This window comes from Solea senegalensis, unplaced genomic scaffold (assembly GCF_019176455.1).
Source record: "Solea senegalensis isolate Sse05_10M unplaced genomic scaffold, IFAPA_SoseM_1 scf7180000013840, whole genome shotgun sequence".
Lineage (NCBI taxonomy): Eukaryota > Metazoa > Chordata > Actinopteri > Pleuronectiformes > Soleidae > Solea > Solea senegalensis.
Window position 1 is genome coordinate 1 of NW_025320904.1, and position 144179 is coordinate 144179.

At 40.8% G+C, this 144179-nt stretch overlaps 5 protein-coding genes across 10 annotated transcripts in view; 3 read left to right on the forward strand and 2 right to left on the reverse strand.

Annotated features, from left to right (window-relative positions):
• Positions 1 to 702: 702 nt before the first annotated feature.
• Positions 703 to 62166, reverse strand: LOC122760633 (FH1/FH2 domain-containing protein 3-like). The gene is made up of 6 exons (XM_044015758.1): positions 61617 to 62166; positions 55637 to 55743; positions 49305 to 49369; positions 12642 to 12709; positions 11530 to 11635; positions 703 to 827 (listed from the first exon to the last, which is right to left on the reverse strand). The coding sequence occupies exons 1-6, from the start codon at positions 61779 to 61781 to the stop codon at positions 703 to 705; spliced, it is 636 nt and encodes a 211-aa protein (XP_043871693.1). The 5' UTR covers positions 61782 to 62166.
• Positions 62167 to 65423: 3257 nt separating this feature from the next.
• LOC122760636 (sodium-dependent neutral amino acid transporter B(0)AT1-like) lies at positions 65424 to 71832 on the forward strand. 2 transcript variants are annotated; one of them, XM_044015767.1, is made up of 13 exons: positions 65430 to 65513; positions 65565 to 65830; positions 66367 to 66507; positions 66594 to 66731; positions 66820 to 67001; positions 67079 to 67189; positions 68626 to 68738; positions 68826 to 68954; positions 69593 to 69749; positions 69882 to 70086; positions 70181 to 70340; positions 70595 to 70757; positions 70843 to 71832. In XM_044015767.1, the coding sequence occupies exons 2-13, from the start codon at positions 65632 to 65634 to the stop codon at positions 71008 to 71010; spliced, it is 1866 nt and encodes a 621-aa protein (XP_043871702.1). In that variant the 5' UTR covers positions 65430 to 65513; positions 65565 to 65631; the 3' UTR covers positions 71011 to 71832. The 2 variants fall into 2 exon arrangements, with proteins under 2 accessions (XP_043871701.1, XP_043871702.1); XM_044015766.1 differs by having other exon boundaries at positions 65424 to 65830.
• A 3285-nt stretch (positions 71833 to 75117) lies between these two features.
• On the forward strand, positions 75118 to 83502 carry si:ch211-254p10.2 (solute carrier family 40 member 1). 4 transcript variants are annotated; one of them, XM_044015763.1, is made up of 10 exons: positions 75118 to 75134; positions 78642 to 78737; positions 79245 to 79350; positions 79431 to 79498; positions 79608 to 79767; positions 79899 to 80014; positions 80198 to 80324; positions 80504 to 80758; positions 81064 to 81741; positions 82544 to 83502. In XM_044015763.1, exons 3-10 carry the CDS (start codon positions 79248 to 79250, stop codon positions 82801 to 82803), a joined length of 1767 nt encoding a protein of 588 aa, XP_043871698.1. In that variant the 5' UTR covers positions 75118 to 75134; positions 78642 to 78737; positions 79245 to 79247; the 3' UTR covers positions 82804 to 83502. The 4 variants fall into 4 exon arrangements, with proteins under 4 accessions (XP_043871698.1, XP_043871697.1, XP_043871700.1 ...); XM_044015762.1 differs by lacking the exon at positions 75118 to 75134 and having other exon boundaries at positions 78636 to 78737; XM_044015765.1 differs by lacking the exon at positions 75118 to 75134 and having other exon boundaries at positions 78636 to 78737; positions 81067 to 81741.
• A 5354-nt stretch (positions 83503 to 88856) lies between these two features.
• Positions 88857 to 110656, forward strand: LOC122760634 (rap guanine nucleotide exchange factor 5-like). 2 transcript variants are annotated; one of them, XM_044015759.1, is made up of 18 exons: positions 88857 to 89368; positions 94687 to 94826; positions 95510 to 95610; positions 99501 to 99579; positions 99750 to 99894; positions 99971 to 100068; positions 102749 to 102779; positions 102898 to 102976; positions 103171 to 103320; positions 104637 to 104734; positions 104840 to 104962; positions 105688 to 105866; positions 106057 to 106147; positions 107358 to 107408; positions 107696 to 107783; positions 107881 to 107945; positions 108042 to 108096; positions 108842 to 110656. In XM_044015759.1, exons 1-18 carry the CDS (start codon positions 89189 to 89191, stop codon positions 108961 to 108963), a joined length of 1875 nt encoding a protein of 624 aa, XP_043871694.1. In that variant the 5' UTR covers positions 88857 to 89188; the 3' UTR covers positions 108964 to 110656. The 2 variants fall into 2 exon arrangements, with proteins under 2 accessions (XP_043871694.1, XP_043871696.1); XM_044015761.1 differs by having other exon boundaries at positions 94687 to 94812; positions 95481 to 95610.
• A 37-nt stretch (positions 110657 to 110693) lies between these two features.
• Positions 110694 to 144179, reverse strand: part of LOC122760637 (dynein axonemal heavy chain 11) — a 39512-nt gene continuing 6026 nt past the window's right edge. The window contains 63 exon segments of the mRNA XM_044015768.1: positions 110694 to 112511; positions 112601 to 112741; positions 113345 to 113457; positions 113530 to 113645; positions 113725 to 114246; positions 114882 to 115010; positions 116009 to 116200; positions 116301 to 116528; positions 117249 to 117376; positions 117459 to 117607; positions 117716 to 117909; positions 118444 to 118566; positions 118961 to 119131; positions 119380 to 119520; positions 119714 to 119878; positions 120480 to 120684; positions 122872 to 122994; positions 123377 to 123612; positions 123765 to 123938; positions 125135 to 125269; positions 125380 to 125481; positions 125592 to 125774; positions 126790 to 126933; positions 127020 to 127133; positions 127261 to 127407; positions 127565 to 127798; positions 129629 to 129790; positions 130580 to 130722; positions 130843 to 130966; positions 131419 to 131581; positions 131990 to 132183; positions 132291 to 132452; positions 132534 to 132773; positions 133323 to 133425; positions 133561 to 133726; positions 133980 to 134184; positions 134782 to 134955; positions 135385 to 135516; positions 135618 to 135768; positions 135997 to 136145; positions 136454 to 136581; positions 136696 to 136828; positions 136931 to 137008; positions 137082 to 137276; positions 137355 to 137447; positions 137608 to 137746; positions 137829 to 137945; positions 138027 to 138172; positions 138279 to 138435; positions 138556 to 138716; positions 139285 to 139416; positions 139943 to 140176; positions 140256 to 140408; positions 140482 to 140608; positions 140700 to 140791; positions 140871 to 141095; positions 141556 to 141678; positions 142274 to 142396; positions 142495 to 142653; positions 142775 to 142858; positions 142975 to 143133; positions 143222 to 143308; positions 143391 to 143507. Coding sequence (XP_043871703.1) covers positions 112264 to 112511; positions 112601 to 112741; positions 113345 to 113457; positions 113530 to 113645; positions 113725 to 114246; positions 114882 to 115010; positions 116009 to 116200; positions 116301 to 116528; positions 117249 to 117376; positions 117459 to 117607; positions 117716 to 117909; positions 118444 to 118566; positions 118961 to 119131; positions 119380 to 119520; positions 119714 to 119878; positions 120480 to 120684; positions 122872 to 122994; positions 123377 to 123612; positions 123765 to 123938; positions 125135 to 125269; positions 125380 to 125481; positions 125592 to 125774; positions 126790 to 126933; positions 127020 to 127133; positions 127261 to 127407; positions 127565 to 127798; positions 129629 to 129790; positions 130580 to 130722; positions 130843 to 130966; positions 131419 to 131581; positions 131990 to 132183; positions 132291 to 132452; positions 132534 to 132773; positions 133323 to 133425; positions 133561 to 133726; positions 133980 to 134184; positions 134782 to 134955; positions 135385 to 135516; positions 135618 to 135768; positions 135997 to 136145; positions 136454 to 136581; positions 136696 to 136828; positions 136931 to 137008; positions 137082 to 137276; positions 137355 to 137447; positions 137608 to 137746; positions 137829 to 137945; positions 138027 to 138172; positions 138279 to 138435; positions 138556 to 138716; positions 139285 to 139416; positions 139943 to 140176; positions 140256 to 140408; positions 140482 to 140608; positions 140700 to 140791; positions 140871 to 141095; positions 141556 to 141678; positions 142274 to 142396; positions 142495 to 142653; positions 142775 to 142858; positions 142975 to 143133; positions 143222 to 143308; positions 143391 to 143507 — 9987 coding nt within the window. The 3' untranslated portion in view covers positions 110694 to 112263.

The window sequence follows — 144179 nt, forward strand, 5'->3', positions numbered from 1 at the left end:
TGTCAAAATTTCGACGAAATACTAAACTATGACATTTTTGTCAGATTTTGAACGACATACTAAACTATGACACTTTTGTGAGTTTTTGGACCACATACTAAACTATGACATTTTTGTCAAATTTCGGATAACATACTGAACTATGACATTTTTGTCACATTTTGGACGACATACTAAACTATGACATTTTTGTCACATTTTGGACGACATACTAAACTGGACATTTTTGTGATTTTTTTGGACGACATTCTAAACTATGATATTTTGGTCAAATTTAGATTTTCGTGTTTTTTGTCGCCATGGTTACTCGAAAGTCTTATAAATATCATAGCACACCATTCCTCTTGAAAACTCTAGGTTCTCACTAGTATGCCTTGCAGCAGCAGGCACTAAATATTAAAATTGTAATCAGTGTGGTCAAAATGAATATATTCCTTCTAGGAATGTGCCATATGAAACTGATTAAAAAACAACATAGATAGACAAATATTATGTGGAATATGACAAATATATATAACAAATGATGCTCCACATGTAGTCAGGCCATTAGAGGGCTGAAGACCACAGTGACAGGAGATGTTTACAAAGCAACAGTGAGTGAAGACATTTCAGAGTAAAGAATAATATGGGTATTTTTAATGTCCAGACGGGGAAGCAGAGCAAGGTAACTGTAAGGAACATCTATATGGCTGAAACAGAGAGCTAGTGAAAATTAGCATTAATTGTCTTTACCTTGGATCCAACCAGAGTGTAAAGCCACTGGACCGTTTCATTGTGAGATATGAGGCCATTCATCCCATCCACGTAAAGCATTATCTGACCGAGAGCTGGACATAAAAACACAGAGAGGAGAGAGAAAGGGGGGAAAAACGAAGTCTATTTAATAATCAGCTGTTTGTTTTCATCTTGTCTGCATGAATTTGTGCTTTAAAAACCATAAAGCTCAGTGGAAACCCTTGCTACACCAAGTAGATGAAACTTTACCATACTTTTAGTTTTAGAATGATTGTGGAACAGTTATGATCCGTGTTGTCATGTTTATGAATAGAGTTATCTGTACATTCAGAGACACATCATCCTAAAAAAACAGGATACAACTGGAGGTATATGTTGGAGCAGAAAGCTTCCCTGGATACTCACATGAGTTGCTTTGGTAAAAGGATACAAAAATAAGAACATAAGAGCCAAGGGATCTCAGTTGGGGTGGGGGGGCAGTCAGTGTGAGGGGCAGTAAAAGTGTAGGATTTCTGTTATAGAAGGTAGATATGGGGGAGGGAGACAAACACGGCTGGACAAGAAAGGGAAAAAACAAATGTCACCCTCCTCCCCTTTCCACCCTTTTTTTTGGTCTAAAAACTGTCAGTGGCCATGCACACATAAGGAGTTAATTCATCCAACACAGAACACCACAGTAATGGGATGAGCTCAGCTTGAACTCATTGCGACTTCAAGCAATACAAAAGCTGACATGGGGGGGGGGCTGAAAAACATGTGAACGCACTGAAAGTGAAACTGTTTTGGAAGACGTGCTGGATTCTTAATTCCTATTTTCTTCAAATGAAGGGTGAGCCTGAGCGATCATGTTCAGAGGTGTTTGCTGTAAACACTGACGCACAGAGAGTGCTCCAAAGTGGGAAAATCCAGGATTTTACACTTTTTTGTTTAAAACAAAAAAAAATGAAGTACTGTCCATTCCTATTTAGCTCTTGCTTCTATCTTATATTTCCCCTCCTCTACTCTAGTGGGGCATGAAAATTGTGAATATGCTGAGAATAAGCCAAAATTCCCAGGTGCAGCTGCTGTGTGAGTATGGTGCATGTGTGGAAGCATATGTGTGTGTGTGTGTGTGTGTGAGAGAGAGTGTGCTAATGGCTCACTACTGCAGTATCAATCGTGGGTTAATTACTGTGACAGGCCAGAGAATTCTCCCGCTTAGCGCTCAGAGCCGTGTGTCTCAGCATTCACGTGTGTGTGTTTATAACAACATGATTAACCTCTTCATCCAGCGTAAGGCCAGAGTGTCACCACTGACCAGTGCGGGACAGGCGCTGACGGACGAGTGACAGCAGTAACGGCATGACGTAGTACAGCTGGTGAATGGGGTCCAGAATGGACTCCTGTTGTATGTGGTTTACAAACAAAATGCAAACTGGAATTTCTAAAAACAACGATTTACACTGATACACAAACAGCTGTGACTTCTGCCGCATGAGTACGAGGCTCCATGTTTCCTTTCAAACTGGTAGTAGATGTCTGACCTGCAATATCATCACAGTCTTTTATCTCTTGGCTGCACCTGTGTATAGTATCTGCCCTTGTGCAATGAGGTTTTGAGGAATGTCTATTGAAAACAGGGGTGAGAAAAGATAGGCGGCTTTAATGAGACTTTTAAAAAGTGTCATTTCACAACATGAATGTTGAGTTGTTGACAGATCAGATGTTAGCGATTGTTCCCAAAAGTCAACCACATAATGAAATGAAATGACTTTTGGATCATTCTGACATGTTATTGTAAGACATTACTGAGATAGTCTCCCAAAAGTTGAAGGGGGCGGCTTTTCAGCCTGAAGCCAAGTAAAATACATTCAGGATGAATGATTATATCATATGTGCATTTGATTCAGTGAGCAGTTAAGATAGAGAAATTATATGATATTAAAACATTTGCGAACCATGTCAGAAACCACAATATCATTGCATTTTCTCTCAGATTCGTTAAAACTGCCGCTTCATGGAATTATTCAATGCCAGCTGCCACTCATGTCCATTTCAACTCGAAGGAGCGGAAACCACATGGACTGCAGTTACCCTGTGAAAAGTAAAATGATACCGTAACTGTTTTTCTAAAAAAAATAATAAAATTACCTTTCATTATGGGAAACTGCAACCTTCAGAGTCTGTTCAGAAACCATTTGAAGGAAACATCTAATTACTCCCACAGCAATCACTCCTGTGAACTGCAAATGGAACTGATTTCCACACACTTGTGATTAAATTAGTCATGAAACTGCTGCGAAAAATGAGCAGTTCCTTGCATGTTGCAGTCCAGGTGTTTGAAGTGTGGCCAAACGTGAAACTATGGCGTCCATCCTAATCCTTGTGCCTTTGTGCTGAGCTGAGACTATAACGTCCAGAACCTGGGCTTTGTTTGGAAACTTCACAAGAGACAATCACCATCGTCACGTTGGAGGACGGTTAATAAGACGAGCATGTGAGTTCCAGTTCAAGCACTGATCTGAGGCTAACCATGTGGGCCTCCATTCCAGTAATCACAAGCAGCTCCACAATACCTCACACAGAGGACAACAATAACATTGCGACATTGCTTTGCATGTATGTCAAGTAATGAGATACTGGAGTACAATGAGCCGCCTGTGATTAAAATATAAATGTAGGCCATTATGGTAGAGCATATCTGAGGAAGGAAAACGTCGCTAAAAAGAAACCTGGAAGTGTTCACACTCCACTTCTTTCAATACTTTCATTTGCTTTATGAGTAAATAGAGATTTTGAATGAGGCTGTAGAAGTGGACCACGGACCAGTGAGTGTGGAGACAGACCGTGTCCTGGGGTCTGAATCACAACTCACAGAAGTACAAATGCAAGCGACTGAGTTCTGGTGGAAGTGTTTCCTCAGGGCCTCTCCCTCTCATAAACCGCAGCAATTATCTTCCACAGCTCCAGGAATGTGCAGGAAGGGCTGCTCCCTGACCACGGCCCGAGGTGAGAAGCACTCTGACGTCTGGGTGGCAGCAGCGACACACGCCAGCTGACTCATACACGGATATTAAAAAAAAAAGGTACGACCTTATCTGTGAAGATGTAAGAAACTCAACAGCGTGCCTTCAACAATTCTGCTACCCTCGCCTCCCTCTGACCTCTCTGCCCCTTTGGTTTCATTTACATTTTGGAATTCATCAAAACTGGGTCAGCCACCCTGTCTGTCAGCAAGCAACATTTATTTTACCAGGACTATGGGATAGAGGCCAAAAGTGCAGTTTAAGGAGTTTTTTCTGCAAAGTCTGGCAAATACTTTTAATGTAAATTCTTGTTCTGCGACGTAACAATAATTACAGTGAACTATTAGAATTTCATGAGCTCACACTGGATTCTGCAGTAAAGGAACAAACAACACTGACAACTGACCTGACAACATCTCATGTTCTCTTTACTGCTGGTCATTATTGATAATGACTCGTCAGTTAAATTCAGGAATATTTTCATTAAACTTATGAAACTTTTTTTCTAGACCAAGCTGAGATACTGTACACACTTTTTTATCTATGATATCTTATGATATCTTACAGTTTTTGCGTGGGTTCTCCGGCCTCCCCCGGTAAACTGGACACTCTAAATTGACCAAAGGTATGAGTGTGAGAGTGGATGGTTGTTTGCCTCTGTGTGGCCCTGTGATGGACTGGCGATCTGTCCAGGGTGTGACCCCGCATTTCACCCTATGTCAGCTGGAATTGGCACCAGCGCCCCCTGAGACCCTCATGCAGAGGATAAAAGCGGCAGAGGACGAGTCAGTGAGTGAGTGAGCGATAGAGAACATGAGCACTTTTACATTACAGGGTCTCATGAGCTGCAAGTCCACGGTTGCCTTAAGACCAGTGAAGTGACTGACAGAGGAAAACAGTGCAACAACTCAGAATGTGCAGAATGTAAAATAGCTGATTCTGTCTGTGGACCTTGATGCAGAAGAGTCAGTGATTTACAAGGCTACACAAAATTAGGATATTTATAATGTTTCTCCTTGAATTTTCCTACAGACCTCTGAGACTAAGAGACTTTTACAGACCAGTGACAGCTGACAGAATATAAAGCCATTTAAGACACATTTTAACTTTAAAATATTTCACTGCCACATTAACCACATTACACATATAAACATTTGAATCCGTGGGTTTGTATAAAATCTCATGGTGATTGCAAATAGTCCTGATGGCCCAAAAATCCCTAATGCTTGCAGCTGAGATGGAACCACAGTCTTTGCCGTCCCAAGAGCCCGTATTTGTTTCATGACGGTATCCACTCACTGAGCTGGCATCTGATCTAGTTTGTCTCCCATAAAGTCGACTTAACAATTCGGGCTAATAAAACACCTCCTGGTGTATAGGAACTGGATAAGGCATGTTCATAGGCTATGTTCCATTTATTATTCAGCTAATCACCCAGATCATTAGAGCCAGACTAACTGCCTCTGCAAGACCAATTCCAGTCACCAAATCAACTGCCAGACCTATATTAGGCCCCATACTATAAAACATCAGGGCTATGCATCCATTTTCAGACCTCGATACATGTCTGCCAGCATTTGACACAGCTTAGAGTAGACCTTAGCACAAACAAATCCACTTAAGACAAACAAACAATAGCATGAAGTAAGGCAAGGGTGTCTCCACTCAGTTTTTGGCAAAGCAAACCCCACAGACATTGCAGAGCCGATTAACTACTGCAGCAATGAGCAATGTGGACAGCTGAGTAGACTACAATGTGTACTATTCTCTAAACATTTTAGGGCAAGGAACTTTTCCCATCCTTATCCAAGTGGGGAAGACTTTTGAGAAAAGCTACTGCATGACAGCAGCCCACTCGCACAGCGAAGTGAAAGATGAGCTGCGGTAAATTCCTACTGCTCTTGTGAGAGTAGTGGTGTGATTCGCTCTGGTTCGGGCCAACCTTACTCTGAATCCAAGCCCAAAAAACACTCAGCTCACAGGAATCAGCTGTAAAACCCACTCAAATGCTGAGGATTTCAGTCCACAATCCGCCTGCCTACTACATTACTGCAAAATATGTTTTTTTCCCCCAAATTATAGTTTATGTGTCTAAGACAGCAAGGTCAGAGACGACACAAAAAGAGTCTGCGGAAATGAACCAAATAAAACATTCTTATAACATAATTGGCTTGTATACTGAATATGGTTACAGTAAAACAGGCTCCAGGACAGGGTTGTAATTCCACTGCCAGTGGGTTTCGCAACGGTTGAAAACTTCTAGATAAAGGGGGGAAGGTAAAGGGAGGGGGAGAGAAAATGGGCCAGACAGGTGAGATTGAATTGGGTTCAGATGCAAGCTGTCTGCTCATGTCACAGGGTGATGAAGGTCTATGGGGGTCTGAGAAACACACAACACAACAGTTTTTTTCTGCTGAGGGACTTTCATACAACTCTGAAGTTGTCATTTAAATTGAACGCTGGTCATTTCATTAAACAGAATCTATGCTGAAGGCGAGAAGGAACGTTGCCAGAGGAGGGAAGAGAGTTGATGTGTTGTGGGCTGTGGTTCACGTGCATTGCTCATTTCCTAAATTTCCCCTGACCAAGTGATGTCATTCCTGTCAGAGAAAAGTCTCCGACTTTTTCACAAGAATGAAACCTGATATTCAATATTTATCTATGGTAAGGTGTTGGCATACAGGGTTAATAACTGGTATGTTTATTATTGTTAAAAAAAATCGACCTCTCGAGTGCACTTTGGATCATGACCAGCACATTAACACATAAACGTGAATAAATGAGCCATTTAAAGAACAACATATGTAAAATGAATGTGTTTTAATGAAAGTATAAGTGTTTTTTAGATTGAAAAGTTTTGCACAAATAAGCAGCAGGAGCGGCGGCTCACTCAGATTGGGTGGAAAACATGCGCGTGTTCCCATGGGATCTCATTATAAACCAGGAGTTCAAGTTTCTATTGGTACGAGAGGGCCACTCCTCGAGATCTCCTGCTCACTACAAACAGAGCACTTTGTTCACATACAATATGTGTGTCAGCAGTTCCTGAGTTTTCCCTCTCAAATTTCCTTCATCCTGGACTTACCAGAGTATTCCCCCATCGTTTCCAAAGCATTACTCTCGTATGATCATGCAAACAAAAAAACAAGTAAGCCTATATTAACCAATGTGTGTGTGCATTAATGCACTTCCACAAAACCGCTCAGCCGGGCCCATCCCAGAAGGAATGGAAATGTTTATGCAGACGATAGACCCCAGAAAAGGTCTCCCCCTCTAGAACAGACGACCAATAACACAGCCAGACAACACAATACACACTGTTTCCAACAGGGGCTTCCAACATGGCTGTTGTTAACCCAAGTGTGTCTGGGTTTTCACTTAATGCTCAGTGAAAAATGGTCAAACCAGCAACGGGAGATTTCACTTACCCTCAAACGTCTGAAGAACCAGATATCACTGTAATATGCAATTGTACTGTATATCAGCAAAGATTTGAATTTAGAATGATATACAGTACATTACATCTGATTAACAGGGGCATTATCTTCTTGAGATCACCTTTATCAAAACATATGCAATCCATAGTCTGACTGCTTTTGTAATTTGACTAACTAACACTTCTCTCTGCTTTGCACCATGAGGTCAAACAGTCTCACAGATTCAACTCCTCCAACTACACAAGACGGCAATGCGAGTGAAATGATCAGCTCTTTCGATTTCCTTTGACACACACACACACACACACACACTTGGCACTGTGATCAACAGCTGCACAGATGTGTCACTGGATGATCTGCACTGATGATTCGAAATCTGACACAGACAAAGAGTTATGCTGCTACACTGACACTCACTCAAAGAGACACAGAAAAAGAGGTTCTTGTGTTTCAGGTGCATTTGTAGCTTTCTCCTCCGTGTCTCCTCAGAGCAGCTCCCTCTGGAAACCAACGAGTCAAGCAGCTGCAACTTGTGGCATGAGAAGTGTGGTGTCATTAAAAATACGAGCTCTCAAAATGGGGGCAGAAGAGAGGGAGAGAAGGGATGAGATACACAAGCACAAATTGAAAAATGGCTTTTGGACAACACAACTCCCATTTCGTGTGGAAGCTATACATTCACAGGTATAGGTTATATAGCACAGCATGTGATGAGATGATTTAAACAATATAATAACTTAATAACTCCTTCACTTGCACCTAAATATTTAAATTTAAGTTTTTTAGAATGTGTTTTTCCAAAAACTATTCAGAGAGAGAGAGAAAAAAAGGCTGCTTCTCTAAATTCCTACAGATGGAAAACTAATTTGATTCTACTCCGGCTCAGACATGGTCAGTGTTTTGTAAACAACGGTGTGCAGACAGAAATGGCACGACCTTCACAGAGTGCAAACAGAGAAGGTGTAGGTGAAAACATAGCTTTCGGTGAGGAATGCCAACAGTGAACATTTCAAAGCGGCGAATAATTGCTTCAAGTCGACTGTAATTGGTTTGTCTATAATCTGCCTTCTCTCAGCTGCTTGCATTTTCTTTTTTAGACACAGTTGTTACCTTTGTTAGGGTGCGCTCTGTAAACACAAGTGGAACAAATGATTCAGGAAAGACCCCGTTATTAATTCTTCCACCTCCACAGAGATGTTCACAAAAGGGGCTGAGTGTTTAAAGCTTACACGTGCATCAGATATACCGTTTCTCACTGACAGGGTGATAAAGGCATACAAGGTTTTTCCCTGGGTCCAACATAAAAGGCCTCCAGGGGCCTAAGTCCTGGTCTGGAAGCCCTACAAATCATGTGAAGGGCCCAGAGAGCTGAGACAGAGCCCAGTCAGGCAGACACAGATGATACCCACATCACTGAGGGAGCACTAACTGGCCTCAGACACCTCCAGGGCTTTGAGAATAGACAACAAAAAATGAGGACGAGGAAACAAGTGAGATGTGAAGATTGCAGAGAGATCAGGGGCTACCATTTACAATGATGACAAAGATCCAGAGAGCTGAGGCTGGGAATCTGTTCGTAGAGAGCTGTCAGACTGGTGTGACTTTTGACTCTTTGTATAAGATCGATATTTATTCAAATGTCCCTTACATTTAAATCATTGTCACATGAGTTTACACGATGCTGATTAAGCCTCAGCGCCGCATGACTCTCTGCCTGTGACTCCCTCTCTCTCTCTCTCTCTCTCCCTCTCTCTCTCTCTGTCTCAGTACAGCCGTTTTTTGCTTTCATGTCTGTGGTGACATTACCGTGCCACGCCCAGAGTGACGCATTTTGGGTCACGACCGAGCAGGTGAGCACGCACCACAACCAAAGCAAGACTGCTTCATACAGAAGCACTATGTCTAAAAACACTGACGCTGAGCCCATGAAACGTTTCACAAGTGGATTCTACCGCTAAAAATAAACCTGGACATTCAGTAGTTTCACGGTCATATTTCAATCACAATCTTGCAGAAGCACTAATGCGACACTAAGCAGTTTCCTGGATGGAGTCTGGACAAGTGACGCTATACGTTAAAAAACAGATTTATAAAGCACTATAGAAACACAGAGCATTGCTTCTCTCTCTCTCTCTCTCTTTCTCACACACACACACACACAGAAAGAGAGGGAGAGAGAGAGGGAGGGAGGGGGGAGAAATCTCCGTCATAGGAACTGTACTGTTTTTGTAATTACTCAAAAGTCCACAAGGGGCAATAGAGATTCTGCACTGGAACACTACAAGACATTACTTTAAAAATGATGTGAACTGATCAATACCTGATACCAAATCAATTGCTATAAATGTTTCCTCTACCTTTCTCGTCTCTGTAAGCACGTGTGAACATTTCAGCCTCCTAATTTACTCCCCTCCAGGGAATCCATATGACATAGTTCCTCTTGTAAGTCATCAGGGCCAAAACAGCCAGATCTATACACACTTCTGACCTGTGCCTCGACATTCCAGCAGAGGCACAGGCTCCACTTGTGTTCTCTAACACACGTCTCACAGGACAGGCTGATCTGTACTGCACCCCACATTTCCTCAGCTGGTAAAACAAAATTAGGTCAGGGGTTGAAACAGGTTAAAGGGGCTTTTGGGAAGGTGGCAGTTTGTTTACATTTCTTATAACACAGATAAATTAATTAACACGTGAGACTGAAGAGGGAAAAAAGGCACATTAACAGAAGTTTAATCAGAATTCTCTGAGGCATAAAGGGGGCAACAAGTGGTTTTGATCATTCACGGCTAATGACACAATCAATTCTTACATGTGGTCAGCTGCGAGGGCTCCGAAATCCTATTGATCTCTTCGTCTGTATTGTTTTTGGCCATTTAACCCACGTAATTTATCTGTCTGACTCAGAGACCGGGCCAAGTTCAGACCGAGCATCAACCATTAAAGATCAGAGCCAACAGAAGTAGTCCAGACATGGATCCTGTTCCGTGTTTATAACCTGGCCAGAAGGCAACAACATTACTTAGTCACAGACATCCATCCATTGCACTTTGATTTCTTTCCAATGACAGAAAAGGTCACCAATGGGCAAGTTGGAAAATTACACTGCACGCATTTAGGAAGGTGCAGCAGCTGATGGACTAAACATGATGAAGGCTGACAGATTAAAATGTGCACTTAGACCATGAGGGTCAAGTCCACAGTGACTGCCTTTATAGCAAGGTTTATTCAAGTAATGACGAAAGCAACACAAACATTGGATACAAGTCTGTGTGTAAGTTTATATCGTATTCTTTACATACAAATTTAAAGCTGCAATGCATAGCTTTTGTTTTTTTCAGTTTTCTTTTATTATTAATGGTAATAATAATAATAATAATAATAATCTTTTTTCCCCTTTATACTTCATCTGAAAATGGGCTCTGTCAAGCAAAACTATCAGTCTGATGAAGGGAGCATATGTGTGTTTGCACTAGCGTTGCAGGGGCAGGCAGGGACAAGGAGCGTTTATCCCGTCAAAATGCTAAATGATCCTTCTCGTGCAACGTGGCCGCTGCTGCTGTCTCTGTCCGTCTTGACATAAAATGAATCACTCCAAGATTTAAACACCGCTATACTATAAAACACAGCGAGACGTGTGGAGCTGGAAGGCTTAATCAACATCGCGTGAACTCTGTTTAATTTGTGTTTAAATGAAACAGACATTTGTTTACATTTAAAACGTACGCACCAAAAAGAACATTAGAGGTGCAACACATTCACATGAACATGACGGACGGAACACACACACACGCACACACACACACACACAGATCAATAAAAATGAGAGAAAGACAAAAATAAAGAGGAGAGAAGAGGGGAAATTAGTTTAATGATCTGCAATATCCTGCCAGCAATTTTATAAGCCTCTTAAGTGTGTGACCTGCCCCCTCACAACAAGCTGTTAAGTGGTAGTGACCTTGGACTGCTGTTGTCCTCTAGTACCTGCAGACAAGCTGCCTCTTCCTGAACCTTAACATGTATGATCTTTCTCATCACCGACATGGGACAGATAAATTAACCCACCGCTAAACTCTGCCTCACTTCCAGGTTATCTGGGGCACACATTTGAGTTTGTTTATATACCATAAGTCTGTGAGTGCGAGGGGGTCATCAGGCAGAATCATCAATTTCCATGGTGCATGTAAACACATGTGGTTCTGGATAGGTTTATGGAAAGAACAGTGCTGCAGGATTGATTAATAACATCCTCGATTAGCCAGTGCAGTAAACTGAGGTGTGAGAAAGTAGAGAAGAGGAAAGCATGCTGTGTTTATGGGTGTAAGAGCTGTGCTCCTGTGCAGCCGACGTACCCCTGAGGATGTAATTCTGGTAATTCTGGTCGGCCTCGGCTCCGACTTTTATCAAACACGTCAGTCCTTCTGCCACCACAAACTCGTGCACCAGGTCCTTGTCATCCTGGGAAAGAAGTCAAGAAGTCACGTTATGGTTAATGGAATCAACATTTTTTTTTTTTTTTTACAGCCTCTACATGTGAACTTGTGAATCAGCGCAGACTGCCTGCAGCATGCTCGTATGGATTCCTGTCGCTTTGGCTTTCCCACGTCGTCCCACATCGTGTCCTCGATGACAAAACCACCTGTATCGCACACACCTGTCTGTGAATTAGTAATTTAAGGCCAAGCAGGGGGCTTTCTGCAGGATTCAACATTTTCTGATTCACTCTCCTGTTCAGACAGGATACAGAGGAAGTGAGCAATAAACACAGTGAGGTGGTCAGGGCTCCTTTCTCTCCCAGGAGGACGCATAAGTGCTTCCAGAGCAGCTTCACCGTAGATCTGTGATGGAGACTCCAGTCATTTGGCAAACTGTCTAAATATACACCAGGACTGAACTAAAGACACAGAATGAAAAACAGTTCCGAGATGCCACATGTACGCTACATGTGTGTGATGTGGAGAAGTAATACTGATTTCACACTGTGTGGACTTTTCATCACACAAACAGGAGTGAGTGATATTTATAGCAACTGAAACCTTGCAAATCCACATGTAAAAAGTGAGACGCGATCTGCTTGGAATCTGCAGCAATGTTTCGTCTAACTGTCACTTAAAATCTCCCCTCTACGGTCAACTGCCTAGACCCAGCTCAGCCAAGCCTGAGTGTGTGTGTGTGTGTGTGCATGTGCATGCTCTTGTATGTGTTACTCTTTCAGACTCTGGCATAAACACTGATCTTGTCAGGACCAGGAGTCCTCATGGAAACCTGGTCCTAATAAGGCAAATCCTAATTTCTAAGGAACTGGTTAAGTTTAGGGCTAAGATTTGAATTATAGTTAGGTCAAAGTTAGGGATAAGGCATCGGTTAGGCTGTCCAAACTAAAGGAAATAAATGCAGAGTCCTTAAAAGTATGAAAATGTAGTTTTAAGAAGGTTAATGTGAGCTACAGAAGAGACATAATTACCTGAAAAATCTGCTTGAGGGAAAAAAGGGCTCTTCGTAGCTCACGTCCAGTTGAGTTGTACAGTTTTTCTGCAAGGAGAGAGAAAAAAAAAGAATGGAAAAAATCAGTTCACAGTTGCAAGTGATATTATATCTTGATATTGTCGTACAAAAAGTGAATAAATCAAATTTTCCAAGGAATTAAGGATGACTGTAAGGAAGCCCGCGTCCTTCAGTGTAACATTTGCTCCACACATGAGGTTTCCATGAACTGTTATTTTCTCCTTTAAAATCACTTGAGTCATTAGCAGCAATTATCCTCAAGTAGCGAAATATGAAACACATCCTACATGAGGAACAGTGAGAGCAAAACAGTAGGAGAAAACTCGGAGCACATCTGTAGAGAATTAACAGAGGATGTTTTCCGCTGACAAAGCCATATCAGTGGCTCGCCATAATGCAAAGTCATGGAAGAAGTTTTAGCGACACACGGACAAAAAAACACCAATTCGTCATAGGTGTACAATATTTCTTGCAGCTACTTGACAGTTCATCATCACCCTGTGTGCAGGCTGCCCAGTCTGCCAGGGAGTGGCAGCAGTGAGCACAATGTCAGCAGCTCTCTCATCACTGCTGGAGAAACTCAGCCTCTGACTCAGCAAAACTTGCCCCTCACTGCTGCAGATACAGCAAGAGAAGGTGAACTCTCTGGTATGGTGAGGATGATGCAGAGGAGGAATAGTGTAGTACAGCTCAGTGCTGTCAGTCTCGGTGTTAGCTTTTTATTTAACCACTGCTTTTTACTTTTTATTTAGATGCATTTTTATGCTTTCTCATCATTCTCTCTCTCTCTCTCTCACACACACATATTTGCAAAGCTATTCTTGTGAGGACTATGCACTGACTTCCAGCCTAACCCCAAAAAGCCCACTCCCTAACCTTGACCAGAACCATTCAATGCCAAAACCCTCTTAACCGAACTAGCTAATTTGATACTGAGTAGCATTATAGGTCCGGTACTGGTCACTGGATATTGGATAAAGCGAAAAGCAAAATCCTATATAATCTAAAACCCCTAAATTTCACATTTTAAACGGAGCAGAAACACGCATCAGCACAAATATGTTAAGAGTTTAGTAGTTGGTATCAGTAGATGTGATATCAGTATGAGACAAAAAATAGTGGTACAGAGACATCCCTTAACAGAACCACAATCTCCATCTTAATCCTAATTTGAGCCCAAGCCTCAGAAATGAAGTTCTGCCTCATTAGGACCAGGACTAATGGTCCTGACAAGGTCAGTGCTTAAATCAGAAAAGCTCCTAAGGACATGATAAGCAGTTTGCAGAGAGGCTTGACACTGTGTGCTGCACCATTGCAGCTGTTCTTGCACTTTTGAGCAGCAAGCTGATTTATCACCGCACAAGTGTATTTGAGTTGCTCCTTGAACATCCAAATATGCAACAGACGGAAACAAACATGAAGCCAAACACGGAACTACATACATACTGCCTTGAATACACTCTTCACGCACATAAGCACACGCAGTTGTGCCCATGAGCTCCTTGTCTTGAATAACAGCTGCCACTAATTCTATTCAGAAGGGTGAGAAACACACACTGAGGAGTGCATATACAATTGGGATTCAGGGCAACAAGCCTCTATTCATGATTGTTGTCTGCCTCTTCCTCTGCCGTAGAGTAAATCCTCTCAGCTCATGGACTGAGAGACAGAAGGAGAGAGGGACAAACAAAGTGTGTTACCCGTTCTGTGAACATGCACACAAGGTACTTTTAGACATTGGAACGCACTGTGACAGGAAATCAAACCATATTTTACAGAGAGCACATCCACAAGTGATGCTTTTATAACATGAAATATGAGCTACATGAGTCATGTTTTGAATCTACCATGTTACGGGATGTGTTATTGCAGAGAAAAGTTGTCCGCCACAGTGTAACACTTCACAATCCCTAACACGGGTGTAATCCACTCTACTTCAGACAGACAGGACACTGGAGATGCATCTGTGTTGCAGACAGCAGGGACTGGGCCACGTGTGGTTAGATAGCTTGTATTTGATGAGGCTGCATGCTGAAATCAAACACCTCACAATCCAGTTGCAACACAGTTCCTTATCTATAGAGGATGCCTATGACTTTGAATTTATGACTCTGGTGGTATTTGGTGTGAGTGAAGCAGTACAGCTTTCCTGTACACGGTTCAGACACTCAAGGACTGTGATGGAACATTCCCGGCACGTTATTGGCAACTACATCCAGAAGGAATCAATGTTAATTAATCAATCTGTTAAATTTCTTCTCAAAATGAACACACACATTTGTATAAGGTTAAATCCTCTTCTTCTTATCTGTTTCTCTCTGGATTCTATGTCATAATCAATTTATGTGGTAAACTACTTTACAACCACACTACAATTACTGCTAAAATATGCATTGGCATTACATTTGTGGCAGATAGCATCGAAAAAAACAACCTAAATCACTATACACTCATTAAATCCCCAGACCCCCAGAATTTTCACATCCATTTCTAAGTTTCTTGCAGCTGTTGGAAATGGATGCCCATCTCCCTGATTCTATTATGGGATGAACAAAGTGATGGCTAATGCACTGAGGGGGGAACCCTCCTCTCCTCTGTGGCCATAATGCCCTGTAGTCAGGAAGATGACTCACAGTTTAGATTAGGGATCTCTGAAGAGACAAACCCTCTGATCACTGAAGCAAGAAGCCCAGCTGGGACATGCTCCGGGTTACCATACAAAACAAACATAATTTATGGTGCTACCTCAACACTTGAAATCAATATTTAACTTAAACTAGTTCCTTCTTGGAGTCGTAACTGCACTTATGGACATTGCATGTTGGTCAGTCTACACATTTCAACAGCATCTCTCACTACAGACGCTCACACACATGCTAAGCCCCGTCTTCCTCTTCTAATTTGGGGAATGTGCACCGTCTCAGGTTTTCACTTCCAGCCAGTCATGAGCATTGTTAGCTCTCAGTGAAACAGCATGCTGCATTTTTATTGGCTCACTGACGCTGATGAAATTAACTCTGACGTACTGAAATTTGATATCTAGTGACAAGACATTTTTGATATTTGGTGATACAGAGGAAGTTTGAGACCCAGTTAAAGTATTAAAGTTCAATACCGAGCTCTAGTCTTTTGGAACAGCTTCTAATCACACAGTACTGCCATTTGCACACAGGGTGTACGGCCTTTTACTTGGCTTTGTAGTTAAGAGCAGAATAAAAGAGTCAATCAAATATGTTCTTATCCATGTCTGAGTGAACCCTGCAGGAACACTAAGTCCCCTGTCCTCGTCTGTGGTCCACACACCAATGCACCTTCCAGAGGCCGATGTCTAATGAGAAATATCTCAGTGGGGATTAGTTCCATATCATCTGGCACAGATATGCACCCACATGGACTTCTGCATTTCCCTATACTAGAGACTTATTTATTGGGAAGAAATGCTTGTGAACCCCAACTCTCAAAATCATGTTCACCTAAAATCACCTGACACTTCATTTTGTCATGGGTTTGTTTTAAGGCAAACCTATAGGTGTGGAAGAAAACAGAAAGATATGATGCATAACCTGCACTGTAGATTCTGGGTAAATGAGATGCATCTTTCTGTGCTCACTGGGGCATGAACAAAGCTAAAGTAACATAAACAAACTGTAGCATCTTAGTAAATTCAACATACAGTACTTTTTTTTAATACTAACTGAGCTATCCAATTCTTTGTCAATTACTCTTCATTGTGCAGCCTAAAAATTTAAAGAATGTGGGAGTGCATTTAAGGACAAGCAGCCCCTGTTTTTTCTTCTTTTTTTTTTCATTCACCTTAGGCTTCTACTGAAAAGTACCTGATAGAGGAATGACTCAACAAAGTGAAAGTGTTTCTTTGAGGCTTCAAACTGATGTACCACAGAGAGCAGCTTTTTTCGACCTCTTAAAATTGCAGTACACAGTCGCTTTCCCTCAGCTGGCGCAGTTACAGGGGTGTAATGGTCTCGTAATTATAACAATCATAAAGGTAGTAGTGGAATTTCTATAATGATCAGGAATGTGCTCGAACACACCGACTGAAAGAGAGTGAAAGAACCCTGCAGTGGGGCCTGAAACATTTACACATGATACCACTACTGCCACCTTCCGTGTGCCTCCTCAGACACCTTCTGATTCCAGCACATTCCAGTCATGTTGTCTTATCCAGGTCAGGCGTCGCTTTTTTATTTATGTCATTTTACATGCCACAATCTCCACCTAGAACCAGTCCCTTAAACTTAATGCCACACTGCATAAAGTTTAAGAGACTTTCCATATCAACACATATCCTCATACAGATATGAGCTACTCATCTGTTCTGAATGCCATTATTTCCAGAAAGTGCCATAAAATGAAAGGGATGACTACCGCTGCTCATGCTTCCAGCAGCAGGCGGAACCCATAAACCACATCTAAAGCACAGCCAGGAAACCCACAAAGACCCCACTGGGCAGGACAACCCAGTGCACAGTGCTGTAAATTAAACTGTGTTTGCTTTCAGGAGCAGAGCTCAGACAAGGAACGGAGGGGGAGTACTGCTAACATCGCGCTGGTAAATATATGTAAAACGTCCCTACAGTTCACAGTCAAATCCACCGCCATGTATGCAGTCATGGAAGGGACATAAAAGCTGCATTTCATAATGTAGAACTTAAAGGCTGGAACATGGATGTGCTCTGTCGCTGTTGCATCTTTCCTCACCGAGACCTGTCATACCAAAACACAACAGGACTGATTTTGAACTCAAGTAGGTCAACAGCATGCAAAGTCACCAGTCTGCCATCACCCGCTCAGCTAATCTTGCATCTGGTGTGAAGTTATTTCTGTGGCAACTTCAAACACAAGGAGAGTAAATAAATAGAGTTTCTTTGGAGGATGCAGGGGAGATAAAGCAAACATTTGTTACAGTATTCAATCATATGATCTGCTTAGAGCACCGTCACCTTTTTTTCTTTTTTTTTGTGGAGATGAGAGCGCAGATGACCTTGTTTTCTTTAACCGCGTCTCATCCGATGAAACTTGTGATGAAACAAGAAGCAAAAGTGTGTTGAGTGGGGCGAGTCACACCTCATAAGGCCAAGGGTTTACAGTACGGCGAGCACATAGCAGTGAGTACCATTTCTCAGAGGTCAGTAATCATTGATCACTCTTCAGTAAAAGACTGAGAAGCACCAGTTCATGGAACCTTAGTTGAGGCAACCATATAATTAGCTACAACCTTTACAAATCAAATAGCAGGAGATGAGTGTGCACCCTCGCAGATTAATGCAAACTTTCATTAACATTTAGAGTGTGTTTTCAAAAAGGAAATCAATCAAAACAAAGTAAAAAACAACATGCCATAAAGGCTGAGATGCTTTATGAATAACTTTATTAGTCTTATCTATGAGGGGACACTCTTTCAAAACGTCACCATTCCCAAAAAGTCTTTGATTTGTGTCACTTTAGGGCAACTTTTCAAACTAGGAAACAATAAATACAGCCTCAGCACTGGTCAAAGCTGGACCTGGAGAGTGGACTTCAGTCCCAAGCCAGTGCCCTGCCCATGTCTGCATTTAGCTGTGACCCAAAAAGTCCAGAGCCTGCTCTGCTGGTCAGTAAAGGCCACAGACTCTGTGAGAGGAACTGGTGGTCAGACTGAGGTCAGGAAAACTGTAGCCATCGAGGAGAGCACGGCCTCATGTGTGCCAACATTGCCACATCACTGCCTGCCGTGTGTAAGGATGAAGGGATCCATCATTTCATTTTCGTCCTCTGGTATTTTCATGAGAAACCCATGAGTTTACAGTAAGTGTAATAGCCTTCAACAGTCACGAAGAAGCATCAACTGACCTTCCTTCTCATCCCTACCTCCCTTTCTCCTTCTTAGGGAAACCTGCTGTTCAAACATTTATGAAGACAAAGCACAAGTTATTCAGGTGACAGACCTCCCAACATGTGCGTCGGCTTGGAACATTTATGGACTAAGCTTCATTATGCTCTTATTATCCTTCTTCTATGTGAATGAAAACACAAGGTGAATGATGGGTCAATAAAAGCAGATTATAGCACTCAGGTGGAAATCATTAAGTAGGAATGGAGGTAAGAATGAGATCACGTTCAACGGTGGATCAAGGCAATGATTTTAGGAAATTGTGAGTGGGTGCACACGGACATGCACTGCACACACGCGAGGATATGTCTACGATCGCAGTTTGCCAAATGCACAGAAGAATAAAGACAATCATTAATTTGTTCCTGTTCCCTGGGGTTCATTCAAACGCTTTGGAAGCTGTGATGGAAGACATATGGAGATAATGGTTTAGATTAGAGAAAACTGAGTCGGGGGCCACACACACTGAAGAAGCCTCTGTCATTGGGAACAGGAAGACCTGCATGCACCCACAGGATGTGAAAGTCTCGGAGCGGACACATCGCTAAGGCATCACTAAAAACAGCTCATAAATCTGGGTTTAATCTGGAGATGAGAAAACATTTAACCTGCATTGCATGACTGTCTAAATTAACAGTCATGTGTGCTCCCTTTGTGTGTCTGTTTTGCTATTTAACTGCTATAGGAAGACCTTCCACACAATATTTCGTGAGGTTAACAATAACGTGCCCCTTTATATATGTTATAATATATTCTCTCCGTGTTTATGACAGTGTTAGGAACGTGCAAATAAACCACGTTAATTCCTTCTGATTTAATTTCCTTCACGGATGTTGTACCTGGACTTCCTCTACACGCCGTGTCTCATGGGAGCAGCGAGGATATCAGGTTGCTGGTCCGCGACACTCTATCCTGGCAGAGGCATTTGATAACAAGCCATACCAAGTTCCTATAAACATAAAACCTGGCTCAGAGAGTTCAACAGCTCTCATTGTCCCTCGATGGAAATGGGGAAATTGAATTGTTGTGTTTATTGATGTGTTTACCCTAGACACTTAGTGAAAGTTTACATTTTTGTCAGTCACAATAATTCCCCAGCTTTGGGTAGTTAAGTATTTTGGAGCGCAGTCCTACTGTTTAGCCTCATATACACCCTTCTATTACTCCTGGAGCTTGAACATGTGCTGTGTAGCACTAACGGGGCAGGCTAATTATCTCCTGCTAAGTCTCTGCAATAAACTGTACGTTAACCAGCCATCAAGATACTACCAAATGCTGTCAGAGAGAAACAGCGGAGGAAAGTGAGGGTGGAATCTGCAGAATTCCAGATGAGGAGAGAGTCATGACAGCGAGGCCAATGTGAGGACAGACAAATCTTTCATTAGTGGCTGCCAGTCTAATGACTCATTCTTTAGTTACCAGGTGGGGTGACCCTCACTACATCCCCTAATAAATAGCTGCTGCTTTTCTCCTCTCTGCTTTTTTGTGGCCAAGTGCCCCCTTCACCTCCTCAGCAGGGTTTCCCCACACTCGCCACCACTGACGCAGATTCGTAGTAAAGTGGAGAGCAGACTAAAGGCCTGTACTCATTCAGCAGACCAAACAAAAGCCTGACACAGATGTAAACAAGGGGATCAACAACTGAAGTGAGCCTGGTTGCAGTTGCAACAAAACCAGCTATAGAGCAATCACAGTAAAGCCTCTCACACTAAAATTTGTGAGAAAACCCGAGTGAAGTCGCTTTATAATTGATTAATACAGTTCCTTATGCCAGTATGATTCTACTCCATGTTATGTGTGTGTGAATTGTAACATCACTGACCCACTGAAAAAAGTTAAAAAAAAGAAAATAATCAAAAGCCAACAAAAATAACAACCCCATAGCTTTCTCTCTTATTCTTGATTGTGCAGATGATCCGATTGATGACATTAAAGATATCGAGTGCTGTCCCAGGTTTTGAAAATGACGGGTCGCAACAAACGTGAATGCTAATGGCCAGAGGATGAAAGGGTGTCGTAGCGTGGCGCTGGAAAAGACCCACTGCTGAGAAAAAGAGCACATGAAGTGGAAAATGAGCGTGTTCATCCACTAACCAAAGCCGATAAAAACCTGAGTCATTTGACCCTGGAGTGAATGCAGATTAAACACATTCTCACTGATGAAAATCCAGTTTAAACCTGAGACCAATGGGATTGGGCTATAGGTCTCTGTGTGACTATGACAAAGAGAGTAAAGTCAGTCCAATTTCATGGTTATTACGGTTGTGTCATTGACTTTGTAGGTGAACACTTGTGCAGTAAAACCCATATAAAAGATTTGGACTCTGAAATGGATGAAGGTTTGGTCAAGGCCATTTCCCATATGTTGCTTGGCAGCGGCTGCAGCCAAACAGCTTTTCTTACTGCAATAAAAAACAAAGTGCTTCTACTGTAGATGCAGGACCAGATGCTTAAAGAGAAAGATCTGAAATCTCAGTCCATATATCCCCCTTTTATCACATGTGCACACATATGCTGCACTATTTTTTATTTTTTTTAGTCTTTGTATCCATAAAAAAACACGTCCACAAAACCAAGTGCTTTTCTCAATTTAGACTTTACGATCCCTGAAATCAAAAAATGTTTCATTTCATGTTCTGCAATTAAAGGAGAATTTTTTTTAAGCTTCCTCTCTTTCTAAACCAAAGTTGGAAAATATTCTCAATGACCTCAGTGACTCTCCCCTAACCTGCTTCTCTCCCCTCTTGCTCTCTCACTCCTCTTGGCCGTCTCTCTGCCTCAAACCTTCTCTGCTCCCTCCTATTCTCAACAACCTGACATGTGGGGAAACGCACAAGCGCAAACTCCGTCCAATAAACACAGTTGTGCTGAGGCCACATCTATTTTAGACTCTGCTCTTGGAATAGGAAGCAGACTGATGTGGAGCCACACACAGCTGTGACAGTACACCAGCTCATTTCCATACTGGCCAGTCTGTGACAGCACTTAATGGAAAATGATGAGGGGGAAAAAGCTCTCATCTCACAACATGTCTTATTCTTCCAATTCCTTTTTTTTTATCTTTTTCTGTTCTGCCAGTGCAAAACGCTTCCACTCTCATCTTCTTAGTTAAAGGGGAGGATCCATCTGTCAGTGGTTTACGTAAGGATGCAATCTAGTTAACCTGACATCCAAACTAATAAGGGCAGCCTCCTGTCATCAGTGTTGCCTTCAATCCATAATAACCATGGTAATTACTTTCATGAGTCAGACTTACAGTTTTGACAGGAAGAAAGAAGAATGTGCTCTTTAGAATTTAGAAAGCATTCAAAAAGAAAGGCATCTCTAAACCCTCCTATTTAGGATTATACATAACAAATAAAACCTGTGCAGAGATCAGTGCCAGAAGTTAAAAACAAAGGTTCTAAACGAAGCAGACGACTGTAAAGAACAATCGTCGCATTTTTAAGACAGAAAGAAAAAAAAAACTACCCAGCTTCCATTCTCTCACCGACTGAGGAGAATCTCCAAACACTAGTCGTTGTTGGGCTGTGAGAGAGGATTTTATCTCATTATGTTTGATCCAGATCCACAATCAGACTGCCACAGATGTTACCTACAGTGCAATCATCAAACAAGCTGGCACATGAGCATGTTTTTACAGTGTGAGTGTGAGTGTGTGTCATCTTTTACGTTTGAATCTGACCTTTAACATTTTTCACAGTGAACTGATCTTATAAAAGAGGGAGGATGGGCAATGGGAAACGACGTGTCTCACTGACTCCAGGTTAAAAAGGTGTTAGTGGGACATAAAGTGGAGTATAAAGCCGACTCAGTGATGATTTCGGATCATAAACATACGTTTCCACGACAGTCCTGGTCTGGCACCACTGTTCCCTCAGGTAGAATTGTTGTATCTTGGCATTGGCTTGAGTGTGAAGTGTGAACTAACTGCTGAAGGGGTCAAGTCAGCACTGAGCAACATCCAGAGATAACATGTAAATAGACAGCTGTGATTCAAGCGTATGGTACCGACTGGGATTTAACACTGAGATTTGTCAATATTAAACACAAGACGCAATTACAGAAAAATCTGAAGTAGGCCTTTTTATATGGGCCAGACACTACAATTTCACCCCAAACTCTTACTTATCTCTGTTGTTGAGGAGCTGTTTTGTTTGGATAGACATGTCTTTATTCTGGTATGTCACTGAAATTAATATAATCCACGCTTGGCACAGACAGTCCACGTACTCAAAGACCTGTTTGTTCCTCTGGGGCCAACATGTTTGCCCAATTGGAACAAATTCACAATCAACATGACTGACTGCCTTCTCCTCAAAATCCCACTTAACAATGCCAGATGACTCATGTGTTCACTGTTTTATTCCTTCGCGAAGTTTAAAGCCCATGTTGGTGCCAGCAGATAAGGATTAAATATTTGCTTGGCAAAGCCAAATGAGAACAGTCAATGCAAAACTCTTGGCATAATAAATGTTTTTCTTTACTTGTGTTGTTTTTTTCTTGACGGCCTGGATTTAACCTTACTATGTTGGCCAACCTAGCGGAGACATATGGAAAAAATGTGAATTGACTATAGCATTAAGGGCGTCAAATGCAGATTTCCTTTGCCAAATCCTAAAACATGTGAACGGATTTGTCTTTTGTTGTACAGACGTGAAGAAATACGAGCGTGATATCTCAACTTTTTTAAGCAAACCATCCTCCCTGTCACCTTACCGAGGAAGGGTCAGCTATCATTTTTCTTTTCAGTGTCACTGGGCCTCATAAAATAGTGTTGAAAAAGTGGTGTGAATGAATGTGGTGTGACAGTTCTGTCCTGAAGAGGAAAGGTAACCATGCATGCACACACACACACACACACACACACAGTGCTCTCCTGTAAAAATCAGGATGAGGTGGTCCAGTATTTTTTCCTTGTCCTCATTTTTCAGCAACACACTGGAACACATTAGGTCTCATGCTCATCAATTATCTGTCCCATCCCAGAGTACATCTACTACATTTCCCCCCCTAAAAAGAAAAGTTAAGCAAGCTTTTACTGAATAATCCTTAAAGTGCATATTTAAACATGACCTACATTATGTTGATGAAATAAACACTGTAAAAGTTTCCTAAACTCACTTGCACTGAGAAACAACAGGAAAGTCATCCTCGGCAGCAGATCACAGCAACATTTAGAATTCCGGTGATTCATTTATTTTTATTCATTTTTTTTAAGTTTGACGACCAATTACTGCAAAGATTGAAATCACAGGCTATGCTTGCTTGGCAAGTTAAACACAACAGGCCCATATCTGCAGGACAAAACAAAGGGGAAAATGACTGCCTGGGTGAAAAGTGAGATGGGAGAAGGTGTGCTCCTCACTTCAAGGCGCGAGACATACCTGGCTTTCAGCGAACATGTCCCAGTAATAGAAATCACACCAAGAGATTTTTGAAAACCCTCATTAGGCGCCAGTCATGCGTCCACGTAGCATGACAGTGTCAAGGTGGAGAGACACACCCAGAGCGTCCGAAATTTCTGATGGGATAAGAAGGCGTTCTGGCTCGCAGCACTACAGAGGATCAGTCGTCTTTTTGGCAAGAAAGAATGCAAAGAGTTCCCTTACCTTATTTAGCCAAAGATGGCCATCATACCACAGAGCATGTAATGGAAAAGAAGAAGGGGTACAGCCAAGACTGTGATCCAAAACTATAAAAAAAAAACTATGTCAACAAAACATACCTTCAAGTAGTGAAAAGATATTTGCGGTATGAGGATGAAAAAAAGGTGTGCAGAGCAAAAATACACATTACTCAGATACATGAGGTATTCAAAGACTGATTCCACATTGCATCCATCTGCATGAATCTGACAATAAAACATGACAAGACATGGAATAAGTGGTTTAGCGTGACCAATCTCTTCTTTCCCAGCTAATTATACACGCAGCAAACCTTTTTGACACAGCCTGCTGTTCACTACCTTCTCTTACGTTATCGCTGTGAGTGTGAGTGTCAGACGCCGTCGAGTTTCCATTATCTTTCAACAAACTGTGTTACTTTTTGAAGAGTGTGTGCGTTTTCATGTGAAGACAGGATTGTTTGTGTGTCTCCAAGAATGAAAGAGATAAGAGATTCCTGGCAGTCTCTAAAAGGAAAAGTACTGACATATGGGACTGGGAACCAAACACGTAACAGTAAATAAAATGGAAGAGAACTCGATGAAAACCTCAATTAGTAGATAGTAAAAATGTCTGATGTTTATTTCACCAGCACTTTAGTGACGATGCCTTCCTTGATCCGTGCAGAGGGCGTCTTTACCATCCTTACCCCTAGAGGTCTCTGCTGTGCATGAGTTAACAGGTTTAACTATTCTAACATCACAGGGGGGCCGGTGTACTAAAGCCACAGAAAAAAAGAGAAAGAACCCTGCTCCCTGCACAGCGGGAGGTATCCCCCGCTGTGCAGGGAGCAAGGTCTTTATTCTTTTCTTTTTTTTTCTTTTGCTCAAAGCACGGCTGCTTCTACACCTTTTGAAAAATAAAGCTCTTGCGTAATATTGGTTGATGAGGTCACACTGAGCCTCTGGTATTTCACTTTTTTCTCGACAAAAAGTGAAGGCCAATATTTCAGATTACTCGGCAACCTCTTGTACCCCCTCCCCCCATTTTTAATCATGCAAATGTCGGCGTTTTAAAATATTAGATCCTTAAATCATAAATCATTTTCATGCCATGACTTCATTATTTTTTCGCCTGCAGACTGTCGCCCTCTTTTTGCCCTCAATCCCCCACATGTCAGACGGAGGAGGTGGGGTCGCTGTCATTTACACATTTGAACCCTTTGGTTTTTACTGTAAATCCCAAAGACCCAGTGGTAATTTTAATAATTGACAGACCACCCAAGCCACACAATATTTGTATTCATGAGCATGCCGAGCTACTGATTTTGTATGATAAGGTTCTTATTCTAGGTGATTTTAAGATACATATGTTTTGCCCTGGGCCACGCGGTTGGTGCAAGAAGACCTGGGTTCGTGGCCTGGTCGGATCAAGGGCCTTGCTGCATGGAGTTAGCATGTTCTCCCCGTGTGTGTGCGGGTTTTCTGCGGGTTCTCCGGCTTCCTCCCACATTCTAAAACATGGTAAATTGGTAAATTGGACACCCTAAATTGACCGTGAGAGTGGATGGTTGTTTGTCTCTATGTGACCCTGTGATGGACTGGCGACCTGTCCAGGGTGTACCCCGCCTATCGCCATGAGATTGGCACAGCGTGCACCCTCATATGGAGACGTGAAAAAGTTAAAAGGATTTCTCTATCTAATCACAACATAGAGAACAAAGTGCATAAAGTCTATGTGTTGAACGTGGATGGGGCATCACTTGACGTAGCTTCATCAGCCAGGTAACTTCCACTGTAATGACACCCAGAGAGTGAAAGTGGCAGGGACTGTTTACTTTAGAGTCTTAATTAGTGAATTAAAACATTTTTGACCCAACCCTGGTTTCAGTTTGGTACAGTACGGTTTATATTTTTTGCATTTCCATGAGGAATAATACCAAAATAACCATCCCCCACCATTCCATTTTTTGGCAGCCTTCCGAGACAGAATAACTTTCTCATATAAAGCTTGACGTCTTGTTGAGACAAATGGCCACAAACCAAGCAAGAATAAAAGAGCAGCTGGGTGTCCTCCATTTTTGACCGTTGTGTTGTTGTGACACTTTCGATGTTGTCGTTCACGCTACGTCACGCTACCGTGCTGGAAGGTCATGGTACGGTTGGAACAAAGCATAAAGGTCACGCCTGAGACTAAACCTTAAACCTGTTTTTATAGACTGGGATTCTTGTGACTTTGTCCTCTTGTTTGTTTGTTATTTTATTTATTCATTTCTATGTTCTATCTATCTGTCCTTATCATGACGCTTTATATTGACAGTTATTATTTTACTGTCAATATAAACAGTAACAGTAATTATGATGTCACTTTTGTTTATTTGCCTTTATTCATCTGGTCTGTGAAAACACTTTAAATAAAGTCTAATAAATAAATGTTTTTTGTTCATTTTAGCTAAATTTGTCATCTTAAGTGCTGCAATTTGTGGCCTTTTATTGTGAATTTTACTACGTATTGTTATCATACTGTGACAACTTCTGAAGAACCAAAGTTAAGGGACGGACGCTGCCAGATCGAAGTTTCTGTTAGAGATACATAGCAACTGTTTCAACGTCCAAAACTGTCTGCATTGTTGTACAAACAGAGACGATTTTTCCCAGAAGAAATTCACAGAGGAAAATGTGTTCATCGAAAAATAACTCGGCTCAAAGAAAAGACAAAACCTGCTCGGTTTGGACTTTCTTACACGATGCGTGACCAAACATAAACCTTTGCAGTTCAGTTTGCATGAGGCTGTGAGTGCAGCGCAGTGCCTTTCAAAACAGATTATATCATAGTTGGAATAAAGGTGTGTTTTTTTTTGTTTCCTCACTGGGCAGGTAGTTACTGACTTAGTTATGCATTGTAAATCTTACAACTCACCTAATTTGTCTTTCATTTTGATTGACCCATAAAATTCCACCGGATTTAAGAGCCAATTCTTGAAAATAATATTTATGACTTCATTTGACCCTCCTTCTCCAAAATGGAACAAAATGCTCAGGTTTTTGGGGAGGGGGGGCGGGCGGGGGGTCTTGGTGTTGATGCTCGCTCTCTGGGTCAGCATTAGAGACGTTTTCAACAGGCAACAGCCCTGCATAGTCGCACCATAACACGTTCAGACACCTGAGCCAAACACTCCTGTGCCAGACTCAGACTGTTTGATGTTTTCATATGAAGCAGCTACACTGCTCCGGTCCTCACCCCCTCCCACCTCCACCCCGCAATGACCCGGTGCCAGCTTCACCAAAAACCTTTTTTCAAGCGCACCTGGTAATGCTTAGGCTCAATCACAGTACAAAGCCTCCGAGAACTGCCGCACAAGACAGGAGGAACTTGACAGAAATAGTGTTCTCATTAACACGTCTATGCTGAATACTGTATTTCATATTGGGGATAGATGTAAGTAAAGGAGTGCCTTTATCAGACCATGCTGACTTTGATATTGAATCTGCTCCTGTATACATTGACCTTCTTTGTTCACGATATACATATATATACTACATCTCAGTGTGGTACTCAAAAGATCACCGGCGGTCCCCTGCCCCCAAACCCCCTAACCTCGCTTAGAAGAACTTGCCACGTCACGATATATCGGTGGATCAAAAAACATCATCATTGATCCCTCTCACCCCGGTCACCGACTGTTTGAACTGTTACCATCTGGCAGACGCTACAGAGCTGCCAAAGCACGAACCACCACATTCAGAGACAGTTTGTTCCCCCACACTAAATAAACCAAAAATCATCCATCCTATAACTGCTGTAAACACCTTTCCTCTTATTAGTGGCTTAAGTCATGACTGAATGTTCTGGGTCACATCATTTGAGGGCCGTAACTGATTCTGTTGCATTGCTATGCGATGGCAATAAAGGCTTTCTGATTTGTGATTTCTGATGTGTTGTGTGTGTGTGTGTGTGTAGTTGGACTAAAAATAACTGAGGTTTTGAAAGCTTAAAAGGTGTCATGGACAGATGGAATGCAAGGCGGCATCCATCATTTTTCTACAGGAGAGATAATAGATTTGAAAGTAGCTCTGACATTTAGTGCGCAGTATTTTGTGACAACGATCAAAAGGATATTTTCCAGGGATGTTTGAGTAATTGTGTGGAATCAGCATGGCATTGATCATGTGTGTGGGTATGTGCCTTTATGTCACAATGTGGGATATTCAAAATGAGTTGCTTTTTAGATTCCAGGGAACCTTTCCCATGTAAGACCCCTACTGTATGAGCAGGTACAGTAGATACTGGAATGAAAACAACTTAATGATGCCGGTGTTAAACACACGTACAAATGTATTCATGTTATCTGAGAGTTCTCTTGGGCTGCAGTGTGTGTCTGACTGGACTATGCTTCGCTCTGATCTGGTTCAGATAAATGTGTAACTTTGGAAATGTTGGACCAAGACAGCTGGATTTCATCAAGGCCTCAAAGCGGTCTTTGCACTATAAAAGCCCCAGCATTTAACCAGCAGACAACATAACCTTTATATATTCCAAATATTACATGATTATAAAGAGGGGAGGTTAGATAAGCAGAGGAGAATATACCACACAATTACAGACTTATACACAAGCTGTGTTTGGACTGGGAACAGCGGCGGCTTGTGAAGAATGCTGTGATTTGCATACTATTGAAGTATGAACAGGAAGAAAGAACACATTTGGCTCAATGACTCAAGCAAACACTGAAACATTCCTAATGGCATCCAAAAGGGGGAAACAGACGCGTTTGTTTACAGTGTCTACCTCGTCTTCAAATGGACTGCTGTTGTTATGTTTGTTCACAGAGTGGAAGAGTTCCATTTCTTCCCCCCCCACCTTATTTTCATTCAACATTCTTCATGATGCTAGAATGTACCACTAGTGTTATACTATAACTGTCAGCTCACATAAATCATAGACTCATTTCAAAATGAAATGGGAAATTCAGATTGGTGCCCATCATAGCTAAAGTTGTCCTTTGTAAGGCGGTGCTGTTTCACATCTGAGGGCTCTGTTAGCAGCCTGCAGTGCAGTGAGTTTGAACTGTGCCACCGTGCAGAGCTGCAGCATCTTTGTTTTGACTTCTGCAGCAAGCTCCTGGTTGCTTTGCTGGTGATCTCTTTTGATTCAACATGAAGTGCATTTGCTGTTGTATTAGAGATATTACAAGTGATGTAAAAATATAAGATAATATTACTCCACTTATACTTATATAAGAATATATATATGTGTATATATATATATATATATATATATATATATATATATATATATATATATAATGTACATATATAAACATGCTAGCTGCTCTGTGAGGCTTTACTTTGACACAATGACAATCTTCTTTACATTGCTGGTGATGAAGCTCCAGCGAGGAACTTCTATCAGCCCCTGTGAATAATTAAACACTGCAGTGTCATGGTGTACTGCTTCTCTCTCCCCCCCCTCCCCTCCTTAGACTCTCCCACTCACACACACACATACAGAGAGACAGAGCGACAGATAGTAAGAGGTCTTGCTCTAGCTGTGCAAGACAATAGCTGAAGTCTAGACTTCATCCAGGAATATGTTCCATTTGCTTAGTCTTCCTCTGGCGGAGCATGCATTTTCAATATCAGATGATCGTTCACGAGAAGTCAAATTCACAATCATGGGTAAAATATCCCTACTAAGCGTCCAGGTTTAGTAGAATCTGCTTCTGAAACCTTTCATGAGCATCTTAAGTCATCGTCCAACGATCTGCAGCCGTCTCGCTTTACTATCACTACGTAGCTGTTGTACTTCAGTCTCGCCTGTCTTCATGTAAAACGTGTCAACGCCATTATACAAAGAAACAGAAAAAGTCATGTTGGTAGACTCCATCAGCATTTGTTTGAGTGCTTTTAACACCTGCTAATTAGTGCATGCCAGTCAAGAAAGGACTATCGTTCAATCCTTTTGTAGGTATAGCAGTACCGATGATCAGCAAAGGAAGTGCATTTGACTGAGAGGGATGTGACCCGTTAAGTGATCAAATTTAGCGCCAATGCATTTGACATTTTGCTAAAACATTTCACTATACTGTAGCTCAGGGTACCTCGTGGCATGCTGGGAAAAGTGGAGTGATTTGGTTTCATGGTCTCATCCTCTGGGCACCCATAAACACTGGAACCAAATTTAGTGTCAAACTCAATCCCATGGTGACAGTAGAAGAAAAGTCAACAGATTGCTGAAGTCACCTAGGAACTCAGGAATGTGTGGAATATTCTTTGGGAATATTTATCCAAGACACAAGTGGTGATTTGACTAACATTGCAACCCCTGGAGCCACAGCCTCACCGTAGGTTAAAAATAAACATTTCAAATACAAAAAAATACAATTATGGATGGAGAAAGTGTACACAATGAAAGTTGTTGCACTCAACCCAGATGCATCACCAATATTTGAATGAATAAATAATAAAAACCAATCAGCATCTGGTATTAATACAAGCAGGAAGCAGGCCATATGTATGTCCATGAGAACATGTTTTCCCACTGGAGTAGCAGGTCCATGCCTCTAACTTTACCGCTTCAAAAGTGACCTTTGACTCCCTGATATCAATAGTTCCTGTCTCATCAAGAGCTAATTGTCTCCCTTAAGAAAATACACTATGTTTGTGGATCCACAGGGGAAGCCTCCCCTTCTAAGCCCAATGCATCAGTAAGTCATTTGTTACCATTCATGTCGGCAACTTCTTGCCCCTCCACTAACTCTTTTCAACACTGTAAGCAACTGATTAAAACGGCTGTGATTGATACTACCCGACCTCACAACCCTTCCATCAGGAGAAACTCTCCAAATGTGAAATCCAGCTTCCTATGGGCAACATCCTGTGAACCAGCTGCACTCTCACGTGAAGAAACAATTCAGGTGTTAGGAAAAAGGTGTGTTTACAAAGGTCAGACTGGAGTAACCGGAGATGGGTCAGGGGCATTTGAAAGACTGCTGGCTTTGAATTAAGGAGACTTATTCTGGAAGGTCAGGTCTCCTCTTTCCATGTTATCTGAATAGGGCAGAATCATTTGGGTACAATATCTAATTACCATTTTTCTGACCAATTTTGTGATTGCATATTGACTTGCAATATCATTTTTAAGTCAAGCTTCAAGTGAGAATCGACACAAGATGGAGCACTACCATGTGAGATAGCATCGCAATATCAACTGCTATAGTCTAATGCAAGGATAAGAACTTATATATAACCGTTTCTAACGTGCAAAGTATGTACTGCATTTTTAACGGGCAGAAAACGTGCATTCTTTGATATTGCGTTGTTTCAAATGTGCAGTTTTGGTTGGAAAACGATTAAATCTAAACTACTTCATAGTGTAACATTAAATACTTTGACGTGTCTCCAATGTTAATGCTTGGACAATATCTTTTTTTTTTGTATAATCTGATCCCAATATTAACACAAAATGTCTCAACTTCTTTCCTGAAACAAGCATAACTAAAAAAGAAAGCCGTCTCCCCTGCTGCCCATGTCAAAACGTGTATAGTTGCAGCAGAGCGAGCACTTTGTGTTTGCATTGCGGGAGAGCAAGTCTGTACTTAGCATGTTGTTTTTAGCTGGTTTTCATGTCTTCCATGTCTGAGCCCATTTGTCTCTGAGCTGACGAGGCCACATCAGTGGCTGAGGAGGAGGAGAGAAGTGAAGTCTGCATGTGTACGTGACAGCTGTGATCCTGATTTGCACAGCCCCTGTGGCCCACTCTGTCACACCAGCCAACAAACCTGCAACTGTAATTAGCAGATTTACGGTGAGAGTTTTGTTTTAACTGGTCTGTGCTCGTGCTTTAGCTGTGTCTATGTATTTAGCATAACAATCCAAATGAAAGTAGCAGAAAATCATTTTACAGTTGCAGTGTTAAATTTTAGTTCTAGAAATTTGGGGCGAAAAAAAACAAACAAACAATTTGTACAGAGAGCGCCAGGAAATATATAACTGGAAACACAAGACGTAAAGAGATGTACGTGGTGGTGATTCATATCTGTCTGTTTGACAGGAAGGTCAAACCAAGTCCTACAGTGTTTATCTCTACTGTCAAGCAAAGGCCTGGTGCAGGTGAAGATCTGATTCTTGGACCTTTAACTCTTAATATGCCTGCTCCTTTCCCCTCCTTTATTGATACAGAGGGATAAATCTACAAATCATTCATTGAAAACATGCTTGTCACTGTTTCCCCATATACGGTAAACATTTATTACAATTAAAACACTCTGCTCACGCCTGCACTCTTTTGTTCAACAGCTTATCCCAGATATCCCAGCACTCGGAGCGCTCAGAGCAGGGAAAGTCTGGACAGGATGCTGGGAGCAAAAGTAAACAAACACAGCTCTATTCTATTCGCACCTTAGAGAAGTGTAGAGTTTCACGTTCATCTGACCCATAAATCTGCTCCCAGAGGAAACACATGCATACTCAGGTGGAACATGCAAACTGAAAGCAACGGACAGACTTGGTTTGGTCTCAAAGGCAAAACATATGCTGTAAGTCAGAGGCCATGTTGTATACGGCTTGCAAAATGAAGTTATGACTCCAAGGTGTGATTGAAAAGTTCCTATTGTGCATAGATAAAGTACATGCAGCTCACAAGTCACTCTATGCCATTTATCCTGTGTGACGACCTACAGTATGTGTATTTGACTCAAAATTGAGCTGAGAGCGATCATCAAACTGTTGGAGAAACCATGACCAATGACCAGCTAAATGACATACTGTAGCTACAACTCAAATTAAAGCCTAAATGGCTTGTGCTGCAACAACCTGAACTGGGATGTAAACACAAGCAGTGTCGCTGTTTTAAATGGCAGGGGGAGCATTCTAAGAATGGCAGGATTATTAGGAAGGGTGTATCATCAGGTCACCCAACATTTAAAGGGATGGTGACCAAAAGCATCTGTGAACGTTTTGATTGCACCTCATGTGACTTGAAACACACATGGTTTATTTATATAGCACTGTTCATGTAAATATAAAACATAAAATGTGACACAAAATGCTTTACATTTAAATGCTTTTACTCTTGAGACGATTAAAAGACCTAATGGTTGTAGAAGGTTCATGGGGCAAAAGCAAATCAGATAAATACGAAGGCCCAAGACCATTAAGAGCTTTAAAAACCAGTTAAAGGGTCTTAACAATCAATTCTGACAGGTAGTCAAAACAAGGCTACTATGGCAGCCATGAGATACCTAATGGACTAAAACTGAATGCAAGACCAGTCGTTATCATACAAACAAACTTAAACACAAATGACCTGGGGGCCACTAAGTATCTAGTCTGGTCAGAAGTGAATGGAAAAAAGTCCCAACTTTAGGGACTTTTTTTTATGGAGAAAAAGCAACTGTTTTGTAGTGGTATTCAATCATGATATAATAACAATATTTGTGACGATATTTGGAGTGGTCAATCATTCATATTTGGAATGCAAAATGAACCTATAAATAATTAGTTATAAATAACTTGATATTAAGTGGCCACATGTGGCCCACAAGTTTGGGACCTCTGCTTTACGCTGTAGCAATCTGGTGGAACATCACATGGACAGAAACCACCATCTTGGGTTGTTTGATTAGGTGAACACTTAAATATTTCTGTGAATGTGGCCTAACCACTAAGCCACCGTGCTGCCTTCACCACAAACTCCGTCTGTTCCTGCATTCACATCTATGTGCATGTGAAGCACGGCAACAAACCAGAAAATTAGACAATGACACGGGAACTGTTTAAGTAATCGTTAAAGAACAAAGATATACATTTGTTGACAGGCTTGTTCTAAATAGCAGTCTGGTAACAAGAGGAAATGACAGCCTCATGTATTCTTTGGGACCTGGAAACATACCAAAATATGTCCACCCACACAAGCAATTTGTGACCACAACAGTATAAGAAAAACAAACAATTCAACTGTTTAAAAAATACAAACATCATGCTCATTACATCGAACTGACATGTTAAAAAGCCCAAATGACACCATAAAACTCCCACAGAGTTAAGCAAGCGAACACGAGAATGCAGTTTTTGTGTGAGTGCAGTTGTTGGAGGTTGACTTGGCTGCCAAAATCAGGCCTTTGTACCGTGCCACACCATTCTTTGGCACCGATGTGCCAACATGTTTGCCCCTCAGAGTGCTTGCTAGCACTTATCTGTTTGCTTTTGTTACCAGTTGACAACAGATGATTAGTCACTTACATAAGCCCGAGGTGTGGTGTGGTGTGGTGTGGAGTCAGGGATTGTTTCCCATCATTTCCCCTCTGGACAACACTAACTGTTCCAAACAGCTGTATTAGTTCATATAACTACAGAAAGAAAATCTCAACGTGAACCATGGGACACAATCATCTGATCCTACTGGTGCTTTTTTGTGCGGTTATGTGAAATACATGTTGCATCTGTCTTATTTGTTCATGTCCCGCATCACAAACAGAAACCCACACACAACTAGCCAGATTTTAAAGGGGGATTTCTCATGAAAACAGTGCTGCAATAACAACCGCAGCCTTCCTACTGTAGGCGACGACATGCTCCCTTTTACCTGGTGTTTTGGTGTCGTAATGGTGATGATCAGATAATGGCACGTTACCTTTGAAGGAACTGAATTACAGACACAAAAGGTGGCAACAGTGCTTGACAAATAACACATTCATGTGAGTTTTCAAAGCAACCAGTGCCTCAGAATACAATGCACATCACTCAACAAACCAAATGAATGTATGTAGTAATAAAAAAAAAGACTTCATGAGTCAAACTAGGGCTGAGCCATTTGGCAAATAATGTTATCACGATAAACATTTTCAAATCAACTGATATTGATGATTATTGTAAGACTTTGTTTAAACACAGAAATATTTCACACATCTGGGGTAAAACATTCAAAGTAATTAATTGTGTCATAACTCAGAGTGTATTCGTGCTACGCAAACACATTTCGAGGTTTACACTGTAATATATATATATTGTTACTGAACTATTGCCTAACCCTAAGTCAAACATGTTCAAATGGCTACAGCAAGACATGAAAATGTAGCATGATCATTTTCTAAAAGTAACATTTTCAAGCACAAAATGGCATTGATACAAAGAATATATTTACAGCTGTACTGCCATTTGGAACTGACTTGCTTCAGGCCTATATCCAAGGTTAACACACCATGACGTACGACTCTGGCACCCTGCAATGCTGGAAAAAGTAATATGGTGTGACAAGTCGTTTTCAGCCTTTGCCTACTGTAGAGATCTGTGCTTCTCTTATGCCAGGCATACGGTCCTGGTGTGAGCTCTTCAATAAAAAAGTGGAACTGCCAAGAAACATTAAGTGTTTTTGCACCACCAGGTGTACTTTTGATGCATTGTTCCCTCAGTACAGAGATGACAGAGCCCGTATACACACAGCTTAACAAATCCAAGAGCGGTTTCATGAATACCAACAGCTTCACGGTCAAATCGCCCCACGCACACAGCTTATTACTTGTATTAAAGGGTTGCAGGGAACATAAATTCTGTCAGAATGGCTGAAAATGCTGCAATCCTTCTACAAACTATCAAAACAGTCCAGTGGAAGAGAGAAAACACATTTTCCTTCACTTGCTTAATGAACGAGCATACAAAAAACATCTGGACAGACCATGTGGGCACAAGATAAGTTCATTAAAAGCTGTTTTTACAGTGTTGCAAAGGGTTAAAGGAATCAAACATGTGTTGATTACTTACACACACCTGCCATATGTAGATATAATGCAAAATTAAAGACAGGTCTCAAATGATTTTCCCTGCGCTCCACTTTTTTCTGAGCTTTACTAAGCATGACCGAAATTCCTCTGACAGCTTGTAAAGCCATCAGCCTGATTTCGCCTCATGACACAGAGTGGAGGAATACAGGCGGAGAGTAAACGACCTCGCTCACGGCTGGAATAGCAGCGTAAGCGACTTTGTGCTACACCTTGGCAAAGGTATGAGTGGAGACAGATGCTGCATTACATCACACTGAAAGGGACACATTTTTCACTGCGTGTTAAAAGAGTCAAAAAGTCAAACTCTGTCAAATCTTAGAAGAATGAATGAGCAAAAATTCAAACCTTCTGACACCATATCGTTCATGGGACTGTGCAAAATGACTCACTAAACATAAAGCACGTATCTCAACTTATCACCTGGATAGAGCTGATGCAGCCTGAGTATTTATGTACGTGAGAGGAAAGTGAGACACCTAAAATATATATGAGTTAAAAAATAAATCAACACCATTGCAAACACTCATGATGCGTCACCGGTTGAGCACTTAAAACAGATGGGGGGGGAGTTATTCTAAATATAAACATCGGCACATTTAAAACCCGAGATAAAAATACATTATGTTACAGTAGACATGTGGCACATTTAATGACATAAACAACAATTTCTTCCACTAATAGTCGGCTTTTCTTGAAGAGATAAATGACAAGTGACAAGGCGATTCAGTTGATATTCAGTTTTCAATTTCATTCCCACACTCTCTCTCCATGTCAGATCATCTGTTTAAGACCATCTACCGTATAATGAGCACAGCTGATGTGATATTTTCGTCACGCAAGCCGCTGAGGTGACACAGAGTGCTTGGAATGGTGATGATAAGAATAATGGTGACATTTTATTTCCTGCGTCTTTAAATATTTCCCGTAGGAATTACCCCGGGAATCCTGCCGAGTTAAAAGGTCAGTGCGATAAACAGATCGAGGCGTGTTCTAGAAATAATCCAGGGAATATTAAAAGTCATGTAACATGCAAACTTTTCTTTTTGCATTTTATGACCAAATGATTCATCATAAACTTGACTCTAAAAATCACTTGTTATCCATTTGGTGTTTGGTGACCCTCTTCATCCAGCGGTATAGCTGTGTTCCTGTACAGATGTGTGCTTGAGGTCACTTTTCATGACATAAGCATACATGTAGCCTCTCATATTTACAGTAAGGCAATATACATAATAATAGAGATAAATAATAGGATTAGTGTAATACCACAATAAAATATTCAGGTATGTTTTGCCTTAGGTAGAAAGTGATATGTGTCATTTAGGAGTTAAACACAGGACACAGTGCAGTACTGTGCATCGTAGAAGTACAATGGTTTGCTTGATTATTCAGTGTGCCGTGATTTGATTCTTAGCAGAGGGAAGCAGAGACAGCCAAGTCTCAAACTATGAAATTATAAAATAATGAATCGTGTCAAAAGAAAACAGCGGATGTGATGAGAATCTGTCCCTGCCTGAAAAGCTTTACGAATAATCCATTTATACCACACAACTTTGTTTGCCAAGTCAGGAAATGGCCATGCTGTTTTGATGAGACAAACATCCATAGAAATGCAGTATTTCTGCGGGGTGCTAATTTGTCATGCCCCGCCACAACATGCAGAATGTATAGGAGGCCATCCAATCTCCTGCTGGCTCTTGGGGGTCATTATGGTAGGGGGAAAAAAAAAATCACAACAATATAGAGCGTTAGAATGAGATGGATTCCTGCATTAAGTGGATGAGGCCCTCCCTGCTGCAGGACTTGGGTTACACTACAGTCTACTACACATATGGAGCTCTTTGTCCCATATTTCCTCAGCTTTTTCATGACAAAAACCCTTGCTGTGTCATCTGACAGCAACGTCCACTACCAGACCATGTCATCGGACCATGTGGCTGATCATGTCCCCTCGTCTTGCTGTGACATTGCTGTGGTCATTGTTGTTGTCATTCCAACAAAATATGCTCACTCAACTGCAACACTGACCAGTGTTCCCAAAGAGCAGTCACATCACCACACATAGGAATCGGCTTCTCAGCAACCCCACTTTAATGTTCGGCGCGCTATTTCATCTCGTCTGTATCGCGCTGCAGCACAATGTCTCCATCCTTCCTTCGTAAGAGTGAGCATGAGATGTCTAGCTGACACTGGACTCCTTGCTCCTGGGTTTCTGTGGACTCGACACTTTCCAAAGATAACATGGGCCAAAGATTTCCACTCACGGGCAGGCTGAGGCCCTGCTGAGGCAGCCCGCCTGATGGGGAACAGACCAAAAAGAGCTGGCTCAAGACATCTCCTCAGATCCACAGCACTGCACTATGATGTGACTTCAACTCAGATGAGAGAAACAGGGACCAACAGTGAGTGCATTAAATGCACCAGCGGTAGGATGCTCAGCTGATTTGAAAACATGTTATCAAATGCAAAGAATAATAAAGTTGTCATCCAGTGTAAAATAAAAACGGCAAACAAATCAAGTGCATTTCCTATAAATCTTCACTAATAGCTCCTTTTGCTCATTAGCTTCCCATTTCATGGAGGCGTGATTTATTGTCCTTTTCTATTATTCTGAGGTAAATTGAGATTTCCAGGAAAAGCATGTCTCTCAGTGAGGGCCTGGAAAGCCTGGCCTGGCGGTGTGCAGAGTCATACACCACATGACGTCTTAGCAGGGGAACATTCCTCCAACTCCTTTTCTCTCCCACGAAAACCATCTTTCTCGATTTAGAAATGGGGGGCATGAAAAGTGGTTTGGTGCAAAATAAGAAAAAAAAAGCCACCAGTGGTGTGCACTGTGCCCGATGGCTGGTCAGTTGTACCGGTGCGCCAACGACGACATCAAACGCAACACAACAGACCCTGGCTATCTTGTCTCAACAAGACATCAAGTTTTGTATAAAAATAGACCGCAGACATTGAGGAAACACCAGTTGCAAGGGAGTGACCCCTTTCAGCTGACTGTCACTCTGGTACCCCAAGGGAAGGGTACCGTAAAAATGGATCGGTTTGGTTTTTTAATGGCAACACAAAAAAAATATGTACCAAACCTTTCCACTGTGTGGAAATACACCATATGTGTAAAAGGTAATATTGGAAGGAGGTCAATATAAGTCGTGCCTCTTTAAAATATGTTCCCCGCAGCTATGCCCCACTCAACACCGCAGAGGACTGTAATGATGTTCTGGTTTCAGTATCCAGTGTTGCTTACAGGGGCTGCGATTGTCTGTTCTCCATAAATCACTCCACAGTGACAGGAGGTGGTCTTCTAGGCTAGTCAGCCCACCACCACTGGCTGACCTCGCGGGTGACAGCTTCCCTCGCGTGTCAACCCGAACAAAAAGGAGTGCAGCCAGCTCCCATAGCCGAAGCTATAGAGGTCTCACAGGCCCGCGCCCAACCAGCCCTTTCATCCTAAAGCATTTACAGGCTCAGCATCCAGAACACAGGCATCAAAGACAGAGGGAGTTTGTGAGCGGGAGAGAAAAAGGAGATACAGAGAGAGATAGAGAGAGAGAGTGAGCAAAGGGGACAGAAATGACCTCCATGACCCTTAATATGTGTGGAGCTTATGTGTAGGAGGGTGTGGGATAATCCTGGTGAGTTGAGCAGTGGGGTCTCCAGGTGGCCCAGAGGGATCGCCAGCGTTAACCCCAGTTGACCCTGGCTCTCTGGTGTCAGAAGTAGATCTAGCTTGTCTAGGAAACAGGAACAATGTGGCATGTCCATCATGTCAGACAGCCACTGAACAAAGCCTATTTTGTTCATACAAATAAGCATTTTCATGCACATCATGGAAACCACATTACTACATATCAAGATCACTAATCTATTTTTATTTATTTTTATTTAATCCAAACCTTGTGGAAAAGACACATATTTGTGCACAGTGTTTGAATATGAAACATCACACGTGCCAACACATAATCATGTCTGGACATTTAGATTCAGACGAGCATCAACAGTATTAGTTGATGCCAGGCCTGAAATACTAGTTGTGTTTGTTTCAGTAAACTTCAGACAAGCCTCAGCAGAAGTCGGTGTCTGGGTGTCGGGCTGAGTTTGAACACTTCCTCAAAATGCGGAGACAAAGAGGTCTCAGATGGCAAGTGTTGGTAGGTGAGCATCCAAAGACAAGTGTCTAGTTTTACTTTTTTGAGATTACGTAAACACATGGTTGTGTCCGGGCATCCAGGTTACGAGAAAAGATGTGTTTTGACATTGACACGTTTCCTGCAACTGACAACTGTTACATTTCTACCAGGGAGGATCAGAAATAGGAGATAAAGTATAAAAAACTGCAATATCAAGCAACAGTAATGCCTTAATATCATAAAACATGTATGTTATTGTTTGTCATTGGCATGTTCTCTCTATGTGTGCATGGTTTCACTCCGGGTTGTCCGGTTTCCTCCCACAGTCCTAAAACATGCAATATGGGGATGGGGTAAATTGGACACTGTAAATTGAATTAGAGTGAATGGTTGAATGGTTGTTTGTCTCTATATGTGGATGGACTGTCGCACTGTCCAGGGTGTCCCCCGCCTAACGCCCTATGTCAGCTGAGACTCCCCGCGACCCTCATGTGGAGGATAAGGTGGATGGATGGATGTTTGTCACCGGTATTGTTTCTGCATGTCGTGTTGTGACTGAGTGATCACAACTTGCAGTAAGGCCTCGTCCCATTTCTCATTATTAACCGCTACCTCCTTGCTACTTGGAATGGTAACATGAATTAAGATTCCATTTATCTGGGAAATATCTGATGCCCCTGACAAGTATCAGGACACCCTACACCTTCATGTGAACAAGAGGTGAAATGGGATTGAGCCTAAACATGGGATTAGGTGTAAAAAAAAAATAATAAATAAAGGCTGAAAATGTTGTATATTATAATATAGGCGTTCAACTGGCTTCTCTCCATGTTGAAGTTTCTCGTCGAAACGCTGTGTGCACCTTCCTAGATGTTTGGTGGCGTGAGTCTACGAAAGCTTTCTGTGCGCATTTCCATTTTGTGAGCACACATCTCACACTGTAAAATCATGGGGAGAGACCTAATGATCCATCAGGTGTTTGCGTGCTGTCATTAAATAATACATGGCAGTATAGGAATAGGCAGCGTTAAGCCCTCGTTGTCTTTAGTCCAACACAGTTGCTCCTGCCACAGTCGAGCTGTGCTCAGCTGTAGGAGTGGAAAGTTAGGAAGGAGTGTGGAGCAATAATGCGGTTCATGATGACACATTACATTGAGAAAAAATGCACACTTAATGCATTCTTTGCAATAAATGCATGAATCTATTCAGGAAGTGGACCAAAATATATGATATCCTTGCCATATAAGGTCACAGTGGTCAACGGCATGAAGTCTGTGCATGGATTTTTCACTTCCTACCAAACGTAGGCCTATACTATAAAACGTCTGAATGAAAATGTAAAAATACCTTTTTAATTATTCAGACGCTGTTTAATGGATTATATTAACTAAATGTTAAATCATTTGACCTGCCCCGTTGATTGATACTGTCAATCTCACAACATTGTTTGAGTCTCTATACCGTCATGGACTTGTGACTAAAGGAATTAGTGACAGCTAATGGTGAGACTGTAACAAACAGAGGACTCCTCCACTCACGCCTCCCTTTCCCAGACTTGTTAGGGAATTACAGGGGTCTTTGCAAACAAAGGAAAATGGTGCTCTTCATTTGCATAGTAAGCTTCCACTTAAAAATGTGAAATCCACACCTTGGCTAATTTGTTTTTTGGGGCAGCTGTAGAAAAAGTCGCCTCCGTAAAACAAGGCCCTTGCCTTAAGTTACTTTTTTTATCTTCTATTGTTCTATTTTTAGTTGGTGGGTAGTAGCTTCCTATCCCAACCTCTGAGAAATAAATACAAATGGTATGATTATATAATAGCATAATGAGTTTTATTCCAGGTATGCCGTATATCATGTCCACCCCCTGCACTTAGAGCAGCAGCGTGCGACAATGAAACCCAACACAGCCTCTGTTTGCTTTGTGTTGCACCCCACTAATACAAAAGGCATTCATCACAAAACAGGGAGAGCAGCCTCTGATGTCATTCAATTCTGAGGTCCAGACACTGGGAGAGATTTGAACATTTTTTACATTTCCAAACACAGAGATTAAAGGCTTATGTACAGGCTTTTATCTTATAAACAAGAAGTCTAAGCAAAACATTTTAGAGCTTTGTGTGTTTAATGATCCTTAAGTGACCACTGAGAAAACCACCACACAACACACATGAATAGATCTGAATGGATCACAGCGATGTCTGACATGTCCATTGAAAGATGAGACTTAACTTTACACAGCTTTAACCACAACAATGATGTAAACATGGTTCTCTTTCCTCACAGCGTCAAGAAACATCACTTATGGTTTATACCAGCAGATATTTTCACTCCTCTTTATAACCTAGACTAAGCAAAAGCAGACAGTGTGTCTTTTCCTGTCACCACGGAGGACGGTTGAGTAAGCGGTTTGTTCATATGCCATTTGTACGGAATTTATTAGTTGCCACAAAATTTGTCAACTTACTTTAGAGAATTTGAGAACATTCTCTACTTGCACTTCACTCGGCTCCATCACTGCCATTACACTTGCACGTGTGCGACACACATTTCAACCGCATTACCCCTGAATCCTCTTGTAACCTGCAGTTCAGATGGAGCCATCCCAACTGCCCAACATGCCTGAACTGATTAAGGAGGCTCTTGGGCTAAAATGCACACAAGGCACTGGGGCCCTCTTCTCTTTTTTCTCTATCTATGGCTCTTTTCTTCTACTTAAAAGAATGTAACAAAGGTTGTCCAATCTTCTCCTGCTAAGGCCTCGCTGAGTGGTCCCCTCAAGAGCCATGGGTGGGCTGCAAGAGGAGATTCTCCTGGTGCTTGAGTTCTTTATTTGAGCCGCGCTCTCCAGTCACCCAACAAGGCCTGGAATGGATGTAAGGGGATCAAGTATGTCAGTGTCGGTTGTGGGCTTAATCAAAAGCAAAGTGAGAGCACTGTGGTTACTTGTGTCATTCTGACTGCATAAAATGCACTTTCAGCCGGATGAAAACATAGATTATTCATCACACGTTGGCCAGAAACCTTCTTTTGTGATTCTTTAGATAAGCTGTAAAATATTTACTTCTTACTTTTAAACACATTTTATAAATCTCTCCCTCTTCTCAATGTTTAGTATACAAAAGATTAAAACAAATGACTTACTGTGAGGTTGACGGTGAAAAAGACATTGTGTTTCATAAATGAATCTACTTGATAAATACAGTATTACTCATCCCACTTCTGGCCTGTGCTCAAGCTTACGTCAGCTCTAAAAATAGCTGTTTCTTGGCCTTGAACGTGTTTGAAGCTGATAAAAAAGAAACACCTGATTGTCTCGCTAATAACAATATGGTTCACTATATCCATAATAGCAGTGTATCATGTCTCTGGGTGGTTACACTGTTGTGAACCAGAACACACGTGGACACATGCTCTCTACTGTTGCCAAACGGCTCTTGACGAACATGCCTCGAGTTTCTGTTGGTGCCCGGCCAGTCACCACAATAAAATGTGAAACATGGTAAGTCGCAGGTGTTCAACGGCTGCGGCACCATGCGAACTCATAAAGACAAAAAGCCACAGTTTACCTGACACAATAAAAACATGAAATATGTAAGTCTCCTCTCTCTGCATCATTATATTTGCAGAGGGCATGAAAAAGCTAATAAGTCAGAGGTACATAGGTACATATGAGGGCTAAAAAACAAAAAAAAGGACATTTAGTTTTCTTATTGTACAAAAGGGCCACTCGCATCCCTCTGAACCAAACTAGGTCACGTCAGTCTTTAGTTTTCCAGCTGATGTCAACCTTGAAGACTAAATCAATCGCTGTACATACGAATGTGACAAAAATCCAATAAATTATTCTTCAAAACAAAACCGCAATCGTAAATGAGTCAAAGCCAGCCAGCTGTGGTAACACTACATGGTCCAAGGTGAGAGAAAGAAAGAACAGCGCTGTTTCACAGAATGTTGGTACTGTAATGACAAACAGAGAAAGTGCAAACCTCACAAAGACACAGACAAACAAAGCTGTGAGATGGCACACTGTGAGGTGCTCAGCTAAAGGTCAGGATTTATTTTTCTTCTTATTGTTAGTAGTAGTATTATTTCAGCTAATATTGGTACCCGATGTATTCCTGCTCATATTGTACAACCATAAGCCCCAAAATAATAACTCAAAGATGATGAATTACTCCGTTTTGGAAACTACTGCAGGATGTACTGCAGACAGGTGTTTAAGAGATGCACATTTAGTGGAGCGTGACGTGCATAAAACACAGAAAAGGGAAGCAGATGAACTAGTAGAGCGGAGGTTTCTCAAATAATTAAATACAAAACGCATATTATAATTGGTTAAAAATCAAAATCTGATGGTCGGAAATGGTTGTTCAGTTGAAACTGTGAAAAAAAGTCTTGTTAAACTAGAGGGCCATTTAGTCTGATCATGTACTCCATTTGCATCCACTTAAATCTGTCAGTATTGTGTAAAACACTTCAGAGACGTGCAACACGTTTTGCACGTCCGCTTTTCTTTTGCCCTCAAGGACACAGATGGAAGGCAAACACCAAGGCAGCTCAAACCTCAGCTCTAAACCATCACAGAGCCCCTGTGTAAACAGTCAAAAAAACAAATAAATATCGGTCTGAACGAACACAAACACAGATTCCTTCCAAAGCAGTCAGCTGTTTAAAGTATGTGGCTACTTAGGTTGAACCACCTGTCCACTTGCACAAGACACGTCCCCAGTCTCAGAGCAGTGATAAACCCCAGAGCCGTCTGGTTCACATAGAATCCACTCTTAGTTTCCCAACTCATATGTCACGATATGACACTTTGAAGAGCTATAGTTTGTCATGAGCAGCCAATAAAAGGATCCCTTACACCAATATTTAACTAATGACCAAATGTTCTGTTTGTATTTTTTTTTTTTTTCCCTGACACTATAAAAAGAACAAAGGGACATTATTTATGACACTGATGCTCAATAATCAGGTTACAGAATCCTGGGTTGTCCAGACAAAAACAGTTGTGTCCCCTGGTCAGGCCGCATGCTCACTCTGCTCACTCTCTGTCTTATAAACACACAGAGGGGGAAAGAAAATACTCGGCTCTTGGGTGAAAATGTAGACAGCTCTCTTCTTTTCTGCCGTGCTGAGGGGTCCTACAACTGGAAACAGATGGCTACATAATAATGTGCATGCCTTTGCATGAGCATGTGAGCATGTGCGCGTGCGTCTACAAATTGATGGTAGTTGTCCACAAACTTGTGCAGTATGTGAAGCAAATAAGTGCAAACAATTAGCTGTAATCCTACCACACAACGGAAAACACGCTGTGCTGTAGTTGTGAGGAGACAGGAAACAAAGTGAAGGGGTAACAGTGTGCTGTACTGTTGCCCATAAATGCAGCATTAGCCTGAGCTTTTCTGATAAAGTTGTTGGGCTCATGCCTAAACATTAAGCACACATTACGAAAACAGAGTGCGCCAAGGTGTGAGGCGAGTGACACCATCACGCCTTCCTGTGATGTAGTTGTGCTATCAGCTGTGACAAGAAAATGCTTTCTTACTCACACTGAGATGTTTGCTGCTTCAGATTTCGCCTCTGCGCCGCACTGTTGTTTAGTTTGGCCTCAGCGGGTGAGTCTAAGTCCATGATCCCATTTTGGAATCTCTTTGAGGTAAGTGAAGGAGATGAGAGACCAGGCCACTTGATCTTCCCCCCGCGTCTCACAGGTGCCACACGACATGAATGTTTTGAGTTATTCCCCTCTTGCATCCATATTGAGATATTTGTTTGTTTTAATGTGACTCATCTGTATGCACATACACAAACAAGGATTAAGGAGGGAGGTTAAATATTCCTTTTTATTACCTTGATATTAATGCTGTAAATCAATGAATTCAATTTGAACATACTCCAAACTCTATGGACCCTGGATATTATCAACTCTCTTGGCACTTTAAAAAACAATAGTCTACATTTCTACTTTATCTATTTTGTAACTGGAATTGTTTTCATGTGTGCTAACAAAAGTGCAAATGGCTTAGTGTACATTTGGCAGAGTGTTTGGAAAGACTGTGGTTGGGAGCACTGCGACCCGCACGTGATGTTATCTTAAATCTGAGTGCTGACATCCCGCACAGACACATATACATGATAATGCACTGATGAAGATAAACATGCATTGAAAGGCGCGCACGCACACGCACACACACACACACACACACACACACACACACACTCCCGGTAACGCGCCAGGAGTTTATCTTCCAACGTGGACGATCGTGGAGAATTTACTGCTCGCCGTCTCCCAGTTGAGCAACCACACTTGTCAACCTGAAGATCAGAACCATCAATTTGCCAAAATTATAGCATTAAAGAGCAACATAAGTGATCAGCACCAACACAGTCATGAATCCTGCCCTGAGCCTGGATTATAAGAGGTTGTAAAAGGCAGGTAATCTACTAAGAATGTGTCACTTCTGATTACAGCTGTCACTCTGAAGCTCACGGCTCTTAAAGAGGAACAGATTTCAACTTTAAAGTGCCCTTTTTTTTATTATTACTATTAATTAACGATCATACTATATATTTATATAAACCAGTAAATAACGATATGTTTAATGAGCAGGACATCAATGAAGCTCAAGATGAAGTAGAACTTTCTGGATTGCAGTTAGATTCACCACATCAAGATGTTAGTCTGGCATTACAAAAATGCAGCCTCTGACTGTATTTCTCTATGAACTCTACAAAGGCTTCCTCGGATGCTTTGCTTTTCACAAGCGGCTGATAATTGCATGTGACATTTGTTAATTCTTAACTTGCTATCCCCAGTTTTAACATTCTGCAGCCCACACTGTCTCGCTCCCTGTCTTCAGACCATCACATCACGCAACACGGGCCACCTCAAAAACTAAATGACACATATAAAGGCAACCTACTGTACTTATAGACAACACTAGAATGAGCGCAGGGCTGCTTTAATCATCAGGCCCTTCTTACCACAGTCAGTCCACCAACAACAATAACAGCTCAGCAGAAGGCTGTGTGGCCAATGCTGACACGCAGAGAGGGACAAGTTGAGTTTATTTTCTGCATCCCAACTGTATAGGTTATTTAGATGTGTTAGTTATTATTGCCAGGTCTAATGTAGAATGTAGGTCTTTCTGTGGCTCAAGAAACATGTACACTGGTGCATAGATGCACACATTTACAGAGATCCAAATTAAAGCCATGTGATGGGGGGAAAAAATGGTGTCGTGAAAGATTAAATACACACCAAGGATTTCCCACACAAAAAAGTACTTAATGCCACAGATTACATACAGGACTTTAACCAGCTCATCACTTCTAATCGAGAAGAAGGGAACCTCTGGGATAAATAAAATGTGTTACCAGGAGTGAGCTCATTTAGTAGTGAGGACAATTGTGAGATTTTATTTAACTCCACAGCACTGGACTGAAGCTAAAACGAAAGTGGCCCTCTTATTTTTATGCTTGTCAGACTTTAACAAAAGGAGAATTTGTGACAAGATTAATAAAGCGGGAGAAAATCACAGTGTTGAAGCCAATCCGATGACCTTTTTGTTTTTGCTGTTGAATAACATCTCTCATTACACAAAGACAAAAGAGTATGTCAGTAACGGAAATGCTCAAGCAAGTCTAACAAACGTCATGTGATTTGTCTTTTTTATCTCCTGTGAGGAGCAGGAAAATTCTTCACTCATGGGAAGGAAAGAAGTCACAGGAACAGTGACCAGAACAGTGGCAGTCACTAGACTATGAAAACTAGATAATGGCAACAGGTGGCTGTGAACTTAAAGGGGTGGGGGTTCATCATCCACTTAGAGAGGAGCAGCACGTCTGTCTGCACCCCCTCAGGATGCACTAAGCTAAGCCCTGCGCCAGCATGAAGAGAAAATAAAGTGGAAGCAGTTCAAAGAGTGCATGGACGAGGTTCAGCCAAATATTCACACCATTTACAACCATGTTCAGCACGTGAATCAGGCAAAAACTGACTGGAAAAGTATTTTTGTAATCCTAGTGTTATAAAACCAGGAAGCATCATCTAGCATTATATCAACAACGGAACAACGGATATTTAGCCATGTTTGACACAAAAAAACATGGCCACACCTTTAAAACTGTAGTGTAAAACGTTTAAATATAAAGAAATATCTGTCACATTTAAACCATTGACACATGAGTTCACACCTGATTCTCTCTATAGCTCTCAGTATGATGGTGTTTAGATGCTGTGTCTTCCAGCTACAGGCAACAGCAACATTGCTCTCGTAAAGTGAGGCGGCCCTATGCCAACATCGCATTTTCGCCAGACCTCACCTCAGCCGGCACCTTTAATAAAGCGAAGTTTTCAAACCTTTCCATTACACTTCCCTGCATTAAAAGAAGGAGTCAGAGACAGCTCTCAGCTCACCGTGACTTCATTCAAAATGAAAAATGTCTGGGCCTTTGGTCGGCTTCCACTGAACAAGAGAAAAATTACCAAATTTAAAATCAGACTATTTACAACTTAATAGTTTTTCCAGGCATTGGGATATTTTTACACTGGGAGCCTGTAGAGTAGGCACCGCGTGTCTCTGTGTGAGAATGTGTGCTTCTCTACGTTCTGCCACCAGCAACGTTAGTGGCCGTCAGTTTACGATGGCCTTGTGTTCACGTCTTATATTGTAAATTTATTCAAACAGGGTTACAAAATAATTAACACGCTTTTTTATCAGGTGAACTGTTCTCATAACGATGTGAAAAAGAAAACCTTAAACAAACATCCTCAGTTTAATCAAAAGCCAACAGCCCCTGATAAGCACATTGTGTGTGTGTGTGTGTGCACAGGACACGTGCGTGCGTGTCTGCATATGTTTTTCCTCAGCTCTTTGTGCTTGTTCCCTCACATTAGACAAAGACAACAGGAGGCCCAATAAAACAAAGTGACAAAACACAGTAAGTCATAAAAAGCTTTTACCAAGTGCTCTGTGCCAGCGCTCTGAGAACTGAGCGCTGTTGAAATGCCATCATTTCTCACTCAAATTAAGTTTCTATTTCCCAAAAGTTGCCACTGTGCAAGTTAAACAAGGACATTAGTAAAAAAAATTCACCGGTTATGGAGCTAATTAAAGCCCATACCGCGCAGATGAGGAAGACAAATTGACCAAAAAGGGGACGTGACAGATGTACAGTTTAGATCACGGCACAGCTGATTACTCACCAATGCAGGCGTGAACTCTGACTGATAGCTGTGTTCGAAGAATAATACTGTGCTTCTTGCCTCGCCTGTGAAGGAGAAAAAAGACAAATGGAGAAAAAGGGAAGTGTTAGTGTGGACATTAGGACTACTGTGATTATTTTAACTGGTATTTGTGTGCGTTTGTGTGTGTATAGGGGTTGTGTGCACACACAGACAGACACACACGCACACACACGTGTCTGAATCAAGAAAAGAAGTGGCCATCAACATGCCAGTAGCAGACATGGGCAGACAAAGGGAATTTAGCAGAATGGCTACATTGAAAAGGTGCAAAATGATCTTCAAGCTAAATTCCTTTTCAGCAAATGATAACTTTCAGGCTTATCCACACCCTTCAATATTTGCAATGTGAGTACAAAAGGGAAATGGTTGTGGAACAGATTAGGGGACAACGAGGAATGGAAGCAAGTCAGAGGTCAGCTCCACCCCCCCTGTGTTAATGTAGAGATACACCGAGACCCTATCACTATCCTGTCAGCTGCTTACAATGTCTGAATGACAATCCCATACAAAGAAGGCAACAATGCATCAGTTCTTTTCAATTGTGAGAGTGAATGTGAGAAGAGTGTAGTTAGTGGTCACACAAAGGCTACTTTCCCCACTCAGAAAGCCAGAGTCTAATGTGTATTAAGTCTGAAGCCTGTAAAATTTGCTATTTCAGAGGATGAAGCAAATTGTGTAAGCAAATCCCAGGAAAAGACCAAAACCAACAATGCATTAGTGGGTATTTACATAAGTAGGATAGTGAATGTGGCGCTGACTCAAAACTAACTACATTTCTGTGTTCTCAGTATAGAACACAGAAGAGTGTGGTTCACTGATGTTTTAACTGGCAAATTATGGATATGGATATTTTAATTTTAATTTGTTTGTTTTTTTTAAGTACAGTGACCTTGAGAGCTCTGAAAAGTGCCTCTACATAAAATGTATTATTAATAAGCACAAATAATGGCTAATTATTTTAGTTTTTGTGTTAATGTGACAGAGAACACACATCCTCATCAATCCGTCACTGTTTTGTTTACAAATGGAATTACAGATTTGGCCCAAAGCCACCGCATAAGATGAATTATGAGAGTAAGAAGTACGAAGAATAAGAAGTATTGAAGAAATCGAGTAATTGACACAACTTGGGAGGACAAGAGGACAGCAGGTAGAGTTGCACAACACCCCTCCTCTAAATACAGCTTCCTGACAAATGAACTTTTATTTTCCTGCACAAAGGCTGAGTGATTGTTCAGACTGGCACAGCTCCAGCGGCGGTCTGTCGCTGTCAGCCACAATCAGACTGCAACTGGTCTGAGACAGAGAGAGGAGAATCAGCAGAGGAGGAGGAGGATCATATACTGCTGTGCCTCCCCATAAACAAGCAGCATTACGGCTCCACGCATTCAGACAGACAGGCACACTGACATCTCTCGTGCCCCCAACCAGTCTGTGGCAACACAAGCAGATTACACGGCGGGGGGGGGTGGGGGGTTGTCTGCGTATGCTTACTCCTTATCAAATATAATATCCTGAAACAAGCAGAGGTGACACAGGAGCAACATCTGTCAGCACGAGCGTTCACCGGTGAGTCGGCAAACGGGAACTTAATCCTCTGTGATGCTGATGAGGCACATGGGTAACCAGAGCCATTTTGTCCCGAACGTCTGCTTTCTCTCTGCCCTGCTGTAACAGTATCCCCGCGCTTAAACAAGACCTGAGGCTACGCAGGCCAACATGCTCATTATCAAATTAAACAAACGTGCATGGAATATAAGTGAGCCCCCCCCCGCACCAATTAAACATAAAAACTGAAGTCTCAAACAGAAAGGGGTTGGTGGGGTTAAAAAAAGTTACAGAAATAATCAGAACTGTAAAGAATGTGGGCCAAATAACAAATTGGCTGCATGTTGGGATATAATAGCAACTGAATTCCTCGGTCTCATTTTTGGTCTTCTGTGCCAGAATGTTTACGTTTCTCTGTGGTATTGTATAAACAACTTAAACCAAACTTCTACTCATTCTGAATTATCATCTAAAACATCATGCTTCGGGACAATATTTATCTTGCTACCATTTGAATAACCGTGATTATTTTTTCATAACTGAAAAAATACATTTCACCATCACCCTAAAACACATTTCTTATTACTTGCGTCGTACTCCGTGACCGTAAGCCAAAGTGACTGGTCAAATTAGAGTGCTTTTAATGAAAGGGAGCGGGAGATTAAATGAAAACATATGGCTAATATTATTCATCCCGTACAAGAAAAGAGGGAATGGATAATAAAACGTTTCTCAATATAGTAAATCTGATATTCATCACCATCACTCTGCCCAGCAATCATTGCATATAGGAATAGTTAAAAACTGCCTTGCATGCCAAATACATACCCCACATAAATGTGTTGTACAGCAGCCTTGTAAAATTCTGCAGCGACTGGACCAGCATGGAGGCCTGCCAGCTCCATCCTCTATGACTTTATCTAAGGCAGCATAGCATTAGCCACGTTTAAGAAACAACACAACATGTGTACCCACAGAAATCTAACAACATTGTTGGAATACAGTAAAACCCAGTTTTTGCCCTCGGAGAGGCAAAAAGGCCCACGCAGGGGTGTAGTGACTCACCATTTCTTGGTGACACCCCTTCACCCCCCCACACACACACAGGAGATTCCTGCATCAGTGTGTGTATAAGCATGGTTATTGCTTAAGTGGGCCAGGTGGGGTAAAGAGGCAATAAAATGAAGCTTATACCATCTGCTGGGTCAGTGTCCCTGTGTGGCAGCTTCACTAACCATTGACAAGGTAACGCACACTCAAAACCAAATACACAAACACACTGAACAATCGTGGAGCTGTTCCATTCTGTTAATAATACCCTTTAACTGCTCTGCAAACACAGAGAGCAACTGGTGTATGATTTCCTCCCTTGAAGTTTAAGCTGAACTGTTTTTGACAATTTCTCTGGTTCTTTTCACGAGCGCTTTTTTTTCCCTCTCCCCCCAAATGAAAATCTCGTGTGCTGTGAGCCTACGACGCGATGTCCAAGTGGGTCAGAAAAGAAGTGAGAATAACGAAAGCGGAGCCGTCCCTGCGAGAGATGAAAGGACACGTTGGGAAACTCTGGATAGATGAGAATCAACGGAGCAACAGCGGTTCGGTTTATATATGCCTCACAGTGAAATATCGAAACGTGTCTCCTGCAGCAGTTCACGTCACTGCCTGAACACGAGCCAGAAGATATGTCCTTCATCATCTGTCAATCAACCGTCACGCACACGCCACGTGCACGTTCAACATCAGCTCTCCCTAAAATGGTCCAACAGGCTCCTGCTTTTCAATCCACATAATCCACAAAAATATTCCAAGGGTTATACATGTCTGTAAACACATGTCAGGCCATATGATCCCAACCATGCTCCCCATTCTCCATCTTGATTCAAGGCTACAAATGCAGTGTGTGTGGGATCTATCACAGGTAGAAACCCGAATGACATACCAACGGCTAAGAAAAAGAAAGTGTGCAGATATGTAAGAGTGTGGTCAGTTTATGACTTAAAGTGAGACTGTTTCAAAGATGGGATGAGGGATTTATGAGTCACAATCTCCTATAGCTGAGCTTCATAACATGGTGTGGAAGTGATTATGGACCTTAAGCTCCCGTGACATGGATATCTCCTGGCTCTGCAGCACTCTGTCTGAGGATCATACTTTAATCTGATTGTAAAGACACAAGGTATGACACAGGCGCCTCAGGAATGCAACCTGTCATTAATATCAATTACAGACGGATTCAGTGGCCGGTGATCAGGAGAGTCCAGACACCCCTGCAGTATATGATTGTGGTGCCGTTCTGAGATTGAAACAAAAACAATGACTTAGTGGAGCGGAGTTATTTTTACATTTTGTAGGACACATGTGTTGGAGTTGGACACCGCTATTGACAGATGTCCTGCATTAAAAGGGAAACAAAAGGGAAAGGATAAAGGTGAAATGCCTCAGCAGAACCTTTACAAGGTGAATAATCATCAAATCAACAACACCGAGCTTTGGGCTCGAGCACATCAGCACCATAAAAAGCTAGCGAGCAGAACTAACCTATTTTTAAAAAATAATTGGCTAACCACCTTCACCCCCAGCCTCCTCAGACAACACTGTGTGGGTTTAATGACACACATCCATACCACCCTCTGCCAGCTGGCACGACACGGGCCCTGGCAGGCTCGCTCTTCGACGAGAGAAGAAGTGGACCACTTTAACCTCACAGCTCTCAATAGCCTCCCCTAAGCTCCAAACAATTTCAGATGGAAAGGACAGCTCTCACAACGTCCAATAGAAACACCAAGCCAGAGCACAGCTTATGAATTCCAAGTTAGACAAATAAATCCATACAAGTTTGTGGTCCAGCCAACCAGGAACATTCATGCCAACCTTTGGTTTGTGATCATCTAAAGTGGGCAGCACATGAATGATATATCAACATCCTCCATGGTACATGAAAAAACATATGGAGTCGATAAAGGCAGTGGCCAAAGAAAGTGTCTGAAACTAAAAATGAAACTAACACAATTAGAAACCGTTCTCTTCTACATCCAGACGCAGGAGCCACGTCAAGACAAAGCCTCGTGTTACTGGGAAACAATAGAGCTCAATTAGAAGCGGAGGGATGTGGGAGTGTGTGTACAACTGTAGTCGCCACCTCTAATGAGGTAACATTCAATAGAGATAAGGGCCGATGACTCGTGAGTTGTGTCTACACGTCATGAGTGGTGAAGATGACATCACTGATGCCGCTCAGACAGGGACGCCAGGTATGTGGGTGTAAAGGACGAGTGTCAGCGATAAAAAAAAGGGCACAAATATAACTGACAATAAACATGATGAAACTCTGGTGACACAGTATATGAGCTCATCAACAAGACATACAAAAACGTTTTGCACGGCGACATACTAAAATTAATAAATAATAGTCCAATGACGTTGTTTTGGCATTCAGTGACTCTGTCATTGTGAATAAGTGATGACAGTATTCAATATAGGACTTAATCTTTCTCCTCTGAAGGCTTTTGAAATGGAAACTCCCGGAGGTGGAGTAAAGTTCGTTCCCTCGGCTCCTTCAACAGATCAGCCACGTCCTGAAAAATACTTTTGGGCAGGACTGCTAAATCACCCAAGGCCTGGACAAAAGGGATTATTTCAGTAATTCATCCTGGAATGAAAAGCATATCAATATGATTCAAATCACTGTAATGGAATCAAATTAGGCAAATTGATATAACAAGCAGGATATTAATACCTATGTCTACGGCCAAGGATATGAAGAGGTTTCCCTCTTAACTTGAATTTATGTCCTGAAAAAGTGGTATCGGGTTGTTATGATAGTGTCTGACTGTTTTTAAAAGCCAAATTGTTCCCATCAACTTTCAAGTCACTTAATACAGTTTCATGTCTGGTCCACTGCATCTGGTTTGACCACAACAATGTGAACGATCTATTCCTGGACAACCAGAGTTGAACAAGTATCCACCTTACTCAACATTACTCAACAGTGTGTGTTTTCCATCACAGCTGCTCTCGCATCAGGTGAAGCTGGATCCTTGGAAGAGCCACTTGACCAACATTTTCCAAAACAAAAATCACTTGACCCTTTACAAAAGGTCAGTTTTTCACTGTATTTGTTACACATAAAAAAAATAACAACGTAGAAATCCATGTGTGCATGTCTGCGTAAAATTGGTAAGTGATGAGGATTCCCAGCTAACAGAACGTTCTGGGAACGTTATCTTTTGGTTGTGGGAACATTCCCTGAAGGTTCCCCCCTAGGTTCTCCTGTGGTTGTTTTTGTTTGCACATTTGGTTCCCAGAACGTTACTTTGTCACAACCTTTAGAGAACGTTCACTAAAGGTTCCCCTAACGTTACTTTTATACATCCTTAATAGAACGTTCTTTTGGTCGCCAGAATGTTCCCCTAATGTTAATTTGTCACAACTGTCATACATTAACATGACAGCATTCATTATATAGAACTAATATTATTTCTAATTGGGCACATTAGTAGGCACACTTGAAGTCAAAAATACCACCCTTGGCCTTTACGCACCAAGATTTCCCTCGACTCCCTGACTTTTTTTGACATTACAGACATTTTTTGTGTACCAACTTTTCTAAAATGGGGTTTGTAGGAGTTTCTCATTTGTTTTTGTTTTCAACTTTTCAGTGTGTTGTGCACACACTGTCATTGGCTTTCTAATCTCTGTGACGGTGAATGCAACACAAGAGACAGAGGTAGCAGAGTTCTTACCCTCCTTCCTCCTGAAATCCCTCCAGTTCATCCCTCTGCTCCGCCAGAGTTGACTCCAAGTCCAGATAACTTCCATTGTGAGACAGCTGAAGGGCACAGTCATCAGGCTAAAAAGTGAGAAGACACAATTAAACATTTCTCAGTAATAAATGCTCTGAAAATCATATCATTAACCTGTAAATAGTGTGCCTCAGTGCTCAGTGTTCTGTTATCTCCAGGTCTGCAGGGAGGCTGGAGAGAAGGGATTCAGATTTGGAGCAGCTTGGACATCTGGTGCCTCTCGTCTCCCCTGCTCTCCTCGACTGTTAAACTATCATCGCACGTGATGATTTTTCAGATGGAGCTGAATGAATTGTTTCATTTGGACTTGTTGTCATCCACTGACTCAACTCAAGGAGATGAAGAATGAGTCTGGCTTCACTTGTTTGGTTGACCTCCAAATTGAGACATATTAACCCATTTATATTCAAAGTCTGTCAGCTCTGCAGAACAGAACGTGTCCTGAACAATATTCTGTGCATTAAATAAGACAAATTATGGTCTGGTGCAGTGCAGTACAATCCCTAAAATGGGTCCTGATTGCTTCGATCTGTTCAGCCACCTATTATAGTAATGCTGCACCCGCAGACTCCAACAACATGCAGATTTGGGGATTAGGCAAATTGGACACTCTAAATTGACCGTAGGTGTGAGTGTGAATGCTTGTTTGTCTCTATGTAACCCTGGGATGGACTGGCAACCTGTCCAGGGTGTACCCCACCTCAGCTGGGATTGGCACCAGCGCCCCCTGCGACCCTCATGTGGAGGATTAAGCGGTAGAAGATGAATGAATGAATGGACGAAGCAAAACATAGCTGGTTAGGACAACTCTTCCCCTTTATAATTCTGAGATGTCTGTCTTTGTTTGCCTTACAACACAGGATTACTAGTAATATAACAAGCCAAGTTTTGATTTTAGGGACCTCCATCTTCATTTTGAGAGGACATTTAAGGTCGTTGTTTGTGTTCCTCCAGCGAGGCAGACTGAGAGATAAGAAATAAAGTCAGGTAGAGCAGAAGCTACACAAAAAGCTGCACTGTACAGAAGAGGGAAAGCAAGTGCTTCCCCAGATTACGGGGAAGATTTTAGACTGACAGGAAATGCGGGCATAAGAACCAAACTCAGACCCACCAAAATAATGAGTGTGAGAATCAAAATCATACATGATGATCATATGCTCAGCCACCACATAAGCCGTGAGACACAGCCAGCCTCACGGAGAAAGATATTTTGCACGTGTAAGAGCTTTCATGTCCTGAAGAAAAATGCTTTTAATTTATGAACAATGTGACTTTTGTTTCAGTTAGGTTCATTGTTTTCATTCAAGTTGATAGAAAAAAAAAGTCCTCTTGTAGCTTTACAGCCTGTATCACAACCTGAAATAAACAAAACTTTGGGCTGAATTTTGCAGCTGAAACCAGTAATTAGCTCGCTGTGAAACCATGAAATGCAGTTTCTCACACAAAGTTTTAAATCTAAAACACAAAGCAAGAAATACAAAATAACCTTAGTGATCCATGGAAGTCGGCCTATTAATCCATTCCCATCTGTATGTATCCATCTACTTAGATGTGTGTTACTTCATCCATCCTTTTCCTGGTGTCATTATATAATGAACCTGGATTACTAATTACAAGTTCTTGCTATGTATAAACTGATGCCCTTAATCCAGGAACAGTGCCACCAGATTACCAGAAGCAGAGGCTTGTTTAGCTGTCCCGCACCCAGGACTTGAACCCAAGGTGGCTCGTTGATGGCCAAGTCCAGAGAAGCAACCACAAGTGCTCTAGTCACACACTGAGTCTGGCCGCTCCCTTCAACCACCATACTGTGGTCCACTGACCAGGGAGGCAGTTAGGGCAAGACTAAAAATAAACACCATGCAATTTCCAATCTAAAACTGCTATCTCACTCCAAGTGTCTTTGTCTGTCACAGAGGAAGACTTTTTTCACTTCACAGTAAGGAAATACAGTAAGCCACTTTTAAAGGGTGTTTTTTTTTTAAAAAAAGAAAAAGAAAAAAGGTGTGGGCAGTATTTATGGGGCTTCTCTGCCATGTGATTTAATACACATTAAACCTCACTTGATGCATAAAAGAGAAAGCCACGACAGTAATCTAAAATCCTGTGAAGTATGCAGATGATGAGTCAGTCCACTGATGCTGCATTCTTCTGGAAGACTGAGACAACCCACCGAAAACACAGAGACCGGCAAAACCTCAACGCTGCATAACAATGTGTAAAAGAATTCAAAGGAGCTCTGACAGGCATGAAGGAGGAACCTGTATTTTACAGCATTTAACATAACATCTCATTACGAGACTCTGTAATTTCTTAAGAAAAAATGTAGAAAAACAACCGGCCCGAAATTGAAATTGGTAAAGTGAGAGTCCATTCTCCAAGACTTAGTCACATTTTCCCTCTCTTGTATTCTGATTTGTAAATTGGTGCAAGACACAGGCTGCAAAGCACTGACAGAGAAGAACACATGTCAAAGAAGGAACACTGGTCTATTTACAAAACTCAAACTGTTTTGGTTTTTTTTAAGTCTGCACATTGTGTCATCTGACAAGTTGTATTCATGAAAAAAAATCAAACAGCTGTGTCAGGAGCTAGTGAGTGACGAGTCATACTTTACTCTCAGTAGTAACAGAAAAGCGTGTTTGAAGATGACATGATGATTTTGATGATTATTACAAAACAGGAGCTTATATTCTGAAAATAATACTTTTAATGTTGTAATGGTGTCCTGTCCCGCTCATCATCTGACAATTTCAGCAAAAATAGAACACTGGCATTCAGTGGAATTCCCTGGTTCATCGGTGTGAGTAAAGATATATATACAATATATAATAATTTAGTGTTATTTTAAGGCAAATTCAAAATTTCATGTTCAGAGCCACTTTTTTTACATGCAATAAATTCCATTTGTTTCAATTGTGATTGTGATTTTTATCCATAATTCAGCAGCCCTAGTAGAAATTGTCTATAATTGAGTGAAGTTTTTAGAATATTTAGGAATCTTGGTAAAAAGACTGTATATAAAATAATCGTAGTCTTCCGGTTTGAAAATAGAGTTGTTCCAATTCTGATACCAGTATCGAAAATGCCTCCGATACTGCCAAAATGTGGGCATCGGTATCGGCGAGTACTGGAGTCCATGCACCGATCTGATACCACGTAATTTATTAGAGCTCCGTTAGCTCTGACACGGTTCTTCTGCTGTTTTAGAGGTGTGAAGAAGAACTGATCACCCGACACCTGTAGACAAGGAGCTACCGATACCCACAGGACAAGTATCGGAATCGGTATCGGGAGGGAAAAAATGGTATCGGAACATCTCTATTTGAAAAGCCAATAGGAGTTAGCCACCAGGAGGCAACTCTGCTAGTTTCAAAAAGAACTCCAGTGGGATGGAAAGTCTATGGAGTTAATGGTCTCAGTTGCTCATTTCAGCACTTCTTCAATAGAACATGTTACTTTTGTAAATTATGTTCCAATTTAGAGGAAAGCGGATGATGAAGCACAGCACAAGTAGCTGGTATCGATGCCTGGTTGCTATGAACTTCCAGTTTCAAAAGTGACATGGCATCATTGAAATCACAAATCTCAAGGTTTGTTTTGCAACTGGAACACTACAACTCTTTTTATGTAGTCTTTGTACACATTCCATTCCATATTGGACATTGACACTGTTATTAATAATCCTATTATATGATAAAGGTATTACTATTATCAGCACAGTAACTTAAGTACTAAAAAAAAAACTTACTGATCTCTGTTTTCTATTTAAAAAAAATAAATAAATGATTGTCTTCCATCTGTAAGGTCTCTTTCTTACTATGAAACGGCCCTTGAGATAATGGAAGTTGTGATTTAAGGCAATACAACAATGATGAATAGTGATATCACTATAAGCACAAACGTGTAAAACTATCGTAAGAGCCTGTGATAATAAATCTAAGTTAGACCTAAATGATGTTTGAGTTACCGTACTATCCTCCCATGTACGACAGAAGTGAACACTGACATGCACACATGCACAGATTTCCCCTCTGGAGACTGCAGACTGAAACTGACAGGACCAGCCCAGAAACAACATATGCTAGCTGTTTTGACTCCCTCGGCACCATGTGTTGGCTGCGTGCTATTTATACCAGATTGATCTGCACCATAGAGACGGAGGCTCCAAGACAACAGGTTTGATGTCAAAGGTCTTTTACAAGGTTACACCAAAAGGACACACCAACTGCAAACCTTCCAGGTGAATGAGAGACCTCACATGTGCTTAAATGTGGGGGACACACACTCCTGTCATCCTGTCATCCACCTATTATTTTATCTTTGAAAAAAACAAGAGCTTCATTTTGTGCAAACGATAATACCCATGGGACCAAATCTCACCGAACCGGGTCCTGCAGAACTCCAAACTGGTACTTGCTCTGTGTCTGCTAAACTGAGACCAGTTGACTGCACAAAGCACATCAGGTCTTTGTTTGTGTTTTTAATTCTGCCCGCTTCCCTCTCATGTCTCAAATAGTGGAAAGCATTCCCATCCCATCCTGCTGGTCCGGCTGAGTGGGCTGCTGAATGAGAGCCAGGCTTGTGGTGATCCACAGCATCCTGCGGCTTTCATGACTTATCTTACCAACTCTACTCAAACAAGATGGAGCACCATTGATCTGGTGGAGTGAAGGAAGACTTACATTAACTTTCTATTTACCCAACTTCCTACCCAGACGATGAATGGTTAATAAAAAGAAGAAGAAGAAGAAGAAGAGCCCCTTTGTTTTGTCTAAAGGACAGTGAAAGAGCCCTTTTGGAAATGTGCTTGGTTGAACATTATCTAATCAAGAGGAACCAAAACGGCATTTCTCATATAATCCTTCAGATGCCTCCAGAAGGAAAAAGAAGGGCTTTAAATGTACAATAATTGTCAGTGGCTGTCACTGAGCAAACTGCAGGGTGATTACACCAAACCAAATAGGAGCATTCAGTTATTTTGAGCTGTGCAGTTGTGGATCTTAGAATGGCCAACTTTTGCAACCCAAACAATATGCAGTTTTTTTTTTCCTCAAAGAGTAAACGAGGACAGACGTGCTAGAGCTCACCAAACAAAACAAAACAAGACAACAAAACAGAACAAGCTGAAAAGGCATGGTGTCTCAAAATAGAAATAATAACATAATGATGGAAACATATGCATTAAGAGTTCAGACGTTGTGTTGAGATCAGATGGGTCCTTGTACAAATCCCCAGATCTAGGTCAATCTGTGTCAGGAATTACCCTCATCCATCCTTCAACAGCTGACCAACTGGCTATTTGACCCCACTTACTATTAACTAGTGCTGTGTAGTGACAATAGCATAAGTGGTTTTATAGCCTGCTCGTACAGTACATTATACCACAAATGCATATTATGTTACTTTTCTACTAGGTTTAGCTACTTGATAGTTATAAGACAATCCAATTTAAAGTGACATTTTTCTGTGAAATTAAACTCATCACTTTGTGACCTTGTTTGTTTGCTGCCACTCTCATACACAAAAACCTGGCAGGCATTTTTTCTAGTTTCTAAAAGGTCCCACAGAGTCTAGATAATGACTAGCAAGAGGTTTTCCAACTGACAGGGGATTAGTGCGGTGGTAGAGGTAAACAGTTCCCCCTTGCCAAATAATGGATGGTAAATTCACTCTATTATCACCAGAAGTTACCAAATGTTCTTTCATGTCAGAGCATAGACAAACATGCCATAACTTTTATACAAATACATGATGCTTCATTAGCTCAGTTAGTGATCCATTAGGTTTGTTTGGCAGTAACCACATCAACATCTTCTAGTTAATTATTAATTTAAAATGTTGTAGGTGGTAACTATCTTTTTCTTTTTTTTCTTTTTTTACCAAAAACCAAGTGACTTATACAAACTGCAGTGCATACCTTCTGTGGAGCTTTCAGCAGCCTGTGGACTCCAGCAATCTGATTTATCAGAGGAATATCTTCCCTGAAAGTGTACAGAGGTGGCCTGGTGGGCTCGGGGAAATTGGTGCTGTTAAAAGGATCAGTATCATCTAAGAACTGCACCCTGCACATAAACGTAGCCATGGTGCAGCCATGCAAGGCGTCTTTGGATGATCAAAATAGTGGATGCGACACCACAGCCTGTGGACAGACGCGCAAACACCCCCGCGCCGCCACCCCCCCCCACCCTCCCCGCTCTCGGCCAGTGAAGTACCGGCGGCAGGTCTTCTGCAGTAGCAAAACCCTGCACTCTCGCTTATCATTGGAGCTTCTCCATTCGCGTGAAGGACTCAGGACAGCGCGCACAACAGTGCAAGAGAATCCAGATCCAGGTTATCTCCTCCAGAGACGCGGTTAGTCAGAGCGAGGTGGGAATGAGTGCACTATCCAATGGCATTGCGGGCTGCTGAGGCAGACTGCGGACAGGACTGCTACACTTGGCGCCTGGACTGTGAGAGCGATGGTTAGTGCGGCTCCCTCCTCAAGCACCAACTCCAGCCAGGAGAAACACAGCAGAGCAGACCGACGCAGCTCAGGTTACAGGCGCAATGGCGACCTCCAGTGGCAAAAGTGAAGAAGTACGTAAAAAAGCAAAGCAGGCAGCGCCACTCACTGGCCACTTTATTAGGTACAGGGGCATGGTGTGTGTTTGATATAGCATCTTTCTGGTCTTAATGACCACTCGAAGCGTTTTACACTACAGTTTTGCCATTTATCCACTCACAACCATTGTCTATTCGTCCGTCAGGCATCGGCATGTAAACAAGCAGCGCCGGGGATCAAACTCTCACCCTTACAGCTGGAACATGACCCATTTGCCCAATGATCCACATCTGCAGCTACCTCTTCTGCTTCATTTAAGTTTGATGTGTCGCGCATTCAGGCATTAACGAGTTTCTGTTGTCATTTCGAACCAGTCCAGTCACTCACCTCTGACCTCTGGCCTCAACAAGGCATTTTAACTGCCACTCACTGGATTTCTTTTTTCAAGCCATTCTCTGTAAAGCATGGAGATGGTTGTGAGTGAAAATCCCAGTAGATCGGCAGTTTACTCAGACCGGCCTGTCAGGCACCAGCAACCATGTCACATTCAGAGTCACTTAAATCACTTTTCTTACCCCATACTGATGATCTAATTGAACTTGACCATGCCTATATGTCTAAATGCATTGAGTAGCTAGGGAGTGGCTAATGATGAGTGATGCACAGGGCCGTTTCTAGCTTTGAGGGGTCCTATGTAAGATGCTGTTTGGGGGCCCCTGGTCTGCTAAACTATGATGGAGAGATTTCAAACCCTTTAGATGATCCACATAGACGCCACAATCTATTACACCTCACAAATAAAACAGGCTACCGTCATGATAACATCTCATATTAAAATGATTATTTGTATAGCACATTTCATACAAGGATCGCAGCTCAAAGTGCTTCACAATAAAAGGAAAATAAAAATGTGAAAAGCAAATACAACACAGGGTGGAATGAAAAGGAAAAGGAAAAAAGTAGAAACCCTGTTTTAACTTTGAAATAAAACAAAAGATGCAAATAAAACAGTAAAATACAACACAGGGTGGAATAAAAAGGAGCCAGTTGAAGGTGAGAGTAAAACGATACGTTTTAAGTCTTCTTTTAAAAATATCCAGTGATATGGCTTAGTGCAGGGGTCACCAACATGTGTCTTCACATGAATATCCTTAATCATTAATAATAATTTACAATTAAAAAAGGTAAACCATGCAACTTTGTTATTTCAGAAGTGTATATCAAACTGGTAGCCCTTCGGATTACTCTAACCCTTACCCTTGAAGAAGCTCTCAGTGTCAAAAAGGTTGGTTTAGTACAGGGGTGTCAAACTCATTTTTGTCCGGGGGCCACATACAGCACAATTTGATCTCAAGGGGGCCGGACCAGTAAAAATAGTAAAATAATAGCATAATAACCTATGAACAACAAGAACCCCTTTGTTTTTTCTCCTTTGTTTTACATTTACTGAAAGATAATTTTACAAAATATGAAATTTCTTGAGCAATATAAGTGAAATTTCAACAATATCATGCCTAAATTTACTATTTACACAGCACACTGGCTCTATAAAGGCACAAACATTTAGTCACGGGTATCTGGAGCATTTGACATTACGTTTAGATTAGTATGAAATTTTAACAAATTCAACCTGTGGGCCGATTGGACCCTCTGGCGGGCCGGTTCTGGCCCCCGGGTCGTATGTTTGACACCCCTGGTTTAGTGTGTTCCAAAGTTTAGAGGCGCAAATAACAAAGGCAGCATCCCCAATTTACTTTCGACTGTTGTGGGGAATCTCCAATAAACCAGCAGCGGACGATCGCAGTGCTCTATGTTACATAGCTAACAAGGGAGTTAGCGATGTAGCCCCCAAGAGGACTTTAACAAAATACTATTAGTTCAATACATTCCTCCTGCCTACAGTCTATATTCATGTGTCTGTCTGAGGCTCTGTTTTATGTGTTAACTGGTGTGAACCGCTTTTTTCTTTTAAGGTGAGATAAATGTTTCTTTGTTTTCAAAGGCAGTCCCTCCTCATGCCTCACTAAGGCTGTACTAAGGCTCCAACACAGATGTCGTGCGCAGAACGGTAAAGCAAAGGTTGTTCTTTTTAAGAAAGTTTTGTTGTGGGCATGACTCTAATGTAAGCAAGCTAGGGAAAAAATCTCCAAGTGAAGATAAGATTACTGGTGCCACCCTAAATGATCTTCAGCACTTTATGAATCGAGGGCCTAAGGCCAAGTCAGCAGAGTTTCAGGTGCTTACGTCAGGGTAGAGTTAATCTCCCTGAAGGCGGAACCAAGATACAGATTGTCTGTTGTTGCTTCTGTTTTTTAAAAAAAAGTTCTAATAACATTATTCAAATAATCAGTCGTCTGTTTATTAGCAAACTATATTTACATAAATCCTAACCATGCTTTTTTCAAATTCACAACGGCAGTATGGGTGTTATAAAGCTGTGTCGTGCATGAGGATTATGTATTTGACTGTATGTACTGTTACACTACTACTACTGTACTACTCTTTACTCCTGAACATGGTAAAATCCTAAAGAAATAAAGGACACTTTGGACAAACTGAACCATAAACATCTTTATTACATGTATTCCTTTTATGAGAATGTTTAAACACTTTAGTTGTGTTTGTAGACATGACTCACTGCAGCTATTGTTACTGTGTACATGTTTTAATCTTTCACTGACTCTTCATATGCGAAGAAGCGTCAATGAATTATACAGTACTTCAGACAATAACCCAGGAGTCTTTGGTATTTTCCAGAATGAATGCACATCCCATGTCAGTCAATTTAAGTCGGTAAATGAAACTGAAAAATGTCACTGACTTTTCAAAACCCTGGATTATAGAAAAGGAAAGGAAACAAGGAAAACATTTAAATAGTTTTTGAAGTAAATTGGCAACTCATTTTAGCTGTTTCTGTTCATCAAGCCAGAAGAAATATTACAATTCTGGCCAAGCGAATCTTTTTAAAATTGTCTATAAAGTCAGAATCTTGGTTATTGGCTATTGGTTACTGTAAGCGAGAAAATACTTTTTTTATTACATGAATGTAATTATTTAGGTACCAGTATAAAATAAATCCTCGAAAAGTGTAATGTGTCACCACAGTAAAACGCATGACAGCATTGAACTCTGTGTAATGACCCATCGTTATCAGATAAGAATCTAGTTAAATGTGTTGTGCTCTTGCTTCACCCAGGGTTTCAAAGGCAGCACACGTCCTGCGGATGCTCCGTCAGCACCACCTAGTCAATTTATTACAGAACTCCAGAGCATCTTACAGTGTGAGCTTGAAGTTAGTCAATTTATTACAGAACTCCAGAGCATCTTACAGTGTGAGCTACGAGTTAATTTCCAACCTGCATGTCGACAAAAGCACACGGTTTCAGAGATCATGAAGCTACAGCTTCCTAATCCGGACCTGGAAGACAGGATATTGTCCTATGAGCAGCTGGACAGGCTTGAGGAGGAAGAGGCCGAATCGCGACCAAAATGGGACAACAAGGCCCAGTACATGCTGACATGTGTGGGGTTTTGTGTGGGACTCGGAAATGTCTGGCGTTTCCCGTATCTGTGTCAAAGTCATGGAGGAGGCAAGTGATGCTTTCATTGTTTACTGTACCAATTGCATGTTTGACATTTCTATTGGAAAGACGGGAGAATAATTAATGCCTTGTGTCCGATTTAAGACAGCTCATAAATTAGGTTTTTGGTATTAAAAAACAAAGCTAGCTAAAAAAATGCTGTGTAATTGCTATGTAAGTGTTTACCTTTAAAAATAGATACATTTGCAGCAAACTGTTGGTTATAAGGCAGCTTGTTCCAGAGTATTGGATCATAATGACTGGATTCATTTTCTTTCAATTTGCTTTTGATTCACTGATTTTTTTTTTTTTCTGATCCGTTTAGACAGGCTTTTTTTTTTTTTTTCTTACATACTCTCAGAAAATCCTTGTAAAGTGCTCCTGCCTGAATGATAAATGTTGAGGGGTTGTAATGACTTAAATTTCAGCTCTCTGATTTTTTTCTACATTTCAACAACTGCTTAGTACATGTTCAAATGCACACAAAATTGAAGTTTTACTGTCACAATACACCACCATTAACATTCCTTGGATACTCCTTCCAGGTGCCTTCATGATACCCTTTCTGATCCTACTGGTTCTTGAAGGAATCCCACTTTTACATCTTGAGTTTGCCATTGGTCAGCGTATAAGAAGAGGAGGCTTGGTATTATGGTCTACAATTCATCCTTATTTGACCGGCATTGGTGAGGCAAAATGTAGCACAATAAATAGCTAAAGCTTAAGTGGAGCGGTGCCGTCAAATAAAAATCTTTACAAAATTCATTTGCAGGTGTTGCGTCCATGTGCGTATCTCTGACAATCAGTCTCTACTACAACACCATCCTTGCCTGGATTATGTGGTACTTCTTTAACTCCTTTCAAGAGCCTCTACCTTGGAGTCGTTGTCCCATGAATGCCAATTTAACAGGTAGTTAACAACAACTCTCCTCCAGATACAAACATGAAATAATCTCACTTTGAGCTTGATGTTACACACTGTTCTTGAATTTGGTCAGGATATACCTCAGAGTGTGAGAGGAGCTCCACTGTGGATTACTTCTGGTACAGGGAGACCTTGAACACAACTCCAAGAATTGAGGAGGACGGTGGGTTGCAGTGGTGGATCTTGCTGTGCCATATTTGTGCATGGTCTGTGCTCTATCTCTGCATCATCCGTGGAATTGAGACTACAGGGAAGGTACAGCTTCTACAACATTATAAACATATTTGATTCACCTAAACAACAATTATGTAAATATCTTATGTTTCCACCAGGCTGTGTACGTGACATCTACCCTTCCTTATGTGGTGCTGACAATCTTTCTCATCAGAGGACTGACTCTGAAAGGCTCTTTGAGTGGAGTCAAGTTTCTCTTCACACCACAAGTAAGTTGCAGTTGTTTTTGGTTGTTTGTATTATAGTCTAGTGCCTGTTGGTAGGCGTGGTTTACACAGCCTTTGCTAATCCACTTAATCCCAAAATTGTATGTGAGTAACCACTTTTTGAAGACAGCAAACCCTTGTGAAGTAATTAAAACAACAAAAAAACCATTGTGAGAAACATTTGTCCATAACACTGACTACTATGTAACATTTATTATTATTTTGAATCAGTAAATCAGTCATTTCCAGGAGTAATTAACAACGTCATGGATGTGTTAATGATTTCCAGTCTATAGTCAATAACTGATCTAAACACATTCACAGTTAAAAATAGATTTTCTTGGATCTCGACTCATACACCTGCCATGACAGTTCTGTCCCTGTTTGGCTCCTATAACATCAGTATAAAGTTATTTGTTTACAAATTACACTTTAAAAAGTAATAGCATTACTTATGATTTGGTATCAAATGTAATAAGTTACGTTACTTAAGATAGTATATTATAATCCAAAGTTTTAATATACAACTACAATGTGATGTAAAGAACAGAGCAAGTCTTAGATTTGTTGTTTTGGCAACGCTATAGTCAACAAACTGTTTTATTTCTCAATCATGTCATTGGAACACATTCTGAAAACGTAATAAATAAATAAAAATATAAAACTGCCTCTACAGTATAAAGTATTTAGTGTGATCAACCTTTACACTTAGAACAATAGAATGAGCATGGCTCTCTTATCGTTATCGTTGAAATCTGGTTTGTTTTTTTTGTCCTACTATTTCATATCAGAAAATATCCGCTATAGAAAAAGGTCTTTTACGCCAGGTTTATTTAAAACATGCTTGAGCATCATTCTAATCCAAATGGCAATAATCACAGAATTTGACAGAGATAAAAACAACAAAGCTGGTGGTGCCCTGAGACTCTATAACAAATGAGATGATGTGTTTCTTTTGGAACTGAATCTCCTTTAAAGAAACTACAAACATGGCAGCCTTTCAAACCCAAAACGATTTGACTGTTTTCTACATGTTGCTTCTGATTTAAAGTGCCAGCTACAAGACCTGCTACAAACCCTTACACTACTCTGTACTGGATAAAGTAATATAATTACACTATGTGTTACTGATTAACGCGTTGCCGCCCCTGCATTGAGTTCTGCAAAACTCATAAAACAACAAAGAAATAAGATAGCCGGAGCTTCTTTTACCTGTTACAAAAAATTATCACTCCTCTTCCCGTAGATAATAAATCAGACACACATTAACTTTAACAGCCCACATTTGATGCTGTTGGGCAGTTATAGAGATATGCTACTGTTGCAAAAGATTTTGTTTAATATCAATTATTTGTTGTTTGGTTAATTGAATTTTATCTAAATATACCTTAACTACATGTATGTAATTACACACTTTCCTAACATATAAATTCTGACAGATATCAGAGCTGGCAAACCCAAAAACATGGCTTGATGCAGGTGCTCAGGTTTTCTATTCCTTCTCTCTGGCTTTTGGTGGTCTTATTTCCTTTTCCAGCTATAACTCTGTGCAGTAAGTTTGTCTTCATTTTTAATCCTTTTAATACACAGGTGCGTGCAATGTATTTTAATAAATAAAAATGGTGTTTTCTTCTTTTAGTAACAACTGCGAACAGGACGCAGTGATCATCTCCATCATCAATGGTTTCACCTCGGTCTTCTCTGCAACAGTCATTTACACCATCATCGGGTTTAGAGCAACAGAGAAATTCGACAACTGTCTTTCTGGGTACTGTCTTCTTTTCGCATTAATATATATACATAATAGTAGACAATGAGTAGATTATGTTAATTATTCCGCAATGTTTTTAGTGTGAATACATACTTAAAAGTGATGTGTGTAGAATATGTACAACAGCGATATGTAATTTAAAACGGTTACTGCAATCCTCATTGGAAATATTGCAAGGTTGTGGTTGCCAGATGCAGCACTTCTACCTGACATAACGCAGTGTTCATGAACACATACATAATTGTCCACCATCTCATTTTTTATAAAAAATTATATACAACTGTTTTATAAAGCTTTCTCCTTTTTCAGCCATAATCTTAGGTCAAGATGGTTTTAAGAGGGGTACAGAGGCTTTTTATGTTCTGTATTGTGAGCTAGCTGCTCTCTGCTCACATCCCATGTGTTGACATGCTACTAGCTGCATTATTAGGTGGAATGCAGTGGCACAACAGACCATAATAGCAAACCAAAACATAAACAGAGTTTGTGGCCTGCAAATGAAAAGAACATATCGTTACATCAATATACAATATACATCAATGTTAACAGTGAAGCCAGTGTTTCCGTTTTAATGTCTCAAAATAATATTTTCATTTCTTACACAGATGTTTAACCTAATGCATTTTGGTTTTCAGGAACATCCTGACATTAATTAACGCGTTTGATTTGGCTGAGGGCAATGTCACTGAAAGCAACTACAAAGATACTGTTGAACATTTTAATCAAACACACCCAGAGGTTATTCAAGGTCTGGATCTGGAAAACTGCGACTTGAATACTTTTCTCAGTGAGGTAAGAGTTCAGCAAACTTATTTACGTACCAGAATGGCAGATTGAATTTTACTTGAAAACGGACAATGCTTTTCAAATCATGCTTACAAATGCAAATTATGCAGTAACTCATTGCTGTGTTTCATTCTATAGGGAGTTGAAGGAACAGGTTTAGCCTTCATTGTGTTCACTGAGGCCATAACAAAGATGCCCATCTCACCATTGTGGTCCGTGCTCTTCTTCATAATGCTCTTCTGCCTTGGCCTGTCTTCTATGTTTGGTAACATTGAGGGCGTTATAGTGCCACTGCAGGACCTCAAAATCTTCCCCAAGTCGTGGCCAAAAGAGGCCGTCACTGGTGGGTCCACATTATGTCCTCTCATTATCAATTACCATGGCATTCCAGTACATTCCATGGTGTTCTACATCGTTCTTTCTTTCCTAACCTACAGGTGTGACATGCATACTGTGCTGTCTAGTGGGTCTGCTATTTGTTCAAGGCTCAGGGAACTACTGGCTTTCACTCTTTGACACCTATGGAGGATCCATCCCTTTACTAGTTGTTGCTTTCTGTGAAATGTTCTCAGTGGTATACATATATGGAATAGACAGGTACAAACACTGTTTTGTTTATTCTGTGTCTTTTTTTGTGCACCATGCAATTCATTGAATGTCTAGATGTGTTGCTATGCAGTGAAGTCAAATGAAACCAACAACCTGGGAACAATAACACAGTAAAACTAATGAAGTCATACATTTTATGACTTCTATGTAGGATGTTATCATATAATTACATGCTGGTATATCTGGGTTATTGGGACATGTAGATAAGAGTCACTGCAACATGTGCACTACTCTTCTTCCAGGTTCAATGATGACATCAAATTCATGATTGGACACAAACCCAACTTCTTCTGGCAGGCTTCATGGAGAGTCATCAGCCCATTCATTATGCTTTTTATCTTAGTCTTTTACTTCATCACTGAAATTTCTGAACAGCTCCTTTACAAAGTCTGGGATCCTGAATCAGTAAATATGGATTTATTATTTAAAATATACAGTTTTGTATAACAAAAACCACAAATGTTGCATTTAACTGTCTCTGTCTTTGCAGGTAAACTTCCCAACTCTTGAGGACAAGCAATATCCAGCCTGGGTCTATGTGGTCATTGTTGTATTGGCAGGAGTCCCCAGCATTGCTATACCTGTTATTGCACTCGGGAAATGTATATGGTCAAGGAAAAGTGAAAAGTCACGGAACAAATTAAATTCTAATAAATAAAAAAAGAGTCTAGAAAATCCTCAGCACAATATTCTATGGAACAATTTGGATTTACTGATTTCACAGATTTTTATTTATGCAATTCTAACATTGTAAGCAGCACTTTTAAGCTTTCACTTCTCAACAGTGAATCAGATGGCAGATATATTGGGAGGCTCTTCTACATTATTATGGCTACACTGTAGGTTTTCCTAAATCCCTAGAAATAGAGGGTATTCTATCACATCATCACTAGATGTCACTAATTTACCCACTGGCTATTTTTTCTATAAAAAAATAATGTATTGGTCTGCTGCAATTAATATGAGTTTTGCAAGAACAGGAAGAGTATGCAATACCTAGACAGGAATTTAAAAACATAAAGGACATTTTTTCACTTATTTATGTAATGAAAGTAATATGCTAATGAGTTAGGGCTGTAATAAAGAAATTCTTAGTCGACTATAGCCCACAAATTTCAACTAAAAATCGACTAACCAGATGAGCAATATCATAGCCCATGATTTCCGAAAATATACTGTCAACTAGTGATATCAGCACAAGAACTGTTGAGGAATATTTAGATTATTCGGTTCTGTGCATGTCCTCGCACAGAGCAAGACTGAACATAGGAGCACAGCTTCACGGCTGAGACACAAATAGACTGCTGCCGTTGTTGTGGACGAGTGCGCCTGCAGCTTTAAAACGAATCAACGATGATTAGACTAAAACATTGAAATGTGCAAATTTTGCTATGTTCGTATACTTAAAACAAATGGAGCAACCTAATGCAGACAAGTTAGCTTACTGTTTTTATATGATATGCCATGTTTGTAGTCGAGCTGTGATATGCAAACTGTCGCTGGCAAAGTTTGCATTTGACTTTTTTCCTGCCATCTATTTTTGTAAAATGCTGCCACACTGCCGATGTCGCCGATGTCTTTGACATGGATGTTAGAGGACTGACTGCAGCCTAAAATGTCTTTAATCTATCTGTCTCTAGTGGGTTGGGCTAATCCAAAATAGTGAAAACAAGGGGGGTGTTCTCTGAGACACACTGTTGCTCTGAAAACGCCCCCATTAGAACTTGGTACTTTCCTCTTTATTTAATTATTTAACCTGGTGAAAAAAATGACCAATCACAATTTTAGTCAAGCCAGAACGTATCGACTCATAAATCACCCAGTCGACTGGGACTTTACAGCCCTATAATGATTATTATAACTGTTGGTTGTGGTGTACAGCCCCTGTAAACCATATGAATAACTGTGGGTTATTTTTGGAGTATTGGCATGTATGGTATGATTTAACAGAATTACTAGAACACATGTGATAAAACAATGAAAATTTGAGACCAGGAGAAAAAGCCAACACGGAGTCACTTTTGGGAATTAAATATTGATGAACTATGAAAGTTGTTATCCTTATTCACCTTTTATTTGTAAATTACACACGTCTTTGTCCTTTATCACTCTGTTTTATGATCGGTAAATAAAAAGACGCTATGATATACAAAGTTAATAGAAAACACTTTGAATAGTCCCTTTTGTGACTACTTCTAAGGAGTTATCTTTAAATGCAGTGCATTTTTTCTGATTATTATTTTTGATGACAATTACTCAGAATACAATATCAGTAATGTAAACTGTAGTACATACACTACAGTTAGCTCCTTACATATGCTGCTACATATAAAAATCCACTGTTACGTAAAATAAGCATCATGCAAAGCAACTTGAAAAGGGGGCTTTAAGGGCTAATGAGAAATATGAGGCTGATAAAGCAAATGTCACCCTCTTCTGTCTTGATACAAACAAGGAAACATAACACATTTTGATGCAGACATCTTAATAAACAGGAAAATTATTAGGAGTCAGGTTCAAATTGATTAATTTTCAGAGCATCGAGCATCAAATGTCATCTGCTGCAGAATTCTTCCAGAAGTCTACATACCATCCTTTTTCCTCACCTGTCATACTGCGTAACTACTTGGCCCCAAGCAAGAGTGACCATCCTCAAGCCAGTGCGTTCACTATACAAAAAGATCTTACAAACACGGGATTAAAAAAAACAAGGGCATTTTTTTCAATTTGGGTCCAATTAAACTATGTTTTTGTACTGTGGGAGGAAGACAGAGTACCCGGGGAGAATACATGCACACATGGGGTGACCTGCTTGCTGTGAGGCAGCAATGCCAGCCACTGTTCCACCATATGTCCCTTATACTCAAGTATGCACAAAAAACAAAACAGTTCATGAAAATTTCTTTAAATATTAACCATCCTCTCCAGAATAAATTCTACTGACTTTGTACAGTACAGATAAAGCTCTGCCTGTTGACGTTTGAAAAGTCCAGTAATCAAAAATAGTGCAACCTTGAAGTCAATTTCCTACTGATAAAATCATGTTTACTGTCTGATTTATTATCACTTGTACATTTACTGTTTTTCAAGGGAAACTTCTAATACCTTATCTCATAGCATTGGTGTTTGAAGGGTTTCCTATTTTGTTCATGAAGCTTGTGATTAGAAAACGACCAATATTAATGTATTTCTGCAGTATTTTTTAGTGTTTCTGAAGTGTTTTTAAACTGTTGTATATAAATTATTTCTGTATTTTATATATTTAAACATGTACACATACTGTATACAGGTGTGGCTTCCTTGGTAGTGGCTTTATCAGTTTATTAATTCTCATGTATTTCTGTCACTCATTTCAAAGTCCACTTCCCTGGAAGAACTGCCCATCAATCTTGGACCACACTGGAAATGTTCACATCATAAACACATAAACATTAATGATTTGAAATGGTTGAGATAATGGACAGAAAGTACAACAAATCATTTATCATGAAAAAAAAATTTAAACATATATGATACAGGATAGGTAACTGAATGTGCTCACCAGTGAACTATTTTTGACATTGTAAAACACTTAGTATAACACCAGACATCAAGACCAGAGGCTCCTTGTCATGTTGTCTTGCATCTTTTTGGAGAGAGGCAACATCTATCTCTTTACAAATACATGTTTGTCATTAGCTTCTAACTAAAAGATGCTTGTTCTGCTTTTTCACGTAATAAACCCCAGTAGAAATAAAATTCAAACATCTGTAATTGCCATTCTTGAATTTAAAGCAAATGGAACCTATAAGGTTTACAGAAATTGGTATGTATCACAGAGGTAATTATGGTATGCCACAGTACAGTAAATACTGTTGCATAATTATACAGTACTATGATTATTATTAAACCAGTGATTATGTCATTACAATTTGCCAGACCTGAACTTGATATAAGAAACACTTACACTATCAACAACCATCAACTATATTTCATGGTGATGCAAGGGCCCGATTTAAGACATTAAATGATTTTAAGATACTCAGCTTGACACATTCCTTTAACATTGGGGGTGAAAACATGACTCTATAAAACTTCAATGAATGAACTGATCCCTCAAAAGTTGAAAGACTCAGTCTAGAAACCTGTGATCAACAGACTTTCCTGGTGTAAAATGTTACTGGTAACATAGTTTTGTAAAGTCTTGTGAGGTTGTGTGTAAGATAATGTATCACATCTTACCTGCAGAGTGCCTCTGGAATGGGACAGGCCTTTACTGTATTTACTGAGGTGATGATAAATATGCCTTCTCCCTGGTGTGGGTGGTGCTATTCTTTCTAATGCTCCTCAGCCTGAGCCTGTCCTTCATTTTTGGAAAATCTACAGGGGTCCTTGCACTTCTGCACATGGCTCCACCCAGAATTCCTAAAACAAATGATTTAATAACTTAATGTGGCATTCACGTTATTTGCAGTGGGACGTCGATAGGTCAGCCTTTCTCAAAGTGTGGTCCATGAGCGACCCCTAGTGGTCAGCAAGGTGACAAGCATATAAGTAGTATCTGACTTGAGCAGTACAGTGGACCAGTTTGCGACACCACTGACCGCAACCGTTTTGGGGCTATTTTGAGTTAGGTGTCCGTGAGTGTTTTTTTATGGGTTGAGTGGTCCTTGGTCTGAAAAAGTTTGAGAAACACTGATCTAGGTTAATACCAGCTTAAGAAGCTGTAACCCACTATAGATTCACAAGGAGCTTTGGGACATAGACCATAGTAACCATAAATGGATGCACACAGACAATGAGGTAAGTTGCGGAACTTAAGCTTGTTTTGCATTTTACCTTGCAGGTGATGACTCAACATTTGTATAAACAGATTAAAGAAAACAAAAAAATTGGTCCTTTAAACTCTAGTTTAGTCTTTGGTTTTGTCAATAATCTATAAAGTCTGTGCTTCATGATCACGGTCAATATTTGTTCTGTCAATCTAGTGTCTGTGGTTTCTTAATGTTTATGACGATTACTTTTCTTGTGATGTGTGATTCTTTGTGGATGTGTGTGGTGCTGTCAACCGGCACCACCCTACCACCAGGTGGAGACCTTGATGGGTGGATTCTACGGTTCAGTTGAATCTCACTGAGATGCTGTGCCATCAAATTGAAAGAATCTTCCATATGTGGTCCTCACTCTCTCCATAAGACCTAACCTGTTTTGGCAAACAGGATTTTAATTTTATCTATGTGTTGTACAACATTAATACTAAAGTATGTGACACTAATAAAATAATAACACTTTAAGGCCTTAATTAAACTCCAGTTCAATAATTTCTCTAGTCTTAATATCAAAATCTGAATCTTTACAAGCACCTTGTATACAATAGTACTAATAATTATTATTATTATTTTACATGTTGTCTTAAATATGTGAATTGTAATTCAAGATGTTACTTCTTTACAATGCAGTTGTAACTTCCCAGTTTTTACATTTCATTTAGTTAAATAGACGACACTGGAAATTAATCCATTATCTCCATTATCTATTATACTAAACTAATTTCTGGACAAGAGCAGAACCAGCGCAGCCAACTTCCTGGCTCAAGACTTTACCATTGTTTATGAGACACTATTAGAATTTGTTGTTTCTTTTCTTTTGATGCATTTGTTTTTGTTTGTCTTTTAGAATCTGCCAAAAAGGGACTACACATGTAAAATAGCAATCTGCAAACTTCTGCACTTTTACATATGTATTATGTGCATTGTGCATGTATGCATACTTCCACAGTTTGCCAAATTCTAATTTGAGGAAAAACTAAGTGTTGTTGTTATAATGGCAATGCTAGTTGTTTAATTAGTACTGTTGGATACAAAATGCCTGTAAAATATCAGTAGCGTTAACAACAAGTTTAGCGTTTAATTCACGGTCAACTGTCAACAACCACGATAGGAAGCTACAAACCGCCACACTGAATGAACATGCAGGCAACGCAGCATAGCTAACCCAGCTAGCAACACTAGCACAGCCCAACTAGCTTACCGAGACGAACAGTTGGGGGAAACAGTCGCTTCGTCCTCTGTTCGAATTTGTTAGCTTGTATTTAAGCTGTATTTTACTAAATCTTTTCATGCTACCTTTCCCCGTCTCCATCACACACACACTCTTCCTTTAAGTATCTTCCACTAGCATAGTACCTGGGGCCAGGTACTATTTTTAGGTGCGTCATGAGCTGTCAATCAGTTCAGTTGGAGGAGGGACTTAGACAACTATGATCTGTGATTGGCTGATTCTTCTCAGAAACTCTACACTATTTAACCCTCAAGATCAACACTAAAACCACCCTAACTATACAACTGGCCCGACAGGTGGTGGTGCTTGAGGGGCCAATTCATGTGATTATGAAGCAGACACTGTTCAGTCCCGCCACAATTATCTCATTATCACAAGAAAACCTGCCATATTATCCCAAGATAACGCATGAATTTATCTCGTTATCACAAGAAAATGAGTCTTGTTATCCCATGATAACGCACTCAATTATCAAATTCATTATTCAGTGATCTCAAATTAACAGACTGAAAAAATATAGTGGGGAGTCGACCGTGTGGCTGTTGCCAGTGCAGAAAATGTCGCCGGGCCTCTGACCAGCCTGAATATCAGTCGTGTTGATATAACGGCACTCCCTCTGCTGTGAATTACATACACAGGTTGTACGGCAGTTTACTGATATATAAAACCAACTTTCACCCACATTATTTTAGTTACATTTAAGGTATACAGTATATGCGCAGTATTTATTAATTAATTAATTTATTTATTTGCTCAGGATCAATGTGTCTTAACTCGTTGAATCCCAGTCTCATCTTCACTTTGGCATATGGGAAGGACTGTCTCGAGATTTTCAACAGCTATGTCGAATAACTGATCACAGACACCCATCTATGGGAAAAATAGGTGAACTGCAATTAATCTCAATATATTTGCAAAACCATAACATACTAAACAAAAACAGGTTTAATGATGACACTGAATGGGTGACAGGTAGGAGGCCAAATATCTACTGGTAGTTCTTAGGCTTCCTGTAATTTCCTAAGAATACACTGCAATTGAGGCTTAAAAATGGCCAACATATGATTCCTGAAGCCAGATTATGTATGACAGAGTTTTCATCTTTACAAAATCCCAGTGTAAAATTTGTTTAATCTGGCAGAGAGTAGAAAAACAAGAGATTGACTCATTCCATTACACCCAAAGGTAAACTTCCCCTGGTTGATGTTCTGGGTTTGTGTTACTTGTGTTACAGATTCATCAGTTTTATGATTAATTACATAATGAGTAGGCATAATCAGAATCCATATGCAAATGAAACTTGTGGTGGAGTTTTTTGGTTTGTTCTATGAGATGTGTCCAGGACTACAAGTAGTACCTGTGAGTTATTGTTATTTTTTTAATTAAGCATGTGAGCTAATTTCCTCACATCATTACTGCTGGAGAGCATTAGCAGCTTTAATCTCAGCATATCTGTTAAATTAAAACGTTACTTTTGTCGTCACCTGAAGTGTATTTACATTGGGGGAAGGATATTTACACTGTCAGCCAGATCAAAAAAATGCAGAACAATATCCTTAAGAAACATAATTAGCCACTTACCGAACATTGGAAGTGGACATCAGATTCATGTTGATATTTGATTAAAGAAAGACAGCAGTTCATTTCCTGTGTTGATGTTGTGAATTGAAACAAGAGGAGATGGATGAATATATTTTTTCATAAAAGATTTGTGATAAGCACATAATTAACCCCCCCCCAAAAAAATAAATAAATAAATAAATAAAAACACATGATTTGACAACACATGAATACAAGCAATGGTGTATAAGCTTATGAGTGGAGCACATGTTCAGTTCAAGTCTGTATCGCTGTCTTTTATTTTTATGCATCTTCTTGTGACTCACACAATCAGAAGAGGTTTTGTTTTCTGATATTTTAATGCCATCAGCGTTCGACTCTCTAAGAATGACGTAGTGTTGCATGATGTGTCAATATGCACGACAGTAGCAGGACTGTGTGTGTATGTGCCTGCATGTGCTCCAGCTCATGTGTACGTATGTATTTTGTGTCAAACAAGTCACACAGTTGTCCTTTTTAATAGTGTTGCTGGACAGTGATATTGTCCACCCAGTGTCACGTGCTTTGGAATATGCTGGCTGCCTTTGTTGTCCCTCTGCCCGTTCTGCTTTTCTGGCACTTTCATACAATGCTGCACTTGAACGCTGTGATGTTATTAAGCCTTTCAAACTACTACGGCTTGAATTCCAGCTCTCAGGAATGACTAGCATCCCAGTGTAGGACACATGGAACAAGATACAGCACTGGGGAACAACAGCAGGGACTGAGTGTGACATCAGAACAAAGGTGAAGACTGACCCTGTCTTGACTTGTGAGCACTTTAATCATTGTCAGTTTGAAACTGTATTTATCGAGCTATGTAAGGTGTCATTCTAGTGCTGCTTTCAGTATTGTGATATCTCTCTACCCAAAAATATCTTTGTTGAGAGTTGGTTTTCTATTTATCCATCATAACATTAGATTATAGACTTAATATCAGTTTGTGATAGAGGTTTGTTGTGTTCAACAGGACAAAGTATTCCAACAGTATGTGCCTCGAAAAATGAATGGTGTATTTAACTAATTAATGCAGTGTTGTCATTTTTTAAACAGTTGCTTCCTAGTGTATGTTATTAAGTAAACAACCAGTATACATGAAAATGGTTTGAACATTCTTGTAGTCAACACAAGGAACTATACTGAATATCAAAGATATCTATTCTGTGTGTGAGTGCTGTGGTGATTTGTTACACTGTAATATGGAAAGTAGAAGGAGAGTGCAACAAGTTCAACTGTTGTTTCATCCTTCTTTAGGCAATGTCCCAGCGTGTGAATGCTTCCCAATGTGGTGGGGTCATGGCGGAGCTCGAGTCTGACAACATCAGGGATGCAAGAAATAATAAAGCTAGGAGTATACCAGGTGAACTCACCTTTAAATCCTGCTGGAACGTGTGCAATTTAATGTTTTTATAAAAATGCTTACTGCTTTTTCCTCACTAGGTTCAGCTCTTATCTACCTCAAAGGTCCCAAGTTTCTCATCTATGTCAGTGGAGCATTGTCAATGTGGGTAAGAATCATTTCCTGAATTCTGGAGTATAATAACAAAGTTAAGAACGTTAACTGCAAGGATGACAGCCTCTTCCAGAGCGACACATAATCGTGTATGTTGTGTACAGGGTGACCGCATGTGGCACTTTGCTATCTCTGTGTTCCTGATTGAGCTGTATGGTCGTAGCCTGCTGTTGACTGCCGTGTTTGGACTGGTAGTAGCGGGGTCGGTGCTGCTGCTTGGTGCTCTACTTGGAGACTGGGTTGACCGCAATCCCAGGAATAAAGGTATGTCACACACATTTGAACATTTTAACATGAAGTTTTGAGACATGTGTTGGTTTTATTTTCAACTTTGATAGATAAAATCAAACTCCATCTCAAGTTCAATGTCGTTTGTTTTTTGTCTCCTGTTTTAGTTGCACATGCATCTCTTTTCGTCCAGAACATCTCAGTGACAGTGTGTAGCATTGTGCTGATGCTGGTGTTCTCATATAAGCAAAGGATTGAACAGATCTGGGATGGATGGCTCACTGTGAGTAGACACTAAACATTTGACTAATAAATTAAATTGCAAATGGGATACTCACCGTGGTTGTTACATAGCGTTACGGCTGCAGTTGCTCCCTCTGTCCTGTGTCCCTGTCGTCTCTGTTTCTGAGCTTGTGGCTACTCTTTGCTGTCATAGTAACATGTTGCATCGCAAAACTCACACAAGGTGGTTTGTTATACGGTGGTGATCATCCTGGCAGATGTGGCAAACCTTGCAAGCACAGCGCTGACCATTGCCATTCAGAGGGACTGGATTGTGGTTATAACAGGCTACAACCGTGGTCACCTAGCTGGTGAGGGGATTTAATCTCTGTTTATACAAGTGTTTATACTCCATGTCTTTCATTGGCTCCCTGGTAATTTATGAATACTTGAATATCAGAGAAAACAGTGTACTGGTCCATATCCACTCTCGCTGAAACCCCCAATGGTGGAGGTTCAGTAACCTCTGTCTCTTTGATCTCAACAAAAGGAATGAATGCAACCATGAGGCGGATAGATCAGGTGACCAACATCCTGGCCCCACTAGCAGTGGGACAGGTCATGACCCTGGCCTCTAATGTGGTAGGCTGTGGCTTCATCCTGGGCTGGAACCTTGTGTCTCTCATTGTGGAGTTCTTCTTCTTGTCACGGGTGTACCGCATCGTCCCCGCTCTATCAGTCAAACCACCTGGGGTAGAGGTGGATGAAGTGTATCTGCAGAGGATGGAAAGGAGAAGGTTACAAGGTATGGACCAACTAGGGCTTGATACGTAAGGCCAAAAACATAAGCACAATGTGATAAATGTCCAAAATTTGTCAGTCATTATTTGTGCAATATATTTAGTTTGTTTAATGCATAAACCTTATATCATGAATCTTTGTTATATTGCCTTTGAAGAAAATTACATCACTTTACATTTGATTCATATTAAATGGACTTAAGTCATTACAGAACAGCTCCAAAGCGTAACGTAGAGTTTATGGAACAGAGAATTGTGAATGTAAAACTGATGCACTGAAGTGATGGATGAAACTCCTCTCTCTCATCAGCAGAAGGTAATGTCGCACAACCTCAGCCTCTGACCGAAGGAAACTGTAACACAAGACTGCAGCTAAAAGAAATCACAGACCTGCCGCTGTGTTTCCGGCGGTTTCGTTGGTTGATGAGCACTTGTAAGGACGGCTGGAGGGCCTACTATCGCCAGCCTGTCTTCCTGGCAGGAATGGGTCTGGCTTTTCTATACACAACAGTACTGGGCTTTGACTGCATCACCACCGGTTATGCCTATACTCAGGGTATAAGTGGCTCTCTCCTTAGTCTACTGATGGGTGTATCTGCCATCACGGGGCTATTGGGCACTGTGATGTTCACCAGACTCCGGAAGACCTATGGCCTGGTTAATACAGGTATCATCTCAAGCTGCCTCCACCTGGGCTGCTTGCTGCTGTGTGTGTGCTCCGTGTTTGCCCCTGGCAGCCCTATGGATCTCAGCTTGCTGGTGCCCGACGTTGCCGCCAACTCCTCCGAGCTTGGCGGGATGGGAAGGCAAAGGCAGAAGCACACATATCCACTGGGTGGAGGCAGCAATCAACCGCTGCTTCCTGACCGCTCATCCATTCACTGGACCAACAACACTGTGCTTTTTGACAATGTGCCTTCTGGCACAGCGCCAGAATCCTACGTCTCCATCATCCTGCTGTTCTTGGGCGTCATCACTGCACGCATCGGTGAGTAGATATTGACACCTAAACCAGAGTGGATTCAACAGGCGCCAGAACTTCAATAGGATCTTATGATATGTCATATTAATATGACAGATGTAAACCTCACCCACACATAGATATGGCACATATTATCAGATGCCTAAAATGGCCAAATACTTTAGGGCAGGGGTGTCAAACTCATTTTTGTTCAGGGGCCACATACAGCACAATTTCATCTCAAGTGGGCCGGACCAGTAACAATAGTGACCAACAAGAACTCCTTTGTTTTTTCTCCTTTGTTTTACATTTAATGAAGGATATGTTAACAAAACATGACATCTCTTGAGAAATATAAGTGCAATTGCAACAATATCATGCCTAAATGTACTATTTGCACATCAAACTGGATCTATAAAGGCACAAACATTTAGTCACAGGTATCTAGAAGTGAAAAATATTGCATTTGACATTATGTTTAGATTGTAATCGTAGTGTGAAATTTTAACAAATACATCCTGTGGGCCAGATTGGACCCTCTGGCGGGCCGGTTCTGGCCCCCGGGCCGTATGTTTGACACCCCTGCTTTAGGGCATCTTTATTAAGACGTAAGCGTTGAAAAGAGTCATCTCTAACATTTATCAGTCACCCAGGTCATTGTATCTTTTAGTGTAGATGTCGGCAACTGGACTGAAAACAACTGACTATACTATAGTTCCAACAGATTAGATTATTCTTTTGTATGTAGGGTTAAATAAATTCAATGCCGTCATCAAGCTACTTTGATGACGAGGGCATGTTTTAAACCCTAATGACCTCTGTGTTTCAGGGCTTTGGTCCTTCGACCTGACAGTGACCCAGCTCATGCAGGAGAACATCTGTGAGTCCGAGAGGGGTGTGGTCAATGGAGTGCAGAGCTCTATGAATTACCTGATGGATCTGCTCCACTTCATCATGGTCATTTCCGCTCCACAGCCACAGCACTTTGGCATCCTCGTCATCATTTCTGTATTGTTCATCACCGTCGGACACACCATGTACTTCCTCTATGCTCACCAAGCCAAACGAAAAAGCCGCCTCAACACATAGAGAGGCCCACACATCCAGGCACGAGATGCTCACCATCCGCACTGACTCCTGATTCATGACATGAATGTCTCCTTCCCGTTTCTTCAGCAAATCGTACTGCAACACTTTCAACTCAGCCATTCACGTCAGCACGACCACAGCAAGTGCCTGTCGCACCTCAGTTGTTTCCTTCTGATGGGCCATGAGCCACAGCAGCCGACAAGAACTCAGGAGAAGCAGAGTGGGAGACTCGCTCTCCCTTTGTGTACACTACAGGTGAAATAGAGAAATCTAATGTATGAAAAATAATGGCTCGGCCTTGGCAAACCCTGTAGGATAATGGAGAGACTTTTATCAATCAAGCTTGCTAACTTCCATAGCTATTTTGGATGAGAGGGAAGTTGGATGGAGAGGGTTTTTTTAACCAGTGAAGAATTGGTGTGGAGAGCAAAATTTAGTGGTGATTCATGAGAATTTATACAAGTCAACACAGTACTTCTACAAGTGGCATCGATGTTACTGATCCGTCCACTTGGAAATATTCCAGGAAGTCCAAAATGGAAGATAAAGGGAAACTGATGTGAGATTGGTTGATTAAATAAACAGAATCGCAGCCCCCCTTTTGATGGACAGATGGACAGAAGTGAAAGAACAAAGTATTTCCTCACCCTGGTTTGTTTCTCTGTGGATAAATCAAGCAAACATTTGCCATTCTTTTACGCATGTGGATGGGGTGGAGTGGCTCAGTGGTTAAGACCCTACCTTGTGTACCAAAGACATCATGGTCGCAAGTTCGATTCCACCCCTGGCTAATTGTACTTGATTCCATTGTAAGTCGCTTTGGATAAAAGCGTCTGCTAAATGACATGTAATGTAATGTAATGTAATGTAATGCATGTAAACCTGGCTTATGGACACAAGAAAAAAAGATTCTGTTATCAGACTGACAATTTTATTCTAATTGCTTGTGTAAAAATAGTAAACGGAAAAAATTTCTGAATTTCTAAATTTTCTTTCCTTCCCATATAAAGAGTGATATTGTTATTTATAGAAATCTAAGAGGAAAGCAAACTTCATTTTGTGACATGTTTGAAATCAGTGAAAGGTGTATTGGCAGTATTGCGTTACACTTTGCTTCATTCTTAATCTTTTGTAGTTCTGACGAACTTATCTTTATACCTTACCTCAACTAAGCGCAAGAACAATGTTTGCATATGACCTGGGTCTTTGTTTTCATATCTCCTTCGTGTACAGTGGAAATAACACTGAAGGTTTGTCACACAAGCTGCAACACATCTCATTATTTTTGTACAAAAAACAAACGTGTATTGCATATTGTCGTTATTTTCCAGACTATTATGATAATAAAGATGAAGATGAAGAACCTTTCTACCTCCAGTCTGTTTTTCATGTAAGACAAAGTGCTATGCTGTTGGATTTAGCTCTTTCCAGTCACAATAAATTCAACCTTCACATGTTAATGTTACTCTAAGCAAACAGCCAACAGCCACATGGTTTGAGGACCACTATAAAATAAACACAAATGTCAATTCCAAAGGATTACTAAAGATTTTATCATAGAGAGAGTGACTGGTGAATGACTGGCATGAAGCACTCAGAATGTTATAAGATACAAAACACACATTTGCAAAGTGTTGAGAATATTATGTTAAGGTACACAGCTAAGGAAACGTAATGACGCTTTGTTGCCAGTAGAGGTCAATGTCACATTAAAGTGTCATCTCTATGACAGTATATGAAAGCGTCAGGCCTTGGTGCACCCAACTACATGCAATTTCCTAATGAATCCTGATGAGATTACATTTACATTGCCAACCAGCTCCATACAAGAGCAATTGTAATTCAGTTTGACAGAGGACAACAAATTAGCTCATAAGGGCAAAAAGAATTAGGGAGCAACACAAGTTAAGAGGGAAATCATATAGAAATCATATATACTGAACCTATTCTGACATGATTGTGATTGTAAATGATCCCATTACTCAGATTAATGGTGTCACATGTAAGGTCACAGTAGTAGTGTGTTATAAATGACCAAGTGTAAAGAGTTCCTTGACATCACTAGTCCTCAGTAATTTATGAAACTCACATTTTCCTATGTTGGGCCACACGTTGGTGTAGTGGTTAGCACTCTCGCCTTGCAGCGAGAAGACCCGGGTTCGAGCCCCGGTTGGAACAAGGGCCTTTCTGCATGGAGTTTGCATGTTCTCCCCGTGTGTGCGTGGGTTCTCTCCGGGTTCTCCGGCTTCCTCCCACAGTCCAAAAACATGCAATGTGGGGAATAGGTAAATTGGACACTCTAAATTGACCGTAGGAGTGAGTGTGAGAGTGAATGGTTGTTTGTCTCTAGCTGTGTGTGGCCCTGCGATGGACTGGCGAACTGTCCAGGGTGTACCCCGCCTATCGCCCGATGAAGCTGAGATTGGCACAGCACCCCCCGCGACCCTCTGGTGGAGGATAAAGCGGTTAGATGATGACTGACTGACTGACACTTTCCTATGTTGTTTAATGATTAAATTGAGCATTGGAAATCTATGACATAAGCATGTAATGCTTTCATCACAGACCCCGACAGTGTTTTGGCACTTTGGGGAATAATCCAGAACATAGATAAGAGTGGTGACCAGAATAGGTAGTCGTTCCTCTCAGAGTAGTAGGTTGTTTTACTGTAATCACGTTTTGAAATGAAGTGGTATGGGTCCATCAGACGGTCATTCTGCCCTGAGATGTTAAGCAAAGGTGGGGAAAAAGAACGTTTAATGTAAAATCGACATCTGATGAGGTTCTTCTTTTACAATCATGGATGAACTCTCGAAACTAATATAAAAGATAAGGGCTTCACAGCGCCATCCTGAGGTGGAATCTGGAACACAATGGAAGCAATGGAATGGAAGTTTCTCATTTTATTGAAATCTGTCTCTGTGAGAAACACAGTTGAAGAACTGTAGCTTTTTAAAGATGGGAGCCAGAAGTGACCAGTGTTGTCGTTTCAAATACGTAAAATTCTAAACAGCAAAAGTGAATATGCTGTAAATGAATAAATCTTAGATTATTGGAAATCATTGCCACTGTATGTATACATATATCTTCTATCTTCTTCTTCTTCTTTTCCTTTTGGCTGCTCCCTTCAGGGGTCGCCACAGCGAATCAACCTCCTCCATCTCACCCTGTTCACTGTATCCCCCTCTCTCACAACAACTAACTTCATGTCCTCTTTCACTACATCCATAAACCTTCTCTTTGGTCTTCCTCTAGACCTCCTGCCTGGCAGTTCCAACCCCAGCATCCTTCTACCAATATACTCACTATCCCTCCTCTGTACATGACCAAACCATCTCATTCTGGCCTCTCTGACCTTATCTCCAAAACATCTAACATGTGCTGTTCCTCTGATTGACTCATTCCTGATCCTATCCATCTTCTTCACTCCCAGAGAGAACCTCAACATCTGCATCTCTGCTACCTCCAGCTCTGCTTCCTGTCTTTTCCTCAGTGCCACTGTCTCTAGACCATACAGCATTGCTGGTCTCACCACTGTCTTGTATATCTTTCCTTTCATTCTGGCTGATACTCTTTTATCACACTTTTCTCCACCCATTCCAACCAGCTTGAACACGTTTCTTCACCTCTTTTCCACAGTCTCCACTGCTCTGGAACCCTAAATACTTAAAATCCTCCACCTTCTTTATCTCTACTCCCCGTAGCCTCATGGTTCCACTCTCACCCACCACTACTTTGCAGTCACTGATCTCCTTCAGATTACATCGTCTATACAAGATGTATATCTTATGTTTTAGTATGAAGTAATGTCATTGTTTCTGTTCTTTAGCGTCTCATTTCTGTGAGATTATGATAATATTGTAAAGGGCAACAATGTAACAAGCTCAGCAAAGTTGCATCACAGTACCTACCGTGGTTGTCATGGCAATCGTTAGTTAAAGAACTTAGACTCGAATTAGACATTGTTAGAGCATACCTGCTAATAAGACTTTAGGCATTCTCACTTTACAATTCACGTTCCTCTTGAGAAACTGGGTCAGTGGAAGCAAATTAAAGCAAGTCGTCCTGTCTTAACATTCTAGGACAAGGAAGAAGCAGGAAGCAGCAAGACAGGGCCATTTTTAGATATTCAAGGCAAATACTTTGCTCGGTTTCCTTCCCACAGTGAAGTGGTATGGAATGGCATTAAAGGAAGACAATATATGACACGGGCTATCTTTAATATATCTAATATCTAATCTAATAATCTAATTTTAACTGTTAAAATATTTATTTTCATAGTCAATATAGGCCACGCCTTTTGTGGAGACCCCAGCTATAATGAAATATGTTCTGTAGCACTAAGGGTTAATCAACCCACAGATCCATGCCTGGGTAAATTGCTCCTTTGTCTTTCCTGGCCAGGATTTATTTATTGCAGTGACATGCATACTTTTTTGTGTGAATTTTGTGCCCTGACATAACAATCTGCCACTGTTTTTCAAGCTTTTGAAACTTTTGGTAGAAAGCTAAATCAAACAAAAAAACACAGTACTTTTTTGCTCAGGTGTATTAAAAAAAAAACTTACGTATTTCACTGATTGCCTATAGGTTGTGATGGAAAAAATTATATAAGACACGTTCTTATAGCCTCTGTATATACATTTTAATATAGTAATGGAAAAAAGTAGCCTAAATGCTCTGTGTTCTAAAAGGAAGGTCAAGACCCTATAGAGAGGGAGAAATAGTCATTGAAGTTTTATTAGCCTAATATTTACTTTTAAACACATACTGTATCGTATATATCTGAGGGCATCAGTTACTTTTGAAATAACTGAATGACAGGATTCGCCTTTCATACATAAAAGAGAAAACAGCACCAGGACATGGGGACCTTTTCTCATTCAGCACTTTGCTCCATCAGCAGTTTGGAGGAGCAGCACAACTGAACAGCTTTTGCCGGGAGCCAGTCAAGCGTCACACTGCTGACAGAGGAGGAAAGAAGACGATAATGATCATAGATAAAGTGTTCATATGAGGAATGGACGTCCATTCTTATAGCCTGGTCAATACATGCTGACTCACACTGGTCCCTCTGTTAGCACAAGACGCTAGCTGACAAGCTTCATTCAGTTAGGACGTGTCTGAGGAGTCAGGGAGATAGAGCAGTTTAATAAAACACTCTCCTCTGCGGTGCTGACTTATGGGGCAACCCTTCATTTATTATACCAGACAATGTTTTGACATGTTACCATAAGACAAGCAAGGCTTTGAATGACGTTCATGACTGGGAGCCATCATTAATGTTATTTATTTGTACTATTGTTAAAACTAATTTATAAAACAAGTGTAGCTATTTAACTCAACTAAGAATGAATCAGCAAATAAGTAAACAACAAATTAAGAGGGAATTATTCCAATCTGAAGATGACCTTTTGTAACAGTATATATATACATACATATAATTAGATGCATTTTTGGTGGTCAGAGACATCACAGATAGGATACATATTTTTTTTAGTGAAAAATAATTTAATAAGATCATAGACGATGACTGAATGAATGAATAAGTAATAAATGAGGAAAGATACAGCTCCCCATAGGCACAGTGATGTTTTTCTTCATACACATTTAACAAAACACAATAATAGAAATTCACCACAATTAAGTTATTGTAAGTGCTTTTAACCCCAATAAGTGTTAATATCATGTATTGTCCCATCACACATTTTATCATTATATTTAGTCAGTTTAACTATTTAACATGGCCCCTCTCTCCTAATATTGTAATTGTGTAATGAATATATGGATAATTTATCCCATCAGAACAAATGACATCATCATGCTACAACTATTGTATTAACTCCGATGGAATACATCTGTTTCATTTGGCTCTCACGCTTGTGCTCAACTGACCTTAAACCTACACTCACATAATGCATCTCCGCCCTAACAAGTGTTTGACCTTCCAGTGTTAATCATCCCACCCATTCCTCAATCTCCTCTCTCTTTTCTCGCTCCTGCTTTCGGGAGGTGAAAGGGGTAAAACTTCCTTTTTGGGACTGTTTAGCTCACCAGATGTTTCCTGGAGCCACCAGTGTGTTCATAACGCCGTCCACTCCCTGACAGTGAGAGGAAAGAGGAGGACGGAGAGCGGAGAACTGTGTTACTCGTTCCCAGCAAAGCCAAAGATACCTGGAGTCCTGATTCCTGCTGCTGAGCGGACCAGAGCACACAGCAGCTGAGATTTACTTTGGCTGCAGAGGCAGAGAACTCTTTAACTCACGTGGACAGCACATAAAGAAACTCACACTTTTGAGCTGCTCACCTCCTCGTCCACGTCTCACAAAAGTCGTGTGAGCTCACGGTCCTGTATCCTGCTGTCGTGCCTGCTGGACAGCCAGTCATGTCGTGGGACTGTGGCCTGAAGCACATGTTCTCTGTGTCGCCCGCACTGCAGCCGGGGAGCATGTGCATCCTGCACGACAAGGAGGACCTGTCCAGACTGGAGATGGTCCAGAGACTGGCCAAGGATGGCTACCGCTTCCTTCAAAACCACAGCAAGGGCCCAGAGAGGACATGTGAGGTGAGATACACAACAACAACAACAACAACAACAACAACACACTGCTGCAGTTCGAGGATTGAAATGCATTTACATTTTTGTGTTTTTGCAAACAATATTTGTAAAAGTGTCATCTCAAATGAGTCTCCTCTGATCTCTGGAATCAAAAAAAACATTTTCCAACAACTATGCCACATTGAAAGTCACTTAAATCTCCTTTCTTCCCTCATTCTGATGTTTGGTTTAAACTTCAGCAAGCTGTCGTGACCACATGTGCCAACATACGCCGTGTAGCCTCCAGGTGACTGGCTGATCAGATGTTGTGGTTGAACATGTGTACCTAATAAAGTGGCCAGTGAGTGTGTACTCTGAATTTAATTTGCCTAAGCAGCTATTCCTGGCCTTGGAAGCGGAAAAACATCAATCAAGCTGCTTATCGGTTAGTCCTATTCATGCCATTATGAACCTTACTCAATTAGCATATAGTTTCTCCTTGAATTTTCAGTCAAAGGCAATTAGATTGTCTATTATACCCTGGGCTATACTACGCAACAGTGTTTTATGCTGTTGTTTTGTGAACATCCTTTCTTCCACCCCCTGCAGTGTTCCATTAATCAAACTGATGTTAGTTTGTTTTTATGGCCACCACACATTATATAGAGCCTCCGCTTTCTCTGAAGATGACAGTTGTTATTTAGATTCTGTCCAGACGACAACAACAACAACAACCATTCTGTACATAGAATGCTGTTAAAGGAGCTATAATAATTATATGGAACTGTGGATGGAAATAGTGTAATTGGATAATACAGAGATGTTCTCGGAGGGTTGCCACCTCCCCCATTTGTCATCATTTAACATGTAACGACAAGTACTGCGTGTTCCCGTACTTTTTTAAACACAAACATGACATCACCTGGCAGTTAGCTGCACAGGAGACGTCTAATTGGCTGACCTCGCCGTGGGCTCAGCTTCTCCCTTCCTGCCAGCTGTATCTGTGTGCTGCCCCGTCCAACAATGGCAGGAAACGTTGACTGAAGAAGCCAGACCACCCTGCCAGGACATTGTGGACACATTTTCAGGGTGGATTCCAGTGCATAAGGTCACTGACCTTTTCCCAAACACAAGGCCAGATCTCCTTATCTATGTTGATATTCAATTGCCTTTTGTGGACATTGAGACACTGCTAATCTGTATGTGATCAAATGTTAGCGCTGTGTAATCCAACAACAAGTCTTTTATTGTTTTAGTCCCATCATTTCTACCACGTTTCTCATATTCTGCATTTGACGTGTGCCACCGACACGTGCCTGTGTGTCATTTACGTAACCCTAATGGCCAGATTTGCTGCCCTCGAATTTAATACTTGATATTATCTAGAAATATTAAAATGATGCGAGATTATCCAGCGGTATATCTAGATGATGAAATGGTTTGAAATAATCCAAAGATGCTACAGTGCACATACTGCTTTACATGTGACTCAGGCAAATATCTAAACCCAGGCATCAAAGCACTTTGAAATCAGTTAAATCCCCGCTGTTGGAAAACAGGGATGCTTAATGTACAGAAGGTTGCACATCTGCATGTCGGGAGATTAAGAATGATATGCCGTTTTCTTTAAATGATCTGTTTGAAACCTTACTCTGAAGCATTTCGTATGTTACGTAACATTTTTTACTTTGCTCTGCACGTCCATGTGGAACGTATTGTCATTTCTCACCACATGATGTGTTGGGTACAAAAGCTTCACTTAACGTTAGGGCTGCAACGATGAATTGATTAATAATCAATTGCTAAATTAATTGGCAACTCTCTTGATTATTATGATTATTTTTTTATCAGATTTTTCAGCTTGTTTTTACTGTGAATAGTTTCTTTGCTCCATATAACAAAGAAGTCATTAAAAATCTTTTAATAATTTGACTTGGTGAATAAAACAAGACCTTTGAGATCATCCTTATTTTCTGAAATTTTAGCATCAACTCTTGTTTTTAGTCTGTCATCAGAACTTTAACTGGAGTTTCACCAAATTTCTTCTGCAGAGAATGATAATGAAGTGCGTCTATGGAGACAGCACTGGTGTACAGTCTGAACGTCTTCTTTGCATTCTGTAGGATTAGCATTGTTCCTCGAGAGAAACTGAGACCCAATCTGCCGCCTGTCAGTTCTGACGTCTTCCAGGTCCCTGTAAGTGTCCCATACCGTGCGTGCCAGACTTGCAATAGTGCAGAGACGTACTGTACATGAAACGAGACATTGAACACAGAGCGCGTCCTGCTAGCCAGTGGAATGCATCTGGAACCCTGAGCGAGACAGACGCCTGATAAGTAGTGTTTACTCTACTGCTGCGGTGTCCATGTTGGGAGGACTCCCATGGTAGCTGTGAGTCCTCAGAGTGGAGGTCACCTCCAGGCTAACATAGAAACTCTGTAACCCCAGCGTTCCGTCACATTACAAGCATTCATTGTTAAGGCCTTTATTGTCGGGACACCCTTGTGACCACAGAGCCCACTGAGGAGTGGATTGCAGCCACCGGGTCAGGATCAATAATTCATCGTTTGGAAAGGTTTGTTTGCCATTTGACCTCATCGTGGTACACGGAGACACTGTTAATTAGAATTAAAACAAATTGAACCCAAGAGCACAAGATGTATGTTATTTCTTGATAATGACAGAGATGCCAATGCTACCAACATCTCCTGTCAGTGAGTTTTCTAGTTCTATGATTTTCATCAAGACTCTAACCTTACGTCGTATTGTAGGTTTGAGAATAGCCTTAGTACACGTTAGCAAGTTTGCATGTACGCCCGTGTGTATATGCATTGACCCTTTAACACAGAGTGTATTGCACAAGTGCTCTTTGCATAACTGCAAATATGCGCGTGGTTTTGTGCTATCGGAAAATATTTCAAAGATTTCTGAAAGCTGGGAAGTTGCACGTCAAATCCAACATTTGATTTTTACGGTAATTTCACTCGCGCTGTTGCAGCCGAGGAATCAGCGTCTTTTTCACCAGAGAGGAGAGAGTTGGAAAAAACGAGACAAAAACTCACACAAATGTTGCTCTAAATAAGTTTTACACTGTTCAAATTTAAAATTTAACACGCAAAATCTGGTGTTCATGTACAACTACAGTGTTTTTGGTGGTTTCTTTTTTAATAAACCCTTTTTTAACCTATTAATATTCTATTTAAAGTGTGTCCTCCGCAGTAGCTTGTGTTTGAGATTTATTCAACAAATATGACACAAGGAAAAAGCATACATATATCCACAGTCAGAAAAAATGTGAAATCCCACACCTTTACTGAACTTCCCATCCAGCAATCAACCCCCGAACCCCTTAAAGCTCCAGGCGCTTATTTTAAGAACCACAAATTGTAACCACAATTAAATAATAACTAGGACCTTAACCTAACACTTTTTAAATGTAGTCAAATCATTAAAACTAATATTAATCCAAATCATAATCAATCATGAACTGAAACTACTATGAAACACATACATTATTCATGTGGCACCTACAGACATCTAAACTTTGCTGTTATGAGTTATGAGTCACTGCACTGAATCAACCACCAGCAAACGTTGCCATTAATGGTCCTTGAGTGTGAGGCTTTGAACACAACCTGTTTGTGGACGTGTCTGCTGGTGAAATGTGAAGTGCTGGACACACAGTTGTGTTCCTTTGTTGTCCTTGCATTAGATGTTGTTGTTGTGTAGTGTAAATGCATGTATTTGTGTGTCTGTCTTGTGCTCACTGATCATTGATAAGCATTAATGCGCTGGGAAGTCATGCTTAACTGAAAGGTCCTGGATGTGTCTTTGAAAATAGGCAATTAGGGCACAAAACTGCAACCATTTCCAGTCTGTCTGACTGTCTGGATAATTGCATGCATTGCATTGATTGAAGGCTAAGGAAAAGGGGGGGGGCGAAGGGATGGGACTAATGCAGTGTGCGTTTGCGTGCCCCATACAGTGAACTCCTCATTAAGTCCAATATTTCTTCCATTATCATGCAGCCGATGCTGCATCAAACCATTTTCCCGATCATTAGCCTTAAAATAAGCTTTTTACATGTGCTGTAGGTTAGGGCCTTGCTTGATAGAGGCCGTCATATGTTGCGGCACAGCATTTCTACAGCGGCTCCAACGGACAAATCCGAATGAGCTTTTTCTTAGTTTTGAAGCAGGAGAAGTGGAGGTTTCCTGTTTGCTTTGATTTAGGATTTGCTGTCATTGGATGTCACTAATTCATACAATGTGTTAATTAAACCACTTGTGCACCTTAAGCTAAGAAAGAAAGACATTACCTTCCAGCCTTCTGTGGCAGAAGTGGGCTTAGTGTCTTTTTAAATGCTGGAACAAATGCAATCTTAATATATTCATATAAATGGATACAACTTGTGTACTGATTGTCAGACTATAGACTCTTTTTGGCATTGATTTTTTTTTTAGGAAAAAAAAACCCTCTCTATTTATTCCGACTTTAAGGCAGGAGAGCAGTGTGATTATGTGCCCTCTGTGGCTAAGTGTAGATTTAAGCATTTACTCACTCATCATCTACCGCTTTATTCTCCACATGAGGGTCGCCGGGGTCGCTGGTGCCAATCCCTGCTGACATATGGTGCAAAAGGCGGGGTACATCCTGGACAGGTCACCGGTCCATCACAGGGCCACATAGAGACAACAACCATCCACTCTCACACTCACACCTACAGACAATTTAGATTGTCCAATGCCTAATCATATTTAGGCATTTAATTGATTAAAATTAGGAATGAGCCCATACAAAACTGAGTATCGGTATCAGTATCAGTCCGATACTGATTTAACAACACTCTGTCATTGAAACTGACATGAGTGTCAAAGTAGTGCGGGATTAGATTGATAACAGTGAGATTAGGCGACATTGTGTGGCTGCATGACTGTAGAAGAAAAAGAGAGAGAGAGAGAATACAAGATGAGTTGATTTATAATTCACAGGACACACTGTCAGTCAAACCACGTTACCACCATTATAAACTCTATACCTCCACTAAACCATTGCATGCAGAGTGGAACCTGTTTGAAAACAGCCCTATAGACACCACCCATAATTTAATAGGCTCTCCATAAGATTTACTACTTAAAATATGCAGAGTCTATAATGTTAATCCCTGAATGGGCTCCACTGATAAGAGCTGAATAATGAAACATGGAAATCCTCTCTCACAGTGCTGGGGTTTGACAGAGCATTATGATGAAAATCAGAGATGATTTGTGTGAGGGAACAGAAAATAGAGGGAAATCTCCTTGGTGATAACACATTCACTCCCCCCCCCCACCTTCTCTCCCCAGCCCCAGAGTGGCGAGGCAGTCCGCGTCTATCTGAGGGAGAGGGGCCACGTTGTGCTTGTTCTCCAGAGAGTGTCATCAGAGCAGCCAGCCCTCTCTGCATCAGCGAGGGGAGGAGGCAGGGAGGAGGCGAGGAACAGGAGGTAAGCCTCCCCACTTCCCTCCTTCCTAGATTCCCCTCTCCCTCCCTCCTTCCTCTCTCACTATCGGTTTCTCTCCCTCAGCACTTTACCTCTCATCATTCTTTCTCCCTGTCTCTCTCAGGATCACACGCACACTCACTCTTACATCACAACTCTCTCTCTACACACACACACACACACACACACACGACTACATTAAATACATGTTGGTAAGCAGCATGGGGCTGTGAGGCAGAGCCATTCAGAGCTCGCTCAGTCGTGACCATACCGGGAAATCTCAGCGTGCCTCAGCGTCAGACAGCACTGGACTCTGGGCTGTATCAGCTGCTGGTGGATGGCTGAGTAAAGAGAGCATGCACCAGTAACCACGGCAACGTGTGAGGGCACGGGGACTCTGCGAGGATGGGATCTCGGCCACAGCCTCTGAGCCTGTGGCAGGGGGAGGGCAGGCTGCTGCACGCTGCCTTGGTGGAGCAGGAGGAGGACGAGGACGATGAGGAGGGCTCCGAGGAGTGCGGCGGCAGTGACACCACCAGCCGGGCAGAGCCGGTGACAATGCCCACCTTTGACGTCCCCTACTTTCGCTACATAGACGATGAGGGGACAGAGGGAGAGGAGGAGTGGAGCAGCAGTCGCTCGCTGTCTTCTATTGAGGAGGACTCTGACTCTGTTGTGTCTGACAGGTACATGGTGGTATCAGGAACCCCAGAGAAGGTCCTGGAGCACTTGCTCTATGGCCTGGCACTGGACGACGACCAAGGGACAACACAGGGCAAAGAGTCAGGTCAGTATTGATATGCTAGAACTTAATCATCCCATGAATAATATGTTGTCTTCGTGTATTCATTGGTTAGATGGTCAAAACAACTTTGCGTACCCTGGTAAGATCAACTTTTTGTGACGTAATAGAGAACGGGAGAGACCCTCCCTGCTCCTCTTTCTCACCATGGAGCTGAGACAGCACAATCACCCACCACCACCACCACCACCACCGCTTCAGACACTATAACTGGGTTAATCATAAGCTATCGCTCCCAGAATGCCACTAACTTTGAGCCTGTTCATTTAAAAGCCCTAAAAACGCTGCTGAAATGAATTGAGTGAGGTAGTAATGGATGATGGGACTTTAAGTCTAGCCTCACAGCAATGACAAATCAAAACATCCCCCCCCCCCCACACACCACCCCTTATCCCAGCAGGTTCATGATAATGTGCCACTGTTGCCAAGGCAGAGGAGACCGTTCGCTTAAGCTGGAACCACGACTCGATCAGGGGTGATGACTGAGAGCAGCTGCACATTCAGACATGCAAATTAATAGGAAGACAGGGCAAAATATGTCAAGGGGAGAAATGGGAGAAAGGAGATCTCTCAGTGGGATAAAGACAGGCTAACCTCATATTAGAGGTCGTTACTCACTGTAATGAGGAAATGAAGGGAATTGATCGAAATAGTATATTGATTTAAATATTTTCGCCGATCTGTCAGCTGTTGTAAAATCATGTACTTACATTATATAAGTAAAAGCCTTATTTTAGTGCTACAAACCATTCCCTAATTTACCTTTTACCTCATGTCCTGTGGGCTTTGTGTGGTTGACGAATCATTCACCACTGGCTCACTTTTGCATTGAGTGTATTGAAGCGAATCCTCCACAGGGGGTGTGCTTGGGACTAGATGGGGGCATGGTGCTGAGCCAGGGTCAAAGAGCCAGAGACCTGATGAGGAGAATGAACTGAGTCCTAAGCAGCAATTGATCTGCAGCCAGTGAGGTTTAATAGTGGCCTCGGCCGTCTCTGTGTGAGCACTAAAGCTGTATCTGCTCTCGTCACTGGAGGTTTCAGCTCTGCAGAGACGTGATAGCATGAGATCCTTCAAAAGGAGAGTCATTTGTATGAAGTACGAAGGGCAGGTCATAAAGACTGTGCAGGAACGTGACTGATGATTGCTGCAAATTGTTGATATGTTGTGTATGAGTTGCATTCTAGACTTCTAGGCTTCTGTCTTTCTTTCTTTACCTACGACACAACATTGAGAATGCAGAGTAGCTTTCTGTCTTCCTGCAAGAAATTGCACTTTTGTGAAAGCACCACAGGCACATTTTCAGGGACAATCAACAGCAGCAGTTGTGTGTGTGTGTGTGTGTGTGTGTGTGTGTGTGCTGAGTCGTCGCTCTGTGGGCTGCCATTGTGACTAGTATTCACAAGCGTTGCCTTCTTCCCTGTGCCCATCGCGTGTGAGTGCAGCTATTGATTCTTAAGCAGCACAGATTCACACTTCGCGCCGCCAGCTCTGGGAGACAAGTAATGGAACATGTGTGTTGTTAATGAGATGATGTTCCAGCTCTGTTACTGGTGCTCCGTGTGAGGAGATGTTCTGCTGCTTATTTGTTGGCGAAAATCGCATGATATTAAGTGAGCAAATGTAACGTAACATATACAACCACTGGAGAAAAAAAGGCATTTACACCAATAGGTGGTTACTGACCCAATGAGTGATGCATTTACACAATAATTGATTTTACAAGTACTTATTGGAATGCTAAACGGACGGGGAGTTTGGTTGACAGGATGATTGATTTCACAGTGGATTGAGAAGCTGGATCAATGAATCCATTCTGCATTTCCGCTAAAAATTAAACTCAATTTCTTTTAAATTGGACGCCTAACATAGGCGGAATCTGGGGAAAAACAGGCAACTGGGCGTTGTATATTTACTTCTCTCACCAAGCCTGGCCCCAAATATGATGGGATGTGTGTGAGACACAAATTATTCATATATATATATATATAGTTTATTCTATCAAATATAGGGCAATTCATCAATAAACCATGTTTGTGAATATCCGCCAGTCAGGCTAAATCTTTACTCTGCAGGACATCAACTTTTGTTTTGTCTGTGTGATCAAGAACTACTTGAGAATATGACTGAGGGTTGTTCAATGAAATATTTATTCTGCTGCCACAGAGTTAAAACATTCAGCAGCGTGAGTGATCAGTGGTGAATGTGTGTTCATGTAGGAGTGAAGGGACTCTGCTGTTTGTTTGCCAGAGTGGGTGGACGATCCTCTGTGTGCTGTTTTGTGTCTCTGCGTTTCAGGTGCGTTGCTTTATTCTACATGATAGCTCACTGTACATGTGTACGAGCGGGTGACCCTCTCATAAACACAGTGAGTGATGCGCCCACAGCTGCTCTGCTGCCGGATTTACATAATGAAGTCAGGGAATCGTTTGGACCAGAACGCACACAAAGGCCCTGGGAAGTCAGTGTGAAATTAAAAGGGAGAATTTACAATTCTGGTGTGTGTGGCACACTTACGGCACTTTTGAGAGGAGGCTGGGCCTAACGGGATTTGATCTGGCTTTTTTTTTGGCCGTATACATGTCTAAGAATTACTGTCCCATTTCTTTTTGTCTTTTTTCCTTTTTGAAATTTACTTTAGCAGCTATAATGTCAACTCCTAAAAGAAAGTTTATCAGTTGGTTTGTAATTTCCTTTATATAATTGCTTCGGGGAGAAAGGGAATTTTATGTTTTAAATAGACATGGTGAGTGTTGCGATGATGTAGACTGCAGCGAGTCTAGTTGCCTTCCCAGAGCATTTCAAAATCAACTTAACCCTAAGCCTCAAAATGTCTGTCTGGACTTTTAGACTTATTTCAACCATAAAAGGGCTTTTGCCCATTTTTTTCCAGAATAACTATCAAGATCTGGCAGTTATTTACACTTTTAATGTTAAAACAGTGTATTAACAATTTATTTTAATTTTTATTTTAGCTAACTGTAGCGTGTTAAATTTGATATTAGAACAGTACAAAACTTACTTTACTTACTTTAAACTAACATTTGTCTCAAGGCCAAATATGAGAAATTCTGCACATTTTTCCTCCTCTCTCCTCTCTGACAACAAAGACGCTGATTCGCTGGCTTCCTGCAACAGCGCGAGTGACATTACCGTAATAAACACATGTTGGCTTTGACGTGCAACTTCTCAGCTTTCAGAAAACGCTGGAATTTCTCCGATAGTGCCTGTGATACACTCGGGGTTAAAAGGTTAACGTGCAAAATCACATTTTCATTTCCATGTGTAGCCTGGGAGACACAGTGTACAGCGGGAGCAAATAAACACTGAGCCAAGCAAATTCTGTTTTTCTATATGTACTTTCCTTTTTAGTAAGATATTCGCAATGAAAATGACTTCATCGGGGGTCAGAAAGAGAGTCAGTAAGACTGCTGCCTTATCTCCACTGATACAGCTTGCCACAATGAACGCGCGAGATTGGCGATAAAGCGAGTGAAGGCTCGTATGAAGCCGGAGGAAAATGGAACTAAAGAATCCTCGCTGGTTTCATTATCCGTCAAAAGGTCTCTCACGTCACGCTGGCGTCTGAAATGACTCAGCTCCGTGCATGTGAACTGATGTTTGACAGCAAAGAATGGGCTCACCTTCAGCTCTTATGAAGATGGAGTACGGGACTAACTGAGGCAGAGTGTGTGAGCTGCTTAATAGTTAAAAGTTGAGGCATTATGTGCAGCTTAGCGCACATTAATCATTGAGTCATGAAGGTCGCTGACGTCCTGGTATAATGTCACATGGTATAGAGAAGTTAAACTTACTTTAAGTTGTTTCTTTTCTTATAGTGTTTTCATTCATCAATGATGCGTTCTTCTTTACAGACACACTTGTGGATGACTTTCTGCTGACCTACCCGGTGTTCATGTCGACCAGTGATTTATGTCAAGCTCTGCTGGGACAATATCCTTGAGCATGTGGGGTTTTAAGGGAACATTAATTGCATATATTGTAATAATAACCCATTCACTGCTGTAAATCAGCATCACACACACTGGCTCTCACTTTACACATGCATTTGATTCGACTTCTCTTCATCTTCCACTTGTGCTGAAGCCTTAACTGACTGGCACCTATTGTACTAAGAACTACAGAGGGAAAGAGGACAGGAAGGAGGCGCTGGAGAGGAAACAAAAAGTCCTGCACCTGGTGTCACAGTGGATGTGTCTCTGCAAAGACTTCCTGAGAGAAGACGAGAACGTCAAGCTGTTCATGAAGGTATAGGAACACACAATGTACAAGGAAATGGGTGGATGCTGGGCGTGAGAGGTGAAATGAAAACGTTTCCTTTCAGACTCTGTGCCGTTACGTGTTGGATGACCTTTACGAGCACCCAGCCCTGGAGACAGATGTGAGGGAGCTGCAGAAACTCTACCATCTGCATCGGAGACAGTAAGTGACCACGTTGTAACTCAACACATCCACGTACAGTATCTATTAAATGGTTAAAAAGAAGATGATGTAAGCCAGTAAGATCTATGACTGATGGAGGCCTGGAAAACAAAAAAACAAAAAAAAATAATCTGAGAAACCAGCTGGTCTCTGAACGCAAAGAAAGAGCTCCTTCTCTGCTCCGTGCCTTTATTTAGCTTCTCGTCAATGAATCCATTCAAAGATTGAAGACTAATCGCAGTGTTCTGGAGCGCTATCTGCCAAAATCTGAAGGTCATCTCGAATCTTAAAAGTTGAAGAAATATAGGAATTTTGCAAGACAGAACAAGCACTCCACCACTTATTTACTGGACATAAATGCAAGGCTTTGGGCTATTAATGGTCACAAACATCACACAGCTATATGGACAGTGTGACAGACATGTCATTTTTGCCCCCGGTTAATAAAGTCATCATATGTACACGCATGAATTATATTGATCTGTGTAGATTTTTACTCTGTTATTGACTTTAAAAAACAATAAAAAAAAAAAACAGAACGTGTATCAGGCGTAACGTGGCCACATTTCAACTGTAATTATTCAGTTACGAGTGGCTGCAAGATCAGCTTTTAGTGACCCAGTCTTGTTACGTTTAATGGAAATGATCTCAGTGACTTTACACCTATACAATCCCTGTGTGCACGCCTCCTTCGCTGTCTACACAGAATAAATAGATATTTATTTAAGTTGATCTTACGCAGGGAGGGTTTTATCACGCTGTTATGTTTTCACATTAATGTTGTTGATATGGATTATTATCACAAATTAATGGCAGATAATTAGAAAGTGAGTTGGAGCAGAAAACAAAAAAAGCCATTGTTAAACCGAGATACATTATGCAAATATGAAGAAATTGCAAAGTGTGTTGGTGTAAAGAATGAACATTACATCAATATTTAATGAACCTTTGTTAGGTTGTTGTCGAAGAAAATTACATCCAGGCGTATGTTGTTGGATTACTGCCTTGCCCTATAGTCCTACTATATGTAATATCCATCAAATGAGTCTCTTAACTAATAAGAAATAATACATGCTTTGCTATATTTTCTTTGTTTCATTTGAAAAACAAAAGGAATCACATACAGGGTAAGGGCTGACATGTTGCCACACCTGAGTCCAACTCCCGCCTTTCTTTAAGTGCAGCTTCCACTCAGATCACCTCCCCAGGGAAACCGCCAACCTGTCACCCATTAGAAAGTGGCACAGATAATTCAACCTGGCTCCGCTGCCATTGTCTGACTCTGCCTTATTCATGTTTATATCCAACAGCCACTCCTTCAGAGTAGTGGACTTAGTGTGGGGTGGCGCTAACTGACATACTCGACTATTTATGAGCTTTTCACAATCAGGCTCATCCCATGGGAGGACAAGGTTGGCTGCTTTGTGGCAATCTGCGACCGAGTGAGAAGCTAAAAGGTGTCATCTTTCATAGAGGGAGGAGCCCTTTTAGACGTTTGCTGCCACTGATGCGTCCATCTGGCTCCGGGTTTGAGTCAAAACGCTCCTGAAAGCATAGAAACCACACTGTGGTCCTGTCATGTGTCACTATAATTTGCCAAGCTCAGTGACATCACAGTGACTCTGGGTTTTTTTTTTTTTTGTTGTTGTTGTTGTTGTTTTTTTGACTGAGACTGTGAGTTTGATGTGGAGCTCTGTTTTGACATGACAGTGGGAGTCAGGCATTTCATTAGTGCAGGCCTGCTGCTGGCCAGTGAGAAGGTTTCCCTCTAGGGCAGGCTTTGTGCCAACATGCCTTTTGAGATGCAGAGCCCCGTCAAAGCTGTGGGATGATGAAAGACACGTGCTTATCCATCAAGCTAGTGGGGAAAAAAAACTGAAAAGAATATGGAGATTAAATGAGGGGCTCACATTGGACGCTCTACAATCGACTATGGACTTCAGAGACTGCGTAATTAGTGAAATTGTGTTAATACTAAACATATTGTAGCTGTTGATCAATGAAAGCCACAGCAAGTTTTGGAAGAAAAGACCAAAGTGACAAATTAATTAGACCCTTGGTCTAGGGCAGGGGTCGGGAACCTTTTTGACTCAGAGAGCCATGAAAGCAAAATATTTGCAAATTTATTTCAGTGAGAGCCATATAATATATTTTAAGACTGAATTTAACTAAATGTGAGTATAATAAACCTCTGAATTTATTCTTTTAAATAATGTTGTTATAATACTCTTCGCGCAGTGTGTCACCAGCAGCATATCTTGCGATCACACTGAACTGCGACAAATGACTTACGTCTGTTGACTCATCCAAAGCCAGGGAATAGAACGGTGCTGCATTTATGTCATTCACTTGCGTTTCCTCCACTTCCAAAATCGATGGATGGATTAAAACAAGTGATAATATTTTATGTTTTATCTGAAAAGCCGAAATCTGCGAGCCAGATGCAATCATCAAAAGAGCCACACCTGGCTCCCGAGCCATAGGTTCCCTACCCCTGGTCTAGGGGATGGAACAAGCCACCACCCCCACCAACCCCCCAAAAATGGAAGAAAGCTCAGGAAGAGCCACAAAGGAGGGCAAAAGCAGTATTGCGGTTATACGTGAACACCAATAATAACGTTACTAAGTATGGAAAACGTGTCATTTCTGCACTTGACTGACGCGTTTCTTCTTTTTCCAGCATGGCGGAGGAATATTCCCCTCAGAGAAAGGTGCGTGAAGTCATTTCATTTGAACAAAATATTCCACACGGCACTTCCTGAGCAAGACACATTGTTCTGTTGTCCGACCACAAAGTTCCATGAACGCATTTCCCCTTTTGTCTTTTAGAGCAAAGCACTTTCCCACCAAGTGAGCTTGAAGGAGAATGGGCTTCAGTCGAGAGTCACAAAGAGGGAGAGCAAGGAAGGTACGACGTAAAAACGAGGTGCTCGTCACACATTCCTCCCACCACATATTGTTTCCAAAGCTCGTTCATTTACTTAGTCTATTATTAGTTTACTATTTATTTAGTCTGAACATTAGAACAATGGGAATCTATCCAGAGAAAGTAGAAACAAAAGCAAACTTTAGATTAAGTTTAGCTTCTTGTCTGTGTTCCAGTGTTGTGTCATTTATACATCACCATGGACTCATACCTGAGTATGAAGGCCCACGTCGGTGTACTGGCCCAGGATCTTCTCCACACAGTGGCAGAAAGGATGGATGTCCCTGAGGAGGAACTCATACTTGTGGCCGTGACTTATCCTGGAGGTATTTACCGTTCTAGAGCCAACCAGATACATAGCCACTGCAATGTGAAGCACATTTAAAGATGTTTAATGTGGTGTTTTTAGACTGTTTGCTGTAGATTCATTATGCTAACCCAGTACATTCTTTTCTTTCATAAATATTTCCTTCGAAGATTTCATGTTACAAGAATAGTCAAAAAAAGAGACAGAGGAGTTAAAAAAACAACAATAAAAGACATTTAATAGTGTATACTGTATATTAATCCAGTGCAGATGTTTACAGTTTGTTAATAGATGGTACCCATTTAAGTCCAAATATAGTGCTCCGTTTCTTCTGAAGTCACAACCTCAAAAATCAGAGTTTTCTATGTAGAAATGGTGTGACATTATGAAGGCTTTACTTGCCAGCATCAAAAGTAATCAAACCAAAAACAACAGTCAACATACTGACACGGGTTAAACTAACGCTGAATTAATGTTTGTGCAGGTTGCCTTTCAGAGAATCTGAATTTCCCCACAGAGAGTGCAGCCTTGTGCCTACATCGCTTTTACATTTAGGATCATTTGGAGTCACGATAGAGCAGAGTAGCAAATAGTCAGACATCTTTAATTGATGTCCTTTAATGCATGAGTCATCTAAAAAAATCTAATATATAAGTGTATAATATATAAGACTAACGTGATATACTTTTGAGTATTTTACTGAGCCAAAATGTTTCCAACACTCTTTAAATTCATAGAAATCTGCATTTACTGTATATTCAAGGTTTCAGCTGTCTCAGCTATTGTGAAATGACCGTGCAGGTTTCAGAGAACTTTGACAAATTTAATGAGCACCAGAACAGGAAACTGCAAGTACAGAATGCTCACACTGTAACTTATGGCACAAACCCCCATAAAACATCAGAGTGAGGAAGTTAATATTCAGTACTACTCATTTGTACATTTTATTGTGTGTATTCGTCACTAATGGATCACGACTGCTCTTTGCCATGTGCTGCAAATTCTGCTGCTGAATAATTCCCACGATTCCATGCTGAATCACAACATGATCACAAACTATATGTTAATGTTACATAAGTTTCAGTTGATTTCTATGTTCTTCATTGAGTTGTATTTTGAGACTACAGATGAATAAAAGACTTAAGTTGACCTCAATATAAACGGGGTGCAGTTTAAGGGCAGCAGCATTTTCTGACATCAGTAATATAAAGTGTGTTTCTGTTATCAGTAATAAAGCTGACTGGTTACCTCATGGTGGTGCCTGCCACAGAGAGTCTGATTGGGACCTGCTCACATGCTGCCTGACACATTTGTGATATGGTTTGTCCCCTGCAGAGAGGCTCCTCCTGCAGCCTCATGACAGAGTTTTCTCTGAGTCTTCCCAGCAGGTGGGGAGGTTGCACATATGCAGGAAGGATCCAGGAGAAGTCCTGGTAGGAATTTCACTGCAATGAAAAAAAAAATAAATAAAATAAAATGATACACTGTTAGCTCCAAATGTTGTGTGACACATGTCTTGTTTATTTCTGCTATTTCAGTATCCGTTCACGGACAACTCGGAGCTGCAGCAGAGAACGGCCCGCATGTTTGGTTTAAACACGTGGGACATGGCTGTCGCCCTCACCAACTTTGACTGGAACATCTTTGACACAATACATGAGGTGTGTCCTGTGAAAAATTCATTTTCATCCCATGTTACATTTACAGCTGTAAAAAAAGGTGCGTCCACGCAGGTGGTAAAGCACCTGCAGTACACATCTAAAAATAGCAAAGTGGAGCTCAGGCTTAAAATAGACTTTACAAACGGTGTCCTGTGAGACAAATCCAGCCCTTTAACCACATTTCATCTATTATAATTATAAAAGGAGATTTTCTCCCTTACTGTAGAACTCTACTGACTACAGTTTTAACTTTACAAGTTGATTATTATTATTCACTAAACTGGTAAATAAGATATTGTCTGATTGTCCTGATAACATGCATGTTTTCACATTTAGGTGTGATAATATGAGCACTTAGTAAAATTAATATGATTAGTGATGATTCTCATGAATCTTTAAGAGAAAGCACTTTATATAATTCTCCTAATATACAGTATATATAAAAATATATATGTATATACAGTATAAAACATTTTTTTATTGCAAATTACATCATTTAAATTCAAAATATTTTGAAATGTATTTTTAAATTCTGTAAAATACTGGAATATCGTCATATAATTTTAACTACACTGCTTTTTCCCCACAAAAAGACTTAACCAGTCCCTCTTGACAAGATTAGGTGTTCAGTGGCTTCCAGGTCATTAGAGTTTGAGGCCCGTGACCTAAACTGTTAAAACCGTGTGATCTGCTCTGTTCATCATGACTGTGTTGCTCATTCCCAGCAAGAACTGGTCTACTTCACCTTCAGTCGCCATGCGAGCAGCAACCACACTGCCGCCTTGGAGCTGCTGCTGCAGCGCTGCAACGAGGTCCAGCTGTGGGTGATGACCGAGGTGCTGCTGTGTCCAACGCTCTGCAAGAGAGTTCAACTCATCAAGAAGTTCATCAAGATCGCTGCCCAGTGAGTAGTTCTGCCCACGTCGCTGCACACTTTCATCAGTAATCATATACACACTGGCTGCTCACACTGCTGGACCAAAAGGTTGAGCTTTGCCCACTCTAGTGACAAAATCTGTAAATCATAAAAAAATCGTAAAATCAGTGGATCAGTGGCTGAAAGTAACTGCATTGTGCTGCATCTGTCTTTTTAGCTGTAAAGCACAGAGGAACCTCAGCTGTTTCTTTGCCATTATAATGGGTCTGAATGCTGCAGCAGTGAGTCGCCTCAGTCAGACCTGGGAGGTAAGAATGTACTTTTGTTTTCCTTCCAGACAGGAACATTTTTTCATTTGTATAATCTCTAAAGTCCAGTGTGTAACATGTAGGAGGGTTTATTGGCAGAAACTGAACACACTACCCACGTGTATGTTTCTATAAGTGTAAATTCATAACTCTTAGGGACAGTTGTGTTTGTTTTTTGTTTGATCTTGTTGTTTCCAGCTCAGACCCTACAGGAAGGCTAAAATACACAAGTGTGCATCTCACTTACATTGATCTCACTTACATTAAAGCATAATATGTGTATTTTATTATACATGCATCTGGGCTTTTGCCTTGGAATTGATCATTTTTATTACTCTCCAACAGATGGCGTAATTTTGTTTGGCCATATGGAGAAAAAACACACTAATATCACTAGATGGCACAGTTCCTTCCTCCCTCTCACTGACATAATAGGCTGTAATAATTCCACACACAAAAAACCTACTTTGCATGTAGTATACTAAAAATAATTCAGGTTTTCATCTAAAAACATGGTGGCATCATGATTAAAACATGGCATTTAAAGGGTTCATCTCAGCTCCCTTATGCAATTAGGAAAGTTACAATCTGTAGTCTCACCATTAGATGTCACTCAGTCATGCAAACAAGTTAGTCCGATTAAAATCGAGCTGGTCTTAGTCAGACTAACATACCTGTATAATGCGATTCATAGTCCGATTACTCCTGCATGTATACGCTTAGTCGGACTACAGTCAGACTTTCTGCGTATGCACCAAAACTTCCTGTCCGGTCTTTGATGGAAGTAGAAGGAGACGACATAATAAACTGCAGTACTGTTGCCGGAAATCATGCAGCGGTGTCTCTGTTCGCACAAGAGCCATGCTTCATCTAATTTGCATCACGATTAACATGTAGGTGTTTGCAGGTACGAAGCGTACAGAACCACAGCACAATCCATCTCGCCGTTTGCTGTTTGTTTATCTGTGACGTACAGGTCAACAGGAAACTGATTCATACGCACTAGCTTATAGAGAGTTACAGCGCCACCCAGGGAGGAGGAGTCAGACGTACACGGCCAATCAGTTTTCTCCCCTGCATGTATATTCGGACTCTGCAAGTTGTCCGATTGCCTGTCTTAGTCGGACTACGGACTTGTTAACGTACTCTTACACACTGGACCTTTAAATCTGAAGAATATTGCATCTGATTCTGATTTTTACCTCTGCAGAAAATTCCCGGGAAATTCAAAAAGCTGTTTTCAGAGCTGGAGACTGTTACAGTAAGTGCTCAGTGTATACTATATACAGAACAATGTATGCGTTGTCGTCAAAAGAAGTGAAAACTCAGACATGATCTTCTGTAACAGAGGAATAAACACACACGTGTTTTAGTGTATATAAGGTGTGTTTTTTTACCTCGAGACATCAGGCAAAACATCTGGCGTATCAGATGATCGTTAGTCCCTGATGCTGTCATAATTCAGCTCGAGCACAGCACGCATGCACAGGCACGCACACACACTCCTCCAGAGGATTAGACTCATTCCTTTTGAAAATGTCTCAACAGGATCCCTCGCTGAACCACAAGGCCTACAGGGACTCCTTCAAGAAGATGAAGGCGCCAAAGATCCCATTTCTTCCTCTGCTACTGAAAGGTGTGCTCATTATTTTATCACGATCACCGTGCAAGAGATTAGGAAACACCGACTAACTGGACGTTACACATTGAAAACAAATGCATCTGTTTTTCAGATATTACATTCATTCACGAAGGCAACAAGACGTTTCACGATAACCTGGTCAACTTTGAGAAACTGGTGAGTTTGTGAACATCTTTTACTGCACGGAATCAAAGTGTACAGTAAAAAAAAAAGTAAGAATAAAACAAATGACGGCAATGTCTTTCCTTCCAGCACATGATTGCAGACACAGTGCGTCTCATCCGGCAGTGTCAGACAGACCACATGGGTCAGTATCCACATCACCCACAGCTCATTACAGTGTGTGACATTTGCCTTTGTCCCGCTTTTTCATGTCTGATACCGATGTCAGTCCGATACAGTCATTTTAGACCATTTATATTTAACTATGAAGCTGTTAACAACACATTTGTGCTGAGTCATTTCAAAGAGAATTCTCCATCTGTGTAACAAATACTGTTCTCCCAAAAGAGAAGACATAAACGGCCCAAACATGACTCAGCTAAAATGATTTTGCTGATTTGTATGTACATGTTTTACAGTCGGTGCATAGAGAAGCACAAGATGTATAGGATTTTTTCTTTTTTTTATTGTATCAGATTTTACTTTATTATCTGTCTGATATCTGATCCAGTCGTTTTGACCAGTATCTGACTGATACCTGTTCCCATCCCTAGTCATATTATGTCCTTTGGACTCAAGATTCTTTTCACTATTGATTCATCTCTCAGTTTCAATCAGTTTTGATAGAATAATGGCACTCAATGAGCTAAAATCACAGAACTTGATATTATTTTTACAGATAATTTACTGATATTAGTTTTCAATTTACAAAATATAATCTGGGATTAATTTAATGGTCCATTACTAATTTTGGCTGATACTACCGGCTCAGATTCTCTTGACAAATGGGTTTAGAGAATAAAGTTCATAATACAGCTGAGATGTTTTCTCATCTCATAATGATTAATCACTTGATGCTGTCATCTGAACATTTTTTTTCTTACCATCAGGAAATGGCATCATCCAGAAGAGCAGCCCCGAAGTGAGATCCTACATCGATTACCTTCATATCATCGACAGTCAGCAGACTCTGTTTGACCTGTCGCACAGGCTGGAGCCCCGGGGTATCTAGAGGGCAGCTCTGACTGCACCACCCAGCCTCTCACGCTGTCACATTTCCACAAGAACAATGTGCCACTGTCTCCTCAATCTCTCAGGACACGAGTCACAGGAACGCTGCATGATCCTGATCGACCACAGGAGGGAGCCACTCAATCAGGAATCTCTCTCGGGACCATGAAGACACATCTTTAGGTTAGAATTAGGTCAGGCTGTTGCTGCCTGTTGGCAAGATGTGACTGGAGCTCCTGCTGTTTCTTTCCTGTCCCTGCAGGTGGCACAGTTGAGCAGGTGAAATGCAAATCTATAAGCGACCCAACAGCTCCCCCCTGTGGTGTAAAAAAGAAGAGATTGTTTGCAGGCAAAGTCCCTCACATCCAAAAAAAAAGCTACAACCGATGAACATGGAGATTATTATTTTTGGCATATATGTTCAAATATGAGAGAAAAGTCTACTCACTTGCCTTTTCAGACCTTTCAATATGTGACATACCGTGATGTAACATCAGAGTGTTTGGCATCATCAGTAGGATTTAACCAAAGAGTATTTCAGTTCTATACTGTGCGCACACACTTTTGTTTTTCTCAGTTTCATATGATGTTTGTCAGACATGCAGTCACTTCTGAATCAGAGCAGTGAATCATGACGATAGAAACAATAACAATGGCTTACAAACCTGTAGTTAAATGTTTAACATGTTCATCTATGTTTGTCATCATCTATCTTTTACAACGCAGAGTTCTCTTATTATGTTTTATATAGATTGAAGTGTCGTGTATTAGGTCAGGCTTCACAAAGTTCAGACGTAGTGCAGGAAATTAGAGAACAATATGCAGTCTCTACTGTATTACTTGGTGTACATTAGTGCCAAATACTACATATAAAAAAGCCCATTTTAATGAATGCTAACTGCTCATTTGGTATAAGAATCTCCATGAAGTTTAGCTTTGGACAATCAGTGTAATTAGGAGCAGATGTTCTCTTGGTCTCTAAAGTTCAGGTTAAAACACTTTTCATTTGTGTAAGAGGATCAGACAGTTTCAGGGGGATTTGGTTGAATTTTTTCAAAGATAATGACGGTGACTCACAGCTACGTCACTGTGGCACAGCTTATACTCCCATGTTAAAGAGGGAAAAATAACGACATATTGTGTGTTTTTGGGAAGACTGTCCCTGTAGAAATACTGCAGCACCTTTGGAACATAAAGTAGAGAATGAGGGAACACAGATTTGAAGCCATTTGCTCATTACTGTATATATAATGCGTAGCGCAAAGAAGGTGGTGTTTATTCTCTAACTGGGTCAGTGAACGCTCACTCTTGCTCTAAGGTAGTAGAACACACTGAGAAGTGTGTAAATGGAATTTTTACGTGACATTCTCCACTTTTTAGTTGTATATTTTAGGATTTTAAAGCCCTCGGTGCACATGGAAATAAAAAAAAAAACATGCTTCCTTATTTTTATCACTAACATTGCACAGGTGATTTAATTTATTGTGTATATATGTGTGTTTTAAAATTCTAGACATGTACAATTATTTATTTTTCATGTATTTATTTGTTCTACAGATATTACAAGTATTAATTCCCCCCCCTCCTTTTTTTGTACGCACTGTTTTGAATTGGTCTGTATGACATAGGGGGAAAAACCGTGGAATGACCAACGGCGTCAACGGTGCATGCAATAAAAATGTTTTTCATCCTCATGAGCCAGTTATTATTTAAATACTCATCACACAAATGGTCACTAAAGCAGCACATTTACTGGTTAACAGGTTTATGCTTCATCACGTGAAAAATAATTCATTGGGGTGGTTAACATGGCAAAAACATGGAATATTTTAGTCTGTGAGAATACAGCAGCTGTAGTGAGTACACGAGTATTTCACTTGCTTGATCAGTGACGTACCAAAAGAAACAAATGTGGGCTCTTTTGGGTTTTTCCCCCCTCCCATGGCTGCTGTGAGGCGTAGGTGTGACCCAGATGCCCTTTGCTGACTTTAACCAGGTGTCCTGCTTGGCCTTTAACATGACTATCAGTGGCATAACCCCTGCTGCGCCGGGCGCTCTACCCTGCCATTTCCTCCCAAACACTGCCAGCACTGTATCATTTCCCTGTCACCAAATGACTGGCTAGCTGCTATGGGGTGCTAATGAGGGGAAGAGAGGGCAGATGAAGAGAAACTACAGGAAGACTGCTTCTTCATTTCCCCCTGCACAATACAATACACGGAATCAATCCTCCGTCCTCTGCTTGTCTGTCTGTGGCTGCTTTGGCTGCAGGGAGAAATTAAGTGCAACACAGCAGTTATTAGTGTTGGAGAAAATCTCATTTGAGGAGATAAGAGCCCCGACTTCCTCCACCCCCCCCGCCAAAATACAACACCTAATTCACTGGCTGTAAATTGTGCATCATAATATCTCCTGTTTATTACAGAAGATAATGTTACACCTGTTTGTTGCAACCTATTTGTTCAGTTGTTATCTCGTCTGTCGGCGGTATTTTGTCAGTGACACACTTATCTCTGTAGCTCCTGTAATATTTTTAGGGTTAGGGTTTAAAGCATAAACAATCAACGCTTTAGAATAATCTAAAGATCTTGTTTTTTCAATGAATCTTAAGTAAATCAATTACAAAAAAAAAAAAAATCCATTCTAGATAAGAAACACTGTGTCTTTAGGGTCTTTCAAAGTTAAATGTTTAATTTGGTTCAAATGAAGTAAATCAGATGCTAAAAGAGCGCACGGACAGATAAAGGATGAGTAATCTAATGTGTTGCTTTCTTATAGAAAGTTATCAGTGTCTCTGAATAGGTTTCTTCACCAGGCCAGGCTGAATGAATTACACTCGTCAGTTAGTATTCTGCCTCTGCCGTACAAAAGGTCAATGTCAAATGCACCTCATTTAAAAGTCAATAGCAACCATGCACATCATCTCCTGGGAATTCTGTCCCGGGAAACCTCCAGACGGCATTGTGTATCATTCAGTTAGTAGAGGGCAGCCACGGGGCTTTTTTAATCTTGACCTTCCAATAAAATATGCTCCCAATCCAGAATTACATGGTCTGAGATGGAGACATAAGCTCCCAACAAATCATGCTCACACTGAGCCATCTCAAGGGAAAAGTTCAACAGTGTCACACACAGACAACAGGTTCACCACAGGTTAAACTCCGCGTCTGTACTTTATCTTTAAATCTAAAACACACGCAAACACACAGGAACATGACTAAAATACATGTTTTAATACGATCTAAAAAGAATAAAAATGTTTAACACTGCTTTTAGAATGCTGTTGGCAAACACTTCACTGTCACACAGACAGCAACAACGCTACACCAGCTATAATCCACCTGGCAGGAGGCTGTTTGGTTCTAAGGTGGAGGCTCCAGACGTACGTGGAGCCGCGCTGCTTGGTGCGGTACACTGGACACTCGTAAGTACTTCTGAGTTCTTGCTCGTCTGCAGGCACAGCTCTCACATACAGCACTGGCATAGCTGGAGTCAGGTCCCTTAAGACCGCCTCAGATATGACGCCAGACTGAGTGTCCCAGCGAGCTCCTGGAGAGACACGGGAGTGATTTGACGTGTACGGCTCGTTCAGGACAGCAGAGATTATCCAACAGATGTTAGCATTGGTTTATTCTCACCTTCCATAAACAGCCCGTGGATGTAGGCTCCCTCTCGTGGTGGATGTCCAAAGTCGTCTTTGGTCTTTTTTGTCACGTCCACAGTCAGAGTCATTTTATCCAACGGCCACTGATTCTTGCGAGCGATGCTCTGCAGCACAGCTGGAAGTAAAACAAGATCACGTGTTAATATTCTTTACTTTCATGCGCACGTGTATGAAAGTAAAGGGAATATTCCTGGGCAGTTTGAGAGTTATTTTAAAGCAACATTTTTTTTAATCAGCGGATCTTTATATTCCTGTACATATCTTTGTGCAGAGAGAATTTAAAATGAAGTTACGTTTTCCCACCTACCTAAACAATGCCGTTCTTCTATAATTATTGTTTCTAAAGATGCCTTAAAACACCTTTCCTTTCCTTTTTGTAGAACGGTTGCACTAAATTGTTGTTGTCTATGTTGTGTAACTGTTTTGTAATTGGTATAATCTGGACATATTTTCTTCTGAATAGTTCAGTAAGATGTTGTATTCAGGTGGAGCCTTTAAATGAGTCCCATTAACGTTATGCCTCTCTCTATGTCCATTTTAAAAAAATAAAAAATATTTACCTTTTTCGTTAAGTGTATTATGCAAAACAAATCTCGTCAAAATAATCAATGAATTAATTGAGATTACAACTGGGAGTCCAGATCTCTGGATCCCCAAAGTACCCGGTGAAAACCACGGATGTAAATGATTGCTGTTCACAGTGGGAGTGGGATCTCACCTGTGAGGAAGGACTGAGGATTGAAAAGCCCTGACAGCCAAACAACAGCAGGCAGGACAAAGTCCTGAGTCCAGCTGTCCAGCTCATGACAGCTACACATTAGATCAGCAAACCTAAAGAGAGCAGAGGTTAAAGGAAAGTCCAGACGTGAGAGCATTGCTGAGTATTAGAAACAGTTGCTGTACCACTGTGGCAGTGTTTTAGTCGAGGGATAAGCCAGTTTGGCCCAGGAGTCGGGGACAGAATCATTGAACAGTGAGGACTGCAGCGTCTCCATACTGGAGGACATGGTGAGGTCTCCCTGCACAAAGAGAATACAAGCTTTTAGTGTTGATAGAAGGTTGTTGTTGTGTGAGCAGCAGAGTCACAGTTGATCGTACCCTCAGACCAAGATCCAGCTCATTGAGAGACTTCCTTATTTCTGCCAGCAGCAGATTCATCCTTTCACACTCCTGCAGACACACTAAAATGTAGGGGCTTCGCTCTGTCGTCTTTGTGCTCATCTCTGTCATGTTATACTCCTCTGGAAGCCTTTCAAGGATGTCCTCAATGATGGTCTTCACCTGACAAATGGGACAAACATGGCATGATTATTCATGCAGGTAGGTCATTGTCATTGTTCTCTCTCCTCTCTCTTCTTTTCTCTTTCCTGTTCACACCTTCTCCTCTGTGCTCTGAGCCGCTCCCTCTCCTCTGGAGGAGTCGGGAGGCTGCAGCTCCAGCAGAGTCCTTAGCAGGTTGTCTGAGGTGACAGTGAGGCACTCCAGCTCAGCATTTGGAGGGAGACCATAGAGTGTGGGATTCTCAGGTGGAAGATGCTTGTCAATATAACTGTGGTAACCACTATAGTCCATGAACGGCGGAGCCAGGAAGCCAGGACACAGAGAGAGCTCGCCTTCAAACTAAGACATTTGAAAGAAACAAAAACAAAAGGAATGACAGCGTGGGAGAATGTTTGTTATGCAACGATTATCTTGACAGTTAAAGTCTAACCCAAAAAAGTCTGATCCAGTTTTAAAATTGAAAATGATTAACAGCAGCACACGCACAAGCCATTTGCTGCACTTACAACTAAACACAGTGATTGACGTCTGATTGTTCAAATTGTTTTTTTGGGAGAATGAGTGTCAGCGTTGTTTGGCTGTGAAAGCAAACTGCCAGAAGGTTAGTCTCACTCCTTTGTGGAGGTGAAACAGCTGAATTCCAGATGAAACATCCCTCTTCAAAATCACCTAATACATATAATACACGTGTGATTCGGCAGCTGTGGTGAAATTACAAAAGTGAGGAGCTAAAAATGAGCGGTTGCAAAGACTTCATGATGGCAGTTCAGGTTTGCATCCCAAGAGGGCACCATTTACCTTGATAACACTAACAAAACTGCACATTTTCTTTATCATTTCAAAACGAGAGCAAACTTCACGACTGTGTTCCAAAATGACGAGGTGAACTGAACCCAAATAAATAAATAAATCGTTGATATTAATATTTTGTGGCACAATTTCTTGAAACCAAACACAAAAGAGAGGAAACCCACCATTTTTGGATGCATGAATTCTTGCAGATAGGTCTTACACAGTCTCCTGTCCCAGTCATCAGTGATGTGTCCTCCGTACATGATCTCTCCAAAAAGAAAACACAAGTCCTCCCAAGGCACCAGCATGGACTTAAAAAGACACAGAGGAGACACATGTATTATACTTTTCAGATATTGTAATAATAATAATGATAATAATAATAATAACTGTAATAATAATAATAATGATGATGCTGTGCCTTTAAATCATTGTCAAAATGTTTTGTAATTATAACGATAATTGAGGAATATTCTTGAATTGTTTCAACGATACTTTAGTTTCATTTTGGCATTATTCCACCATTCCTTTGAAACTTCTCGCACAAACCGCATTATCTCATTAAACGAGCTCTTTAGATCAGGATAACTGTCGGCATATCTAACAAAATTATATTTCTTTACACGAATTGATTCAAGGTGTGACAGAGGAGTCTTCTCCTCGGTAAGATTATGATCTGTGAGGGTGAAGGAGGAAGAAAAGAAGGGGTGATTCATAACAAATTACAAAAGCTGGAGGTTCACAATCATTTGTACCTGTATTGTTTTGCAAATTGCTTCCTTCATCAGCTCTAATTACAGTGATCACTTATGTAGCGTTGTGGACTGTCACATTGGCTGCATGTAATTACATTTAGGATAACGCTTCATTGCCCCCCTAATGAATCCTCTGTATACGCACATACAGGTTACTGTTTGGTTAACATAATGAAGGACATTCGTTTTTGGAGGGCAGAATACCTCACAGACATAATTGGTTGTGACCGGAGTAATAGGAGCTGTAAGAGAAATACATTAGGAGTAGTGCAAGTTGCAGCACCATGACAATGATTTTTTTTTTTGTCTTTGTGAAATAAAGCTAAATTATAGGCTTCGTTATAGAGCAAAGAAATTTCGAATAAAAGATGAGAATGAAATGCCCCCCCCCCTGCAAATTATAAAAGAATTCAACAAGTAATTGCAGACACCGCAAACTCCATTATTATCAACAATGTACACAGGATAAGAAAGAAGTAGCAAGAAAGGTCAGTAAAAAAAGTTAAATAAAATATAGAAAGTTGAATTATATTGAAAAGTAGTGGTGGAAATACTTTGGTGTTGGCCTCTAAGTAGTTATACAAGACGTTTGCCGAGATGGTGAGGTCTCCGGTGCTGATGGGGTAGTTATGGTTCCACCCTTGGGGACCAAATTTACGGCGCTCTGTAACACAAGCATGAAAAAAGCAAAGGGAGAAAAGCATGGAGTTGAACTCCTGCTCTCTGGAACACATTTCCAGAGTGTCCTGCAAAAAAAGAGAGAGAGATGTGATGTCATACACAATACAGTGAATGTCATCAAATGAAATGTATATTAGTAGAGGTTATTCAAAATGTTTAACACACCTGATTGAAGTTGTTGAGGGCAGTGTGCAGACTGGCATTCATGCCAGTGGGTGGCTCGTTGGTAATTTTGATGGCGTTTTCCAGTATTCCTCCAGGGATCACATGCTGCTCAGGACTTGGTGCTGGTTCACCGGTGATGAACACCCTGTAGCTGGGGTGACAGTCCACCGCTACCGTCTCCAGGAGAGAATCTAGAGAAGGCAGCCAGCAAGCCACGAGGTGTACATTCTGGAAAACGAGAAATCACAACATTAAAACTGTTGTGCACAAACGTCTAAATATAAACAAATGTCTGGTTAAGCCTGATCAGCTCCACATGACTCTCTCTGTGTTTGGCAGTTGCAGTGTTTGGATCTCATCCGCAGAAATCCTTTTGTTGTGTCGAGGAAGTGATTTGTCATTTGGAGTATGACAAAAAACACAAAGTGTTGGTAAAAGTGATTTTTACAGCTCAAAAAACCCAGTCGTTCAGCAGTGTGTAACGGGATAAATGTTTCTTATCCCCGCCCTCCCCTGCGCTGCTGGTGTGTAAACACAAACGCTCCCTCAGTCAGGACCAATACCATTCCTGTTCACACAGATCCAACAGAGGCAGAATAACAAGTTCAACAACAATAAATAAAAAAAAAAATATCAGCATAATTATACATTGCAGCTTAAAAAAAGGTTTTAAGTTTATAAAGATGAATTAAAACAACATCAGAAACCCAGAGCCAAACATCGGAAGCCAAAACACTGGCAAACCTTCAGTTTCTTGCTAAAGACTTCTGTAAAGGCAGCATTTATGGAGCTGATGCAGCCAATTATGTTTTTTATCGAACCAAATTGAGTTTATTTCACTTGCTTGGTGGAGTAGATAATGAAATTACATGCAATACTGGCGGCTAAGTGGAAGAGCAGCCTGATGTCACTGCAGTGATCTGGTCACTAAATAGTAACACTCCCTACCTGCAGAATGACCCAGTGTCCCAGTTTGGAGGCATTTTCCAGAGCCCATTCAGCTACCTCCTCCTGCCCCTGTCCCAGGGACACATTGAGTAAAGTGCCTTTGTCGAGAGAGAATCCCAGCTTCAAGCCTGCAACAAAAGGGACACTTTGAATATTTAACCCTGCTAAGTGATGTGGATGTGCAAATACAAAAAACATTAAACATGATACCTAGCTTCTCTACATCTTTGAGTGGATCCACTCCAGGTGAGAGGATGAAGAACATGGGGGTTGAGGGGCCACTTTCCTCGTACAGCTTTTCAAATTCAAGCCTGGCAGCTTCCACATATTTTGTTCCCATGCTCTCCTCCACAAAGTTCCTGTCAGGAAACATTGTCAGAGAAGCAAAATGACGTACTGCTCATCACTTGAAAAAGATTCAAATACGATTAGCTCATTTTGCTACATGCTCCATGTCATTCACTCACCTCAGTGAATAGGTTAACCTATCAGGGCGAAGTGCTCGCAGGATAATGAGCTTCTGGAGGGAGCTCTTGTTCTTCCAGTCCTGAGGAAGTCTTTCCTTTTCAGGACAGCTGGATTCAACCACCTTCCTCCAGCGCTTTGGTGAACTCTCGATATCTCTGTCCAGTCCACTGAAGTTCTCCATTGTAGAAATTGTCTAATCACATAAACATTATAAGACCTCTCTTTATTAAATGTGTAAAATAGTATATATAGCAATAATATGTGGTTGCAAACTAAAAACAACACAGTTTTGCTTAAACCTGGTACAATTAGTCTCTGCTGGTAATACTTTACATTACAGTTCAGTTACAACATTGCAATAGTATGGTAAAGAAAATGGCTTAATCTTATTTCTAATGCAATTTCCATTGCGGCAAAAACTATGGTTATAAAGTGTTACTAAATAACACTAATGTCCTTTCCAAAACAATATCCTTATAGCAACTGACTACCACCATCAGTGTAACACATTCACTCAATGTTTGTGAATCAAAATGAATAATTACCATGTTATAAAGTTGAAATTAACTCTCCAAATTGTCCATTACTTGCCCATTACAAAACTGTTAACCATATTGTTACTGTACTGTACTCTTCTTGAAGATATATACTGTACATAGTTAATATTTTATTGCATACTCTCCCTAAATAAAATACCCTCCCATGGGTATCTTATGATACACTGTACCTTAATGGCTCCCCAGCTATGTGCAGAGAGGAAGGACACAGGACAATGTTTGCTTGTTTCCACAGGAAAACGCAGCAGCAAGTCAAATTCCTCAGCATCGATCAGACCGTGTTTGAGCAGAATCTAAAGGGAAGGACAAAAGCAAGTTTGTTATGATATAGTGTGTTGCATTGATCTCTTTGGCAACAGGAATGGGTTAAAATCATACAGGTTGATAAATCACATGTGAATGTGGAAATGCCACATGAAGGGCAGCCTTCAGAGCAGCTTTTTTTTTTTTTAAAGGCGAAAACAGTTGCCGCGGTGACAGATAATTGCATTATGCCATCAGAACCAGCCCCCTTGTCAGAACCAACTGTCTGAACAGCAGCCACAGAGCAGGGTGTGAGAGGTAATCAATGGCAGCGTATGGTCCTGCTGACTGCTTTTAATTGAAGTTAATGTGGGGGCAGAAAAGTACTTTGATTGATGAGGATGACAGGACGCTCCACCTTTGAGGCGGCCCTAAGTCTCTCACCTGGAAGGCAGTGTGTGACAAGAAGGTTAACTTGTCTCTCTCAAACAGGCCCTGGCAGGTGTACAGGAATACATAATAGGTGATGGCCTCTGTGAGGGTGTGCACTCTGGTCCTCACATCCTCGTCCCATTCTGCATGCTCCATCGCTTTGTTAAACACTGAGTTGAAGGTCTGAAACACAACCAGAGGGAGGATCAGTGCTGTCAAACGGCCATGAGCCCAAGCTCTGCACTGAACTGAGAACTAAACAGATAACACATGGGTAAAGAAAAGTACATTTAACCCGATTTCTAACCAGCACTGCTGATATAACAAAGAAAATCCAATAGAATACTGGTCTAAATGGACTGTGTATTATTTGAAATAATGCAAAAATCATGTTTGTCCCCCTGAGAGCACTTCAGGCATAAATCCTTCACCTTGAGAGAATGCTGGTACATAGGGTTAATCTTGCTGAGGTCACTGATGATGAAGAAGAGGAGTGATGCTCTCTCAGCTGCTGGGCGGTAAAGTTCTCGCGCCTCGTTGATCTTTGTCTCGTTCTCTCTGGCCTCCACCACCTGCGTGTGCCAAATGCACAAAATGAGCTATTAGGCTCTCAGTCATGCTCCAAATCCCTCTCATTACACATATTCAAACCACATATCATTTGAAGTTAATGCAATAAAATGAGGCACTTGTTGTTGCATGACATTCAAAAACATTTGAGTGACAAAAAAAAAAGTGCACTCAACAACAGTCTGACCGACTAACCTTGTGCTGGATGTGGGCAGCTGTGGTCTTTGTGTTCTCAAGTTGCTCCACCAGAGAAATATCACCCAGAAAATTACCACCGGCTGCAGAGAGTCGACTCAACAGGTCATCCTCCAGCTGCTTGAGCTCAATCTTAAAGTGGTTCTGTTGTGTGGTCAGCTCCAGCTTAGAGAATATACACAAAACAATTCAGATTTCTTATCATCGACCAAGATACTTGCATTTAAAAAACATCACTTTAATGCAAACAAGTTTCATGTAGACTGATCAGTTGAAGCTCTACACAATTTTATCTTTTTTTGTTAAAATCCTCTTCATGTCCTAATAGAAAAATCAATAAAAACAAAGAGAAGTTCAGTGTTTTCTTAAAGGTAATTCAAACATGGTGTAAACAGTATTAACAAAAATGTCATCACTGCTCTTTCTCCTCCACTTGGCTTTAGGCAGTGTTGTGTTTTGAGGAAGGAGCATCGACTAAAGGACAGACAGGACTCCCAAATCAGGGAGTGCACAGGCACAAGAGTTGGAACAACATTTCGATCAAAAAGTGTATTTTCAAACAAATGAAATACAATATTTTTGAATGGTTAAATCGCTGTTGTATTTGCAATTTGTGTTTGTGTTGTTTGCTTCCTAAAAAGTCTTCGTGAAAATGTTGACACAAATCTAATTATCCGGACAATAAGAGGATTTCAACAAATAAGATTTAAAAAAAAATGACAGACTTGAGCTTTAACATCTTTTTGTAAAATGCTTTAAGGTTCACCTTTAGGGCCTCCAGGTCGGGTCTTTCCCGGGACACTACCTGTCCCAGCAGCTGTTCCTCCAGGCCCACAGGAGTCACTGTGAAGTTGATGAGTGTGGTCTGGGCCTGGAGCTCAGGAGGGAAGTGGGGATTGGCCAATTTAGTGTGTAGTATGAGCTTGAAGTTACTGTTGTATTCGCACAACTTGCCCCCAATTTGAATGTACCTGAAAATCAGTGCCAGTGTTTAACAACATGCATGAAGTGAAAAACACAGACAAAAGAAAGAGTAAAAGAAAACAGGCAATAAAATAAATTAACAGATTTGGTCATGAGGCTGATGCAGTACAGGAGAGGTGCCTTAAAATGCTGCTCTTCCCAGCAAATACACTGATATTTCATGTTAGGAGTATTTGGTTTCAGTTTGCAATAAACAAATTGATACAAATCTATTTTTTTCCTGCAAAACAAATACATAATTTAATATAATAGCATACTACATTACTACATTCACTTTTAAAGTAACGACGATTAAGAATGTCACTGTTTCTTGAAGAAAATGATGATGATGATGTAGACAGTTTAAATAAAAGGGTAATTATGACAGCGATAACAATGACCATAATGGCAACAGTAAACATTTGAATCGTGACACTGTAAACTCTGTATTTTGAAACTTGACTGGATGCTTATGAGTGAGTCAACTTCACTTCATCTGCAACTTCCACAGATGAAAAAACTTCATTCTGATTCCAAATGTCTCTCATACTATAGACAAATATTCATGAATAAATATGACAGATTGCGTCCACAGCATCCAATTTTTATCTGTTCCTGCATTTCAATTAAATTAGCGCTTGCTTGACGACCTGGTGGCTTTTCATTTTTCTCTAATTACCCCTTAGATGTCAGGCAAAGGCCCCAATTTTACAGCACAGGTTCCTCGTGGCCTGGGTCTGGTTCAACTCTATATCTTCACAAGCCAGAATTAATGTACTATTGATAGAACCATTACTCCACCAAATTAAAGTCCTTTCTGATGGATTGGCTTGTAGTCTTCCATCAGCCATGAAAGGAATAATTAGTATTCATTACTTCACACTCTACAACATTCCAATTATTAATGAACTTCAGCTGTGGAAGCCCTACCAGATCCATCATGGCTGCCCCAGCAGGTTGTATTAATCATCGACAGAAACAAGTGTGTGGGTCATCTACAAGGGATAAACTTATAATCAGATTTACCATGATGAATTGTTACATCTGGACCGACAGGACTTCAGGTGAAGCTCATACTTGACTTAGATACTTCATATACAGTACATAATCATATATATGATTATGTACTCTATATGAAGTATCTGTTTGTGGCAAGAGCCAGAACATTTTTTACAGGTTAAAGTGAAATCCGACTGTCAATTGTGTATATGTTTTTTCCATGTAGATTACCATATTCAGTAAATTTTAAAAATAAAGCTGGGCTTTGCCTGTTGAGGCCAACTCAGCTGTTGACTAAGAAAAGGAAAGTAGATTTCACTGAGCCGTAGAAGCCATGTTTGTATATTTGTATATCATGTATGTTTATCATTTTTGGATGCATGTGTGAGTTAGAGATTCTTATATCAAATAGCATTAGTGGTACAGCCTTATTTTTAATTAAATGACACAAAATCCCCAAACATGACCTCACTACTTGGACAAACGACAGCAGGTTGTGATTTAAGATAATCCGCATGCAATGATTCATGTTAGTGAGTGTAAAGCTGACTCAGTAATTTTATCATTCCTTTTCCAAATAAATAAATGCAGACAAATCATCTATCAGGGCAGTGGAATTATTGAAGCTGAATTGAGTTTGCCATTATGATGGAGGACTGGTGAATTAAGTGTGTTACATGCCAGCTTTTTTGTGGCAGACAGGAGTCCTTATACATAACCATGACTGTCTTCAATTCAGCTCTCTTTACACTGAGGCTCAGCTGTTCAATATTCATCGCACCTAAAGAATATGAACACACAAATATACATCTATCACACATCTTGAGGGGCCAATCAATATGGTGGCCACAGGGATTCAGAACACGTGCCACAAATTCATTTATACTCTACAGAGTGGGCAATAATAAAGCATTCAGTCATGTCTTACTGGTGTTTCAATGCTCACTAAGATTCAACCATCTGGTAAATCTGCCCCTATTGTCTCACACCGCGGACACATTTTGATGGGCTGTGGGCAAATTGACTTGTGTATCTGGAGTGATATAAAGACCATACATTGATTTAAATGGTTTTTGGATGGCGACAACAGTATTTAAACTTGTTAAAGCTAGTTTGTTGCTCCATTTATGTTTTTCGTATCCTCGATCTTTCTACATAAAACGGTGTATATGCAATGTTGTAGTTCCGTAACTGACCTTCCTCTTTTGATAGTGTTTCTTCCCAGCAGAGGCTCGAGGACGGGGTCGACCTTTTCGGGCAGATTCTCGATCAGAACTGTCTCACCACTACTGAGGGCTACTTCAATCACATCAAGATACCTGCGAATACAAAAGCAAATTTCAAGTTTATTTTTATCATATCAAAAAAAATGACTTGTTTTATTCTTCTAACAAGATATTCATTTTCTAACAAAATATTGTTATCGAACCATACTTGGGATATTTGTGTAATGATTTTGGAAAATGATGGTGATTTTTTGGAAATTGTTTCCAACCAAATATTGCCAAAATGTTGTGATGTGGCTGAGCTGTGAATACAGTGTATGCAGAACCTGAGGAAGCCAAAAACAAAAGTAAATAAAGTAATTTCAGTGTTTTTGATACGCTGCAAAGCAAATTTCTGTGGTATAAAAGCACATTAGCGAATAGTAAAACAGGACACTTTGATTGTAAATTGATACATACATAATCCCTTTCTCACCCTTTCTGTCCCAGCTGCACCACCTTCAGCTCCGACCCTAGCCGGTTTCTGACCCACTTGACGCCTTGCTGCTGTGGGTCAATCATGAGCGGCCAACGCTCACTAGTGGTCAGGATGGCAGCATTCTCGGTGGACATCCGATCATTTGGCAGGCCCTGGTTATGCCAGGCAGCAACAGTGGCATCGTCTGTAAGCATGAGGATGGGATCCAGGCCCTCTGTCAGTGGTGTGGAGACCTGGAACAGAAATCACGTTATGATGTCAGCGCAGTTGGAGCAATAAAGGTTGCTGAGACAGATGAGCTTCAGCTCACAGACTTTACGGTGGATGTTTGTAGAGAAATATTTCACTGCAATCCGAGACTGTAAAAAAAAGAAACAGGCATTACCATCTGAGACTGAAGGAAGGGGATCCACGCATTGTTAAAGAGCTCAATGCGATATTGCCTCGTAAAATATCCCATGTAAGAGACGAATGCTGAAGTGAGGAGGGCATCACCACACAGCGTTTTCTGTTGCTCTTCATACTGAACAAGTGCTTGGGACCACCGTTCCTTCTCTGACTGCAAGACACAAAACAAGACTTAAAGACAATTTAAAAAAATATGCAAAGATATATGAAACTTAGTTGAAACCAAAGAGACGAGGGAAAAATCTACTACGCGGGGAAATTCATGTGCTGAGTCACCTGCCACTTCAGGAAAAGTAAGCACTAAGGCATTCAACTGCACTTCCTTTAAAATAGCTTTGCAAGTTTGACTCACTCAGCATCAATATAGCATTCATTTAAACCTTCAATACTAGCACTGTGACAGCCCTACAACAATAAATCAGGCATGGCATTTTCTTACAAGGGGCTGTGGATTTAGAATATGTCACATAATAAATTTTCAGACAGTTAAAAATCACTATAATTTTACTCTAATGTATTATGGATTGCCTGTAATATCACTCAGTCCAGGGTGAGACACTGTTAATTTCCAACAGATGTTGAGGCTTTGAGGTAAGTTAATGATTAAATATAGACGGCCTGATTTATTAGTCTGAACACTATTGCTTCCAGGTCAATGCCATAAAGACAAAACATTTATCTTGATATGCTTAAAAGCCAAGCTGTTCCATGCAAACCACATTTATTTTGTAGAATAAGAAAGTGAAACTTACAAAAAAGCCCCTTAAATTACCATCTTTCATTTCATATTATCATGCATAAGGATAATAGAGACTGCAGTCAAAAAAAGCCACGCACAGCAACACGTTATATTTAACAAGTGTTAAATATACTATTCAACAAATCATGCAAATCTGAAACATTTGACATTTATGTACTACATACAGTTATATTTCATGAGAAGGTTTTCGAGTGAACTGTTATTACACACGCACACACACACACACTCTGCAGCACTGACTGAGAGCAGTGTTAGTGTAGTGCACATGCCATCTCCCTTCCTTTCTACATTTGGAAGCAGTTCAGTTACCAGTTGCCCAGTTCAGCCATGCGTTTACTGTGGTCCAGCCCTCTCTACCTGTCTCACAAGTCCCCAGGATGCTGCTGGGCCAGGCTGTAAAATCTGCCTTTTTCCTGAACCACTCATACAAATGTCAGGAAACGCTGCCAAAACATAACAAACTCTAGTCCAGATTATTGATGCAATTCGAGCACCTCTTCATGTGTGTCCCCGGAGATTTAACAGTTTACGTTATGCCAGGTCACCCCCAGCAACACCATCAAACTCGTCCATCTCTGCTTGTTTACCTCTAAGCCCTTGACTAGTTGATTGGCCAGCTCGATGGTGTGGTTGGTATGTGCCACCTCTTCCTGACAGCTGATTTTCTCAGCTGTAGCTCTTTCAAACTGAGCTGTTAAGCTCTGAACACTGGCATCAAGGTCCTGGTGAAACAAAGCAAATTTGGGCAACGGAAGTTAAACATTATTAAGAAAATACACACTCTCTATAGCTTAACAGCTTTATGTGAATAAAGTATAATGATTTCACTCACAGCCAGTTTCTTTTGAACTGAAAGCAGTTTGGCAGTAGCCATTTCTAGCTCTGTATTAGCTTGTGATAATGCATGTCTCTTTGGAATCACCTCACAATAAATCTGCAAAAAGGAGGAAAACTTCATGAAATGAGACCAAGAACATGGACAATTTTGTTGCACAAAATGTATACAACATTTATCATAGCTAAGAAGTGAAGGCGTTGACTGACCTCGTAGTATTTGACAATGTTAATGGTCCAGGCACAGAGACCAGCTGCAGCTGTAGATTTGGTTCGAACAAGGTCAGGGTGAAACTCCGGGTTTCTCAGATACTGTTGCTTTACCACAGTCAAACAGGACTCAGGGATGTGCTCCTTGTCGTATGACACCAGGGCCTGGAGGAAATCATCCACCTGACAGACATGAACACAGAAGCATGGGATTCAATAATGTGCACACTGGACACTTGGACTTTAACGGTTATGAATTTTAACAACTAGGCAAAACGTAAGTATGTTTGTATACAGATTTAATGGCTTTAAAATAAATAACATGTACTTTCTGGTTTTTTTGTGGATGTGGAAGCTCACCATGCAAACAAAAACAACAGTATTTTGATTTGAATGCAAAGTTCTGACAGGTGAGGTAATAGGAAGGGTGAGCAGATTGTGTCCTCCATGTGTTATTATCTTCAGTCTCATCATTAGATTCATTTAATTTTAATTATGTATATATATATATATATATGTATACAGTATATACATATAAGATCTGTCTCATTAAGCTCCACACATTATCTTAATATGGATTCATACTAATCTAATTATATATATAAAATATATTCTTTGTTGTGGAACTGTGTCTGCTAAATGTTAAAGTTTAATACAACTCAGGGATTACAGACTATACAGTACAAGTCATATTAGTATACGAATACATTGATATCCTGAATGAAGATCGATGTGGAGGTAAAAATATAAATTTGCATTTCCCTATTTCATGTGTTCCCACTCTACACTAGGCTACAATGATAATGACCTTTTTAACTCATGCTGCCTTGATGTTTTTTAATCTAAATAAGAGGCATGTGTCACAGTATCAGACATACGTGTATAGAAAACTATTCAAAAACCTAATTATGTCTTAAATGTGGCAACTATTTCTGGAAAATAATACTATAGTTAACCCCAATTTCATGCTAAATTCCTCTGGCTTTGGGAAAAATGCACATTTTACTTGCATTAATAGTCACTATAGGTTGATAAATGGTTAACACACTTGCTCTCCAGGCGAAGGAGCATATTCATAGAGCCTTCCAGCTGTAATGTGAGCAATGGTGAGATGCTGGGCAGGGCCAGGGTCAAGGCCCACACACAAATTAGTTTGGCATTAATCAGGCAGATGTGATTGACATTATGACAGCTTAACCTTGCCCATGAAGGCCCGTGCCGCCTTCCAGCTCCGATCCTTAGGCACTCGACCACGGGGGGCTAACAGAACCATCACAGCTGCTACTACATTGATCACTGCCACTGGAGGGTTTGGAAAGGCCTTCAGCTCAGTAAGATTCATCTAAAAAACAATAATGAGTACCACTTAATATTTACATTTACTAAAGATTCAAAAGAAAATGTGTTAAATCAGATAAAATGAAGCACTTTATTGAGGGTGTCCAGTGCTGTTGTGGCAGCTGTCAATGATGGCTCTGCCTTGGCCAAGTCATTTTCACAGTCTTTCTGTTTGACTGACACTTCTGCCTGAATGAGCACCACCTGCACAGAAGTAACCATAATGAGCAATATCACAAAAATACTATGTAGTAAATTTGTATATGGTACAGTATTGATAAATCACTTCAATGTAATTGTATGAAAACCAATATATGACAAAATATCTCACCTTTTGTGCCTCAACATCTGCAGCTTCTCTCTTGTTTCTAACTTTCTCAGTCTGCAGTCCAATCTTTCCGAGCAAAGCTTCGATATCCTGGTTTTTAAGGATCAGTTCACCTTCTTGTGATGCCAGTTTGGCTTGTAGATCCTCAACCTAAAACAGTTATAATATTATTACTTTGAATGTGTAATATATGTATACTTAATGTCAGGGGGAAAGCAACAAGGAGATTTACACTATTTCTAATATCCTTGGCCTTGGACCCTAAACCCTAATATTAGCCCCAATGATATATAATAAAGATATTTACCTGAGCAGCGGTGGTTTGTAGTTTTTGAAGGCCACTGTCAAGCCGGTTCATCTTGTGCTGGAGCTGAGCCCGGCTCTTCTCCAGAAGGTTTCTGTACAGTGTGATTTGCTGGAGAAAACTCTTGGGGGTGGTGTAATTGTACCTCTTCTCATTGCGCTGGTATTTTTCACTTGCCTGGTTGACACTAGTGTGAACGTAGGCCATGAAAAGACTGATGGATTCCTGGACGGCAGGCTGTAAAAATAAGCAGACAAGCGGGGGAGAGGGGAGAAGAGGGCGAACTGGATTGAGTAGAGTTTAACATCCCCAACCTGATGGGGACTGAAATATTATCTTCATAAATTTTGAATTCATCTACAAGTTTTGCCATCTTACTTGGATGGCCCTGACTTACTCAATCTGAAATTTAGGTGCAGTCACCAGGAGTGATTGGGCTTTGAAATCTCTATGAAAATAATGTGTTTAGGCCACCATGCAGCTTGTAAGACATGCACAATGTTTACATTATCACTGATGTCCTCCAACTTTCTGAACTCTGCCTTCAGTTGCTGCTCTACTACATCCCAACAAGGTATTCATCATATGGTGCTCAATGAGACACAGTGTCCATTACTCATACAGTTAGCGATCAATTAAAGCCAAAACAAATGAGCAAAGAATACAAGGATCAAGCCTAACCATAATTCACAAAAAGTCATTGTTAATGATCATGGGGCCAGTAGGGAAAAATCATTATTAATTAAGATCTGATATAATGGTTTTTGATAAAGCATGCTATGTTCAGTTGAGATGCGAAAGAAGTTCATATTGATTGGCCTTGGGTAACCACTATTAGTGGGCTGTGCATTTCTAACTTTAAATAAATGATCATTTCATTACTTGTATTCCTGCCTCTTTAAGAAAAAAAAACCCAATCACTAATGACTTTTAGATATAAGTTCTAATAAGTTTCAACTCTTCAAAATATTTTTGCTGATAATGCACCTTGATTTAAAGTCACACAACATTCCTTTCTCCTTCAATACAAGGTATTAATTATTAATTTTACTACTAGCCTCATACAAATAGTACTCCTATCTTTTACTAATAATAATAAAAGAGCTTAAGTTGCCTCACAGTTATTACTTAGCACTAATACAACTTCTTAAGCACTACAGCTGGCATAGCCACGAAACATTTTTCCTGCACATGGCTATCCAGACATACACACACATACACAGTGCATAGTAACAATCTGGCACATGTTCGCATATGCGATGACAATTCCTGGTGGCGACAGCTGTGCCTCCTTAGAGGGTCGTTATGTGCTTAATCACTCTTCTCTCATTAACATAAATGATCCTGGGTTGTGATCGTTCCGCTGCCATGATGGAAAACAATGATATGCCTGCACTCACAGTGAGTCTCCAGGCATGTGTTCAGCAATTTGTCAGTAACACAGCAGAAGAACTAATGATGAGGGATCTATGGAAAAGTTAATCCAGCTGCACTGTAGTAATTAAAAGGTGTTCATTAAAGTCTGGATTGGGGGGGGTATATGGCAAACCTAGGGAAATGTTGTACATCACACCCACAGATGCATCTCTGACATCTAATCCACAAAATAATCAATTCATTTAGAATTTGTCTATTAGACAGTGTTGGGCAAGTAGCTCAGGAAGTGTAATAAGTTACTTATTATATATTACTCCTTTAAAAAGTTTATCGAACTTTATTGAGTTAAAATTAGCAGCCAAACCAAACAACTGCAAACATGGCAGCTTCTCAAAGCAAAAACTGCAGTAATGTTACTTAGCTTAGTAATTGTAGTATTATTACTCTTTTGAAAATTTTAATGCCTTACACTATTCGTTGCTGGGGAAAGAAGTACTTTTACTCCAATACATTACTGAGTAATGCGTTACTGCCCAACACTGCTGTTTGAAAAAGAAAGAGATGGTGATATTAAGTACTGGGGTTCAATTACTTGAAGGTGTGCAAAAGACACAGTGGAAAGAGGCAGTAATACGACATTATGGATGCAAACTGCTGTAAAAATGCCAAAGAAGAAGAAGGAGGCCTGACCTCAATGCCTTCAATCTCTTGGATGAACCGGTGGCTGACCGACTGCAGAACATCAGTGGTCCAAGGATGGAACCAGTTGATGGTGGTGCATTGGACCAGGGCTGGGAATCGACGGGCCCTAACACGGAGGACATTGCCCACAGGAGACAAACACAATATCACCTACGAACAAAGAAACAGGGAGATGAAGTGCAGTCATGCACAAAAACATGTAGGTACAAGTGTAAGAAGAGATATATGGCCAACTGCACATGAGAAAAACAACCCAGGTCACAGAGGGGGGATCCATAACTGACAGCTCTTAGTGATCCCATTTTCATCACACTGGCATGTGGACAGACAGGCAGCCACATTCCCAGTTGGCTGGAGCAGATGGTGACACCACCAGAGGCCCTGGTGCATAGACTAGCGAGACGACATATGTGTGTACTGAGAGGGGACTTCCCTTCCTCTTAACCCCCACTTGTTAATTCAGCTTGTCAAACATATGTAATAAAATGACACAGCAGCTGTGCCTTTAATTTTCTAGCTCAAACATGTTGCATGAGATCAAGATTTTCTCATTAATTTCTTGTTGTGAATGTCAGCTGTAATGGCACATTCAAGTGCCAACCAAAATAATGTCTTCCTCAGTGTAGTACTGTAGCAGTTCACTGTGGCAGTTTTTGCAATCTACTTGCTCAACCACTCCATTTTAAAGAACATCATTTTACCACATTTTTTACGAAACCATATAAAGCCCATATTTTTCTTTCACAAACTCACGCTGAGACGTCTTATAAAAACAAAGTTCCACTCTGTAATGGCACAATTTTAATGAAAAGCAGCTCATATAGTTATCGTCATGATAGTAGAGCATTGAACAACTTGTTCAGACAAAAATTAGAAGCCCAATCACAGAACAGACTAATGGATAACACACGGGAGTAGAAGCAATTTAAACAATCAGACCTTGAGCTGCAGTTGGACTCTTTCAGTGAAAAACCTCCAGCAGTTCTCCCTGTTGTCCAGCAGTCCTAGGGCTCTGACCTCAGGTCTTACACTAGACACGATGCCTTCAATCTCCTCCTCACTGAAAAGCACTGGGATTTCTCCTGAAAGGACAACCATAGACAATTAAAAACATTTAATAAAAGATATATACTGTATGAGCAATGTTCATTGGGCAACACAGGTGAAAAACAGTAGAATGGTAAATGGAGATTGGGTCTGACCCGATGCCAGTAGGTCATTAATAATGACCAGGAACCGCTCATCGGGTATCTGTGCGTCAGTCAGGAGCAAAGCCACGCGCTGGTTCTTCACTCCAGTCTTCAGAAACAAACCTGTCAGATCCATCTAAATACAACCACAAATGGCATAAATCAACACCAATGCTGTTCACACATTAGATATTATAAATTGCCCAACTATTATTAATAGGATAGGACAACTCCTATGGTAATGCTTTGATAACAGGCTAAGAAATGTTTAAATTGACAAGCTGAATTCATCAATAATATATTGAAATATTACCCAGTGGCTTTTAATAGTATCTGACAATTATTTCCTGCATCAATAGAGAAGATGAGCAAAAGAGTTTCATCAATATTCTGTAAGATGCCTGAAAGAACCAGAGAGGTCTAGATACTATTTTTTAGATAACTTGATTAAAGTGAATTATTTACATTGGCATAACAACACTGTATACTTAAAACCTTGTCTGGGGATTGGAACTACCAGCAGGTCACTTTATAGATTTTAATAAAACGTGTTTTTTGGCTGTCATACATTATGGAGTCAATATTTACCTTGAGGTGCTGGATGGTATAACCTTTACTTAGAGTGATTTGGAAGACTTCCACAGAAGATATGTATGCAGCTAGACGAGTCAGGCTCTGCTTCCCACTGCCCCCGACCCCAACCAGTAAGCCATGACCCCGCGGAGACTCCAGGATGCGACTGATGCGACAGCTGGTCACAAAAAATGCATGTTTCCTTCCAAACAATAAACTCAGCACAGAATGTCTTTTAACAAGTCTAGTCTAGTGTGTAACATTAAGGGTTTTATTGGCAAAAAAAATGAAATATGCTACAAATAAGTATGTTTGTTTCAGCCTATAATCACATTATAATAAAAAAATATCTGGTTTATGTAGCTTAAAATTAGCCTTTTCTGTGTTGTTTAGGCGAGGGCCTTGATTTATAGAGGCTACCATCATGCTCTGCTGTGCTTCTGCAGCCACCCAAACAGACGCACTAGCCAGAGCAGCCAATGAAGAAGAACAACATGTCACTAATTCTTACACATTGGACCTATAAATTTATAAAAGAACATACTCTAACTTTGCTGTGATTAATATGTGAGCTGGCTATACTTACACATGTTGCATGGCATCTTCAAAAAGCACCAGATTCATGGCAGGATTAAGCTCATTGTAGCTCTCCAGTGCATCTGTAAGGACTGTCCTGAGCACAGCCCAGTCTGTGACAGGGGCATAGGAAGCTCCCTCTTCCGTCTGGGAAAAGTGGCAATAGAGGAGAGGCTGCTTTGTGACTTCTTTGTATACCATACCCTGGACAAAGACAAGCATAACAAAGTACTCTTTCAGTCAGTATTGTTATCTAAAGGTTAAGAACAGCAACTGGCAATTACCATTGTTTAACAGAATCTGTATGACACCTCAAAGCATTCATGCACAGTCTCCATCTGGACCCTCCGGAATGACTGCAGGTCCTTGTCATCTACCAGTCTGTCTGAGTACACTCTGCAGGACTCGTGGAGCCACAGCAGTGCCAGGTCAGTGCTGTTTCTCACACTTTCTGGTCCAGCAAAGAGAATTCCCTAAAACACACAGGCATATGAAAAAATATTTCATATTTCATTCATGGTTCAATTGTAGAGCTTGCCTTCTATCAACACTACCTGAAAGACACTGGACAAATCTCGTAGATTAAATGTATAGTGAAATTTGATTGCTGTGGGCAGAAAGCTGTGAACCATCCTCTTATGAAGACTGATGGCAGCATGGACAACAGTCGCCGCGCTCCTCTGAACCTCTGCACTGAAAAGCTGCTGCTTTAGGTGAGTGCAGAGAATCTGACTGAAGATCGACAGCTGAGCCTCAGATGAAGGAAAGTTCACTGCAAACACTGAGAAATGTCTCTGTGGAGAGAACAGGCACAAGCACATTTTTGTCCATAAGCATGCAGTTTTAACTGTCAAAGGATGTTAGTGTCAGAATGACTATAATCAACCCCCGGAAAATTCAAATACAGAATATTTTGCAGTAAAAGCTATTTATTTGAAAATACATATATACAACAGACATGGTATTTGGTACAGCATTAAAAAAAATACAGACCCTCGTCATGCCAACACTTCAGTATAAAATATTGCATTGAAATCTGTTGCATGATTAATTTATTATACTTTGGTTTTCCTTGTGACACTATAGTGGTTGAAAAATTCTTCTTCTTCATGCCTTTACTTCGAGATTAAGACTTGCTGTGACAACACACTGAAGACTCAGGACAATTTAGGACAACGAAATTCACACATTATCTTAAGATATTACATTTATCTTAAGTTAAACTATGATTCAAACTTTGAAATGTTTTAAAAGTAAACCTGTCACCGAGTTGGAAAATAAATTATGCTGATATGCTTTATTGATATAAATAAAGTAAAATTATGTTGGTAAAGGTAACATACCTGTAGTCTGGGGTTGATATTGAAGCTCCCAGCTGTTGGATTCATACAGGCAACATACTGGGTGTTGTGTATTTCTTTAAGGGTCAGTTTCTGTCTGTTGTACCTACAGACAGCATAGAAGAGAAGAAAGTTTTGGTTTTAAGAACAAAACCTACTATATCTTGGTAAAATGTTTTATGCTGTGGCATCAGACATACACAGACACACATCTGGTACTAAATGGGTGGGATATTCTCACCAGTGACCATAGTCCAGATGTTGTCGTATAAGGGTATGAGGCTGCACTGTTCCAAAACTGTCCACAGCTGGCAGATTCATATCATCTAAAAAATAAACCAGCTTTTTGTTGCCTACAGGAGAGTAGCTTCTACCAGCTCTTTTCTCCAATGGTTGCTCCAGGATCCCTACAAGAGAAACAAAAAACTCATAATCCACACAGTTACCTCACACATTCAAAATGGTGACAACAAGAGCTTGCAACAAAATCTTTACATAGTCAAACCAACATTGGAAAGGATGGAATCTCATTGCACGCATACTGTACTTGAGGTTACATTTTCTTTCCCTCCACCCTTTCAAGCTAAAAATTACCAGCAGATGGAGCTACAGTTCACTTGATATACTACCACAGAGCAATCAAACCCCCCCCCCACTCACCCTGGAGCATAAGGGAGGAAGTGTAATAGTTGAAGGGTACTTTTGTGGTCATGTAACTCTCTGGCAGAGAGTCTAACTTGTTCCTGACAAGAGCAGTCTTTCCCACTCCTGCATTACCCACAAGCATCATTGGCTGTCTCCTCTCCAGCAACAAGTCCATGAAGTACCGAAGACGCACAGTCTCTGCTGTGTGTACCAGAACAGCCTGCAATCATAGAAACAGCAGGAAGACACAGAACAGAAACATACATGGTTATTATGCCTTTCTTTGAGTGTGATTTATTGACAGACATGTGTTCAGTGAATTGTATGTGATTTATAATTTCTTGTATTTCCCCAGTAGACCACAACTATTCTGTCATAATAGCATCATTTGCTCAGAACAAAACCCCACTAATTATGTCTCAGCAAGAGCCTTTGGAGCATTCACAGCTGTACGCAGGAGCATAAAGAAAGACAATAGAGCGTGGGTGATAGCATGAGCCTTGTTGCTCATGCTTTCACCCCCACACAGTCTGGTATGGGGTGAAGTAGATGGTAATCAGACACAGTGGCAAGCCTATCATCCACTCTAACAACCCAGCCATAACCTCATGACGTGACTTTACCCTCTCTTATTATGTTCACTGAAGCATACATAGATTTTTAATATGATTGCATTGTTCATTTTTGCTTATTTTTCTAAGAAGGCTGCTTCTTGTACATGTTTGTGTGGTTATCTGTCAAACTGCTTTGAAAAGTTTGTGTTTCTGGCGTTACATGAAGGCTGCTACTCTTTCATAGCGACATAATATGTTCCCACCTGTAATGGTGTATAAGTTTCCATTTCAAACGGAGGGACAGTATCACTCCAGGGCAGGAATCGTCTGCTTTGAGGGTCCAGGTAGTAGTCAAACACTGTCCCCTGTGCTGGAAGCTTCACAGTATTCATTTCTTTGGTCCACCAGTAACTGAACTCTACCCGGTAATCACAGAGCTGGTCAAATCATCAAAAGACATAAAATGATGCATTAATTCATATGATTTCAATGGCAATGAGCAACCCCACCATTAGCCCAAATGAGTGACAGTGTTATGTGCTTTATTCTTGGACACTTGACATTTGTGATTTGCTTCTAAGTAAAAGGTGCCATGCAGAATCACCCATCAAACCTTGTAGAAGAAGGCAGTGAAAAGAGCAAAGAATAACAGGAGTTACCAAGTGGTGATTTGTCCAGGTCCATCATTTTACACAGGTATGAGCACCCAAGATATAAAGCCTAGATTTTATTATCTTTATTAGGATGTAAAAATATTTGTGCCAATATACCCTTATTGTTTCTCTATACTGCATGAGTTTAAATGTAAAAGCAAATTCAATTCTTGAACCATAGGTTCATGCACTAGAATTTAAACAACATAATACCTGATCTTGACACAAGGCCCCACCAAAAGCCCAGATACAGGCAAAGGTGAAATATGTCTCATAGAGCTCACGTGGAGAGTCAGATGGGATATTTCCTGGTGTTAGAAGGCAGTCAAGCAAAGTGCAGAGTGTCTGAACAAGAAGAAAAATCATTAGTTCAGAGTGACTTTTTTTTCTTAATTGGCATACAAATGGAGACATAAAAACACTGTGCATGACTGTGTGTTTTCTACCTGCACCATAGAGTTCTCTGGGATGGGAATTATGGTCTTGAAGTTGTTTCTAATTTTTTCTAGACAGCGAGGAACATATTTTTCAAACAGTATAGTGAGGTGGGCCCTCTCTGTAAGCCTTTCTCGTTGGTCAATCCAGCTGGCAACATAGCTGAGAAATGATACAAGGAATCATATTATGCTCATCTGATCTGATCATGATCTGAATCGATTTCTCTTATCTATCGAGTAGAAGAAATATACACAAATGCAATATATACTCAGTATAGTGTCACAATGACAGCCCACAACACAGGTAGAGATGATACCACATAACAGAATTTAATTTAAACACCAAAACTCTTTTAGTATTATGTGGAATAAAAATACTGCAACTCACGGATTCCAGCCCAGGTCTTGTTGGTTAACATAAAGGATTCCTGCTCTGGACACGGTGGCAGGAGTGGCTGTTTTTAAGTGACTTATTTCAAACAGCAGTCGCATAGAAGAGGTAAGTGGCACACGTTCATTACTAGCCAGAGTCAGGACCTGAAGAAAAACATTACAAAGTGTTGTCATTTAGGTTATATAATCTAAATCTAAATTTTCAAAATGGAATCAACCCAAATGATGAAGTTAACACCTCCATATCTCATCAGGCTTGGTAGACTTGTTTTAAAATATTTCAAAGGCAAAAGATAACTGTGTGTGACATGATTAATTGCGCTGGAAAAAATAGGACTCGCACTCCAGGAAGTGATTATTAAAGGAGGGGTAACAAAACATCTTTTTCTATCTATACCACCTTAGTTGCTATATGTTGCACGATAGTGTATGAGTGAACAGGAGGGAGGAACCTTGTTGTCATCCATCACTGTGTTGAGTGATTCAATCCACATTGGATCAATGTCTCCATCCAACACAATCCACTTAGGTCCTAGGTGGGAGATGTTTGCCTGCTCTCGCATCAGCAATGAAAGCAAACCTTACACACAGATTGTGGAACACACATAACAACATCTGTTAATACCCATTATGATTTAGAGCAGATTACGTTCAAATATTGTGACTCTTGTTTAAAAACCATTACTTTGCTTACCATCTTTCCATTCTCGAGTTCCAGGATGGATGAAGCCAAACAATTCATCTCTGTCGACCGCCTTAGGATTGAGATCATTCCACACAGGCTTCCTCTTTAAGTTTGCATATGTTTTATGAAGTACTCTCAATATCTGTTAAAAATATAAACTTGATATTTGACATCTGCCTTATAAAATGAAATTGATCGTTTACTTTCAAAATGTCTCAGGGAATAAATATGTAAGCAATCTAACCTGGCTTTTCCCAGTTCCTGCATTTCCAACAACAAAGACAGAATGACGCACTGATAGAAGTTCCTCCAACTGTACCACCTGAAAAAACATAGCTGTTCAGTTAAACATTCCTTCTTTCTTATTCAAAGCACTGGTGTTTATCAAATCTTACCTTTAGGATGAATGGCTCCTCAGGCTGGAGTCGCAGCTCCAGTGTGGTCTTTCGGATGGCATTTTCAAATTCATAGCTCCTCTCTCTCTCCACCTCCAGACCTGGGAACAGGTCACCAAGAAGTCCCAAGAAGATAGTGACATCCTCAGTGACAATTTTAGGCATATTGAAGTCCCTCAGAGCACGCATCAGCACCTGTATATTAGAGTGCACTTATGTAAGACAATGTTTCTTCATATTGGAGCTGTGAAGTGACACAAGCATGAAAGTAACCTGATCCTCTGGTCTAGTCTTGTCTCTTCGTCTCAGTGTCCCTGCCACAAGAAGAACTGACTTGACAGCACGCAAACCCCAATCATAGTGGTCCTAACAGAAAAAAGACTGTAAAGCTGTGGACTTTCACCATAAATCATGTCATACAAAGTACTAGAAGAAATTGAAAACTGAGCTCGTGAGGTACAGCTGAAATGATTCATTGTTGATGTATTAAGAAATGTAGCAATGCTAATGAAAACACTTCCCCTACCTGCCTGGAGAGCAGTTCTTTACAGAGGGTGTACAGAGTGATGAACTTCCGGGCTAAAAGCTTTGCACCACGAAAGCCCTCTGCCACCAACATTATCTCACAGATAAGCTCAGTGTCAGGCACCACCATGGCACAGGGTCTATAGACACAGACAATTCAGACAATGAAATCCATGTTGAATGAAAACACAGAGTTGGATAAGTAGCTGTATCTTTTTCCACCTGAAAAGAGCCTTGAGGTTCTCAGGTAGCTCTGTTCTGCCTGCATATCCCGGGTTCATGGTGATAAAAATCCCCACAGAGGGCTTTATGACAATGTCTTTGTCCAGAAACAGGAACCTGTGCGGTTTCAAAATGTGTTGTTAATGTGTATGCTGTTACAAAATTTAACAGTGCAAGCAATAAACTTCCCTTTCTTACCTTTTCTTTTTTGAGCGAATGGCGTCCTGTATTGTTTTGACCTGCACTGCTACGACTGACAGAACATCCACAGCGATACGGTTGAACTCATCAAAGCAGCCCCATGCTCCAGTCTGGGCCAGACCCTTGTAGATATTTCCAATTGACTGAACATTTAAAAAAAAAAGATACGATGTCTACTTACTGAACCATCTAATCAAGACCTGAACTCAGTGAAATAAATCATTAAAAAGTGGCTGTTGAATTTCCAACCTTGTAGTCCATCTGTTCAGAACAATTGAAGATGTATACCATGATGCCCAAAGCCCTACCAAGATCCTTGGTGGTCTCAGTCTTCCCTGTTCCAGCTGGGCCTGCTGGGGCTCCACTCATGGTCAGATGGAGTGACTGAGTCAAAGTAATGTAGCACCTACACTTGGCAATACCCACAGAGAAACACACACATGCAGGTTACGAATACTGGATTTCAGTAAATGTGCTCAAATATTACACACATGCTGAAAACTGATACACAGAATAACAGAGTTACCGGTCTGTGAGAGGAGTGATGACGAGACGTGGCGTATTCCCAAGATACTCATAAGAGTAAAGGAACTGAGCATCGCAGATGTTAACATAGCAGTGGCGCTGCTGCTCATTCCAGCAATGCCGAAGCTGGGAGAGCCACTGGAAGGCCTGTGAGGTGGTAACCTGTAAACACAGACAGCTGCTATAAAACGATATCAAAGCGACTATCCATCACCATAGACCCAGAACATGTGCGAATCTAATTGTGGTTAAAGTAATGATTTTAACTACTGAATATTGACTATTTTACAATTCAGATTTATTTTTCATATTAGATTAATTATTTAGACTGAGTTTGAGAAACCTTATATCTCTTATGGCTGCCACACAACATCGTTAATTTGATACTCATCACTACTTGTAGCATTAGCAAGATTAGATACTCATTTGCACTAGTATTGATACCAACAGTGCAATTGTCTGTAAAGTGACCAGTGTCATCATTCTTATTCATTAAGTTTCTCTTATAATGCCAGATTTAAGATGAGAAAAGTTGACCAGCAACAAGACAAACACTGGCGGCCTAATTTACTGACTCTTTTTGATCAGCAAGGAAAATATGGTGCCAAGTCACCAGAAGCACATACAAGAAATGTTTACATTTAAATGATATTGTATTTTTTTGTATCTCAGACAACTTAAAATGTGTTGGAGGGTTAGGGTATACAACGATTATGGAAGTTGTGTTAACCTTTAGCCTAATGAGGTTGGTGACCACATCTCTAGCATGGACATCAATCGTGCATATCGTCATGATCTTCTGTCTGTTGCTCCAGCTCAGCTCTCCCAGTAGCAAGCTAATCAATGAGTTGAGCTGAGAAACCTGAAACATTAAAGAAAAACTGATTCAGGAACTATACATGTGTAATATCATGACTCAATTGGGAATAACACAACACAACAACTAACAGAGAGATGCAATATAAACATGGACCTTGCAGAAAATGTGACAGACACAGTGGTGTAAAATAATCAAGGACTGGGACTAAAACATCAGTAGCTGTCTTGCATTTGTCACTGGGCCTGTATAACAGCAGATCCAATCAGTACAGTGCACCGGGTTGAAGGGTGAGAGAGATTATTCAAACAGCAGCCAAGGACATGTTAACCTAAAAAGTGCTGATGAACTGTCAAGAATGATAATACCACCACAAGGCTACACAAAGCTCTCGTCTCATATGTGTACAGGATAGATGTGTGTGTTTGGGCATGAACAATTATCTTCCTATTGCTTTGAAGACCAATTTTGGTTCTAAACCATCTCGTTTGAATGCTAAAATCAAGGTTAAGGACTTGATTTGAATTGATTTTATCGTTGATGTTAGGGTAGGAGGCTGGGCTGTGCAAACCTGTTTCTTGTTGTAGTCCTTTAGTGCAGAATCATAGCCTTCCTCCAGCCTTTTAAATACAAGCTCCATATCGTTGCTCCACCAGATCTGGGATCCAGTGAGAGCCACTTGAGCAGGGAAGTCAAGAATCCACTGTTCTCTGGGCTTGTCCTCATACACAGACACCGCTTCAGAGAGGTGACACCTAACATTGTCCTTCATAGACTCTTCAAGACATGTAAGCCATGCTTCCACCTAAAAAAGAGTATTCCAACCATAAATTCATAATAATTAAAGTTATCTGAAAACTATGAATGTATGTGTAGAGTCTTACTGGTCCATAACAGCGACATTCAGTCTGGAATTGGACATATTCCCTCTCTCTGCTGTACATTCCCACGGCGTGTTTAGGGTTGTCCAAATGTTGACTCTCTGCAAACTCCAGATCTGACATGTTGTCAAACAACTTTGAGAGGTGGACAACTGCCTGCGAAAAAAATGGCAAATGTAATAACAATAGAGATACAACATATACAATGGGCTATTTGCCATCTGTGCACCTCTTTGGGACGACTTCCTTTAGAGAGGATGTCAAACAGGTCTGCAGATGAAATAAAGTAGAATCGTGGAAAGGCTAGCCTCTTTGTCTCCAAGTATTCAGCAAGAGCTTTTTCACACAGTGACAGCCTGTGAGAAAGAAGATACCAGAAGAGCAGTTATAAAACCTTTGAACTGAAAACAGTGTCGTTCAAAGTCAGATATCAAACTAAGCATTGACCTTTTTTGTAGATCTTCCAACTTCTCAAATAGATGAGGTTTGTTGGTGGCCTCAATAACATTCTTGGTTTTGGCACTGTCCAACATTAGTTCCTAAATGAAAACAGTTGTTCAATATTTTGAGCATGAGAGAATTTACAATCCTGCTTGACTGGTATGTGTTAGTGCAGACCTTGAATTCTCTGTCAATGACTTGGAACCTGTGTGCATCTGTGGGCAGCTGTTGGCAGATGTCATCACAGCCTTTAAAGATGCTTTCCAGGTAAGTCCATGTCCTTTGGACCCCCATCCAAACCATTAGCACAGAGTCAGCCACAGTTAGCTGCTTTTGTAGTTCCAACACCTGGATCAGGAAGTGATTTACATGCTTGCTCTGAAAGACACTCTGAAGCTGTACCTTGAGGATGAGAACATAGAAACATTAACACATATTTTCTTAAGGTTTTGGTCTGAAGCAAAACTCAAACAAAACTAACACCTGATTGGAGATATTTCTTGATTTCCAGACATCATAACATGTGTCAGTTTAATTTCCACCCACATTCAACCTCATTAGCATGTCATGCAATAAAAAAGTGTGGGATGTAACAGTCTTTTTATACAAAGATAGACACACTAAAGTGTCATGATTTCTAATTGCTGGCTATAACCCCTTTGGTCCGATACATCTGCTGTACAAGTACAAAGACTGCCACAGTGCAACAATGGCAGCAATAAATCTAGGGGACTCAATAGGGACCTCTCTCCCCACAGCTGTGCTGTTTGACAGTCAATGGGGCCTCTCCTTCTGAACTCTCATCTCTATTCACTATCAGTGCCTCTCACAGACAGTCATGTTCAGTGACCTGGATATTTACCTGATGATCCTCAAGAGTTTCAATAAGCTCCTCATCACATTTAAGAAGAGGCACGGAGGTATGGTAATGATCTTCATATGAAAGCTCCATTGATGCCCACCTTTCACTGATTTCTGTCACAACCTGAAATGTAAATAATGGAAAGTACAATGATATCAATTCAGATGAATACTGTATTTCATCTGATATTCATCTGCAGTATTTTAAGTGAACTGTATTTAATTTAATATTGTGCAGAATTTAAATGTTGACAGAGACGTTGTTCCTGGAATCTGTTGGAGCCACTTTAGAGGTTACAGCTCCTAGTGCTCCTGTCATCACTGGGACCACAGTTACCTTTACTCCCCACATCTTCTCTCGCTCCCTTGGTATTGCTCAAGCTTCCCGTGTTCCTACTTCTTGATGTTTCTCTTTCGCTTGGGATTGCAACAACTATCATTACTGCCCTCTTCTGCTGCTTATCAACAACCACTATGTCCGGTTGATAAGCCACCAACAGTTTGTCTGTCTGGATCTGTAAGTCCTATAGACTATAAACCCAACCCAAAGTGAAGCTAAACACAATTCAGGTGGCTTTCTTAGTTTCATGTTACTATCCAACACCCACATTTTGTAACCTTAACCTAAGCCACATTTAAGATCTTTTTAGATCATGCATTTAGTTAGTTAAATTAAAATTAATACCAATGTGTTTGACCATTTATAAGTAAACAAGAACCTTCTCAATGGCCACTTCTTTGACTGCCTTATCCACTATATTGCGAACTTCATCTTCGAACAAATGGAGCTGCAGCGCCAAGAGGTCTTCCAAGGTGGTAGTGTCAGTGACAGTGATGTTCATCTGTTTAAAAAGAATTACAGTAAAATGCAAAGTAAGTTCTGTCCCGTAGGAAAACAAGGGTTCTCGAGCAAGACCTCTACTGTGAGTACTGAATGCACCTGTGTTGTTCCAGTTAGCTGCATCCAGTGGCGCTCTCGTATTGCCAGGTTCTGTAGATAACTCACAGCACGCAGTGATGTCAACAGGTTCTTTACGTAAAGGTCTAGCCCAGAATACACATCCCATACACGAGCCTCCTTGTCAAGCTTCCGTATGTCCTACACAAACAGAAGGCAGGTAAACGTAATGATTTATTAGGGGCAACTGTGACAAACGGTACTTGACAGTAAGACAGCAGGAGAGATGTGTGATGTGATGTAGCACTGTTGGTGACCTCACCTTGGCAAACCCCCTCAATTCGGCATCCATCTGTTCCACGTTTATCTCCCTCCATTTGGTCATTGTCCAGTTTTTCACACTGTTCTGTAAAGATAAAGTTGCATACAGACCGGGGTCAGAGGACTTAATGGGTAAATTTAGTTCTTTAAATTAAATTTAGATAGTTATTAAGCTGGATTCACTTCAAATTAAGCTACTACCTGCACAAATATGACAATGTCCCACAGCTCTTTGAGGATGGTGATTTCTCTCCTGCAGAGCTTAATGTCTCTATAGTCAGGAATAATAACATCAAATAGATTTGTGGCCTTCTGGAGCTCTGCTACTTCCTTCTCCATGTCTCGAATTGCTTTTTCAGACTTGGAAACAACACATGAAAACTGTTATCCATACAGAACATTCTGTTGTCGTTTTTATGCTATAATCAAGCAATTGCTATATTCCTACTTTCTCCAAACTGATGTAGGGATACACTGCAATGTAACCAAAGGGTGCTGTTGCTCTGAACATCTCCCTGAATTCAGTTTGTTTAACCTAAAACATAAAAAAGTACATTTAGATCAAACACGTGCACATGTAATTTCCCTGAAAATAAGAGCAAAGAGTGACAGGTCACCTCAAATGCCATGCATCGTCTGCGTAAAACCATCACTTCCGCATTCTGCATGGGAGCCACCTCATGCCTCACTTTAATGGTTAGTTTCTTAGCAGCACACCATTTCTCAGGGAGCTCCTATGGACAAAATTGGTTTGCATGGCCACAAAAAATAAATACACAGCATTAAGATTATTAGCCTCCAAATTATGTATCTGTTGTTAGTAAAAGAGTTAAAGCTCCAGTGTGGAACCTCTATTGCCCTCTGTGGATTTCTGAGTAATTACCAAAACAGTCTGCGGTCTCTTTGACCCTCCCTAACCAACACTCTCTCTCAGTCACTCACACACACACTCACAGAGAGAGAGAGAGAGAGACAGAGACAGAGACAGAGAGAGAGAGTGAGGTAGGTTATGTGTTGTATACAGTATCGTAAGTGTAGCTGGTGGTAGAAACAGCAGCAGTTGTGGCACACAGTCAGGCAGTTGTTCAGCCAGCGTTCAACTGCTGTTGGCCGATTACAGATTTTCAATATTGCACATTCATCAAAAGCCAAAGTGATTAAAATATGGCTGTGAAGTCCTACAGATTATCCAGGTACATTTTTAGCTGTAGAATTTCTGAAACGTTTCATGGGCACTTCTTTGTGTTTCCAGCCATAGTTCTGATGTATGAACCTGTTTTGATTTACTCAAACATGTTTCTTCCAACTCACCTACTTAGTCATGACATAAAAAGCATTAATCTGTGTGCAGAATGGGAATGTCACAACAAACACAAACATAAAAAAACTACAATTCTCAGAGAGAA

Excerpts from the sequence above, each read along its gene's own strand:
- LOC122760634 (XM_044015761.1), top strand. The coding sequence starts at position 89,189 with ATGTCGTGGGACTGTGGCCTGAAGCACATGTTCTCTGTGTCGCCCGCA. Across the intron at positions 104,963-105,687 it reads TCTTTGACACAATACATGAG|CAAGAACTGGTCTACTTCAC; the intron begins GTGTGTCCTGTG and ends GCTCATTCCCAG. Across the intron at positions 105,867-106,056 it reads TTCATCAAGATCGCTGCCCA|CTGTAAAGCACAGAGGAACC; the intron begins GTGAGTAGTTCT and ends CTGTCTTTTTAG.
- LOC122760633 (XM_044015758.1), bottom strand. The coding sequence starts at position 61,781 with ATGGCTACGTTTATGTGCAGGGTGCAGTTCTTAGATGATACTGATCCT. Across the intron at positions 49,370-55,636 it reads GGATTTCAGGAGGAAGGAGG|GCGAGGCAAGAAGCACAGTA; the intron begins GTAAGAACTCTG and ends TCTCCTTCACAG. Across the intron at positions 12,710-49,304 it reads CAGAGTTCACGCCTGCATTG|AAAAACTGTACAACTCAACT; the intron begins GTGAGTAATCAG and ends CTCTCCTTGCAG.
- si:ch211-254p10.2 (XM_044015763.1), top strand. The coding sequence starts at position 79,248 with ATGTCCCAGCGTGTGAATGCTTCCCAATGTGGTGGGGTCATGGCGGAG. Across the intron at positions 79,768-79,898 it reads CCGCAATCCCAGGAATAAAG|TTGCACATGCATCTCTTTTC; the intron begins GTATGTCACACA and ends CTCCTGTTTTAG. Across the intron at positions 80,325-80,503 it reads CAACCGTGGTCACCTAGCTG|GAATGAATGCAACCATGAGG; the intron begins GTGAGGGGATTT and ends TCTCAACAAAAG.
- LOC122760636 (XM_044015766.1), top strand. The coding sequence starts at position 65,632 with ATGAAGCTACAGCTTCCTAATCCGGACCTGGAAGACAGGATATTGTCC. Across the intron at positions 69,750-69,881 it reads TGAATACTTTTCTCAGTGAG|GGAGTTGAAGGAACAGGTTT; the intron begins GTAAGAGTTCAG and ends TTCATTCTATAG. Across the intron at positions 70,087-70,180 it reads GCCAAAAGAGGCCGTCACTG|GTGTGACATGCATACTGTGC; the intron begins GTGGGTCCACAT and ends CCTAACCTACAG.